The sequence below is a fragment of the Urtica dioica genome, chromosome 6 (genome assembly GCF_054948205.1).
Source record: "Urtica dioica subsp. dioica isolate 48M chromosome 6, U.dioica_male_clone48M_v1_H2, whole genome shotgun sequence".
Taxonomy (NCBI): Eukaryota; Viridiplantae; Streptophyta; class Magnoliopsida; order Rosales; family Urticaceae; genus Urtica; species Urtica dioica.
This window is the reverse complement of record NC_142761.1, coordinates 3,351,137-3,464,190: the sequence shown is the minus strand read 5'-3', so window position 1 is coordinate 3,464,190 and position 113,054 is coordinate 3,351,137. Positions and strand designations below refer to the sequence as shown.

Here is a 113,054-nt window from a genome sequence, read left to right as displayed (position 1 = left end):
AATTTCTTTTTCAGATGAGTCTCTAAGAGATACATCTCAAGTGATATTGGCTATGGACAAGGCCACGTTCTTCTGAGGCGCCCCATTTCCTTGTGGTTTTTCGAGCAAGGAGTTCTCCTTGGTGAATGGGGGTTTCCTTGATGAAGCACCTCCGGACTGACCATTGGCACTTCGTCCAGGGATCAATCCTATCACACAAACACCATGCATGTTCATCTCAATCTCATGAGCTTTCTTTGCGACATTCTTCTTCTTCGGAGCCTTCTTCACAAGAAAAAAGGCCCTTGCACAACTCCTTGTTCCAACCATCTTCGAGAATTGCGGAAGAAACCCCCAAACAATTTGAAGCACACCAATAATCAAAGATACACATTGAAAATTCACGATGAGAGGAAGCGTAATTTAAGGAAATTTCAAGTTGTGAATATTTAAATAAACAACTGCAGTAACCTCCTTGAGAAATAAACTATCTCTCGCGTGACCTGATATGCACAGAAGCTCAAAACGACGGTGTAGAGATGATTGGGCCAACCAGCTGAACAAGCCCATTACCAAAGAAGAAACCCGAAACAAATTCGGAAACAACATTGAATGGGCAAACCAGAACACAAGCCCTATGAGAAATGAAGAGAAATAATCAAAACACTGTCGCGTGGTCGAATGAGCCAACTAGATAAATGGGCCAATGCACAACAACACTGGCCTAAACCCAGTAACTACTATAAAGTCATCACACAGAAACCAAGAGCAGACCGAAGAGCCTCAAATTGATTAGCATCAATAGCTTTAGTGAATATATCTGCAAGTTATTTCTCAGTAAAAACATGATCAAGACTTATCTTCTTCTTTTCCACAAGCTCACGAATGAAGTGGTGGCTAATATCTATGTGCTTTGTCCTGATGTGTTGAATAAGATTCTTGGAAATATTGATAGCACTCATATTTTTGCAAATACAATGTCATGGCATCTTGCGGAACATCATACTCAGCAAGAATCTGTTTCATCCACAAGAGTTGAGTGCAGCTACTTACTGCAGCAATGTATTCTGCCCCGAAAATGGACAATGAGACACAATTTTTTTTTCTTGCTAAACCAAGAGATTAGGTTATTACCAAGAAATATACAACCACCTGAAGCAATCTTCCTGTCTTCGACATTTTCACCCCAATCAACTTCACAATACCTAGTGTGAAGTTGCTATCAAAAGAATACAAGACACCATAATTATAAGTACTAACAGTGTATTTTATGATGTGTTTAATGTGACTAACCTTGGTGGGCTTGGTAACGAGCACAAATAGCAACATAGAAAATTATGCCAGGGCGGCTGGCAGTGACTTGTGATCATACTTCTATACAGACTTTGGTCAACAACAACACCCTTGTAATCTTTGGAGAGCTTGACATGATTAGCAGCCGGAATATACGCTTGTGGCTAGCATTTTCAAGTCCAAACTTCTTCTCAATATTTTTTGTGTACTTGCTTTGAGAAAGATCTCGTCCATACGCTTGATCTAAAAGCCGAGGAAGTAGCTAAGTTCGCGAACCATGCTCATTTCAAATCCCACATGCATTTGTTGGACAAAATAGTCCACCTTCTTGGTAGACATCCTACCAAACACTATGTCATCAACATAGATTTGAGCAATAATAAGATTCCCTCTATCCTTCTTCACAAATAAAGTCATGTCAATTCCTCCACAAATATAGCCATTCTAAATAAATTTTTTTTTTGTAAGTCTCATACCAAGCAAGAATGACTTACTTGAGACCGTAAAGAGCCTTTCTGAGCTTGTACACATGATTAGTGACCTTGGGATCTACAAACCCTTTTAGTTGTTCAACAAAAACCTCTTCATTCAAGTACCCATTAAGGAATGCACTCTTCACATCAACCTAGTACAGTTTGAAGTGAAGATGACATGAGATGCCTAACAACAATATTTCAAAGTGCGCAACTGGAGCAAAAGGTTTCAACCTGAGCATAAACTTGAGCAACAAGTTGAGCTTTATTTCGAGTGACATACCCATGCTCATCAAACTTGTTCTTAAAGATCCACTTCGTACTAATGATGTTCACACAATCTGGTCTCCAGACTTCATTCCTCTTAAACTGTATGAACTCCTCTTGCATGTCATTGACCTAGAATTCATCATTCATAACTTCATTCACATTCTTGGGCTCAATCTTAGATGCGAAGCAAACATTGGTGATCATTTCCATGTAGTTGACACAATCATTTCTTCATGTACTAATACCTTCATTTAGATAGCCAATCATACCATCAACGGGATGATTCTTCTGAACCCTTGTCGTAGGGCCTCTGCTTTCTGTGACATCTTCCTCTTTTTTATCAGAGTCAGCCTGATCAATGGGTTCAGTCTCGTCAATGACAATGTCGCCCACATTGTCTGACACATCTTTCCTGACATCGATCAGTTCTAGCATAAGGATTTTCATTCACATCATCTGAACTTACAATCTCAGCAGGGTTGTCATTGATCACAACATTAATAAACTCCATCTTAGATTTAGTACACTTATTAAAGACACAGTAAGCACGACTATTTTTATAGTATCTAAGAAAGAGACCTTCCTGACTCAGGATCAAGTTTCCTCTTCTGATCATGATCGACAAGAATGTACCAAATTGTTCTAAAGACGTGAAAATGAGGAACATTGGGGTTTCTCCCACTCCAAATTTCATAATGAATAGTCGTAGTTCTTGGACGAATAGTCATTCGATTATGAATATGACAAGTAGTGTTAATTGCTTCCGCCAAAAAATGAAGTGAAAAATGCTTAGCAAGAATCATTACCATTACCATTTCTTGTAGCGTACGATTCTTTATCTCCACACTTTCATTCTGCCGAGGGGTAATATGAGCAGAGAATTCATGAGAAATGCCTTCAGAGTTGCAGAACAAAGAGAAGCTAGAGTTATAAAATTTCCTTTCATGATCACTCCAAATCCAGACAACCTTTCCTATGGTTTCACCTTTTTTACGCTGTAGACGATGACATAAAGCTTATATCTAGAGTACTCGTCAACACAGACAAAAACATATTTCTTCCATCCAAGATTTTACATCTACATTGGACCCATAAGATCCATGTGGAGCAACTCAAGAATACGGGATGTAGTACGATGTTCCGCCATCTTGTGCATCGTCTTGACCTGTTTTCGATAGCCAAGTTTTTGGTACCACAACTTGATTTTTTCAACATTTGAAATAAGAAATGGCTGACTCATGGAACCTTTGGCGAAGGACCGCATATAGCAATTTTCGGAAGACTTGACTCCCTTCATTAGCTCAATCTATTTTCTTGTCATAAACAATACTCTTCAAAAGTAAAGTTAACAAGAAGTTCTTGATCACAGAGTTGACTAATACTTATGAGATTAACAATAATACCATCAACCAGCAAAAACATCTTTCAAACAGGGAAGACCAATGTACTTTAGCTGAGCGTTACCAAGGATTTTACCTTTACCACAATCACCGAAAGTAACATGGCTATTCGAATATAGCTTTAGGTTGACAATAGAAAAATTTTCACACTGGTCATGTGGCTAAAGCATAGACTATCAAAATACCAGTCTTCAGTGGATGAGGCATGCAGATAAGTATAAGCAGTATTAGCTCGATGATCAGCTTTAATCCTCCAAAATTTGTGAGTGTTAGAAGTCGGCGTAGTCTAATGATGATGAGAGAATTGAGGTTGGTGCAGAGTTCTCCCGTAAAGGCGATAAAAAAAGACGTATATGATCACGATGACAACAATAATGACAGATCCAACGAGGTCTATTGACAGGAGACCTCATGATCTAATAATAGGCTGATGATGAAGGTTGCCTTGATGCATGACAATGCTAGACGTCTGAGGCATCTTGGGGGGCATCTGACCAGTTCCCTTTTGAGTGGGAGGAACGAAAGTGGCCTTTGAGTTGGAACCACCATGAGTTTAGCCAAGCCCTTTCATGTTCTTTGTAGGCTTGCCAATAGTGAGAATCTTATCAAGATTATTAGTGCCTGAGTTTAGCATTCTAACATACCTAGTCATCTTCTCAAGCTTAGAGTTTAGACGATTCACTTCACGCTTCAAACCATGGACAATCTCCAAGAGCCTAGTATTTTTCGCTCATGAGAGATTCAATCCTCCTCTTTTGATTCTCCACAACCTGTGATTTTTCGATCCACTTATAATAAAGAACTTTGTAAGTCTCAGCAAGAACTTCATCATAGAGTTCATCATCATCATTAGTATGAATACAAATACCAATAGGATTAGATGAGCTAGCAACAGTAGTGTAACAAGCAGTAACATCATGAATAACATGAGCAGTAAAGGCAACACAATTTCTTATCTATTCGGATTCACTTTCTTCTTCATAATCATCATTAGAAAGAGTAGCGGTGTAACCTTTTTCTATGTTCCTCAAAAATTTAGGACACTCTGCCTAAATATGTCAAAACCCTTGACATTCACGACACTGAATCCTCTTGGATCTGTTGGAACTGTTGAAGTCGGGTCTATCATCGTCACGTCCACTTCGCTGATAACTTCCTCATTTTTGAAACTGTTATTGTGGCTAGTTGCCTCTGACAACAAGAGAGACATTTCTACTAGATCTCTTCTAAAGCCTCTTCAACACCCTGTCAAAATTCTTGGCAAGAATAGCAATAGAATCAATAACATCATCATCAATTTCATAGTATACTTGCTCCTTGATCTGAAATAGAGTTTTTGAGTGCCATACCATTGTTGCCATACCATTGTTCTTCTTCTCTGGTTTGCCAAGGGATAATTCATAGGTCATGAGAGACCCAATCAGCTCATCAACTTTCTTCTGGGAGAGATCATGCACTTCTTTGAGGGTAGTAGTCTCCATACCAAATTGCTCAGGAAGAGATCTCACAATCTTCCGGACAAGCTTATCCTCATTCATAGGTACTCCAAGAGAGAAAGACTCATTAGCGACATCACGGACGCGAACATTGAATTCAGAGATGGTCTCTACTTCAAGTATATTTATGGCTTTAAATTTGAAGGTGAAGAGCTGGAGTCTTGAGTTACGGACTTTACAGGTATCATCATGAGAAACTTCGAGGATATTCCATGCCTCCTTGTCGCTCTTACATATGTATTGATGAGCCTTAAAATATTCTTGTCAACACCATTGTAGATAGTGTTAACAACACGAGAATTACCCAGAGCAGCGTCATCCCAGTCTTTCTCACGCTTAAAGGAGACAACCATGCAGTCCTTGAGCGTCTTTGTTGGTGGGAAGAGACCACCGTTGATAATGGCTTTCCAAGCCTTATTGTCAACCGACTTGAGAAAGGCACACATTCGAGTGTTCCAATAGGCATAATTCGTCCCATGAAGCATCGGTGAACGATTAACAGATCCTCAATCCTTGATACTATCTATCACAAATATAAATGGTCAACAATACAACGAACGCACCCTAAGCTTTGGGTGCCCGCTCTAATACCAATTGAAATTCTGTTTAGTCAGAGACAAGATGTCACACACAATGTAGAGCCAATGGATGCGACAATTTGTTCCAATGCAATAGATGGAAAATATAAAGTGCTGCGTAAATGTAAATAACACAAAAAATTGTAACACGGTTCGGTGCAACATCACATACTTTAGAGGATAATTTGTCAAGTGGAAAGAAAATCCACTATATATAAAATAGTCAATAGTACACAATGATCTTATATGATCAATTAATCTCTGTCTCAATGTCCTTTTTCCTATTACTACCCGTGAATTTCAAATTAGGCTCCCCAGAATCGGAGATCCCCTCACTTCCACTCTCAAACACTCTCTCAAGTATTTGGTAATCTTCAATGTCAACGCTCGTTAAAACTTAGTGATGATGATAAACAATGGTTTTTAACCGTTGTGATCAAGGACAAATCCAAAAATATAAATTAGGGGATTAATATGCCAAAAAAAAAAAAAAGTTCAGAGTGACTAATTTGTTAATCTTTAGGGTAATTTTTTTTAAAAAATTAAAACCTATAAAAAGTGGAATAAAAAATTTGAGGGGTGCTATGGCCCCTCTTAGTTGCACCTCCCTTCGTGCGTGGTTGTGACTTCCTTGTTAAGCCATGCTTGTCGATAAACAGACACGTTTATTAGGGTCATGTATATATATTTATCTTTATTTTTAGTTTACATAATTTTATATGAAATCAAACTAAAAGAAAATCTTTATAACATGCAAATAATATGTACTGGAATATATTTCATAAGTCTCAATAATGTACTAGTTAAAGTAAAGTACTATATCTAGTTTACAACACATCTGTCACACGTACATGGCATGTTCATCTTGTGGTGGTTTACAAGGGACGAAGTGGTGGTCTTTATTTCTTGGATTCATTAGGCAAATAACAACATTCACAATTGACATTGCTAAATAACCAACATTGCTAAATAACCAACGTTTCGTAAATTTTATATATATATATATATATAGTTATTTTCATATATTTACAGACGTAAATCTTAGGTAAATAACTATTTTCATTTATTAGAACATGTCATTTATGGCTATTTACCTAAGATTGACGAAACGTTAGTTATATAGCAATTACAAACGTTTTAATTGGTTATTTACCTAATTTTTTGTTCTTTCTTTCTGTTCATTAGAATCCAAACATCCACTTTTTTATATACATTATTTTAAGGGTCTATCAGGTAAATGACCACATTTATAGTTTGACATTGCTATATAGTCAACATTTCATAAATTTTAGGTAAATAGCCACTTTCATCTATTTTCAGACCTAAATCTTAGATAAATAGTCACTTCCATTTATTAAGCTACGTTATCTTTATAGCTATTTACCTAAGATTTACGAACCGTTGACTATATAGTAATTCCAAACGTTTTAATTGACTATTTACCTAATTTTATTTATTTCTTTTAAACTACCTATATGTAATTAATGAATGAATCTGATTTTGGTTCAAAATGTCAGGTTCCAGCTTGAGAATTTTGAATAATAAAGAGAGGGATGAAAATTACTGGGAAGTTTGCAACAATGGAGAATTTCGTTCTCAGATTCGCCACTCTTTTCATCCTCACTGCCTGGAATTGTACGCTGGCATATCCACGTGGTGCAACTCTTGTCTCAAAGACTTCAAAGATTCTCGATTTTACATATGTAAACAATGCTAATACAATGACATAATCCGCGATGGATTCAAAATGGACGTCGAATGTGCAACAATGACAACGTCACAATCGTCGTCTCTGCATTGCCTCCAACACTTGAGCCATCCACATCCTCTGTCTCATATTTTCGTGGAACGTGAGGAAGTGAAATGCGTGGCTTGTGAGTCCATGTTCTCGGGTTCGGGTTATGGTTGCGCTCACTGTGACTATTTTTTGCATAAATGGTGCGCCGAGTTTCCACTGAAAACGCCGGTACATCTTCTTCACCCTCGCGACGGCAACGACCACGGCCTTTCGCTAGTTGCCACCGGACGGAGATTCGTCTGCAGTGTCTGCGAGATGACAAAGAAAAGCCGGTGCAACTTCAAGCTGCAGTGCGATATGTGCGATTTTCAGTTGTGTTGGAAATGCCACATCAATGTGAAGAGAAGCATTGCCTGCGAAGATCACGATCAACACGAGCTTTTCTTCGTCGAGAGAACCCTAGGCGTAGAGGACGATATCGATCGGTGCAATGGCTGCGATGCTTATTGTAGTCGATCTGATGTTATCGGGGACGCTGATATATTGAAGGAGTTCAAACGCGGTATTGTGTCGTCTATACTGAAATGCGTGCATTGCGATTTCAAATTCCACTTGCTTTGTGGTCCTTTGCCGTCAACAATAAAGCATGAGTGTCATATACACCCTCTCACACTTCATGACTCGCTCAAAGATGACTCTGGAGAGTATTACTGTGATGCTTGCGAGACCGAAAGAGATCCGAGGATTCGCGTATATCACTGCGAAGAGTGCAAATATTTTGCTCATGTACACTGCGTAATTTCCAAGGTGATTCAGATGCTTTCATTTCATGCATTTTATAAATTTAAGGTAATTAGCAAGAATGCGATCAATCATATATTGTGTTAATTCTATATTTTTGTGCTTTTGAAATAAGTTTGATACGCTTTTTAGTTAATGATTATATAAATGTGGACGGAATATTAAAACTAATATTTTAATAAAGGCTTTCTATAGGAAAAATATATATAACATAAGGATTTGAAAACATGGTATTTTAATAAAACTCTGATATGTTTTTATGTGGCATTTAACTAACTCAAGGTATAGTCATATAATTGAGTGTGTAGAGAGAGAGAGAGAGGGAAAAAATATTTTTTTAGAGTTCGTATGTACCTAATTTTAGACATTAGTTAACATTTAAAAAATGTTTCCAAACGTACTCATTGTGTTTCTATCTTGTAAGATTTCAAGTGCGTTACCGGTGGAGCTTGAAGGTGTTAAGCTCAAGGCACTCGGGAAAGAAACTTGGGGCCACATAAATTGCGAGGATGAAGAATCGACGACGCTGACATTGAAGGATCTACTAGACAAGTTACCTTGGTATGAGAAGGGCTATTTTATCGATTCTTCTGAGCTAAAGAGATCGATCTTTTCGGGGAATCGACTACATCATCTAACGACAAAGGAAAATCATCGTGGCTTTTGAGCGATAAAGAGATCGATGACACTATAAGGCTCTCTCGCTTCACACAGCAGGAACACGTCGATTTCATTAACAAGCTGGGACACTCACTACTCGCTCCTAGGCCAATGTGGTCTAACTATTTGGGGTTGAAGTTGGTCAAAGTCAAAGGTTACTTCATTCCTCGTTCCTTGGCCGATGTGCTCAAAACATTGTTCCATGAGTACGGAGAGATACGTACAAATTTTCAGTGCTGCTCAGTAGAAATGCACAGCTTCGTATTCTTCATTCTATGTCTAGTGGTGAAAAGAATGAGTTGTACTATGGTGAAGGACATAACCAAAGAGCTTCTTCAAGAATGGCTTTATCATCTGGTGTTCTTGACGTCCAAGCTGGTTGAGATAGGGTTTGCTCATAGGCAGTTCGAGAGCCTTGTGGACGCTTTCCTTGGTTTTCAAGTGCATAGACTGGAGAGAGAAATCCCGACGGAGCTGAAAAGAAAGATTGTAGAGTTAGAGCGGAAGTTGGAGATGTGCGAGGAATACACTGGGTCGTCTGAGAAATCAGAGTACATGAAGTATTGCTTAAACAAAGCTTCCGAGCTGAATTGGGAGGATGGTCTTGCATGTTTGCCGAAACCACATGGCCAAACCCCGTCATCGTCGATTCCCCGAAAAGATTGGCCGGGTTGGTTGTCTTGTATTTGAGGTTGTTTGGGCTTAGATTAAGCTCTTTCTTTGTTTAGCTATAGCTGAGTTTACTTTTGCAAGTTGTTAATGAATTGTCTTGAAGTTATCCCAAGTGTTGTGCATGTTAAAGGTTCTTCCACTCCAGGGTTTTTTTTTTTTTTTTTTTTTTTTATTGAAAAATTTGTACGTTTGGGGCACTTACTGTGTAGACATTGTTCATCCGGAAATATTTATGTGTAATGCTTACATCCACAATTAATTTATCTTCATATAGCAGATTTCCGGAATACAAATGAATTTTAAGGTTTTTTGTAACTTTTGAAGAGCATATTCGTTGCTATTGCTATTCGCTTGCATGCACAAAGATAATTAACTTTGTTATGTATGAGATGTAGATCTGTTACTCAGTTTGTTACATATTTTCTTAATTTTTTCCTCCGATCTGAATTCTTTATCTCAGAACTTTCAGGTTTAATTGCAATTGCCTCATAGTCGTATTCAGATTTATTGATAGTTATACTTCTTCTTCTTCTTTTCATTTTTTTTTTCCATTTATATTTTGTATATTTGATTACATGGAAGATTTTAAGCTCAGATTATAAAGAATTTGCAAATTGCGTTTGCGGGGTTTTAAACTCAGGTTCTAACGCAAGAGCAGATCTCATAGACAAGTAGTACCACTCAAACTAAATGTTTGAGAGTATCTTAACTTTTTTTTGTTAGGTGGTTTTTGTTGTTTAAAATTATATTAAATAACCTTTATGTCACAGATAAAAAACTTACTTATGACAAATTTCGAATTTATTTTTTTATATAAGAGGACATTCTTTCTAGGCTAAGATCGATAGAGTAGACTAGGCCACAGGCCCGGGTCAATGGTGGGGCGAGAGGGGCAGTTGCCCAAGGCCCTCTAGGCCCAATTCAGAGTTTTTTTTATTTATTATTATTATGTTTTTTAATATTAATCACGATACTTCATTTTTTTGTTAATACCTACAATATCATTCATATTCTTGTAATATCTCATTATATTCCAAGAATATCTTATTTTACAATGTATACATGTTTCAAATTATTTTATCATATTGAGGTCAAGATGAAAAAAAACTATCAAGAGATATAAAAAATTAAAAAAAGAATTAATGACATTTTTGGCCCCTCGTCTTTGACCACTTTAACATGTTGAACTTTCATTAAAAAAACTACAATTTTGATTCTTTATGATAATCAAATTTTCAATTATAATCCTTCTGTTACTTTTAGTGTCAAAATAGACAGAAAATGCTTACGTGTCGAATAAAAATAGTAAAGTTATTAAAATACCTTCTCATCTATACAAATTATTTGTTTTTAATTTTAAGTTTTGTTAAATAAAAAAAAAGGAAGAGTTCAGCAGTGACTACATGTCCCAAGATCAATAAGTGTCGAATTCCGATTATAACATAAACCCACAAACTCTAGTGAGAGCCACTTCCCTTTATCGATGTCTATTGAATCTCTTTATTCAAGCTCGCGAGTGAAAAACCACTGTAAAGTTTATAGCTGGTTTATTTTTACAGTGCAACTTGCGGTCTTGCTTGAGTAATACAATGAACATTCTGTATTTTTATTTCTCTCCATAAACAACTAATTTAGAAGAAGTTTCCCAAAAACAAAAAAAAACACTGAGATAAAGAGATATGAAACGATAGGAGAACGGAAAGTTGATGCCCATGTCGTGTTCTTCAACCGTCATCAGTTTCTGCAAGTTTCTCAACTTCCAGATCCCGGGCTTCACTTTCACGCCCCGCGAGGAATACAGCATGATTTTGTTTTCGTACGCGAGGAATACAGCCTGGAAGTAGTCTAGGTCTCTCTTATTTTGTTTGACGGGCACCACCACGACATCGATTCGTGATTTGTAGACCAAGAACAAGAAGAAACGAACAGAGAGCTTTGAGCTCTTCGAACCAACCCAAACAAAAACCCTAGCTTTCAGCGCTACGTCTCGTCTCTCTCCCCTTACACCTCCCCGAGATCGAATCCCCTCAGCCGATACAACAACCCAAACAAAAACCCTAGCGATGCCGGTCATGGATTCTGGTCGATCTCCGTGGAGGCTCTGAAGTCGAGCGACACGTTTCCGCGGCGGCACAACTCGGCGATGCCGGAGGAGCAGGCGAAGATGGCGGAGGTCGTGGGATTCCCCACCGCCGACTCGACGCGACGGTGCCGAAGTCGATCTTTTCTTTTCGTTTCTTCTCGTTCTTTCCTCTAAATTCTTATCTTCTTGAGAAAAAAATTGAGATCAAATTTGGGGGTTTTGATATTTGTTGATTTGTTGTTCAAATTGAAGCTTGTTTGTTGACCCGAAAGAGAAATAAAATGAAGATCGGAAGACGTATACAAATGTCGGAACAAAGAAGATATGAAACGAGAAAAAAGAAATCATATACTCTGTTTTCAATTTTTTGTGTGTTCGGACTTCGGAGATAGAGGTGATGTTGAAGGAGGAGGAGAGAGTGAGAGAGAGAGATGGCTTTAATTTTTTTTAATATAATGTTAGTTTACTGTAATACCCTTCTTTAAATTAACGCGTGACAAACACATGATCATTTTTCGCTTATTTTGACATCAAAAATAACAGAAGGGTTGTAAATGAAAATTTAACTATCATAAAGAACCAAAACGGCAGTTTTTTTTAACGAGAGTTCAACTTGTTAAAGTGGTCAAAGATGAGGGGCCAAAAATATAATTGATACATATGTTGAGTACACTATTTCTTTTATATCTCTTTTTTTTTTATTATTAATTTAAATTATATAATTTTGTCTTTGTCAATGTTTCCTTCTTTATTTTAGCGGTAGTCATCAATACCTCATCCCACATGTGATTTCAAATCAATGTCTCTTTTTAGTGTAAAATTTTATGCAAATGTGGAAGATTTTTTAGAAGAAAAGATGGAAGAGACATAAAAGCTTTCACATTCTAAAAGTAGGGATACACAATGCCATTTCGCCAATAAGTTGCTTGTTTTACGACATTTTGGCATGGTTTATGTTATCAAATTTATAATGGCATGTGGTCCATTATCAAAATTCAGGTAATATTTACTTAATATAAACACAAATAATTAGCAAATTAGACATATTTATACTTTTGGATTGCTATTTAGCAAACTTTTGATAAATAGTCAACTTTTATTACGGCTACAACTATTTACACAATTATTTATAACTATTTACAACTGATTATATAAAAATTGACTATTTACCAAATATTTACTAAAGATTGGTGAAATAGCAAATCATACAACTAAATATGGTTATATATCTGCTGGACCCATATAAAGATGAGGAGTATTGGCATGGTTCATTCAATATCAAGTTTACATAAATTGCCTAGCTTAAATGGTATTTAAATGGAAATATTATATTGAGTCCTACCCTTACAAATCTAAACTCTAAACACGGTAAGCTTTTTTTTTCCTAATTAATTTGATATGGTTTATAATTGTTTCTGTAGTTGCTTGTTTTTTTTTCCTAATTAATTTGATATGTTTTATAACTTTTAATGTCTCAAACTCAACTAAATTTTAGTCATAATAAAATGAATTATTATTTAAAGCCTCATATTTTATTTTTGGCTCCAAATTATTGAACCAGCTTTGAGAGAGAGAGAGAGAGAGAGAGAGAAAGAGAGAGAGAGAGAGAGAGCCATGATACTTTTCTCCAATCAGACGATATGTAAAAGCTGAATATATATAATATAATATAATATAATATATAATATATGACTAATATTCCAAACGTGGAACAAAAGTTTCTCTCTCTTTTTTTGTAATCCTCTTCTTTTATAACTTAATTAATCTTCTGTGTTTTTCCACATCTATCGTCATTTTACATTTTCATAATATATACAAGATTTTTTTGCTTGTGCGTACAAAACTATCCAATTCGCTTACGTTTTGATAAAGATCTCTCTCTGGTTTCGACATTCTTTTTGTGACGCTATGGGCAACAATAAGAACTTTCTCGTATGCTTTTTATTATTACTTTAATATTGCGCTCTTGAGGTTCATATACTATTGTCTCCCTTAATTGCTGGCTTAATATACACTGTATGTAGGTTATACACTGAAAGATTACGCACGTATTAGAAGAAAGTATGATTTTTCTTAACACTTTATTTTCCGGATTTCGATGATGATATCCAATTAATGTGTGGTTTTTATTTATTTATTTATGAGTATAACTATTAATTAATGTGTAGTTTCTTGGTCAGCGTTTCTTCTGATTCTTGATTATTTTTTTTAAAGTACTGATTCTTGATTCTTAGATATGAAGATATCAGTATTTTCCTTCATTCAAATACTACATTTCTGCTTTTAACTTTGTCATGTCAAATTTAGTGACTATATATAAAACATATTTGAAACGTTCGCTAATTAATGTGTAGTTTCTTGGTCAGCATTTCTTCTGATTCTTGATTATTATTTTTTATTTTATTTTTTAAAGTACTTATTCTTGATTCTTAGATATGAAGATATCAGTTTTCCTTCAATCAAATACTACATTTCTACTTTTAACTTTGTCACGTCGAATTCAGTGACTATTTAAAACATATTTGAAACGTTCGCTAAATAACAATTTTAACGTTTAAAGTAGCTTAGTCTGTTATATATTTCTATAAAATATAACAATAAGAGAAGATTAAGTAATAAACAATAATCTCCGGGATATGCATGATATTATTGAAAATTGAGGGTATAGATTTTACTAATATTCAGATGATACATAGTTGTTTTTTAATATGTAATTTAGTTTTTTTTTTTTTTGGGGTAATTAGGTCAGTAGTCCGATAGTCTACCATATTTTTAAAAAATAGCCAAGGTTTCATTTTATTAAGAAAATAGTTCACCAGACTGAAGTTAATTAAATTATTTATTCAGTTAATTAAATTAATTGTTCAATTAGTTTAATTAATTTCGGTTTGGTTGGCTACTTCCCTAATAAAATAAAACTTGGACTTAAATCATTAAAAAACGTACAGTTTGCCATAATTGTAACTTAAGTTTTTCAAGGAACGAAAACAAATTCGATAATCAAAAGTGAGGAAAATGAAATGATGTTGATAGGAGAGAAGAAGATGTCAACAGCAGATATTTAAAAAAAAAATTAAAAGGTTAAGTGAAAAAATTGGAAAACACCTAAAAACTGTTTTCTGATTTTCTTCATTAAAACAGAAAACAGTTTGAAAACTTTTTGAGTTATATTAAAAGAATCATTAAACAAACAGTGAATTCAGTTTTTTTTTTTCATAAAACTGTTCAAGCTAAAAAAATCAAAAACAGTTTTCAAGTTAAGAAGCAAGCAGACCCTAAAGGATTGACTAGTTGCAATAAATACTTGATCTTTGTTTGACTTTTTTTCTACTTTTATTATCTTATTTTTAATTTTTGTTTCAAAAATATTGAATTTCTCAAACTTATCAATCATGATCTTAGTAAATTTATTGAGTTAAAAATTAAGCTGATTATTTTCCAATTTGTTTTTTCAAATGATGGGTAAGATTACAAGATCTAATAAATTAGTGGGTACAAGCATAAATGGCTCTTTTTTATAACAATATATTTAAGCATATACGATTAGTAATAAAAAAATGTATAAGAATTTGTTGCAACTAGTCAATTTCTTAACTTATTTCAAAATTATAAAAAAAAAAATTCATATGATTAAGAAAATAATGCACCAAGCATGCAGTAAATTAATGAACTAAGGAATAAATTTAATTTAATCTTTCATCAAAGATGGAAGAGATATAAAAGCTTCACATTCTCAAAGTAGGGACACAATGCCATTTCGCCAATAGGTTGCTTGTTTTATGACATTTTGGCATGGTTTATGCTATCAAGTTTATAATGGCATGTGGTCCATTATCAAAATTCAGGTAATATTTACTTAATATAAATACAAATCATTAGCAAATTATTCATATTTACATTTTTAGATTGCTATTTATCAAATTTTTGATAAATAGTCAACTTTTATTACGGTTGCAACTATTTACACTATTATTTACAACTATTTACAATTGATTATATAATGATTGATTATTTACCAAATATTTACTAAAAATTGGTTAAATAGCAAATCATTAAACTAAATATGGTTATATATCTATTGGACCCATATAAAGATGAGTATTGGGATGGTTCATTCGATATCAAGTTTCCATAAATTGCCTGCATTAAATGGTATTTAAATGGAAATATTATATTGAGTCCTATCCTCACAAATCTAAACTCTAAACAAATGCTTTTTTTCCTAATTAATTTGATATGGTTTATAATTGTTTCTGTAGATGCTTGTTTTTTCCTAATTAATTTGATATGGTTTTTCCTAATTAATTTGATATGGTTTATAACTTTTAATGTCTCAAACATAACTAAATTTTAGTCATAATAAAATAAATTATTATTTAAAGCCTCATATTTTATTTTTGGCCCCAAATTATTGAGCCAGCTTTGAGAGAGAGAGAGAGAGAGAGAGAGAGAGAGAGAGAGAGAGAGAGAGAGAGAGCCATGATACTTTTCTCCAATCAGACATTATGTAAAAGATGAATATATATTTCTCCAATTAGAAGTTATGTAAAATCTAATATAGTAAATGTGTAATATTCCAAACGTGGAACAAAATTTTATATATATATATATAATATAATATAATAAATGTGTAATATTCCAAACGTGGAACAAAATTCTCTCTCTCTCTCTCTCTCTCTCTCTCTCTCTTTCTTTGTAATCGCCTTCTTTTATAACTTAATTACTCTTCTGTGTTTTTCCACATTTATCGCCATTTTACATTCTGATATTATACATAAGATTTTTTTTAATGCCTACAAAACTGTCAAATTCGCTTACGTTTTGATAGAGATCTCTCGATCTCTCTCTCTCTGGTTTCGACATTCTTATTGTGACGCTATGGGCAACAGTAAGAACTTTCTCGTATGCTTTTTATTATTACTTTAATATTGCGCTCTTGAGGTTCACATACTATTGTCTCCCTTAATTGCTGGCTTAATATACAGTGTCTGTAGGTTATACACTGAAAGATTACACACGTATTAGAATAAAATATACGATTTGCTGATTTTTCTTAACACAATTTATTTTCCGGATTTCGGTGTTGATATCCAATTAATGTGTGGCTTTTATTTATTTATTAATTACTATAACTATTAATTAATGTGTAGTTTCTTGGTCAGCGTTTCTTGTAATTCTTTATCATTATTTTTTTTTTTTTTTTTGTAAATACTGATTCTTGATTCATAGAAGTGAAAATATCAGTATTTTCCTTCATGTTTTAGTCAAATACTACATTTCTACTTTTAAATTTGTAATATCATATTATTGTAAGTCTATTTAGTACTTAGTTATCCATTGATTTTTTTAATGACTCGAATAGATCCCTTCATCGTAGTTTTTGTTTTACTCTTTCATTAGTAAATTTTTTAAATGGCACAAATACCCTCGTGCACAAACATCTAATTCACATTTTTTTTTCTATTTCTTTTTTTTTTTTTTTTTTTTTTTTTTTTTTTTTTTTTTTTTTATCGAAATCAGTTCTATTTTGAACAAAGTCATTTAAAAGATGAGCACAAAATATATAAAATTGGGTTTTGTACCTAATTAACCACATACAAACTTCAATTTTGATCAATTGCCCACGTTGTTAAAAATTAAAGGTATACAACTGTTCAAAATATCTTAACTTTGCCACGTCAAATTCACTGACTATATTTAAAATGTTCGCTAAATAGCCTAATCCGTTATATTTTTTTTTTAATAAAATATAACAATAAGAGATGATATATTAATAATCAATAAATCTCTGGGATATGTATGATATTATTGAAAATTGAGGGTATAGATTTGACTAATACTCAGATGATACATATTTGTTTTTTAATATGTAATTTTAATTTTTTTTGTTGGAGCAATTAAGGCAGTAACCCAATAGTGCACCATCTTTTTAAAATATAGCCAAAATTTCATTTTATTAAGTAAATAATACACCAGATCGAAGTTAATTAAATTATTTATTCAGTTAATTAAATTAATTGTTCAATTAGTTTAATTAATTTCAGTTTAGTGGGCTATTTCTCAAATAAAATAAAACTTTGGCTAGATTCATAAAAAGATGTAGAGGATTAACTAGTTGCAACAAATATTTGTTCTTTATTTACGTTTGATTTTTTTTTCTACTTTTATTATCTTATTTTCAATTTTTGTTTCAAAAATATTGAATTTTCTGAAACTTATCAATCATTATCTTAGTAAATTTATTTGAGTTAAAAATTAAGTTGATTATTTTCCAATTTATTTTTCAAAAGATGGGTCAGATTTTGAGATCTAATAAATTAGTGGGTAATGGCTTTTTTTTTTAACAATATTTAAGCATATACGATTAGTAATAAAGAAAATATAGAAGAATTTGCTATAATTAGCCAATTTCTTAGTTTATTTTAAAATAATAAACAAAATTTCATATTATTAAAAAAATAGTCCACCAGACATGCAGTAAATTAATTAACTACAGAGTAAATTTAATTTACTCTTTGATTAATTTTTTATTTAATTAATTTACTGCGAGCCCTGTTAATTATTTTATTAATAAAATGAAACTTTGACTATTTTTAAAAGAAAAGTGAATTATTGGGTAATGCCCTAATAACCCAAAAATATATATATATATATATATATATATATATATATATATATATAAATATATATATTCTAATGTTTAAAATTAATGTGCAGGTGGTTCAACCGGTTCGAAATTCGATCCCCACGAGCATTCATTATCCTTGAGAAGCGACGTAAATCTAGTCGGAAAAAAAATAGTAAAATGCAAATTATGCACCAATTCCATAACCCCTCCTTTCTACGCATGCGATATCTGCAAATACTACGTCCACAAATCATGCGGAGATTTGCCTCATCAAATGGACCACTCTTTTCACTCCCATCCTCTCTTCTTGTATTCCGAAGTGTCCACGTGGTGCCACTCGTGTTACAAAGACTTCAAAGATTCCCCGTTCTACAGGTGCGAATGCGAACAATGCGCTTTCGAAATGGACGTGGAATGCGCGATCATGCCATCGAAAATCTCAGAAGTGGCCGGAGAAGAAGAAGAGCGGCGAAGAAGAAGCGTTCAATATTTTAGCCACCCACACCCACTTTTTCTCGTCAAGGCCTCTGATGTCCTAAACCGAGAAGAAGCGGAGTGCTTTGCTTGTGAGTCGAGATTATTCCCCGGCGACCTGATTTACCAATGCTCTCACTGCAAATACTTACTGCATAAATCATGCGTCGAGTTTCCAATGGGAGTTTTGTCCGGACACTCTCTTCACCCACACCACGGTACTCTTTCCATGGTCATCACGACCACCGAATCCTTCACGTGCAGTGTCTGCGAAGTGAACAAACATGGCCGATACAACTTCAGCTTCGAGTGCCAACAGTGCAAGTTTAGTATGTGCTGGAGGTAATTTTTTATTTTATTATAAGTTGCATAAAATTTTCTATATAAGCAGTTGAAACTTGTAAATTTTCTATATAAGCAGTTGAAACATGTGCAAGTTCTCGGTGTCAATATTATGTTTTTTTTAGTATGTCAATAAACTTATATATAGATGTACATACTTTGTATACATTGTCAAAATCTTTAAAGACGGTGTAAAAAAAATATCGATAGTGTCAAATCTTTATATTATTTTTTATAACCTTATAATTTATCAGTTTTATAATATCTATATAATTTAATTTAGTTATTTTCTTAAATTTAGATTTATCTGCACTTGAATTTTGCAGTTACCCTTATAAAACTTGATTTTTCCATTGGGCCCTCCTCCCTAAATTTTATTTCTGGCTTCGCTCCTGGCCGTAGGTGTTGCACTAGAGTTAGACGTGGCGTTGAGATTGAAGATCACGAACACGCTCTTTGCTTCATCGAGAATACAAAACTTCTCAGTCGTCACAACCAATGTAACGGCTACGATGGTTATTGCAGACAACCTCTAATCTACAATGAATGCGCCGAGTTTGAACGGACTAAATCATCAATATTTAAATGTTTGGATTGTGATTTCAAACTCCACTTTTTGTGCGGTCCATTGCCGTCTTCCATCAAACACGAGTGTCACATACACCCTCTCTTTCTTCTCGATTCGCTCGTCGAAGACGATTCCGGAGAGTATTGTTGTGACGTCTGTGAAACCGATAGAGATCCGAGAATCCGGATGTACTATTGCAAGGAATGTAAATATTGTGCTCACGTACACTGCATAATATCAGAGGTAATAAAACATCCTTTTGATTTAATATATTCGCTTTTTCTGATACTAATTATGGGCTCTGAACTTGTTAAGTAGTTGCATTTTTTGATATGGAGCAATTCTTTTAAGTCATGTTATATAATTTTAGTTAAAGTTACATCTTTCCAGCTTCTAACTAAAATTTTGGAATGTGCAATTTTATATGTTAGAATTATGAGAAGCTAATAGAGGGACTGTATATGTAAATAAATAAAAGTAGAAAGAAAAAAAAAAAAAAAAAAAGAGAAGGAAATGTACCATTCATATTCGTTGGATCCTAAAGTGTCGTCTTTATACCTTACATGTTTAAGTTTGTAAGAATCATAGTCTCGATTATAGTTAAATTAAATCTTATATTTTGTTAATGTCAAAGCTGTATCCCTTAATTAGCATTTTTATAGATTTTTGCGTACTAATTTATTTAAAATGGATATAATAAATATAGATATTATCGTATCGTATTAGATATATGGACTCAAACTTATTAAAATATAAGTTAATATGGTAATGTGTAATTTTATGTATTGCCCATTTTTTCTTTCTAAATTTACAAGCAAAAGTTATTAAAAAGGTCCATTAATGGATTAATTTTCAACAATTACAATAATATCTATCCTTATCATGCTGATTTTGGTAATTTTAACACTTAAAAATCAATCAAAATATCGATTAGGGAATGTATTTGTTTCATTAACATATATAGCGATAGTTTAACAATAAACAGACAACTAAAGGTATGAATGTGATAAAATGAAAACACATGATATGAAGGTACGTAGCTTTTTACTACAAACTCAAGAGATATAAATGATATTTTCCATGAAGAAATGGTTCTCGGTTTACTCGACAAGTTCAAAGATCACTGATACATTAAATATTTCCACTTATTCAGAGGATTCAATTCAATGAATCCTTATTGTGTGTTTTGAATGAGATGACCAGATAGTAAATGTGCTAAATGGAGATCTAAAAGGTGTGAAGCTCATGGCCCTCGGAAAAGCTACTTGGAGTCCGGCAGAGGAAGAGGAAAGAGAATACGAGTCAGCCGCGATGACGTTGAAGGATCTAATTGATCAAATTGTAAACGTAGAAGAAGAAAAAGAATTGGAAAGACATTTCGACTGGGACGTCAACTGGTCGAAGAAAAACCCCGAAAAACCCTCAATGGAGAAAACAGAGTATTTGAGCAATGATCTCAGCGAAATTTTGAAACTCTCTAGTTTTACGAGCAATATGTTCGTAAAATACTGCAACGAGTTTCAACGTCACTACGAATACCGAGAATCAAAACTGGAAGGCACTGATTTAGGGTTACTGTTGGTCAAAGTGAAGGGCTACACGGTGCCTCGAACGTTGGCCACCATACTCGACACGTTGATCAACGAGTACGGCGTTGATAACATCATCAGTCGCGGGTCGGTAAAATCACAAGAGATGAAGAGCTTTGTACTTTTCGTTCTTTGTCGGACAATAAAGAAGATGCGGGCGACTCTTGTGAAGGACGTCACAAAACATCTTCTACGAGAATGGTTTTTTCATTTGCGGTTCGTGAAGAACCAAGGCTTCGAGATAGGATTCGCTATCGAGCAAGCGGAGAGCCTTGTTGATGCTTTCTTGGGTCTCCAATCCGAGCGGCTTGTCGAAGAAGTTCCCAAAGAAATTAACAAGAAGATGGCTGAATTGAAGAAGAAGATGAAGAAGTTGAGGAAAGAGATGGCCGGTTTGGGACGGGATTTGGAGAAGTGCAACGAGTATCGCAGCTCAGTGTCTGAAAAATCAGAGTACATGAAGTACTGCATGAAAAAAGCTTCTGAATTTAGGTGGCACAATGCGTTTAACATACACGTCGGAGAAAGCTCTTCAGCACCAAGAGAGAAATGGAAATGGTGACCTAATTCGTTTTCACATATAAAATAAATGTAATTAAATTCATGCTTTTATGATTTTTTTATGACAAATTCTTTCCTCCTCCCTATTGTTTGATATTCACACTTTTCTTATTCTCTTTTTAATTTAAGTAAATTGTTCTTGTTTTAAGTAGACACAACAAAGATCTGAAACGTAATTTTCAGTAATTTAGCAAAACAAAAATAGTAATCACTTGTTCTTTTGATCTCCTCCTTCGTATAAAAAAAAAAAAAAAAAAAACACTTTATAGTTGAGTGATTTTTTTTTATTTTTTATTTTTATTTTTTACTGAGAGTGAATCTTGTTAAAATCAATGTGTCTTAGTGTTTTGAAGGATTTTTATAGAACCCATTGAATTTCATGGATAAGCATATTAGGGGCTAAACTAAACCCCTAATTTTATGTCTTTTGGTAATTTCGCAGGTAAAAGTTAACTAAAATTTATAGTAAGGATATAGTTTAGTGAAAATTTCAAGAGAAAAATACATGTCATCTTTCTTCCTTGCCTATGCATACTTATACTATACATAGCTCTTACAGTCATAATTGCAATGATCAATGTTCATATGAATCATATCTACATTAAATCCATCGATTCATGGCGTCCTAATTAATTTCAACGGTTTCATCTTTAAATCGAAATTTGAAGAATGTTGAATTTCCTTCCTTTAGAAACACTAGGACAATTTGAATCTTCAACTTCGAACGACAAACACTAAGACAAATAGGGAATTTTGGATGCGACATAAGTCGCATCCAAAGGCCCCAAAATCGCATCAAAAAGCCAATTTGGATGCGACAAAGTCCAACCATTGGTCCGAAGCTATTGCTCATATTTGCGACTAGTCGCATCCATGTCTGTTCCACCAAAAGTTATTTGGCATCATTTCAGACTTTTGGATGCGACTACCCCTTCCCGCCAAAACGCTAGAAGTCATTGGATGCAACTAGTCGCATCCAAAGCCCTTTCTCGCGTTTTGGATGTTATTTATATTTTGAAATATCAATAAATAAAATAAATTTGATAATACTATAAATCGGAATAGTAATTCGAAATAGAAATAAATCATTTATAACGCAATAGAAAATATTATAAATTCAAAATTTTTATTTAAAGTAACATAAAAAAATAATGTTCTATTCGCTAAACAAATACACACTACTACTACTTCTTGCGCCCGGAAAACCACTTATCTTTCATTTTTTTATCCTGTTCCGCCTATGCTTTGTCTTGCGTTGTTGTCGTTGCCGCTAGGATGATCTCGCTAGTGCTCTATAGAAGATGGCGTAGTCTGATCAACCCTTATAGCTAGTGGCGGCATAGTCTGAGGCTGTGGTGTCGTGGGCGACAGCTGAGGCTGTTGACTCGATCTCATGTTCTGTGTGAGCTCCCAGATCTATCGCTGCATATGCTCCATCATGGCTTGTTGGGACTGCACTGTAGTCTGTAACTCCTCGACCGTTGAATCAGATCGCTGACTGCGGGAAGACGAACTAGACGCAGCTTCATCACGAGCTTCGAACGTAGAGCAAAGATCCCCAAGGGATCTAGGGGCATATCCTAATTTCCATATCTCGACGCTCCCTAAGAACTAGGCGCATCGTTGTCTCCTCTATGTCATCGATGGTCACCTCGTCGCCTTGCTCCGCCCACTACAAGAAATACCACATTTAGCGACGAAACTATTAGCGACGACTTAATCGTCGCTAATAAATCGTCGCTAATCACCCTTTTAGCGACGATTTTATCGTCGCTAATTTTTTGGTGCCAAAAATATTAAAGTTTGGCGGCAAAGATAATTAGCGACGAATTTATCGTCGCTAATTCTTTTTTGTCGTCGCTAAGTTCCCGGGAAAATAATTAGCGACGATAATAACGTCGCTAAATGTTTTTTTGTCGTCGCTATACAATTAGCGACGATAATATCGTCGCTAAATGTTTTTGAATTTTGACGAATTTTAAAGAGGGAAAAATCCCTCACATTAAATTACAACGAAATGATTTAGCGACGAATTTTAATCATTTAGCGACGACTTAATCGTCGCTAAATGTCTTTAAATACCAGATCGCGAATCAGTTTCCCCATTTCGTTTTTCTTTGATCTAAATCGAGTTTTCTCTCAGTTTCGCCTCTCCCGCCGTTCGTCCGCCGTGTGCCGTCCTCCGCCGTGTGCCGCCGACGCCGTCGACGCCGAAGTCGTCCTCTCCGGTAAGTCTCTCTCTCTCCTCAGTTCTCTCTCTCCTCACAGCTCTCTCCTTACCTCTCTCTCTCTCCGATTGCAGCTCCTCCGCCGCGCTCCGCCACTACTCCGCCGCTCCGCCGCCGATGCCGTAGCCGCTTCCCCGCCGACGCCGTCCTTGGCCGCTTCCCCTTCTCTCTGGCCGCGCGCTCTCCCTCTGACCGTGGATCGGTAAGTTTTTTTTTTTTTTTTAACTTTATATATATATATATATATGTATATATATATTAGTTAGTTATAGAATTAATATAGTAGTTATATATATTAGTTATATATATATATATAACTTTAGTTATATATTAGTTATAAATTTATTTTGATTAGTTATATTTACATAATTTATATTTTTAAAATTATATATTTGTTATAAATTTTATAAATTATAAATGAAGTAATTAGTTATAAATGAATTATATATTTGTTATAAATTTTATAAATATTGAAATTAGTTTTATAAATATTTTTTAATTTTTGGGGCTTTTTGATTTCTTAAGGCTTGTTTGTGATCATGAGACGTTTATGAGAGTGTTTAATAGTTGGGTGATGATTGTAGGGCATGTTTTAATTTTTGTTGAATTTTTTTGGACGAATTTTGGTTTGGAATTGTGTTTGACGTGTGAATTTTGAGGTTTTGTTTGGAATGCTATTTAAAATTCTGTTGATTATGAGGCTGTGATGATTGTTGTGAATTTCGAATTATTGAGACTTGTTTGTTGTCTTGGCCGAGTGCTCGTTTTTGCCATGTGTTATCTTGGCCGAGGATTTGAGTTAGCCGTGTTGTTATTTTTGGCCGAGGACTTGTCTTGACCGATTGCGTTTTGTGATTCTGAGCCTCGGGTTATTTATTTTGGTGATTTTGATGAGGATTCGCTTGTTTGTGATTTTGATGAGATTGATGAGGATTCGTTTTGTGTTCGGGCTCGGCTTTTTGCTAGTTAATCTTGAAGTTGAAATTTAAATTTTATGACGAGTTAGAAAATTTTAATGACAAGTCTAGAAATTTTTATGATAAGTCTAAGGATTTTGTGACAAGTTATAGTTTGATTCGTGTTTGGTTGTGTGACTTGTCTTGACAAGGATTTTGTGCCGCACCATGCAGAGTTTCAGCACCAGCAGAAGAGCGTTTCACGTCGAGGCGGGGGAAAACGAGTGGTGGGACGACGAAGCAAAGGTCGCGACTAGTGTTTTATTACATATTTTGTATATAGTAGATTTTTATTTGCATATTTGTCGATAATCGAAATCGTAACCGTATTTTATATATAAGTTCATTTCGATAATATAATTTGATTTTTATTTGATTTTTAATGTTAGAATTTCATAAACGAAAAACAAAATAAAAAACAAATAATTAACGACGATAAAAATTAATAATTTTAGAAATCGAAAAAAAAAGTTTGTAATTAGCGACGACAAAGTCGTCGCTAATTATTAAAAAATTAACGTATTAGCGACGACTTAATCGTCGCTAATTCGCGCGCGAAATTCACCCGCGGGAATTAGCGACGATTAAGTCGTCGCTAAATAATTAAAAAAAACTCATAGTTTAAACATTTAGGGACGATAAAATCGTCGCTAATATCGTCGGTAAATGTTTAGCGACGATTAATTCGTCGCTAAATATATTTAGGCACGGGCATTTAGCGACGATAAAAATCGTCGCTAAAATCGTCGCTAAAGAGATTTAGCGACGATTATGGGGTCATTAGCGACGAAAAAAATCATCGGTAATGGTGAGATTTGTTGTAGTGGCCGCTTGTCGCTTACGTGCGGCGACGGCGAGCCAAGAAAGACATCGACCCTTGTCGGCTAAATGTGTCATTATTCTTCTGATTTTCCTTGTTACGAGCAGCCATTTTATGCAAAATGTAAATCGAGTTAATTCGAGCTCATAGAAGTTAATAGATTATTTAAAATGTTACCTTAAAATCTTCTAATTCAAACCTATTTATCGCTTTATCCCAATCAACCTGAGTGACGCCCTTTGGCGTTTCCTAGTTAGCCAGATCTCGTCGCCCGCAAAATTGAATCTGAACCTCCTTGCCAGTTTCGACTTTGCATTACGAAAAATTTGCTTTGCATCGCCAATGATAGCTTCGTCGATCTGCGCTCGAAAGCAATCCGCTGAGCGTACCACGCAGGTCTCAGAATCAGTGTACACAAAAATGTACTCACTGTGGAGACCGGTCAAAATAGCCTCCATAGCTTGAGTCTCTACGTCTGTCCAAGTGGCGACATGTTGCAGAATCATCGAGCAGATCCAATTCACTAGGCAGTTAGAGAACGTGCGGATATTCGATTATTCTCTCTTACAGTCTAGTAGAACGTCTGCTCCATCGGGTTCTAGCGAACTACGTTCGCACCTACGACTCATCTCTTTGCTCTCTTAGAAGTTGTGTCTGTCGTCGGTCCCCGTTTATTCTTTGAATCGGTGGATCTCGGTGTCTGTGGGGGATCCTCCCCTCCACCTGCTCCAGTGTGGTCGACATCCTGTAAAATGAAAACAATATAAGAAAAAATGTACTTTTTTTTTTATCAAATTAAATAATTAAAAATAGTAATAAAAGATTATTCATTCATCGTCACTCGATATAATGTTATATCATCATCTATATCAACATCGACGTCTTTTCCCTAAAAAACAACATGTGCTTCATCTTCTTCATCGTTGTCTCCTTCATCGCCTCTTTCGTCGTCAACATTAGTCACAAACTCAGATTGAGCTGTTTTGTGTCGATGACTCAGACACTCGATGTCTAACAGTTGTACTATCAATTGAACTATGGCTAAGGTGATGGCGTAAACTTCATGAATGTCCCAAATCCCTCGATGATTGCATTCCTAAACAATTTCTCATTTGCCACCTTTGACAAGGTCTTTTATGTAAGAGACCTGCTTCGCTTGAGTCGGGAGTATATATGGCTCATTTGTGAACCAGTCTTTCGCCACATAAGCACTTGTCGTTCCGCAAATTTTATCATCGTGCACTCGTCTCTTTGCATCGTACTTGTCACCATACGAAATGCATTTGAATAATACGACACGATAATTATATCTATAATTCAACACGATGACAGCCTCCATCTGTCCATAAAAAGCGTACTCATCCATAGGCACACACACAAGCGTACTCGTCCATAAAAAATTTAATTAGCCTTACCTCTTTCGCAAACCAAACTTTGAATTCCTTCCTATGCGCGGAGTCTACATCATCTACTCCGGTTTCTCTCATGAATTTCACTATTGTTTAAAATGTTACTCAATTAGCAACAAAACTATGATAAAACACTTAGAGAAACAGAGAGATAACTTACACCAAATATGGATTCGCTTCAGTACAGTTGGTAAAGATGTACCACTCTTCCATCTCTCTTTGTTTATCGTCTAAAAGTATCGGCTTCATCAACTCATAAGGCTCGCACTTCTCATATCTAAAAATAGAGAGCTCACAGACTTGATTTTCAGCAACATCTTTCTGATCTTCAAGATATCTTGTAACGAACGTTAAAGCTTCTTCTACAATGTAAGCTTCGGTGATAGAGCATTATGGTTTAGCTCTATTTTTTAAAAAATGCTTTAACGTTCCAATGTATCTCTCAAATGGGTACATCAAGCTTCACAAGATCTCAATGATTGAATCTTGCACTTTTTCGAGATCTTACTCTCTCAAGATTCTAGAACTTATTAACTTAAAAAATGTGCAAAGTTTGGCGATCGTCTTTTGTATAGGCTTAGGCACAAATGGCGGATACCAATAGCCATCAACCTCTGTAAGGCCATAAGGCATTCATGCGACTTCAAACCTGTCAGCTTCTCGTCAGCAGTTATGTTTTCTTTAAATTCCCAATGAGGCCATCAGAGAATTTGACAGATTGGAGGAACTCGTTCAACCGTTGTCTCTGCTCTAGAGTCAATGTGTAGGCTACTAGCGGTTTGTACTACCCATCCCTTATTTTTCAAGTGTAGAGTAGATTTCATCTTCATGTCCATCAAATCATGACTCGTTTTCTAAGTGTCCTTCTTCTTCCCTTCTAGGCTGAGCAAAGTGTCCCTAAAATAATTCTCGCACACATTCTTCTCTACGTGCATGACATCTATGTTTCAGACTTTTAGAGCTGACATTTAAGAGTTGCATGTGGAGCAAGCAAGATATCCTTCTCTACACCGATCAGGCCTCAGGCTAATGGTTTAGTGGAGGCAGTCAACAAATCGATCAAGCATGGGCTAAAGACTAGGCTCGGCGACTAGTAAGGAGCTTGGGCTGATGAGTTTCCAGGAGTGTTATGGGCCTACCGAACATCAAGACGCTCGTCGACAGGAGAAACCCTTTTCTCTTTAGCATTCAGAACTGAAGCAATTGTACCGGCTGGTGTCGGTATCAATTCTTCTACTTGAAAAAAATATTCCGAAGAGGTAAATAATATTGATCTACGAAAATCTCATTTATTAGAAGAAAAAAGAGAAAATGTGAGACTACATAATTTGGCTAACTAGACAAGAATTGCACGCTATTTTAACATATCAGTATGTTCAAGAAACTTTCGAGTATGCGACAAAGTTCTCAAAAAAAGTATTCTTGCATACCAAAAATACAACAGATGGACTGCTCGGACCAAACTGGGAGAGCCCGATATACGTCATCTCATCACTCGAAAATGGTGCATATATGCTAGATATCGGAGGAAAAGAAGAAAAAACACTCCTGGAATGCCGAACACTTAATCCGATTCTACCCTTAAAATTTCCCTGTATTTCAATCCAGGCCGATGGCCAAGTATTTCAATTTAATCAAGGCATGCGGCCAAGTACTTTGTAAAAATTTTAAGGCGTTTAGCCAAGTAAATTTTCATTTCAATCCAGGCATGTGGACAAGTACTCTCTAACGATTCAAGGCATTTAGCCGAACAACTTTTTTTTTAAACTATAATTTTCATTGTAATACTTTTTCTCTTATTTTCTTTTGTCTACATGCTCGGGCTCGTCGGAAGGAGGAGTCGGGGCCACAACGTTCAAAGGCTATTGGTTGTCAGACTTAGAATCGGGATGCTCCGATCCTTTATCCTGAGAGTGGTTGGGAATATCGAGATTGCTCACATCCAAATTTGGATTTTTCACCTTAAGGTGATCCACAATTTTGACTGAGTCGCGTAATAATATTTGGCCAGCTCCGTCGAATACATCTTCAACTCCTTGAAAGTTTCAACTTCCTTGGCCATATCTGCGGCCATCTGAGTCTTGGCAGCCTCGAATCTAACTTTCATCCTCTCTTTAAAAACCACCACCACCTCTGTTTTCCTCTCGGCCTTCTCACTTTTCTGCTCGACATTTTTTAGCAGCGCCATCAGCTCGCGCATTTGAAGCATTAAGCTTCGCTACGTCCCCAGAATGCTTCTCTTTGTCGAGAATCCCATCAATAAGCTCGGGGGCAAGGTGAGACAAGTCGGCAACAGCCTTAAAGGACAGATAAAAGTAAAACTTAATTTTATCGAAATGAAAAATAGAGAGTCAAAGAAACTTTCGTTTTTCTACTCTTTACTTACCAAAGTAAGGCAGCCAGCCAGCCGAGCAGCGCGATCTACTTGAGAAAAATTGACCACATTCTTCGCCTCTTTCATGGCGAGAACTCCGACCATGTACTTAAATACATGATCCAAGTGGTCGGGAGCATCAACAGTTTTTGGAAGAGCATAAGCATTCACCGAAGACGAGGGCCGTGATTCCACTTTCAATGGAGGATCGGCGAACCTCTGCTCAGGGTTGACTCTAGACTTCTCCGTTGATACCCCCCCACCTCCCCCCCCCCCCCCCCCCCTGGAGGCAAAAGCTACTCGCTTCCCGAAGACTTGAGCGGAGGCATCTTAAAATCTTTCGGGAGGGTAAGACCAGAAGGAATGTTTGGTATTTTACCCATTACTACATAGTAAAAATTGCTTAAAGTTAGACATATGCATTAGATACAAATCTATACAAAAAAAATTAAAGCATGGCAGTTAGGTGGGGATTTGCAGGATGATAACCCAATGATACCGAGAAATATTTTCGGTTGTCCAAAGAATTTTATATGATCGCTCGGTAGTCGAGAGACACGTGACAAAGCTCGTATCTCCGGCACCGGATTGGGAATGAAGATAATATGCAAGAAATAAAAGACCACCGATCAGAACGAGTATACAAATTAAGAATAATATTTTACAATTAAAGAAACAATGCACCCACCGAAGGTGGAATATGAGCAAGGAATTGAATAACGACTCTTAGGCAAGTCGGAATGACGAATAAAAAAAAATCTATCCATCTAGTCTTGGTTGCTGGTCGGTAAATCCAAAACTAGATTAAACTTGTCTGATGTCGTCAAGTTATACCACCCATTACCTTCGGGGTTCAATTTGAATTTATAAAAATAAGATACAACTGTTGGGGATGGATCACGGTCGTAAAATTTTCTCCATAGCACGATCATGTAGACCAATATGCGATACACATTTGGATTCAGCTGAGTAGGAGCAAGGTTCAAACCATTCAATACTTTTTCTATGAACGGGTGAAAAGGAAGCCCACTGAGGACCCTCACTATCGGAGGATTCAAAGCCACAAATCCCGAAGGGGGGCAATGAGCAAATTAAGTAGGAGAGAGAGCGATCAGCCCTATACTTGGGTCGATATCTACGGTACTTCGAAAACTCAAAATATATTTATCAGTGACAGTTGAAGAAACAAGTTTAGCCGAAAAATCAGCTGATTTGCTTTCCTTGGGATAACCATGAGAAGCTGACTCGACTTGGCTAGACCTTGTTGGTGATTATTGCACCTTAAATAACCAATTAAATGCGGACAAGAATAAGTATACTTACAAGAGCTAATTATTAATATGGTTATTAAACAAGATCTAGATTACTTAATTAATTAATCATAAGAAACTTCATCAAGCAACCATATCATATAAAAAGACGAATTTAAGAAAAACTTACAGTTTTAGGCTCACGAACCGAAAGCTTTCACAAACCGTCTTCGTCTTGAACGTACAAGCCTCCACATGATCAGATCTAGAACGCCTTCTTCAAGGACTCGATGTGATGACACCAAAGTCTTCCGAAACGTAATCTTTGAGGAAGATAAGACAAAAGAGTTGGCTTCGTTATATATCACTAGATCTGGAAACGGGGTGTTTCCGATCTTTCTCTCTTATTTCTAAGAATGGAATTGAAGCAATACCGAGGGGAGGAAGGAGAAGCAAGCACACGGCCACAACAGGAGACTTGTGGCAATTTTATCTGTTTTGATTAGGTTCCATTTTGCTTCACATCAGCCCTCTATTTATAGCAGTTTAAAAGGTATCTTTATAGAATATTCTAAAAGATATTATTTCCTTTTATTGTGTTCACACTAGTGGATTAAATCTTAGCCATTGGATCTCAACAAGTGAATCCTATTTTTTTCTCTCATCGGTCAGATCGGTATGTAGGATTTTATTTTATACAACAATATAAAATATTTTATGTTGAGAAAATCTAAGAAATTATATTCTCTTAGATATTCTCATAAATATCCTCCTAATATTAAGCCTAAATATTAGGAGAGAATATAGGAAATTATATCTCCTATTTATTCTCCTATATTTTAGGAACAGAAAAAACAGAAAAAAAAAAATATTGGTTACCACACAAGTGCAAAAAACGTCCAACACCGTAGGAGGTAGGCGATTTTTTGCTTTTTCAAGGCTCAATAGATTTAAGCCCATTGAACACTTATTTACTTGTCCAACAATAAATAATAAGTTTATTTACTTGATCTAGCAATAAATAAACATGTTTACTATAAATATTTATTTAATTCCCAAAATACCATTTTTGGAATTAATGCTGCCAATCACTATTACAACAAGTGAGATTAGAATAATAATACATACTATTATATTAGCGTTCTTATCCGCCTTTATCGAAGCCGAATCGGGGACAATGGACCTAGCAGTAGAAGTTTAACAAATCCGATTAAAAGACGAAATAGTCTTTTCTCTTTTTTGATCGATTTGTCTAATCTTAGTCAATACCCCACCGTGTAAGCTAAGACTGCACTATCCTTTAATACTAGAATTATATTTACTCATCGTAACGAGTGTCCACTGATTTAGTCAGTACGTGATCATGACCCTCCAGGTTTTGCTCGTATCGAGATAGGTCAATTTGTTCCGTTATACCTTTCTCGTTACATATAACTCTAAGCATTGTTGTTTCCCCAGCGAAAGATTTAACCGAACGTAAGCCAACTTCAAAAGTATGCACAATCAATCGGTTCTGGAATCAACCTTTAGGTGAGAGAACATTAACCTTCTTAATTTCAGGAAGGCTGGATTCCGTATCTGTGAAACACTTCCCTTCTACGATCATGTCCCGAGTTCCCAAAACATCCATTTATTCAACCTTCATTGGCCTTTAACGTGATGAATCAAAGAACCCGGTAACACGTCCTAGAATCCCATGATCACTTCAGGATTAAGATCAAGCGTCACTTTGACCATCATTTGTGACCCTGGCTAGTGTGTCGTAATGGTCCTTAAACGAGGCATCTATCCAAACCAAAGCATGTCCGAGTCGTACACCTTCTGCAAGTGTATAATGCTCCCACTGAGTGATCACCCATCACTCATGTTCCACATATATGACTTTAGATAAGGCTTTACAAGCGCATATCAGTCATCGACCAAGTTTTAGTTCACCGCCCGATCTCGGATGCCCAGCATGCGATTCAGTTTGATACGGAGACTATGGATGATAGTTGTTATTGATTCTGAATGTTATCAGACCTCAACCCACTAATAATATGATGCTAATAAAGTAACTTCTTATCTTATTTAGTAATCATCATCTTCTAGTGGGCAATATTCCTAACAATCTCTCACTTTGACTAGAGAAGATAAGTTACCATGAGCCAATTTATTCGTAGCCATCGTAAAGATATTTTTAGAAGTTTTGACCCAGGATTGAGATTCTCATGGATTCTCAATTTTATCATACTCCACAAGTTATGTCGATTCGACTTATATCCCAAATATATATCCACAGTCCATGCTAACATGCAAGTATTCTTGACTTACCTCTTAAGGTCAAGTCATTTTGTTCTTAGTAAATAAATTTAATTTAGAACATTCTAAAACTTTGCATGTTTCAGATTATACACCAGACTTCATATCGAAAGATACGAAGTTATTCTATTCATTGGTGTACATCTATTGGTTCCTTCAATAATTTGCACTGTTGCATGCTCAGATCTCATCACCACTAACCATAGTGTGATTAACTATGTTTCAATAAGAACTTTATTGACTTATTCCATTACTTAGTTATTTATTGTGCATCCTTGTTGGTCAAGTAATATTCAATATACATGACTTTAAGGATTTACAATTAAATAATTAAGTATCTCACTATTTCCAAAATATTACAGTGTTTAAAACACTCGTTAATATTCTTGGAAATTTGACATTGTCAAAAGGGCTAATTTATAGTCCACTTATTGACAATGTCCTTAGCCTCAACTTTGATATCATACCTTATCACAATAAGTACGTTTAAGTCTATTACTCAACGGTAATAACTTTCTCAATGACACATGTATAATAACAACACATATCGATCATTCCAAGAATATCGATTATAACAAAAATCCAAGAGTCATCATGATTATTTGTTCGTTTTAAAGATCTACCTTTTAATAAAAGGTTCAGTAGTATGTAACTTCTTAGATCCAAAGTCAACAGAACATGTTCCTCAAAGGACAGTTCATCTTATTTTAAATAAGATCCCAAATGAAATCGTTCTGGTATCTCAGAGAAGAGCAACATCGTTGCCAATGTCTCTTCTCAAGGGCCCAATCCCTTAAGTACCATTCCGCTTGTTCGAACACATTCATTGTTCAATTTATAGATCTCTCAAATCCTTCAAGCTAATAGCTTGATAGGTTGGTCTACTAAATAAGGGTTTAATGACTTAAAACAAGTTAGCTTGATCTTCATTATTAAATACCAATACTTTCATTTAATGAAAGATTTTGTTGATGATTAAAGACAATGATCCATTAATGGATGCTTTCTACTTAATGGCAAGTAATACATACTTCCATTAATTGTACGATTTAATAGCTTATTAGATTCAATTAAGAATATAATCATAAATGATGCATAAAATCTTGTGAAGGATTAAACTATCTTAATTTCGTTCAATAGTGGCAAAATTCTAATTAAAGATGCTCCCAATTATTAATTGATTGTTTATGGCAAGTCAATAATTAATTACACTTCCATTCATATTATTGTCATGATAGCAATATTAAACCTATTAAAGGATTCCATCATAAATGATGGTAACCTGTGAAAGACATTGATTTCATTATATTGTTTAATAATGGCAATATTCTTATAAAGATGCTCACATTAAATTCAATGAACAATGGTGGCTAGATTCCTTTAAAGGATGCTCCCACTCAATAATATGATTCTAGTGACTAGGATCCAATAAAGGATGCTTCCACTTAATCAATTCTAGTGACTAGGTTCCATTTAAGGAAGCTCTCACTTAGTTATTGAACTAGAGTGTCTAGGTTCTTATAAAGATCATCTCACTCAATCAATGTATCATCAACACTAACTTTAAAGTTGTGTTATCTTATTATCTCTTAATCACATAAATCATTTGTCGATATGAGATAATTATTTAGACACTACCAGAGTTCTAAATAGTTCTTATTATTTCACAAAACACATTTATAATAGCAATTTTAATAAAGCAATAAAAGCTAATTAAAATTCCAACAGAGATTATTAACTCGGATAATATAATATTGTGCACCTATATAGTTAATGAACGGAAACACGGTCCTTCATATTCTATATTTAATTAAGGCTTAAGCATTTATGCATATTCAGATATCATAAAAACAATTTAAGGCAATTCATAAATGAGTAGAGAAATATTTAATGACACATTCATATGTTCATAAATATTGTAATAAAACATATAGAAAGAAAAAATTCATCCTATCTGGAATAGTCATAAAAGACTACATTCCAGAAAACCTCGGATTATTTGTGACACAAATCTTATGTTAAAAAATAAATAAATAAATAAAAGTAAAAAAATAGTGGGAAATTTTAGATCTTGAACTGGAGCATAACTCGGGCTTGAATCCGACATTGCTCAGCAAGCTCATCAACACCATCGTGTTCCTCCAGATCTATTTTGCAACAAGAACATAAGTATGCTCATGAATAATTATCCACAAAAATAATTTTAGGATATCATGAATTTTTCAGTACATTACCGGCATTCTTCTTGTTCTTTTCAAGCTCGGCTATGTACAAAGGACAAATCATCTTCCAATGGCCTTCAGTGTTACAGTGGTGGCATTTTCCCACCATTTCACGCTTCTTCTCTTTTCCTTTTCCACTTCTCTTGAAGTTTCTCCTTTCTTTGTCAGCGGGACTTTCCCTTTCGAAGTACGAGGACGTGCCTTTGATGACCCAGCTCCAGAAGACATGTTCTTCTTGGATTTCAGCAAAGAACTTTTGTCAGTATACATAGCTGATCATTTGTTCTTTCCTTGACGAGTGATAGACTCGAAAGTCTGTAACTCATTCGATAGCTGAGGCAGTCCATACGTCAACTTATTCATGATATAGTTCGACATGAACTGTATGAAATCACTCGAAAAGGAATTCAGGATCATTCTCACCTGAGTAACCTCATCCATCAAAGTCTTATGGAGTTCAGCTTCTGTGAAGTAATTAGTCATCTTCATGACATGATCCCTCACAGGAGTTCCCACAATCATCCTAGTACTTGTGCACTTACGGGTGAGTTCAATACGGGCTTGCTCGCTCTGCATCCCAAACATTCCCGCAACAAGTCAAGGATCTCCACAACAGTCTCCTTACCTTCTAACTTTGTTCGCAACGCATCAGATATGCTTGCGAGCATGTAGGCTATGGCTTTGTTGTTAGCCATGTTCCATCTATCATACTCTTCCCTTTGAACTCAGGAAGCAGTAGAATTAGGAAAGACATGTTTCTCTTCAGTGAGGATAAAGCGAATGCCTTCACTCACTAGCACAATATTAAGGTTAGACTTCCATTTCAAGAAGTTCTCACCAGTCAGGACGTCTTTTGACAACATGGCCATAATAGGGTTCGAGATGATTACTAAAATATAAAAGCACATATATATTAGCAATATGAATATATACAAGCTATCAACAAGATTTAGGAAAATAAAAACATAATGCAACCAAGCACGGGATTAAATACTAAAAAAAAGAACCTAGTTTTTATATTCCATTGTAATCCACCAATCGCCACAGCCCGTTCCACTATGGTGGCGTAACGGAGTGCACCTAGTGAAAATCGAGAACCATCTCGGATTAGTGAACAATCGTGGTTCATGACACCTCATAACTATGTTCACTAACTACCAATTAATTATGAATCTTTGACCACGTGAGCAACCACCGGTTGGATTCACACGAGAGTCAACCCAACATTTCGGCAGAAGAAAGCTTAACTCGCTAGCGTAACTAGTCAGAAACGAGATTTACCCATTCCCCTATCATCAGAGACATAACCTTGGTATTGGAATCAGAAAAGACCCTCCGAATGGAATTGGTCAGACATGGCGTTCAAAAGAAGACCCGCTTGCACTGAGGCGATCAGTCATCCTCACGATGTTATGTCAATTTTGGAGGTCTACGACTCAATATACTTTTAGTATTATTATTTTTTATCTCCTAGCATTAACTTTAATCTAGGTGATGCACTCGAATTATCTAATCATATTAAAAACTCGAGTGTTTCTAAGCTACCCTTAAAAACAATTAAGTTTCGATATAGTTTAGTGATTAGGAGTATCGTGACATCTAGTCTTGAATATCCTAATAGCATTCCTTCACAGAAAAAGCTTCCAGCAAGGAGGGAAGACATAGTCTTTTAATAACCCTCAAGCTTAGCCTCTTATCGTCTTGGTGACAAACCTTCTCCGATCCGTTCAGCTCATTTATTAAAAAAACTATCCTAATCATATTATATAAGTTACATATAATAAATGAAAGCCCATGATAACCCACAAAATAATTTTTCAAGATATATCATACATGGCAAAGCAATTAATTAAACAAGAATGACAAAGCATATACGGTTGGTCGAAGATTCGGGTAGCAAGCACAGCCAAATATCCTAATATGTTTCTAATAAGGTGGTTTGAAGAATAGAAGCTCAAAGGGACATTTGTGTTTGAGAGTCGGTGTAGGAAGTAGGTTGTGAAGACAAACAACTGTTTTGAAGGCTTCATCCCAAAATCTAAAGGGTAGAGAGCTTGTGCTAGCAAGACCAGACCATGTTCTACAATATGTCTATGTCTACGCTCAATGACACCATTTTGTTGATGAGTGTGTGGACACGGGTGTCTATGAACAATGCCATTTTGTTCAAGATAAGTTTTGAAAGACCTAAACTCCCCACCCCAATTGGATTGTAATATTTTGAGTTTATGTGAAAGTTGGACTTGAGCTTGTGTCTTGAAAACCTTAAAGGTATCTAAGGCCTCAGATTTTGACTTTAGGAGATAAATCCATGTGAACCTAGAATAAGCATCTACAAATGTAATGTAGTATTTATAGCCTTCTCTAGAAGTCATCGGAGATGGTCTGTGTAAACCGTTTCAAGAGAAAGTGTGTATGTTGTTTCAGATTGTGGAAAAGGAAACTTATGTATTTTAACATAGCAACAGGCAACACAATTTGGAACAACCTCTTTATTAGACACAGAAATATTACAAGCAGTCAACACAGAATTTACAATTTTAGGTGAAGGATGTCCCAACCTATTGTGCCATAATGTGTACAGAGGACTAGAAACAGTTTTGGAACCTAGGTACTTTCTAGGAATTGAAATAGACTGAGTATGACAGCTTGACCTTGGCTGAACATGAGTTTTTGGTGAGGCTGTGGAGTAGATTTTGTGGCCTTTGACAATGTGGACTTGGTCTTTGTCAAACACATATAATCCATTAGAAACCTTACCTTGAAGAAGAGTTGAGCTGGTAATCTGGTCCTTAACAAAGCAAGAATCAGATCGAAACTCAAAATGGATAGAACTTGGACACACTCAATAAGTTTTTCATGATGTCAGGCACATGAAGCAGATTTTCTAAGGGTAGATGACGTGTTTGATAAGGATATTTGAAAGTTGATTGACTAATATGTTCAATTCTAAGACCCTTACCATTTCCAATGTGGATGTTCTCAGGCCATGAGTATGGTGAGGAGTGCATTAGGTTCGACGGATCGGATGTGCAGTGATTTGTAGCTCCAGAATCCGGATACCGATTGAAGTCCTGGACGTTGTGAGGAGAAGCTATCATCGCTGCCATTTGACCATGTCTGTGACCATAGTAGCCTCCAAATTGAGCTTTAGCCAGATTCCCTTGAGGATAGCTATTCTGAAAGTGAGTTGGACCACTAAAAGACTAATCAAACTTGTAAAAGCACTGGAACGCCAAGTGTCCCATCTTTCCACACACTTGACACTGAGGTCTTGAGCCACGACCGTATCCACGTCCTTTGCCTCTACCACTGCCTTTACCAGGTGTAGATCCACATCCAGATCCTTGAAAATTCTGGAATTGCTGAGAGTTGCTAGAATTTCTAGAGTTTGAACCATAGCGTTGTTGTTGTTGTTTCTCTTGAGAGACATTCGACGAAGAGAAATTTGCACTCAAGTCTGAGCTAGAGTTCTCTTTGCGCTGATTCGTGGTGAGAACATCTCGTTTCTTCTCAATCCTGGCTTCTTGAGCTAGCAGCAGAGATTCAATCTCATCAACTGAGAAGTCATCTTTTCCTCGACATAGTACTTAACACAAACAGCTCATATTCTTCAGGAAGGCCTTCAAAAATGTCTTCGATGTGCAATTTCTCTGTTGTAGTCTCTCCAACTAGTTCAAGCAAGTCAATAATGGATCTGATCTTCACTAGATTTAGTGAGATCTGTCTTCTTATGCCTTCGTAGCTGAGTCTTGTACTGAGTGACCTTAGCTCGAATCTGAGCACTGAAGTAGATCTCAAGCACCTTCCAGATCTCTGCAGAAGTGTTACATTTCGCAACTCGAATCGGTATTCCATCGGACATTGAAGCAAAAAGCCACGAGACCAGAAGTTGATCCTGTTGCTCCCATGCTTGGAATCTCTGGATTGACTTAATCCAGTTCTTCATCAGCTGGCTGAAGAAACTTTGCCGGAGCATGTTTCTTTCCGGTGAGAAAAGCGACGAGATTATGACCTTTGATGGTTGCCATGATCTGTTTGCTCCAGATCATATGAAGTTCGTCGAATCAAGCTTCATCGAGATGGCATTATTAAATCCGATAGGTCCAGATCGCTGAGGAGCTAAAGCTCCTTCCATGGCGGCAGAAACTGAACTCGCCGTCGTGGTTGCCATTTCTATCGGCTAACCTAGAACCTGCTCTGATACCATATTAGAGTTTAAGACGGAAGAGAGAATATAGAGAATATAGAGAAATAGTCAGAATGACTATCTTGAATTCATTAGAGTAAGCGCAGAGTATTTATAGTACCGGTGATATATCACATCAAACGGTTGAGAGTGAGTCAACATATTACATAATAGCAAATTACTATACTATCCTTAATATTTTAAAATGTTAAGAATATTATGTAGGAGAACAATTTTACCAAACTACAAATTTAGAAGCCAACATGTGGCATGTGGTGTGTAACCATTAAAATATGATTCAAAAAATAATGACCTCGTCATGTTAAAGAAATTGGCAAAGTTTGCTTATTCACCTTCCTTCAAACATAACACCTTAAAATTCTCAATTCATGGGATTGGCCATCCAATCCAAGAATGGCTTCTACTGCTCCAGACTTCGAGCAAAAAAAAAACTAAAGAAATTATCACAACACATCTAATTTACGAGGGAAATAAAAACTTACTAATCCGAAACATTCAATATTTTTTCATGTTCATTTTAACCCACACGTCCACTTTTTTTTTTTTTACATCTACATACATGTGATAAATGAATGAATCTTGTTTTGGTTGTTCCAAATTCCAGTTTCAAGTTTAGCATTAATTCATGTGCGTCCTCTGTGCCTGAGAAATAAAAAGCTGAATGGAAATATAAAATGTCAAGTGTGCTCAAAACCTGTGGTGGCTCCTTTCTACGTTTGCGATAATGATTGCAAATGTTATTTGCATAAATCATGCGGAGATTTGCGTCTTCAGATTACAAATGCTTGTACGACGGATTCGGAATGGACGTGGAATGTGCAATGATGATGACATCATCACTAGGGTCTAAAAAAAGTCTCTGACACCTAAGCCATCCACATTCTCTGTCTCGGATCGTTGTGGAGCGTGAGGCAGTGAAATGCGTGGCTTGTGAGTCCATGTTTTCTGGCTCGGGTTATGGATGCGCTCACTGTGACTATTTCTTGCATAAATGGTGCGCCGAGTTTCCACCGAAGACGCCGCGGCCACAGTCTTTCACTCGTCACTGAGCCGAGATTATTCAGTTGCAGTGTCTGCAACATCACGAAGAAAAGTCGTTGCAACTTCGCGTTGAAGTGCGATCGGTGCGAGGTTCAGTTGTGTTGGAAATGCCATGTCAATGTGAAGAATAAAATTACTTGCGAAGATCACGGGCACGAGCTTTTCTTCGTCGAGAGATCTCTAGGCATGGAGGATGATATTGATCTCTGCGACGGCTATGATGCTTATTGTACTCGATCTGATCTTGTCGGAGACGTTGATATTTTGATGCAGTTCAAACACAGTGTTGTGTCGTCGATACTGAAATGCGTGGATTGCGGTTTCAAACTCCACTTGCTTTGCGGTCCCTTGCCGTTAACAGTTAAGCATGATTGCCATATACACCCTCTCACTCTTCATGACGTGTGTTGATTTCCGATCAGTCAAACCACGAACCAAAACACAAACACGCACTCGAACACAATCAAATTTGTTTACGAGGTTCAGCAATTCGCCTAATCCCCGGAACTCCTCTCTCAGAGTTCGTATCCACTATGAATCTCAATTACCCGGTACAACACAATCAAGACCCATGTGATAGCTCACAATCCGAGCTTCACACACCTAAGAAATAAGATGAAGAAGAAGAAAGAACTACCCCGAGAATATTCCTAATCCTCACACTCTCTCGCTCTTTTCTCTTTTTCTTTTTGTCTTGATTTGCCCTGTGTTTTTCCCGTACAAAATGAATTCAAATCCTAAAGCTTAATAACACCTCATTTATATAACACAAGGTGCCAGCTCAATACAAGATAACTAATTACCTAACTACCCTTCCTAAGTCTAAGTCAACTGAATATTCAACAAACTCCACCTTCAGTTGTCTTCGACTTAGCTTCACAGTGGACAACGACGTTCTGAGAGAATCATTGTTCAAACTCCCTGTTACCTTACTTCGACTCCAAGCAACTTCAAGCAGTGCTTGAATTTGCTGAGAGGTAAAACCTTGGTGCCACAATCTGCTGGATTCTCACTGGTGCTGACTTTCTGAATGTCTATCACCTTCTGAGTAACCTTGTCTCGGATGAAGTGATGCTTAATCTCCACGTGCTTTGTCCTGTCATGGAATACTGGGTTTCGGCACAAGTGAATTGCACTCTGGCTGTCAGAGTAAATCACCGCCGTGCCTTCAAAGAATCTCAACTCTCTCAACATTCCTTGGATCCATATTCCCTCTTTTACTGCTTCAGTAGCAGCAATATACTATGCCTCTGTGGTAGACAAAGTAACCACTGATTGGAGCTGAGACCGCCAACTGACACAATTCCCACGTACCATGAAGTAGTACGCTGAGGTTGACCTCCTCGAGTCTCTGTCTCCGGCATAATCCGAGTCAACGAACCCTTCGACTGTGACTCCCTGTGACTTGTTCTTCACGTATCTGAGACTTGTACGTGTAGAACTGGTAATATACTTGAGCATTCCCAGAATTGCAAACCAGTGTGCCTTTCCAGGGTTTGCCATGAACCTGCTGAGTGTACTGATTGCATGAGCCATGTCAGGCCTGGTACACGTAATTGCATACATGACTGACCCCACAGCATTTGAGTATGGCTTGTCCTTCATAAACTTCTTATCTTCTTCATTTTCCGGGCACTGAGACTTAGACAACTGCAGATGAGCACTTAGAGGCAGACTGGTGAACTTTGACCCCCTGACCGAGAATTTGTCCACAACTTTCTCTAAATACCCTTGCTGATTTAGGAATAGACTTCCTTTGTCTCTATCTCTTTCAATTCGCATTCCAAGAATTTTTCCAGCTGCTCCCATATCCTTCATATCGAACTCTGAACTCAACAGATGTTTCATTTGCTCCACTTTTGACTTTTGCTTGCTGATAAGCAGCATGTCATCCACATACAGTAGCAAATACTCGGCTTCATCAATCTCAGTCCCTCTAAAGTACAAGCATGTATCATAGAAGCTTCTACAGAACCCTCTAGACGTGATAAAGGTATCAAACCTGATGTACCACTGTCTAGGGGACTGTTTGAGTCCATAGAGTGACTTTTTTAGAAGACACACCATATCACTCTTCTTCTGAACTTCAAACCCGTCGGGCTGCTCCATGTAGATGGTTTCGTCTAAGTCCCCATGGAGAAACGCCGTTTTGATGTCCATCTGTTCAAGCTCAAAGTCAAACTGCGTGACTAACGAGAGCATGAGCCGGATTGTCTTGTACTTCACAACTGGCGAGAAAATCTCATTGTAATCCACTCCTTCCTTTTGAGTGAATCCTTTAGCCACGAGCCTTGCTTTATATCTTACTGGATCTGAATCAGTTGAGCCTTCTTTTATCTTGTATATCCACTTGCAAGCCACAGTAGACTGATTCTTCGGCCGCTTGACAATTTCCCACGTGTTGTTCTTGTGTAAGGAGTCCATTTCTTCATTCATGGCTAACTGCCATTTCTTCGCTTCCTTGCACTTCACAGCCTGTTGATATGTTTCTGGCTCTGTCTTGTTTATCTCCACTGCAGTCATGAACGCATAGGCAAGTAGATCCGTGTAAGTTGAGAAGCCATATCGCTCCACCGGCTTTGACTCCCTTCTTGCTCTGTCTATGACTAGCTGGTAGCTAGTGGGTGTTTGAGGAGACTCTGTTCTGACTGCTTCTTCAACTTCAATGACTTCATCTTGGTTGGCGCTGAGTTCTTGACTTGTGTCTATTTCCTGGACAGTTTGAGTCACAAGCTCCACCTGACCATTGTCACGCTGACTCAAGCCAATAGGAACTTCACTAGACATTGTACCTGCAGGGTTAGTACTCATAGGATCTATACTCCCTATACTAGCCGGGTCATTTAAGCAAGGAAAAATAGTCTCATTGAACACAACATCCCTACTGTTAATAGTCTTAAAACCTCTTTGTCCAACTAACCACAGTCTATAACCTTTAGTTCCTTGAGGATATCCTAGAAAGATACACTTAACAGCCCTAGGGTCAAGTTTCCCTTCTTTTTGATGAGCATAGCACAAGCAACCAAAAGATCTCAAGTGGTTTAGATTAGGAGGTATACCTGACCATTTTTCCTCAGGTGTTTTGAACTCGATTGCGCTTGAGGGACTCATGTTGATCAGATACGCTGCTGTGACCACAGCTTCACCCCAAAAATTCTTTGACAAACCTGAACTAAACAGCATACATCTCGACTTATCAAGTAGAGTCTGGTTCATTCTTTCAGCAACTCCATTCTGTTGAGGAGTTAACCTAACAGAATGGTGCCTTTGAATGCCGGATTCTTTGCAAAAATTATCAAACAACTCATTGCAAAACTCTAAGCCATTATCTGTCCTAAGAGTTTTATAATTGAGCCATTTAATATAATTGAGTGGATAGAAAGAAAAAAAATTAATTCTCAATAAATATTTGAAACATGATATATTCAATGTAACCTGTTTTATATTATGTAAGGTAAATTTAATATAATTGAGTGGATAGAAAGAAAAAAAATGTATATATATATATATATATATATATATACATATATATTAAAGTTCATATTTATCTAGATCTAAAACAATTTTTGAATTTTAAAAAGAATTACTAGATGGGAAAGGAACTTGCGAGGAAGAAAGTTGTTAGAATCTGACACAATTTTAAGTTTTAGTGTTAGATTTTGAGTACATTGAGGGGAGAGCAGTAAAGGTGTTAAGCTGAAGGCCTTTGGGGAAAAACTTGCAAGGAAGAAGAATTAACAACGCTAACACTGAAGGATCTAATATGCAAACTAAATCCGTAGATAAAAGCCGATGTCGAAGATTTTTACAAATGGGAAAACACTAAATTATCTAAGGAGAAAGGGAAAACATCGAGGCTTTTGAGAGATGAAGCGATCGACGACACTCTACGGCTCTCTCGCTTCGTACCTGAGGAATTCACCCATTTCTTTGGTAAGCTAAAAAATCATTTGAAATCAATGAGCCCCATGGAACTGAAACCTCACGATTTGAGGTTAGAGTTGGTCAAAGTCAAAGGCTACTTCATACCTAACTCCCTGGCCGATGAACTCAGAACGTTGCTGCATCATTACGGAGACGATATATTTTCTCCGAATGACTGGTCTAAGTCTAATGAGTTCAACAGCTTCGTGCTTTTCATTCTATGTAAAATGGTGAAAAGAATGAGCGATACTATGGTGAAGGACATAACCAAAGAGCTTCTTCAAGAATGCTATTATCATTTGAGGTTCGTGAAAATGTTCATTTGGAACCATAAGGCAAGGTTTGCTCATAGGCAGTTCGAGAGGCTTGTGGAGGCATTCTTGTGTTTTCAGGTGCACAGACTGGAGAGCGAAATCCCAACAGAACTCAAAAGAAAGATCGTGGAGATTGAGCGGAGGTTGGAGAAGTGCGAGGAATACAAAGAATCATCTGAGAAATCGGAGTACATGAAGTATCACACTCAAGATGGGATTGATGGAGATTGAGCGGAGGTTGGAGAAGTGCGAGGAATACAAAGAATCATCTGAGAAATCGGAGTACATGAAGTATCACACTCAAGATGGGATTGATGGAGATTGAGCGGAGGTTGGAGAAGTGCGAGGAATACAAAAAAAAATAAAAAACAAAAACAAAAACACACAATCTCCATCAATCCCATCTTGAGTGTGAGAACCCATTGAGTGTATCCGGAGGTTTGGTTGAGGAAGACCGTAGCGCACCGTGAATCCTGTCTCTGAAACCAATCGCTTACCCATCGATCCCGGTATGTCACTACTCACAATCTTAATAAATCTGGCATGAATGATCTTGGTGTTTATCTATTATGCATAGATATAAGGTTCTATTGTTTTTGTTTGTGGGTCTAGAGTTTGACCCTCCCTAATCAAATGTTAGTGGGCCGTCTGACACAACAACTTACGAAGCCCATTCGGCATATACGACTTGTGAAACAACAAAACGACAAAAAGTCTTGGTCATTTGTTGATTGTTGTCGTAAACGCCTAAGAGGATGATTTGGGCTTGGCCCATATCTCGTCACGAGCTCAGTCTGTCTTCACAAGAAATTGCCACGAAGCCCAAATCAGCATAGAGATGCGATCTCGCCCCAAAACCCGAAAAATTGACTATTTCTCTAGAGCTTGCGAGAGGCGATGAAGGACGAAGTCGCCAACACGTTTCTCTGGAGAATGCGCATCTCGTAATAGTATAAATTTATTAAATATGAACTTATTTTTTATTATTATCTCTCACATCTCTCTCTCTCTCTCTCTCAATTGTACTTCTGGGGTCGTCATTCACTTCTGAATCGTTGAGCTCGGCGTCTTGTACTTGAGATCAGGATAATTAATACAATCGTTCTTGTTCTTACTTTTTCTTGAGTTCTTTATCATATAGTTTAAATTAGTTTTCATACGACGAATTTCTGAAATCTACAAATATAAATAAATTAAATTAATCAAACATTCTAAATCTTTTTCTTTTTCGTGATCGTTGAGATTCGAAAATTACATCAATCGTTTTCATGTTAGATTGATTCATATTCCTGTTTATTTTATTTTTTTTGTTCATCTGGTATCGTATGAATGTTTGTAACGTATTCTCGTACGTTGTTAAATCGTTTATGTGAATTGATCACGAGGATATGCGTCTTTCTCTTCTGGATATTGATTAATATGGTTTGTTTGATACATTAATCACCGCCATGGTTACAGTATTGAGAAATTGCATTTTAGTTATTAATATACCATTTTATTTTTTTTGCTACCGTAGCATACACTTTTATTATGGAATTTATAGTCAAATCCAATATCTTCCATCTTTTTGGATCGGTGCATTTGTCTTTGTTGCCTCTTTTCTCTATTACACAATTCTCGCAATTAGGAAAATAAATGTTTCATTATATCCGGAATTTTTTAATTATTTTTAATTTGGCAATGTAACTTATGGTGTTCTCCTCTTTTATATTAGCAGCAATATAATTAAATCCAAAGGAAAACATAAATAAAAGGGATTTTCAAAAAATAAAATTAAAAGGAAAAACGCTGAATCGCGATTCTCAGTCGTCGATGAGTGGTGGTCTTCTTCTCCGGTTGCTTCTTCTCTCCCAACAAGTCAAATAGTAAAAGAGAACCTAAAAATAAAACCTCAAATGTGTGAATTAATGTTTTGAGGTTATAATGACCCTTTAGATAAGCTTAGGGGTGCTTTTTTGGAGAATTATGAGTCTATAGATTAGATGTAAAGGCTCAAAAACGCTTAAAAATCGGGTAATTAACGAAACAGTGTTTTTGAGCCGCAGAAAAACTGCACAACTACGCAATGACTTTGAATGGGCCATAACTTCTTGCTCCGGTATCCGATTTTTGCAAATAAACATGCGCTGGAAAGCTAAAATAAAGATCTATTCAAATCTGAAGCTTGATCATCCAAAATATTCAAGTCAAAATCTTAAAATCGTGCAGAAGATGATGTCATGTTTCTTATTTCGCTCTGAATTGTCCAAACGTGTCCGAACCGTCTTGAATTGCTTGGATTACATCTTTAGCACCAAAATACTCGCCCAAACTTGAAAATCACTAAAAATCCCTCGAGAATACGTGAAATTCAAACCGAAAAATAGGAATTTAATGCGTACAAAATACATCTATCAAAGAGGAACATCTTTATTATTCACATGTGTCATATGTATATATGTCTAATATTTGACATAAATGAATTAGTATGTACAAACATCAAATCATACAAGACCTCAACAACATTTTTTATATATATATATATAAAAAAAAAATAAAAAAGTAGTGGGCAAGAGGACGTGGTAAATGAATTTGTCTTCCCATATCAAGTATTTTCCCCTTATAAGCAATAGATAAATGCCAAAGAAATAAGCACACATCACATAAAACTTTCAAAGATGAAATCTCTAATGATGCAAATTACTCCCAAATCCGCAACTAGTGTGCAAACAAAACAAATTAGATGGAAGTCCAAGCACTTATAAACTACTAGACAATGCTGAAAAAAAAAATGCATTTTACCGAGTTTTATAGTACGATTCAATTTGTGTCAAAGTATCATTTTTTGTACATGAAAAATGACACTTTAAAACAAAAACGACGTAAAGAATCGAATAGTCACTCTCTCTAAACAAACTCAAACTTAATTCGGGCTCAAAGATGTCAAGGCTAATCTACTTGCCACAAGACGCCATATCACTGTGAAGAGAGGTCCTAAGACCTCATTGTCATCCCGTGGGTGAGACGGCTTCCCGCGAGAACCATGTGCTCGTCGCCGAGACACCTTCTCACAAGGACCTTATCCCTGTTACCGAGATGTCGTCCCATGAGGACCACGACTTAGTCGTCGAGACTCGAGACGCCTTCCCCTAAGAACCATGATCTCTCGTCACCAAGACAAGGTCCCGTGAGGCCCACGCGTCCTTGTCACCTAAACACCTTCTCCCGAGGACCTTGTCCTCGTCGTCCGACGAGGCCCATGTTCTGACCATCAAGATGATTTTCATGAGGAACATAGAGTCCGGCCTAGATCGAATCACGTGTGATATTAAGTGTAAATTTGAAAATGATATTAAATGTAAATTATGTCATCGTGACTTTTTAAATTTATTTGTAGTTATTTGCCTTGTTGAAGGCAAACTTTATTTTAATTTTATTGTCATAGTATATAAAAAAAAATTGTAATTTTTTTTAGCTCATGTTTGGAGTCTATTGATTTTTATTGATTGTGTTCGTTTCTGGACTTTGTGTTGGTGATTGTGTGTATAATTGGAATTTTGTTACTGGCATCAACTTTGTCAAAAAAAATATTTCTCAACCCATATTTCATGACATATGGTAACATGTGTGAAATAAAATACTGTTTGCGAGAAATGTGACTACTCTTAACATATTAAACTTGTCAGATTAATATATATAATTTGAAATCACAATCATAAAAAGTTCTTGTTTAATACTTTAATGCAAATAAAGATTAATGAATATAATATTTTAAATCCAAAATAAAATATATAAAAAAAAGTCAAGCTTTGTCCAATTAAAAATTGCGCTACATAATTATCGAATATTGTATGTTTCGGAGTTTCAAAAAAAATGATCGAATATTGTAGGTCCCTTAAATTGACGGTCAAGATGTAGTGGAGACGATGGGCAACAACAGCTTATAATGTACTGGAGAGAAAAGCTTCACTTTAAGGTGTGGGACCACGCGCGAGTTTTGCGTGAACCAAACGCGCTTCGCCAGACTTCCACACGACGCGTCTCTCCTTCGACTTTTTAGCCTCCGATGCGGTGGGTCCTATTGGACAGGTATCGGTTTTTACATTTATACACAAGACCCGGACATGTATTGCATGTATAGTGAGAATGAGATAACTTGGAATATCTTATTAACTAATAATATAAGGGATATTGACACCAATATTACTAATTCATTGTTAAAGTGTACATGTGATTGACATTAATAATAACAAAAGAATCACTTATCAAATGTAGTTTAAAACTCAAAATTTGACACAATTAGTACTAGAGATAGGTGAGAGAACTAATTATTTTCTCAATTACATTATGACAAAATTTTCTATTAATTTTCTTTTTTTTTTATTCTTTTTCTCTCCTGCTTGACTTCTTTCCTCACGAACGTCCATCTTCACTCATGTTTGGCTTCTTCCCTCATGTAGTTTTCATTCCGTCAGCTTGTCGGAATCCTTCTTCACGAGGCTTGCCGGAATTTACAAACTCAACTGGTTATTTTTCCCTTGGAATAGGAGAACAATCTCCACATTTTCCAGGTTTGAATGCTAAACATAATTTAAAAGTCCAAACTTGAAATAAATCTGCTCATCTTCTTCGTTGGTCATTGTCTCAACGTGGGTTGGGGTTGGAGTCGTCTTCTTCCTTGCTCTGAAGCTTTGGGCCGTCTTATTCCTTGCTCGAGAGGTTTGGGTCAAGATCCAAAAATTCGTCCAACATATTTGGGTTGGTTCGTCGTCTTTTTACCGTAGAGGAAACCGACAAAAAATATAGAAAACCGATGGGGTATTAAGACAAATATTTTACAAAAATAAACATATTTTTCATAGTTCAAACTTCATAGTTCATACAACGAATACATGATATCAATTCATCATCACAAATCATCATATTCATCATCAAATCATCATTAATCATCATTAAAATCATAAGCATCATATTCATCTCAAGAACATCCACTCAAGAACATCATAATCATCATATTCATCATCTACAACATAAAAAAAAAATAAAAAAAACTCATATTCGGATTAAAAATCAACATTTTAATTAGGATTAAACCTAAAAATACATAGAAAATCATACAAAACAACAAATAAACTCATATTCATTGCTCAAAGCCTTGAAATCATGGATTAAAGTTATAAAAAAAAATAAATAAATAAAAAAAAAAAATTGATCAAAATAATGATTGAGAAACCTCCAAAACTTACCTACCGAAAACCAAGGAAAGTTGACAAAAAAAAAAAAAGCCTGCGACGAACGAAAACACCCGAAAAGCACCGGAAAAGCATCGGTAAATTTGAACGAAAATGGTAAATGTCGAACCGGTATCGATACTCTCCGGTAAGGCGCTTTCCGGTCAATTTTCGTTCGGTTTCCTCGAAAAAATTAATCTTTGCTTTTTAGTAAGTGACAGTCATACTATAATATTGATGTCAATATCCCAAATATAAAGGCTCATGAAATTTTCCATCAACACAAATGATTTTCAAGTAATATCTATATCTTGTGTCTAGTAAAAGATGAGATATTATAGTGCAATAGATGTAAAAAAAAAAATTACGAATTAGTCATCTAAAGGTACTTTATGATAATATATGTTGTAATTATTAGAAGTCTGAAAACGGCAAAAACACTAGTGAAATTCCGATTTCTCGAACTTAAATTAGGTTTCTATAAGTTTTCATTGACAAGAATGAAGATTTTGAGGAAATAAAAATTAACTTCTCACTTTGTCCACAACCATTCTTGATCGTCCTCGAGGCGATTGAGGTATATGCATGCTTTCGGATGTTGCACGCTGATTTCAGCCTATAGCCAATATTATAATATAATATGTTTTGTTAAAAGAGCAGAACAGCCTAAAAGATCTTTGTTTTAATGTCCTTTATTGTAATTTAGCTTTAAATCCTTTAAATAAATAAATTTCCTTTAATGTTTACTTCTTGCATTCTCTCCGGATGTGCATTCGATTTATAATATGACTTTTTTTGTATTGTAAATATTGTACAGCTTTCTTTTGAACTCCACATCTGGTACCATAACAAAAAGAAGATAAATATTTAAAAAAAAAAAAAAAAAAAAAAAAAAAAAAAAACAACAACAACAACAACAATAAAATTGATAGTAGTAATTCCGATATTACGCCATGTTTTTATTTTTATTTTTTATTATTATGTATTTCAATATTATATTCACTACTACAAATGTTGGATTATACAACCCACTTTCTACAACGCTTCTGGATAAGCGTTGTAGAAACTGATTGTTTCTACAACGTATATGGTTAAGCGTTGTAGAAAGTGGTGTTTCTACAACGCATATAGTTAAGCGTTGTAGAAATTTGGTGTTTCTACAACGCATATAGTTAAGCGTTGTAGAAACTTGGTGTTTCTACAACGCATATAGTTAAGCGTTGTAGAAACTTGGTGTTTCTACAACCCTTCTATCTAATCGTTGTAGAATTAAATATATTTCAGATTTCCCACAACGCTTTAACAATCCGTTGTAGAATTCACGCCACGGCGCCATGTGTTCTATGCCGCGGCAAGAACTTACTACAACGCATAGTGAAAGCGTTGCAGAAAAATGTAATCCGCCGCGGCGAAATTTATACCTCGTCGCGGCGGGTGGTTTCTACAACACTAAACAAAGGCGTTGTAGAAACTTGTCGCCGCGACGAGGTATATATCTCGCCGCGGCGAAAATATCTCGCCGCGGCTAGAAATATTCTCCGCCGCGGCGAGGTGGATACCGTGGCCAAGCAGTTTTTTAAGAAACTGTCACGCCGCAGCGAGTGAGGAATCTCGCCGCGGCGAGACGTTCCTACAACGGTTATAATATCCGTTGTAGCAACATCTCGCCGCGGCGAAGACATATTTTCGCCGTGGCGAGGTGTTTTAGGTTTTCACTATAAAAGGCTGTTTTCAGTTTTTTTCTCATTTTTTCCGTTTTCAGTTGTCGAGTTACTTTGGCGTGCTAGCTAGAGAATACGTTCCACTTTCGATGCGCGATTGGAGATCTAAAGAGAATAATCAAATTAAAGAACGGATTTGGAACGAAATGTTAGAAGGATTTACGATTCCTATTGAACAAAAGCACGATTGCCTTATGAGAGTCGGAGAAGCGGCAAGGTTATTTCGTCATGAGCTATACAACGATCTACTCAAAGATATCATCAACGATCCAATCGCCTTAAAGAGACCGGTTTGTGTTTTGAAATTCTACACAAGTGTCACCGAAGAAGATTGGATAGCATTTGTTGAGTATAGACGAACCGAAGTGTTCAAACAAACATCGGAACATGGGAAAGCAAATACCGGAAAAAGTGTGTACAAATCTCGAACGGGCCGAAATGGATATCGAAAGCTTGATCAAGAAAAGGTTAGGTTCATTTATTTTTTTAGTTATTCCAAATTTGCCATTGTTTTTTAATTATTGTATAATTACTTCTTACTAGCACGAAGAAACGGCGGAATGGCCTACGAAAGAGGAACTTTGGATTGACTCGCGAATGAAAGACGTAGATAACTACAAGGATGAGAAAGACAAACTAATGGCAGAAAAAATCGTAAGTACTTTACATTTGTTATAACAATTAATCTGTTAATTTTATTTGAAAATAATTTTGTGTAGAAAACGTTGTCACAACAAGCAACGCAAGGGACATGGGTGCCGGAATCGGGAAAGAGCATTTTCCAAGAAACTTTGGGAACGTCGCGAGTTTGCGGTCAATCCAAACACACTTCGCGTTTCAAGTACTTTGTTCCTCCAACGCCTAACGAAGAATTAATTAGGATGCGTCGGGAGATGAGCGAGTTGAAATCTTTGGTGATGAAAGCCTTCGGTGGAAATGGTAGCATTAATGTCGGAGATGCTAATATCGAGTCGCCTAGTGTCGAGCGTGTGGAAGAGAATCTCAAGGACAAGGTTGTTGATGATGAAGAGATGGCAAACGTTGAAGAACACGTTAATGACGCGGTCTCTTTAGGTATGTTCATTATTTTTTTTTATCTATAAAGCTAAATATTTTGGTATTAAGATATTGATATATATTCGTGATTTGCTTAGAACACGACGATGTTGGCGATCGTCCGAAGATCGATCCTAACATCGTTGATGATCGTCCGAAGATCGATCATGTCGTTGTGGAAAAACCCAATAGTGTTCGTGCTAGTTGCTCATTGAATCCAACCACGCCGGTGACACCGAGTTCGGATGAAAGCGTCGAGTGTGTTCTTTTCATTGATGATGTTGTGAAAGGAGGCACAATTCATGTTGCAAATGGGCGAGCGTACATGAATGGAGGCGTAGTTCATTTCTCACCTTTGGAGGAAGGAAATTTACGCGTGGCCGTTTTGGGGGTTTTGATTAAAAAAGTAAAATTGCCAATTCCCACCGAAGAAGCTCAAACCATTGAAGATGCTATAGGCGGGTTTGTCTCGTGGCCGAAGAGACTCATAGAAATGGACACATGAATAGAGAGTCGCGGTCCGGTTGTCAAACAACTCTCAAAGCTCGGTTTTGAGAGTGAAGCTAGCATCGATGATGCTAAGAAGATTTCGTACAAGGTAATTAATCCCAAGTATCGATTGCTCGCTCAACATGCCAACAAAGTAATGTTACCTGAAGGGGATGTGATTATGGTCAATGTTAGTCCAAGTCTCGCGGCTATCCCGATTCCGGTGTCATTTGAAGACGTTTCCGATTTTTTGCAATACTTGGAAATTGGCGCGGGGAGCATAACGGTTTATATGGAGTAAGAGTTTTCTTTATATGCGTTTTTTAATATCAATATTCAATATTTAGTGTTTTGATCAACTAAATATTTGTTTTTCATAGCTATCTACGCTCGAGGCTAGAAAAGGCGAAGAAGACTCGAAACTATTGTTTTATAAATCCGAGCTTAAGTTCGTACATCGAAAATGACGACGAGGAGACTTATTTGTCAAAACGAGTCAAGGACGTTGGAAACGTGGTACGACATTGAAAATTTGGTGAACTAGTTTTGATGCCGTATAACAAAGGTAATCATTGGATGCTCGTTGTCATCGACCTTTGGAGAAATAGCGCTATGTTCTTTCACCCGTTGAGAAATAAAATCCCAATCGATTTAAATCGATTGATAAAACGGTAATATTTTGATTTCTTAAATAATTTTTATTATAAATCGTTCTAGTGGTTTTTTCTCTTATAATCTCCGTGTTATATAGGGTTCTTGTTGATTTCAAGCTCGAGCATCAAAACGCCCATAGTAACGGGCAATCAACGTACATCAAGGCTTGGGACGCTCCGAGACAAACTGGAAACATGGAATGCGGGTATTTTGTGATTTATTATATGCGTGATATAGTCGTAGGAGGTGTAGGAAAATTAGAAAATAAGAAATCCTATACAAAGGAGGATTTAGAGAGAGTTAGGGAAGAATGGGTAAGTTATGTACAAACATTTATTAACTGTGATGATTAGCTAGATTTTTTTATTGAATTATGGATTGGTTGTAGATGTATATATTAGATTTTGAATGTTTTGAAGATGAAGATATTATTTTTTGGATTGAAGATTATTTTCAGGTGCCAGTACCGTGTAAAAACAGATTTTGGATTGAAAAAAAATGATTCTCGCCGCGGCGAACTATACTTCTCGCCGCAGTGAGAAATATTATTATTCACCGCGGCGAGAAAAAATACCGAGAGCAGGCAGATTAGAAATCTTAGTCTCGCCGCGGCGAGCTTTTTTCTTCGCCACGGCGAGTTTTTTTTTTTTAAATTCATTACCTTCCTACAACGCATAATTATCCGTTGTAGAATCATGTCGCCGCGGCTAAGATATGACGTCGCCGCGGCGACGTATAATATTCGCCGCGGCGAGTTGATTCTACAACGGATATAATATCCGTTGTATAATAATCTCGCCGCGGCGAATATTATACGTCGCCGCGGCGGAGATTTTTTAATTATTTTAAAATTTTACAATGGATGTATACCGTTGTAGGAGGTTCCACAACGCTTAGATATCCATTGTAGAAAGTTGGATTCTACAACGGATATTTAAGTGTTGTAGAAACCTCTTGGATTCTACAACGGATGTTGAAGCGTTGTAGAAACCTCTTGGATTCTACAACGAATGTTTAAGCGTTGTAGAAACCTCTTGGATTCTACAACGGATATTTAAGCGTTGTAGAAGCTTTTACAACACATGATTCTACAACGCTTGAGAAGTATTGTAGAATCATTCTACAACTGTTTTTAAGCGTTGTAGAATCCTTGTTTTATAGTAGTGATTCTTGTAATTCCAAAAAGAATGAGTATTGACGTAATATTGGCATATGTGATTGAGAATTAAGAGTAGTTTTAATTCCTTTGAGTAGTTATCACCTCTTATTCTCACCCTTGGCTACCACTTATAATTTTTATTTCAACAATGAAGATCGTTAAGATTACTTTGTAACAAGATAAAAAATGGTTTCTTATCAAATTGTTTCCTCGTTAAAATTGAAAAAATATTGTTAAAATATTAACACGAATTCGATCATAAATGATTTTTGTGATATGGAATCAAGATGTTCTCTACTTTGATTTTTTTTTTAAGAGATTCACTATTTTTTATGTAATGATTTATAGTAGACATTTCGAATACCATTTATCATATGATATTTTATATTAGAAATTTATAAATAATTAAGTCACATCAAAATTATTAATTGCTACATAATCAACATTTTGTTGATTATAGTTATTTGGTAACTGATTTTATTAACAATAATTAATTGATATTTTTTCCAAATAACTCTCTCGCAATTGTAAATGGGCAAAAAATATTTGGACAAAAATTGTCGATTAATTATTGTTCATAAAATCTGTGACTAATTAACTATAATTAACCAAACTTTGGATATATATTAAAAAAAATCTTAAAATTTCGATATAACTATATAAATATAAAATCCTATTAATTATCTATATATTTTTTGCTACCCTCAACTTGAATTTTTGAGTCCGTCTTTGGACCTCGGGATATATGGTCCTTGAGATCCGCTCGATATCCTCTAAGTCTTTGAGACATGCGATTTCGAGACGTTTGACGTGTGGTCTTGGGATGTTTGGTCCGGCTATTGCAATCTCAGGCCGTGTGGACTAGTGGGTTGGTCCGGCCATTCGATGTAGTTTTGGATATTTTTATTATTAATAATAGGGATTATTCCTAAACTATGACCTCCACACTAATTTTGGACCAAAATCCAATTTGTCTAAATTAATCCAAATCTATGACTACCCATTTGATTAAATTACGTTTTTAACCTTATTCTTTATTTTTCCTCTTTTCATTTCTTATCCCTCTAGTCAGTTTTTTTTTTTTTTGAAAACAATCCACATCCTCTCTCTCTCTCTCTTTGCGTCCAAAAAACCCCACTTCTCTCATCCATGAATGTTATTTTTAATCATTTTGTTCATTCATTATGTACAGCTCTATCCCCAAACCTTCATCTTCTCCCATCTCCGACGCTGAAGCTCCTGGGAACGACGGTCATGGCCGCCGGAGAGCAACCCGTGGCCGCCGGAGAGCAGCCCATGGCCATCCCGGCGGCGGCGACCTCGAAGTGTCCGCCGAAACAGCCCGCCATGGATTCCGCGTAGAATTTATGTGGTTTTTAAAGTTAAAAAACAAAGAAAAAAGATTATCGGGATTCTGAATAATTTTGAAAAGTTTCTGAAAATTTCTGGGTTTTCGTTGAAGATTTATTGACGTTGATGTCAATAAATATGCATTTTTATTGACATCAATGTCAATAAATCTTCAACGAAAACCCAGAAATTTCCAGAAACTTTCAAAATTTTCCAGAATCGCGAGAATCGTTTTTTCTTTGTTTCTTAACTTCAAAAACCACAGAAATTCAACGACTTAAAGAAAGATGAACCCAAACAAAGAAATCCCCCGCCAAGAAACCCAAACCCTCGCCTGAGAAATCGCCCCCGGTGGTGCGTAGAAGTCCTCGCGTTTCCCATCCCAGCGCCGATGGGTCAAAGCCGAGCGTGGTTATGTTGTTGAGATGTTATTTATGTTACTAAAAATGCATCTCTAACTCTTGGTGCCCAAATTTTTTTTTAAAACAAAGCTGTTGTTTCCCAATTTTGATAACATGTGTTTGGTGTTGTCGGGGTCGTTGACAGTAGCTAGTTTATTGATAACAATGTCAAACCTGCCGGTTTATTGACATTGATGTCAATAAACCAGACAGTTTATTGACATTGATGTCAATAAACCTGACAGTTTATTGATATCAATGTCAATAAACCGACAGGTTTGGCATTGTTAATAAAATTGAGGGTATTTTTGTACTTAAAGAAAATAGATAGTCATAGTTTAGGATTAAATTGAACTTATTTGATTTTGGTCCAAAATCATTGTGGAGGTCATAGAATAGGAATAATCCCTTAATAATATGATAACAAAGATTAGCTTATCTTAAATGTTTTGATAGCACATAATTTAGAATACATATATAATGAGGCCAGCTTAGAGATCCCATGTGATGCACATGCAACATGTTTCGAAGTTCGACCAATGTTTCTCTCCATTAGACATATGATGGACAATTTTTTTCTTTTTCCTTTTCTTTATACTCATTTTTAAGAAGACTCCAAATTCCAAGTACCAAAGGATTATTAACATGTCTCATTTGGATCAATTGGTACATCATGTTAGAGTTCGTTTGACATTTATTCTGCTCTGCCGAAAGAAAAATAATAATTATTATTATTCACAAAAGCCATTCTATAATAATGGTTATGGATCAACGACCTTTAAAGTTTAAACCCATACCTGAAAGACACGTCTCTTGCTACGACGTCGGTTTCATGGCAATAAAGATCTGTTTTACTTTTCATTTTCTCTCACTACTTTGCTTTTTCTTTTTCCTCATTAAAAAACTTCAGACACGAAGTAAAAAACCAATTAATAATATTAATGCATGAACAGGACTTCTATTTTTATTAAAACACACAAATAAAAAGTTCCTAGACTTTAAAATAAAATTTGAATTCCATTTGTTTATTTTTTAATAATAATGATAATAGCAATAAACTTCAAACACAGCATAAAATTTCTTGAAATAAATCAAATATCGATTGATTACAAATTTACATAGATAAAAATCTAACAGCATCCGAATAAAATTTCTAATCCCTTTTAATCGGTAAAAATAAATCCAATTACACTATTAAAAAAAAAAACAAATTTTTTTACTACATTTGCACAATATCCATTTCTTCGCGTTCTAGATAAATGTATAAGAAGAAAATTAGGTCAAATCTTGCTCAACATTGATGGTAAACACTATTTGATTTTCTATTAGTATACTGCAATAGCACTATTTGGATAATAATTTTTTTTTTCATATCTTAGTTTTTATTTACATATATATATATATATATATATATATATATATATATATTATAGAGGGCCAATATAGAGAGTGAAACAATTTATGAGCGTATATGTTATCGTCATTTACAAAATATTTAGTTGTTTTATTTTTATATATAATAATAGTTAGAGGCATTCAATAGTGATTTAAGACTAAAATCTGATAAACGTACCTCAAGTAAGAATTTTTTACGATTAGAAGATAGACCACACTGGAATTAAGCAACTCAATTGCTCTTTTACTATACTATTCTAGATTAATAATGAACCAAAGCGCTTGAGGACCACCGACCGTGAAAGTAGACGTTCGAATGTCCACAGAAAGTCTTACACAAACTTCGTATGAAATACCTGAAAGATTAATACATCATCTTTGGGACATAAGAACCACTCAAAAACAGTGGACATAACTTTAAAATCACAATCACATAATAGACATTGATCTAAACATAATAAATTACTATTAAAAATACAAGCTAATAATCTAATGCTAAAAAACCTGAAACTTCCTCAACCACTAACAGATCAGTACCTGATATAACGAGAGGTGGTAGAGATGATAAATAACCACGACCGTTGATTTGCGCACGAATACCGGACAATGAGTTTTCCTAAAACTTGTTGATTCATTATATTATGAATACCAGATTAAGGGCGTTTTGAACTCGTTGATTCACAAAGAATACCTAAAACAATAAAAGTGGAGAGAACTCTCTCTTTGAGGTTTTGTTTTTCATTAATCCAAATGTTTCTTTAGAACATAGGAGGTCACCCCATACATTAAACTAAACACTTGGAGAGCAACAAGGTAATACTCGATTTACAAATCTAATTTGATTTAGAAAATTGATTTCGTTTCAAACTTGATTTTGGGAGTCTACTCGACACGAGTGTGATTACAAACCCGATTTTATTTCACGAAACACAACCTCTAAATTTGGTGTCGGAGGTCGGAGGCCTATGGTGGAAAGCTGGAAGTTTTAGGTTTGATTTTGAAAAGGGAAAGAAGGAAGAAAGGATTATGAATTTTTTATTATCAATTCTCCTTTATCAAAAGAAGGCAAGATTATTTAGAGCTTGTACTTCGGTTTGGGTCGGTGAACCTCGCGTTCATGGTGACAAATACCATAACCGAACGATGTACGTCAACGGTTTGGTTTGGTGTGACCCAAAAAAGGTTAGGTCTTTATGGCTTGGCTTTGTTTGACTATTGGGACGGTTTGGATAGCCGGTTTCCTCGTGTCGTCGGTGTCGGATTACAGGCCTAGAAGCTAGACAACAAAATTTCAAAAAATTTAATCATGCTTTCAATTTTGGTAATTCAGTTTCGAAACATACAAGCAATAGAAAAAGATTACTTACAAAAACTCATTACATGAATTCAAAATATTTAATCATGCCTTACAAAATTTAAATCCAATTCTATAGCAGAATTTTTTATTTTTTTGCTAAAAATCAAGTTATATGTACCCTCCATCTAAACAAGCAACAAAATGGTAATTAAAAATGTTCGGAGTATTTATTTGACCTAATCAATGATACTAGAAGTCACCAAAGAGTCAAAACATTTAATTATGGCTTCAAAATATTTAATCCCCTTTTCTGTAACAAACAAATATTCATAAAATTTAATTCAAAAAATTTAATCGTCTATCAAAAACACTCAAACCGAAGAAGAAGAAGAAGAATTGCACGAGATGGACGGCGATGACGACGAAGATCGATGACGATGTTAACGGTGATGATGATCGACGGTGATAGTGGCGAGGAAGATCGATGATGGTGGCGATCTACGATGATGACTATGTGATGACGATCGACGACGATGACTAATTGATGACGATCGACGGCGATATTAACAACATAGATCAACGACAATGGCGATGACAATCGATGACGATGGTGACGGAGATCAACGACAATCTCTAGATTTTTTGCCCTTCGATCTCCGGTATCGGTATCAGGATCATCACGAGAAGATGTTGCTCTTCCTCCCACGGTTGTGAACGATAAAACCCTAAAAAAATAATTCTTTGAGCCTTTGTTTATTAAGTGTTGGTTAAATGAGAAGGACATTTTAGTGATTTGTAATATTTTTGGCTAAGCAACAACTTTGAAAAGTTAAATTATTTTGCTAAACACAATTTTTTATCTGGCTAGCCCACGTTACCCTTTTAACATTTTTCTATTAATCATACTTTTTATATTAAAAATATAAAGTTTCCGCGACTCACTAATAATGCGTCTAGTGTCATCTACTCAAAAACCTCAAAAAAAAGTATCAATCTTTTTTTTTTTTGTTCTGTTTTTTTTTTTCCAAGTACACCGTCCGTCCAAGATTCTCTTCTCTCAGAGATCCAAAGTCCGAATGCACTTTCACCCATAAAGTTTCACCCATTCCATTACCTCTCTCTCTCTCTCACTCTCTCTGTGTAAGATTACAACAATCCCAATTTCATTCGTCACAGCAGAAAAGACACACAACAAGAATCCCAATCTGCTTTATTTACACGTTTGCCCTCAAACTACGCTTGTGATAATAGCTGTTCTCAGATCCTTCATACAAAAGTTCGAAAAGTCTCAGTCTTTTCCTTTCTGGGTTTTCCATTTTCACAAGACTCGCGCTTTTGCGCTGTGATTTGTTCGTTTTAACATCTCAGAAAAAATACTAATTTATAGTAGATTTGTAGTCCATTACAAAAACCTGGGGGGTCTGATTATTGATTATTGATCATCTTTGATCTTTGTGATCTATCAATTCCCATTCCTGTCTAATCTTATTGAGGCGATTTGGGCATCTCTGTGTTCGAGTTTCAGTGGAGTTTTTCGCTTTGGCTTTTTGATAATTTCAGTGGATCACCATTTTCTCAGAAGTCTTTGATGCTTTTTTGCTAAGATGATGCATCCTGATGAGAGAAGAAAGGTATTGTATATATTTTTATTTTTTTAGTTACATATATGTAGCTTAGATTAGATGGGAATTAAAAGAACTCAATGAACATTTTAATTATTATATTTAAAAAATTTATGTATTTGCGCAAGAGGATTGAAACTAGAATCAGATCTCTTGAGCAATATTAGATTAAATTTTTGGTGCTCCTACTTTTTCCAAATGCTTTGTTGTTCATCCATAGCATTGAATTGGTGTTATGTTTTCAATTATTATTTAATTTTGATTGCCATACGGTCATGTCTTAAACACACCGGTGAAAAGGTCCCCACTTTTATTGCATGGTCATACAATTGATAAACATGGATCTGTGAAACTGAATGTTGTAAGTTGTAACCAGTTGATAAAAAAAGATAATATTTTAAATGGCTCTGTATTTGAATAATAATAAATTTAAAAAAATTAACATTCTCCCCTTTATTGACTTTGTGGCTTGCCATTTGTTGTTTGGGTATTATTGTTAAATAGCCAATTGAATTAATGAATTTGCAAAATAATCAAGTCTAATATTTATAAAATAGCCAAAAGTGTCGGTTTCAATAATTTTTTTGACTCCTGTGATTATATTTTTTGAAAGTGATAAATTTCTTATATAAATTGTAAAAAACTTTTAAAGACTAAAAAAATTTTGACTAACGTAACTTTATTTTGTTGAAAGCTTGAAACTTTGGTTGTTTCACTAATCAATATGTTTCAAACTGTCCCCGTAATTGACTTTGTGGCTTGCCATTTTTTTTCGACGGCGATGCGATATAGTCAACCGCGGAGATAGACTTTTTCACGGAGTACGGGGAGGGAGGCCGATACAAGATAGAGGAAGTGATCGGGAAAGGAAGCTATGGCGTGGTTTGCTCGGCGTACGACTCACAGACTCGGGAGAAAGTCGCGATCAAGAAGATCAACGACATATTCGAGCACGTTTCGGACGCGACTCGGATCCTCCGCGAGATCAAGCTCCTCAGACTCCTCCGACACCCCGACATCGTCGAGATCAAGCACATCTTGTTGCCTCCGTCGAGAAGGGAGTTCAAAGACATTTACGTCGTCTTCGAGCTCATGGAGTCCGATTTGCACCAAGTCATCAAGGCCAACGATGACTTGACCCCGGAGCATTACCAGTTCTTTCTCTATCAGCTTCTCCGCGGTCTCAAATACATCCACACAGGTTATACATACATACATATACACACACCCATGTATATAAATGTATATTTATATCAAGTGTTTTAGTTCTCATTTTTGTGTGTTGTTGTGTTTTGTATAGCGAATGTGTTTCACCGAGACTTGAAACCGAAGAATATCTTAGCGAATGCTGATTGCAAACTGAAGATCTGCGACTTTGGTCTTGCTAGGGTTGCGTTTAACGATACTCCCACCGCTATATTTTGGACTGTGAGTTTCTTTGACTTCTTCATTGGAATTGTACGCTTTGGTGGCAATATAATAATGAAGTGTTTATTATTCCAAATATTATTTACAGGACTACGTAGCAACGAGATGGTACAGGGCTCCCGAGTTGTGTGGATCTTTTTTCTCAAAGGTGCATGGACTTTCATTTTTCTAATTTTAGCTCGTAGATGGACTTTTTAGCACAAATAGTTTATGTTATGAAATTCAATACCTAAACAGCTTATAATATATTTACAAGCTCATATAATATATTTTATGTTTTTTAGAAAATTATAAAAATGCTGCAAAGTCAATAGTATGAGGACCGTTTTGCTCACAAATTCAGTTTGAGGACTAAAAGGTCACTCATGAATAGTTGGGGGGGATCCAAGTCACATCTTATAGGATGCCAATATAGCTGTATTTATTCGTAGACAAGACACAGTTTTGGCCTAAGCCCACAAGCTCTCTACGAGATGTTTCCATTATGATAGGAACTTCAATTATGTTTTACTCGAGGCTATATGGCTCTGAGTCTTATCAAGAATTGAACTTCATAGCTGATTACAATTTTTGCGTGTGCCTTGATCTTCAGTATACGCCAGCAATAGATATATGGAGCATTGGATGCATATTCGCCGAGCTTTTAACCGGAAAACCTCTGTTTCCCGGAAAAAATGTTGTCCACCAACTGGATCTGATGACTGACATGTTGGGAACCCCATCCGCCGAAGCCATTGCCAGGGTATCATTATATTGATTTTCATATTTGTGTGTGTGTGTGTATATATATGTGTGTGTTGTGGCCTTGGGCTAAAATAGGCAGTTGAGACTAATGGATTCGCAAAGTAGCCAAAGTTTGTCTAAAATTAGTGATTGTTCGTAGGTGTCAATAATTTTTTGTTTACCTTGTCAAATAAATTTATTGACAAGGTAAATTAGGGATCTATACACTGTATTCATTTTCTTAAACCTAATAATGTAAACAGGTAAGGAACGAGAAAGCCCGGCGGTACTTGAGCAGTATGAGGAAGAAGAAGCCGATTCCTTTCTCCCACAAGTTCCCGAACACGGACCCACTTGCTCTACGTTTGTTAGAAAAAATGTTGGCCTTCGAACCGAAGGACCGCCCCAATGCTGAAGAGGTATTGTAGTACTTCTCTTTCTTTCATTGATGGGTTTTCTTTTTCTTAAAAATGGCTTCGTACATTTTTGTATGACAAAGAAGTTTTTTTTTTATTAGGCTCTTGCGGATCCGTATTTCAAGGGTTTGGCGAAGGTCGAGAGAGAGCCTTCTTCTCCGCCGGTTACGAAGATGGAATTCGAATTCGAGAGGCGGAGGATAACTAAAGAGGATGTGAGAGAGCTCATTTACCGGGAGATTCTCGAGTATCATCCGAAGATGTTGAAAGAGTCATTGGAAGGATCAGAGCCAACCAACTTCATGTATCCAAGGTAGTATTTCCTTTGTATTGCATATTTATCTAATCATAATCATATTTAGTATTAGTAATAACAAGTCATTAGAGTTGTAAGAAAATTTATTGAGCTATTTTTTTTTCTTCCTGGTAGAGTGATTGTGAATTGGTTTGTCTCTCGAATTGTGAACCTAGTTTAGTGATTTGTGTTAGATTGACTTGTATATATATATATGTATATATATATGTATTCTCACAAATCTTCTCTGTATAACAGCGCTGTTGACCATTTCAAGAAGCAATTCGCTTTTCTCGAGGAGCACTACGGAAAGGGCGGCTCGGCTGTGGCTCCTCCCGAGAGACAACACGCATCGCTTCCGAGGTTTGATATCTGAGAAGCCATCGAAAAAATTTCGCTCTCTCCCCACCATCATCCCTTCGGATTCATCACGTTTTTATTTTTATTTTTTAATTTTTTTTTATTTGTCAATATCGGCAGGGCATGTGTGCAATATTCAGATAATAGCACGATGTCGAATGGGTCGGCCGCGGAAGTCACGGACGAGCTCTCGAAATGCTGCATTAAAGAAGTCCAGAGGCCACACGTGAACCGACTTCCAATTCAAGTTCCTCAACCCATTCAAGGTCTATTATTATAAATAAACAAATAAATAAATAAAATATCCCGTCTTTAACCCCCAAGAGGTTGGTCTAGTACCACGTGTGAATAACGCCCACGGTCCCAAATTCAATTTCCCTCAGGGATCAAACTCCCAAAAACCCCGACTTTTAAAAAACCCAGTGTTGGTCTAGTTGTCAGGTCCTTGATTTTATCGGGTTTAATTGACCTTTTTGTGTGTGTGTGTGTGTGTGGGTCCAGGGGGAGCGGCGAGGCCGGGGAAAGTGGTGGGGACAGTGCTGCGTTATAACAATTGCGGGGCGGCGGAGTCGATCGATCAACAACAACGGAGGACGGTGAGAAACCCGGCGTCGTCGTACCCGAGAAGGAATCCGCCGCCGGTGTGCAAGAGCGAGAGGGCAGCCGAGGAAGACGACGACGACGGCTCCGTTGCCATGCGCCAAAAGCACCAATACGCCATGGCCAGGAAAGTCGCCGCAGCTCAGGGCGGCGGCGGCTCCGGAAGCCAGTGGTACTAAAACCCCTCGAAAGTCGAGAGTCTTGACCGAATGCAACGTTGGGCTCGCAGATCCGTTCGTCTTCGCACGTGAACCGTCCGATCGGACGATTGGTTTCGTTTCTCTCCTCTATCGGACGGAAAGACCAAAAAGAACGTGGCTTGTTGTGGTCAACTAATTATATAGTGCCGAATAGGGAATCGGGCTGAGGCGAAAGCAGGCATAGAAGATAGTTTCTCTCTGTTTCTTTTCTTACACATTCTTTGCCAAACTAACTTGACAAGTTCGTTTAGCAAAAGTGAAACTAGTTTGTTCAATCTTTCTAAGATATAATAATGGTAATAATAATCAAAACACCCAAGGAACTTGTAGTGACTCATTTTATTGTTATCTTCAAGACAGGAAATTGATGAGGACATCCTTTTGCCACATTTCTCATGTCAAGGTGCTCTAAATGCCACAGATTATAAATGGACAGAACTTCCACAGCTCATAGATGCATGGAAATCTAGTACCGGCAATAAAAATCCGTGGTCTTGGTTGGTGTTTGAATGTCAACAGCAATAAAAATTTGGTTTGACCAGCACAACTACTTTTATTGTCTTCCATTAAAGAGCAAGCACAAGGTGACCAGAGAGTTGGGTATAAAAAAAAAAAGACATATGCCATTCATTATAACTGCTAAATGAATTTTAATGAGTCTTGGCACAGAACTGCACACAGATTTACTGGGATACAAAAAGGTTCACACCTTCAGTACAAAACAATACACTTTTGACACAGCACAATATCAAACCACTAATTAAAAAAACAAAGCCCAGATGAACCACCCACATTTCCTTCCACAAGAATTAGTCCTGTCTGTTAGCAGAATGAAAAATGCCTAGATCCTATAGCTTGAGCACACCTCTCACACCCTCTCTCTCGTCCCTCGTGCCCACAATTCATCAATAGACTCTTTGCTTTACTCTTCTTCTGTTGACATCGCTGCCATCGTATAAGGTCACCTTGCCGTAGCCTCCACCGCAAGCAGCGTTGGAATGCTCGTCGATCCTCGCCACATATTGCAGAAGCTCTGTCACTACGGATGGGCAGCTCTGCTGCAAGTAATCGTACCCCTCTGTTTCCATCACAGCTTCACAAAACAATCCACAAACATCCAGATAACATTTTATCACAACGAAGAAGAAGACAAAATTCAAAATTTGATCATTTTTTCCTTGAAAATTGCATATCGGACAAAATTCAAAATACAACCCGGGATAATTTTATCGACAAGTGAACCAATTCCCCATCCTAACATGATAATATCAAAAGCCGTGCACAACATTGTTTTGGAGAACTCACCTTTTAAATTTTCAGGTGAAGCGACAAACTTGAGACAGACGTCTTTCAACTGGAAACAGTGGTGTTGCTCCGCCAGAGCTAGCGTCGTTGCAACGCTATTTATCGACAAATCCTCGCAGAGTCTGGTCTCGGACAGTAATCTGAGCCTCTCGATGCCGTACCGATCGGCGGCCGCGAGGAGATGCTGAGCCATCACTGTGGACACCCACTTCGAGTTCTGATCACTGACCTCTGCCGATTCTGGTAGGGCGTCCCAGTATATGAAATGGAGCAAATCCTGCAAAATCAGTCAGGCGCAGAAAACAAAAAATAAGAAATCTGCTTACATGAACTGTTAAAAAAATGAACTTTCAAGCACTTTTTCTTTTATTTCCTTTCAAAAAAAAGGAAGAAATTTTTTGTATTTAGCATGTAAAGGGGGAAGAGCAAAGAACCTTAAACACTGGCGCCAACATGTCTTCAACTTTTATAAGCTCTGTGTTCTTATCCTTCAGAGGACCGAAAAGTTGAGCTTTGAAAACAAGCGAGCGAGCTGCGAGGACCAACTTGTGAGCGTGAAATACTTCTCCGTCGACTTCGAAGCTCACATCGCTTCCCTTCCCACTCTCTAAAAGCTGCCCAAAACTCTTGGACATATCAGAAGGCGGAACCGCTATGGAGTATATTTTCGGGCCCTCTGTTTGAGACTTGACAACGCCGACACGGCATTTGATGAAAAGGCTATCATCCTTCAAGTAGTCAGACTGCTCGAGAACACTTCTCTTGAAGAAGCGTTTGTAACCCCTGCAACATCCGAGACGAAAACACTTCAGTCATTAATTTATAATTATCTATTATGATAAAAATAATAAGAAGTAAATACAACATTCAACCCCATAACCATTTCACAATTCAAATTCCGACACTTTTTGTTCAATCTTTCAAAAATAGAAAACTCTTGATATCCAGATCCCAAGAGCCAAAATTCTTTGAAATTCACTTTTGTATAATTAATTTCTATCTTTACACACACACATATACTTGTGTAGCATAACGTATCACCAAGGTCTTAGAACACACACAAACAAAATATCCAAACAGAAAAACAGATCAAGCATCTTAACAAACCATCGCTATAGCATTATCCTAGCCCCTTCATGTGAACACACAAAATCCAATTCATCAACATAAAAACCAACTTAACAAGAATGAATCTCCAACACAACAAACTAAAACACCAAATACAAAATATCATTTTTTTTTAATTTATAAAAAACCAATTAAGCACAACCCTAAAAAAAGTCCACCTTCTCAACAGAAATGTACGACATCCCAAAAAACAAGAAAAGGATATAACGGGTATATGATTTCAAGAAAACAGCCTTAAAAAAGAAACCCCTAAAGAGCACATACCACATGCTTCCACGGTACTTGAGCGTATAAGGACCACCCTCGAGCGCTCGGTCGAAATGGCTGTGAACCTTGTGTCTCCCTCTCTCGGTCTGGTCCTGCAAAGTCAGCTCAAACAGAGCCCTAACGTCCGTTCCATCGCTAGCGAGTGCTATGAAGAGCGAAACGTACGTGGCGTTGTCCTCCGGCGACTTTCCGTCGGGGTAGAAGTAAATCGCCCACTCGTACCCTCCGACCATGAAACTGTCGGAAGCGATGTACTTTCCGACTCCCATACCCTTCACGAGCGAGAATCCCCCGATCTTGAACTCGTGGAAGCCATTGACGGTCTCTGTCCTCGACGTCGAGGTCGTCAGATCGGAGCTCAGCGCCGGCGAGGATTTAGAGGGCTTCGGGAACTGCTTTAATGTGCCCATCAACGATTCCAAGGAAGATCGGGTTAAAGAAAGAGAGAGAGGGAGAGATCGAACTCGGAATTTCTAGGGTTTTGGGGACGACGGGTCGTTAGACGAGACCACGGGCTTCAATTCTTGCAAGGTTCTGTGAATCGGAGAGTCGATTCGACGAATCCTTCGTCGAATCCTTCGTGAGCTTTGGTTTTCAAGATTCAATCTCTGGAAATTTCGGAGATCGAATATCGGAATCGAGAGAGAGAGAGAGAGAGAGAGAGAATTTGGGGTTTTTTGCTTTCTGGAGCGGAAAGAGAATAGAATTCGGGTTTGGATTGTGGTAAAAATGAAAGAGAAAAATAAATGGCGAGATAGTGAATATATAATGCAGATATACGAGAAGATGATGTTACTTTATTATTATTATTATATTTACAAGAATAGGATATAATAATTTCTTTAAATAAAGAATATAAGAATTGCACATGTCTTTAAATTTTAATTTTGGAAATAATAGATGACGAAATCAAAGCGACATTAACGAATCACGGTAAAGAAAATTCAAAGAGTAAATGTTAACGTTAAGTATATATCTTTTTTAAAAATTAATTTAAATGATGTTAAGTAAAAATGACAAATGACCCGGTTGTTTATTTTATAAAATCTTACCAAAAATGTTATTATTATTTTTTTAAGGGGTGAGAGTATAGGTTTCGTAATTTGGTTAAGATAACATCGCTATTAATATAAGATAAAAAAAAAATAGGCGAGTAATATGTGCAGTATCTTATCAAATAATACATCAACGTATAAGAGAACAAGTTTTTAGTCAAAGTAGGCATGTCACACATGTCCTTTGAAGGTTGAACCTAGTCATCCTTAATAACAACTATTTTGACAAATTATCAAAAGAGTCTCATCGGAGACACCCGAAAAATTGAGACTAAAAGTTAAAACTAAATTGTAACGATCCCGATAAATTATCAAAAGAAACATATTTTTTTGGCAAATAAACATGGCATTTTCTTTATAATAATTAAAAACAAAATCATTTCTTATGAAATATTGACTTGATAGAAGTCTAATTTTCTTTCTCTAACCCTCATTTACTTTCTCTATCCTTTTTTGTCATATTTATTTAGATGATGATGTTGAACTTCTATTGGAAATAATTTTGATGTACCATTATATTGTTAGGTGAAAGTTTCACGGTAAAATTTATTATATTCATATTTGTTGATTATTTATTTTATTTTGTGTTTAGTTTGATTGATTTGCCTTATTGAATTTAATTCTACACGAGGTTGAAAAAAAAATCAAATTTTACACTGTTTGAAGTGATTTTTCCCTACATAAATCTTTCATGTTCGTGATGTCTTTGTCTCTCACACTCTCCGTTCAATATTACATGAGTAGGAGTAGAACAAGGAGTTTCGAGTTTCTCAAGAACAAGAACAAAGTGCAAGCAAGGCTCGAAATTGGATGGTTAAAGCTATGTCTAGAGCAAGAATGATGACTATGTTCTATTCCTTGCACCTTCAACATGGATTTAATCATTAATAATATGGTCCATGAAAAAAAATAGTCAATTTAAATATTTGATATTGCTAAATAGTTAACGTTTGATAAATGCTAGGTAAATAGTAATTTTTATACGTAAATAGACATTTTTATATAACAAACGTTAGTTATTTACGTCTGAAAGTGAATATTTATCTAAGATTTATCAAACATTGATTATTTAGTAATGTCAAACGTTTAAGTTGACTATTCAGTTGATAATAAGTAAATATTTGTAGAATTTTAAAGTGAATTTTTTTCACTGTTTTGTTGGATATAATTTTCTTTTTTTAATTTGACCTCTAGGGCTCCCATTAAATAGTTAAATAGAAGAAATGAGTTTTTATGCCCACATCACATGGTAGAAGAAAGGCCACGTTAGCTAGATTTAAAAAAAAAAAAAAAAAAAAGCGGCGAAGAAGAACCAAGGAAGACCCCGTTTGGATTGAAATTTGAAAGAAGAACGCATAATAATTTAATAACAAACAACTAATAAGAAAAAGAGGAAATAAATAAGGTTTATTTTCTCTTTCTTTTTTCCAGTTATTCCCGTTACTAGCCATACTCGAGGCTTCGATTTCCTGCTTCGCTCGCCCACCGTCGTTACTGTGCACCTTCACTTCTCTCAAATGCTTCATCTTCGCAGATTCCTTTCCTCCGGTCTCCACCACCACAACCAAACCCTAACCCTAAACCTAACCAGTCCAATCCCCGCCGTTTTCGTCTCAACCCGGTCGAATCTCCGGCGAGCCCGATCCCTCTGTCGCTCCGCCTCTACCATGGCGGCGGCGCCGGAAAAATCAGAGCTCATCCGATCCCTGGAGACCTCTCTCGGATCGCCGTTAAGCACCGAGCCCCTCCGGCCTCATCCCCGGCCGCTCGTCGTCGTCGTGAGTGGACCGAGCGGCGTCGGGAAAGACGCCGTGATACGGCGACTGAGGGAGGTCCGGGAAGGCCTGCACTTCGTCGTGACGGCGACGACTCGGCCGATGAGGCCCGGCGAGGTCAACGGCGTGGACTACTTCTTCGTGAAGGAATCGGAGTTCGTGAGGATGATCGAGGCCGACGATCTTTTGGAGCACGCGGTGGTGTACGGCGATCGGAAGGGGATTCCGAGGGGACAGATTAGGGATTTCATGGCGAGAGGTCACGATGTGGTGCTTAGGGTTGATATCCAGGGCGCTGAGACTCTGCGGCGCGTGCTCGGCGACGCGGCGGTGTTTGTTTTTGTTTCGGCGCCGAGCGAGGCGGAGATGGCGGCGCGTCTGGCGGCGCGTGGGACGGAGAGCGCGTCGGCGCTGGCGGTGAGAGTTGCGGCGGCGCGTGAGGAGGTGAAGCGGCTGAGGGAGTTCGACTACGTGGTGGTGAACAGGGAAGGGGAATTGGATTCTGCTGTGAGTCTCTTGGGATCGATCATGGACGCCGAGAAAGCTAAGGTCCGGCAGAGAACCCTCGTGGTTTGACACTCGAGCATAGGTATAAGAATTACTAATGAGAAAAATTGCCTAGTTTGACTGTTTGTTTGTTGGTGATGGAAAGTGGAGAGGAATGTAGCGATTTGGGGAATATGATAATCAAAGCCTTTTCTTTCAAATATTTAAAAATCTGAGCCGTAGTTTTTTGTGGTTTGGAGATTTTTTTTATCTTCTTCTTCATGTGTATTTGACTTTAAAAATGTACTCTTGAGAATTCGTACATTGAATGGTATGGAAGTTTCAGAAGCATAGTGTCCCCTATGCCTTGTGATTATGAATCTGCGAAATTAGTGAAATTGCAAATTACTGGTTTATCATTCGATTTCTTCTAATACTGGTGATATAGATAGCTGAGAGGGTTATTTGATGTATTTTGCATTTTTTGACGAGTGAAACTAATTGATATGAGTTGGGATTAGTTTGTCGTAAACCATGAGGAATGTGGTGTTCCCGAATTCGATTTCTTCAAGGTGGAAATAGTATTGTTTTACATGAATTTTAAGTTGCATCTTTTTTGTGTTAAGGCTTATGTAAGTCTCGGGTTCGAAGAGTAAAGCGTTCAAGTTAGATGGTAGTTTCTAAATATCCATTCATGAAGTTTGGTGCGATTGCCGAGTTGAGTATAAGAGGCTTTTGTTTTCTAAACTCTGTATGATCTTTTCTTCTAAGTATCAATTGACATGTTTTGTCTTTCATTTGCTTTAGAATTTTTCTCTATTTAGTCACTTCTGTACTGAATCTGAAAGTGGGTACTGGTTTTCATAAGCAAGAAGAAGAATAAGATTATTGTCTTCAATACTGGTTATCTATAACTTGGTCTAGCAAATTAAATTCGGTACCATGTTTTTTACATTGTGTAGGTGAGAGATAGAGATGGATTCAAGAACAGGAAATGGAAACTAGACCGGCTTTTGTTCCGGTTTGTATAAGAAAATTCAAAGCAATTTTGCTTCAGCTCATTTTGTAGATCTCCATAGGAACAGAATTCATATCTGCATTGTAGTTTCTCTCCTACGTGAAATAAATGCAGCTTTCAGGCTTTCATGTCCGGTAATGATTGATGATTTTTATCAAAAGTTTACATTGATTTTTTTTTTATAAGCTACTCGAGACAGAGAAAAAGAAAAAAGAATTCATTCTAGTAACATTTTCTCTCTTCAATTATTTGTATATGCATATACTCTGAGTCAGTCCTACACTAAATCTCGCCGTTCGGACAGAAGAGAGAATTTCTTCAGTACCACTTGGAACTGAATGTAATCCAAAACAGATCATTTCATTAAAAAAAAAAAAAAAAAAAAGAATGGAAAACTAAAAGATATTTTTTGTCGGAAAAAAAAAAAAAAAAAAAAAAACTCTGAACCGTAATAGAATTCCATTGCAGCAAGTAGGTTTTTCCATCTCTGTGAACAAAACCAGAGCATAATTCTGGTACATTTTTTAACCCTGGCGGAAGGAAAAAAAAAAAAAAAAAAAAAAAAAAAAAAAAAAAAAAACAAGGATTACTCTGTACTAGTTAATATTCTCTTGGAAGTTTTTCTGTTGAACCAATTTGACGAAGATTCTTCCTTGGAAAGCCAATTTTATTATTTCGTTCCAATTTCATTCGGAAGTCGGTTACGAAATAATATGGACAAATATAGACTGAAAAAGCAATTCTTCGAATGTTTCTGTTTAATCTTTCTGGCCTTAACGAGCAAAAGACACATTAACACAACATCACACATGACGTTCTTGGATTTTTTTGATAGTTTTAAAAAAAAAAAAAAAAAACATAAAAACAATCATGACGTTCATCTCATATTGGTTTTGACACAAATTAACTTTTGTACATTTCAAGCTAGAAAAAGCAGTACAACACTGACGCAAGAAAAACCGTATAATCAATCAATCGAATCATTTCCTAATTTTTGTGTATTAAAGATCACTATAACAAGCTATAAAATAACAACAAACTACTTCATTCATCTACTATGGTTTATTTATGATTATATATACAATAAATATAAATTTTATATTTGCCCCCTGAACTATAAGGGTTATAACAATGTTTATCCCACTTTTTTGTTTTTGGACAACCGTTTACCACGTATTTTTCAAGTTTTTCACAAATCGTCATTCTGTCAATATTTATCGATTCTGTTAGTTTTTTGCACCCGTGTACCCCATTTAGAAGGTATTATTGCAATCTTTAATATTCTTTATTTTTTCATTTGTAGAACTCATAATAAAATCCAAAAATGATAAACAACCAAAAAAATCAAAAACCGAAAATCGCAGTTCCCAAAATAAAAATTGCGAACTTATTCTTCCAAGTCCATGAACCGAACAATTACGAACAAATCGCAGAATCACCGGCGAAGAAAACACCTGCGAAAAAAATCACCGGCCATTGTTCAGTTTGATGTCGTTGTCTTTTATCATATACTTTATTTGTTTCAATACTGAGTGAGTTATTTAATGTTTGTATACAGTAGCTGGATCTAGTTTGTTTACGTATGTGCTTCACCATGGAGGTGAAATAGAGTTCAACAATCGTGGGTGGAGGTATATTAAAGATACCATTTCTTATCTCTACTGTGACATAGATAAAATGTCTATAGTTGAATTAGACGGTATTTTAAACAAGACCTTGGGTTTAGGGATACCATGTGCACATGCGATCAGCTGCATTTGAAAGAATCAAGAAGACCCTATTAAGTATGTCAACATCCTCTCAGCCCTTTTGAACAGTAGCCTCAAATTGGGTAAACACCCTTGGAAATGCCGCCAAACAGGGTTGAGCCAGGAACACCAAGAAAGCTCAGAAGAGTGGAGCGGGATAAGGTTTTGCATATAGGTGGAGCTGCAAGATTGAGAATGTTTGTTCTTATTAAGCGCTCAAGTTGTGGAGAACATGGACATAACTTGAAGACGTGCTTCAGGAGACAACAAGAGAATCTTGTAAGTTATCATCAATATTTTAGTTCTGAACAACCATATAGTGATCATCAAGTACTCGTGTTGGTCTTATTCAACAATATTTTGCAGAGAGAAACAAAAAGGAAATCTAAAGCTACACGTGGAGGAATTCAACACTCTCAGTCAGGTCTTAGCCAATCTGCAGCTCCTAGCCAATCTGCAGGTCTTAGCCAATCTGCAACTCAACGCCAATCTGCAGGTCTTAGCCAAACTGCAAGTCAACGGTCTCAGCCACGACCAAACCAAGCTGCAAGTCAACAATCACGTGCATGTCCTAGCCAAGGTTCAAGTCAACCACCTAGCCAACCTGAAATTCAAATACGAGTAAGTTAATACATATTTTTGAAATTCAAATGTGTGGTCACATAGCCGATGTTTCTCACAAACATGTTTACTATCCTATTTATAGCGAAGCTCGAGGTTCAAGAATGTTGATGACCCAAATAGGCTCCAGACTCTCAAGCCAAGGAACTTATTAAAAAACAGTTGAATCATGTGATATCATTTTGGAATGGTCTATAATATGTGACCAAACAATATAAGGATCTATTGCATTTTGTGTTTTTTTGGGTTACTTGTATGTAACAAAACAATGTTTAAAAAATGGGTCGTAGTGCATATTTTGGCTTACTTGAATGTAACAAAACAGCAGATAAATTATGGGTTACATATTTTTGGTCACTTTTGTGTAACAAAACAGAGGTTCAGTTTTGATCTCGATGTGAATGATTACCTTTTTTGTAACAAAACAATGAAATCAAATACATTAATTCGAAGATATTCATGACTCCATTTGAAGTTACTAATTCACATAGTAATTCCAACGAAATACAGTAACAAAGTCAAGTGTTACAAAGTTAATAATGTAAAGATTTTCAATATTACCACAACACAACACAGAAAACATTACTTAAACATAACCAAAACACATAGAACAATAAAATCGTGGCTAGCGAAAACTCTAATATCTTTGCTTCACATTGAATTAGTTGACCGAAGTTCTTCAATTCAGCAATAATGACATCTTCTCTAATATGATCATCATCTTCATGAATTACGTCATTGAAGCTGTTAGTGATCATCATTTCCGGGTATCCATTGTAAAAACCCACAACCATATTGTTTGTTTTTCTGCAAATAAAAAAAAATTCATATTAAATTGCAATTATTTTTTACAACTCCGATTTCAAATCAAATCGAAAACATACCTTATATAGAGCACAACCGAAAAACCTTCTCATGGCGGATTTAAAGTTGTCCGCGACATCTTCTCATGGAAAACCAAGCCACAGCAGCATCTTGGCGTTCGACCATTTTGAATCTTCGACTGGGCTTCTTCCTTCTTTCCAGATACTAGACTCTTCCAAGAACTGCCCGAGATGTAGTCTTCCATGGTGTTCTCCATCTCTAAATTCAAGAAGATTCGAGTTTGCAGAGCTCTAAATTTTCTCAAATTCGAGTTTGAAGACTTGAAGGCGATGAGGAACAGTCAAAAATCCCAAAAAAACACTGATATAAAATGATAAGAATTGCTTTGGAATATTTATATGAAAGGGTAATTTGATAATTACCTTCTAAATGGAGTACACGTACAACACACATGTTAAAAAAAAACTAACAAAATCGATAAAATATTGACGGAGAGGTGATTTGTACAAAACTTAAAAGGTACGTAGTAAACGATTGTCCAAAAAAATTGTGGGATAGAAATTGTTACAACTCCTATAAATTTATCCATACAACAATTGTGTTCTAGAAAGAAAGTCTCCTGCTCGGCTTCTTTAACATTTGCCACGTGTATGGCCAAGATTGATCATTGTGTGTGAAATCATTGACAAAGATTGACTGAAAAAAGTCGTGCACTCAAAGCCAAGGTGTGACTTAAGTTGAGAGTCTGTGGGACCAATCTTTTTGAGACTTTAACTTGACACAATCAAACACTTTCCGTATCTATCCTTTTTTGCAAGATTGAGAGCCGATTATAATGCCTAATAAACTTGCACATTTAAATGATTTGTAAATTTTAAGAATGGAATATTTGAGAGGTTGTAGAATGAGAATCATCATATAACTGAATTGGGAGAATAATTGTGTTTTTTTTTTTTTTTTTTTTAAATAAAACAACATTCTTTCGTACATGTTAACTTAATTATTTAATGAGCAAAAAGAAATGGTGGTAGTTCTTTAACTTCATACTCAAATCAATAAAACAATTTGAATCAAGAGGTACCACTAATTAAGAGACCTAAAAACATATTAACTAACTAATTATTATCATGTACAAGTGGCCAAGTTAAACAAATGTTTAGTTGGCAAACACAAACCTAAGGTGATCTCATTTAAAGGGATATTGATGATGGATCATTGGAATGATTTAAATGAAAATAAAAATAAAAATCCCATATGGCTGAATCAAAAGTCAATGCCTTTATCAGAAATGTTTCCAGTGTGTGTGCTTGGTAAGAAAGAAACAACGTAAGAAGATTCATATTTATTGCCAAAAAAAAAAAAAAAAAAAAGACATCCCATTATGGGTTGGCTTTGTGTAAAAAGATGAAGTGAATCAAAATGAAAAAGAAACCGAGTTTTTTTTTTTTTTTTACCTGAAAAAAGAAACCGAGTTGAGTGATGTCCTTAATCACATATGGAAAAAGTAAGATTGAAAGGAAATGCCTTTTATTGATTGAGAGAGAGAGAGAGAGAGAGGTTAATTCCTAGTGACTACCAAAAAGACCAAACATAAAACAAAGCACTGACTTCTAAGAAAAAAGATAACAAAAACAGAAGCAACGAAAACGTTTTCCCTTTCTTTCCTTACAACAATCGTCTCACACTAAACAAACGTGCGCTCCAAGTCACCCAAAAAAATTCCGTCTCAATAAAAACACACTACCATTTCCAAAACCCATATAAAAAAGAAAAAACTAAACAAACAAAAACCATTTAATTCCTTCTCTCAAAATGGATAATAACAGTAGCGATAATCGTCGAAGCACTTCTCATCATAATCACCACCACGAAGACCAAACCTCAATCCAAGTCCAAATCTCAGACCTCCAATACAGACTGAGCGACACTCTGAGCCCAAACACAACCATGTTTGAACCCCAAAACAGCGCAATAGATATAGACCCGCGTGACAGCTCAGCAAGCTGCCGTGGCTCCGGCGACCGGAAAAAACCCACGGCGATCAGAGCGCCGGAGAAGAAACTGACCCTTTTTGCCCTGAGGCTTGCCGTGCTGGAAAAGTCGGCCACGGGTTTGGGAACCCTAGGGTTCATATGGGCAACGGTCGTCCTTTTGGGAGGGTTTGCGATAACTCTGGACACCACCGACTTCTGGTTCATAACGGTAATACTTCTCATAGAAGGAACCCGGATTTTCAGCCGAAGCCACGAGCTGGAGTGGCAGCACCAAGCCACGTGGTCAATTGCTGACGTGGGTATCAGCAGCTTCAGAGCTCTCCGGTCGAGCTCCAACTTCCTCGCCGCGAAGTTCAAATCCATTTTTACACGTGGAAGCGATGCAGAGAGACACGTATCGGCTACCAAGGCAATATTGTTTTTCCTTCCTCTTTTACATTTTAAACCTTCCTAATCTCTGGCAAGCTTCTCATATTAAAAAATCTCTGGAAAACTTTTATTTATTTAATAGTCTTTGTTCTGTTATTTATCTAAGAAAATTAGAAAATAATCTTTTCGAGTATTTTTATAACTAAGAAACATACTAATTATTATATAACTTTTTTTTTTTTAAACATCTAAAATCTAACAGTGTATTTAGAATATGAATCTTAGAATATTGATATCGCACCTGCTCAAAACAAAAAACAAAAAAAAAATGATATTGCTGGAGATAAATATTCTATTTAACAAAGATTTTTTTTTTTTTATTATTGGCTCTGAAGTTAAAGCATCATTGATTTTATCAGAAAATAAATATTTGTTCACCTTTTTGGTAATTTTCAGAACAACGACGACAGGGGTGTTTGGAAGTGGAATCAGAATAGAAAGGCGAGTCGAAGATGGACGAGCTCGGAAGTTCCGATTTTGCCCTACATGAAGTGGGTGTTCGTGAGCAGCCACGTCAGCAGAGTCCTGTACTGGCTCCAGGTCATCTCGGCCAGCGCTTGCGTGGCACTGTCGGCGACGAAGCTGGTGGAGAGGAACTTCGGCGAGATCGAGAAAGGCGACACAGACAAGAGGAACAGAAAATCCGCTCTCATCATCTTCTACGCCTTAGCCCTCGCCGAGGCTCTCCTCTTCCTCGCCGAAAAGGCCTACTGGGAATGGAAACTCACCTTCCAGAAGCTTCTCCAACAAGTCGCCTCCGAGTGCGAGCTCGGTCCTTCAGGTATGACGAGATAAACTGAATACTGACTCATTAAAATTTACAGATTTCTAAGAGTTTGTGTGAATATTGCTAAAAAAACCAATCTTTCATTAATTATAATTTATAAGAAGCCAATCTAAGCGTAAATTGCTAAATAATCAACCTCTTATTAAACAATTCGAACATTTCGTATATCCTTTTGTGTTAGAAAAATTTCAAGATTAGACCACTTCAAACGTTTTAAACATGTTTAAAATCTAGTCATATTTTATGACGCGTGATGACGTGACATCATTAATTAGATAATATTTTACATGATTGTTCTTAGCATTTTTATACGTTAATTTTGGTAACTATACGTTAATTTTAGTAAATTACTAATTTATCAAAATAAATGAAACATTGGCTATTTACTTTGTATTACAGTCATGTTAATAGAAAAATTGTGGCTATTTATTTATAATTAACAAAAAATATTGGTTATGTAGTAATTGTATCAGGTTAATAAGGCTATATCCAGAGAACCGTTGTATTAATTTAGAACATGATTCTCTAATGAATTAGGTATGGTCTCGATTCGGAGATTTTTCTACGACGCGTATTCGAGGTGCGTCAATGGAAGCATCTTCGATGGTCTGAAGATGGACATGGTGACTTTCGGTATGGATTTATTGGGATCCGGGTCGCCCGACGAGCAGCTCATCGGAGCCAGGATTCTCCGGCAGCTCGCGACCGGACGACGATTCTCCGACGACACGGTGCAGAAGATCGGGCTGAACTTCCCGGCGATCGAGAAGCTCGTCGAGATTCTGAACTGGACCGACGTCGAGGAGGAAGAGACGCGGCGGTGCGCGGCGGAGATCGTGTCGAGGCTCGCCGGAAAGAAGCAGAACTCGCTGAGAGTGGCGGGGATTCCCGGCGCGATGGACTCGGTGTCGTCGCTGCTTCAGACCGGTCGGAGCTCCGGCGGCGGCGCCGCCGACGAGGTCGGGGAGAGGAAGGTGGTTTGGGACCGGAGCCCGAGCTGCTACGAGTTTTGGGAGTTCAATAATTTGGGGCTTCTGATTCTGAAGAAGCTCGCTCGGGACCACGATATCTGCGGGAAGATCGGGTCCACGAGAGGCTTGTTGCCCAAGATTGTGGAGTTCACTCACGCCGACGAGAGGCTTCTCACGCAAGGCAACGCTGCAGAGTCTCAGGTATAGCCGTTAGTAACTTTATTTACAATGAATAATTATGAAATAAAAACATGAATAAAACTTTAGGATTCAAATGTTGGTGGTCGATGATCGGTCGATTGTTTGTCATTTATGAAATTATATCTTTCGCTGTTTTTTTTTATGGAAATTTCAATAGTATAATAAATGAAAATCCCCGGCGTATCTTCAGAATTTTGAATTTTCGGCATATAAAAAAATAAATGTGACAAATAATCCTTGTTTTTTAAGCCCTGAATGATATAGAGATAACGGCTAGTAATTGGAAATTAGTAATGATTTTTTTGTGTGATAATTATTATCAGATTTCGAAGCCTAAATATTGTGGTGGGAACAATATTCTGGAAATTTTGTATCACTCATTTGATAATTTTTTATGGAATACCGTCGAAATTTTGAATCTTTGACATTTCAGAGATTTTCAATAACAAAACAGAATGATTCGACCAATTAACGGGTAGTTATAGGAAATTACGAATAGTATTTGAATACGATTACGCTATTCCAACACGAATAAAATGATTATTTCTGCGATAACTTCGTCAAAGTTCGAAACCTAAATAATATGGCTGCGGTGTGAACGACGATGTCAGGTTCGGACGGTGAAGCGGTCGCTGCAGGTGGTGAAGAGGCTGGCGGGGACGACGGGTCCCACGGGAAAGCAGCTTCGAAAGGAGATATCGGAGATCATATTCACTGTGAGCAACATCAGAGACATAATCAAGTACGGGCACAAACACCCCGTTCTCCAACAGCTCGGGATCGAGATCCTGTCGAGCCTTGCCCTCGAGGACGACGCCACCGAGAGGATCGGTGGGACCGGCGGGGTCTTGAAGGGCTTGTTCGACGTCTTCTTTCTCCAAGATCTCCCCAAGACTCACGACCAGGTATGTGATCCGTGATTATGATATGGGTGTTTTAGCTGAATAGCCAATTGAGATTAATGAATTTGCAAACGAGCCAAGGGTTTGACTGAAGTCAGTGAAATAGTCAAAATATGCAAGCACCAGACTTGATTGATTAACTTTTTCTAACCCTCTGATTAAATTTATTGAAAGTGATAAACTGTTTTATAAATCATCAAAAATTTAACTTGCTTAGCTGAAAACTTGAAATTTTGGGTATTTTGCTATGCAAACTTGAAATTGCATTGAAATTTTGGAAATTCGGCGAAATTTCGTTTTTCGACGATAATTTTGAATATTGTGATTTTGCCACATTGTCGTCGTAATTATCGAAACGTTTCGGCAGACATTCCAGTGAAGAACTACGGTGATTTAAACAATTGTTATGTATGGATGAATATAATATGCATGTAGATGGAAGTTTTGTAATTTTCTAAAAAGTAATATAAAAAAAATGTTGCCTGAATTTTGGATTTCCGACAATTTTGATGACCGGAACCCAATTGGAAACAAAACTTCGATGGCATTGGCATACCAGCGAAAAACCGAGGGATTTTAAACACTTGTTATGCATGGATGAATATAATATGATATATATATATATATATATATATATATGTAATATGTATATATATATATATGTATAATACAGGTGCGGAGAGCGGCCGGGGAGGCTCTGGCTATGTTGGTGGTGGAGAGCAAGAGCAACTGCCAGAGAGTGTTGAAGCTCGGCGTTTTGGGGAGACTGGTTTGGGCTTTGGATGAGCCTTTGCTCAGAGTCAACGCTGCGAGGATTCTGAGGAATCTCTGCACCTTTGTTGCCAATGACTCCTTCAGAGACCTCAAGCCTCTCACTCTTGCTGCACCAACGGTGAGTTTCTTTTTCTTTCTTACTACAAAGAGAAAAACTATTACTTGATGAGATCTAGTTTTTTATTTTTTAAGAAAAAATTCATTATGAGGTTGGACTGGAGTCAAAGTAGATCATGAACAGTCACTTGGTTGATAAAAAAAAGGCCTAACAAGATTTATAAGATTATAGCTTACTCTTTTATCGCCAATTCATTTTTAAAATGTAACCTCGTGAATCTTAACACGGTATCAAAGGCAAAACTGTTAGGGTTGTCGAGCCTAATTCATTGTCGACACTATAAAGACCTTACGAAAAGAATTCACATTGATTTAGGGGTCCAGTGGCTATCTAGCCATATGAAATGTTAGAAATTTCTAAATAGCCAACTTTTCGTTAATTTTTTGTAAATAATCACGTAAATCTATTTACGCAAAGTAAATTTCTAGTAACTATGTATAAATAACGTTGGTTACGTCATATTTTTGGCTATTTACAAAATATTTATGGCTATTCACGAAAAATTTACAAAACGTTGGCTAAAATGCAAATGCTTATGTTTTTGTGGCTTATATCGCTAAATATTTGTTGATTTAGTAGAGGGCATTTCTTGTATTTCAGGCTTGTTTTGTGTTTGCCCTAGTTTTCTATAAACTTTTAGAGGCACTGATATTTTTTGAAGAGCGAAAAAGAAAGAACTGTACACAAACTCCCAATTTTTTGTTACAGTAACATTCTATAGCGGCAAAGTCGACTTAGCTCTCACATTGAGAGTGAACCACTATAAATCTATTTAATTCGCTGTTTGCTTATTGATTGTTTTCTGGTTAGGTTGGGTTTGTGGATCAAATCCTAACGAAACGAATTCCTGATATAAATTAGACAATACTAAACTCTTTTTTTTTTCCATTTCATGCAGATTCTCAAGGCAATAATGTCGGGAGAGAACAAGCTACAAGAAGTGATGGTGGGTCTAGCGGCGCACGTGTTCAGGTTCATGGACTCCCAAGAATCGAGCCTCGTGTTTTCCAAAGCCGGGATCACTGAGCCCGAGCTGGCCTACGGTCTGGTCCATATCCTGAGGAAGTACCGAGAGCCTCACATCAAGATCCCGAGGATAAGGCGGTTCGCCATCGAGCTCTCGATCTGGATGATGAGAGACAAGGCCTCGAACGTCTCGGTTTTTCGGGAACTGGGGTTCGAGAGCGATCTCGAGGGCGTTTTGGAGACCACCGCCGAGATCGAGAGCTTCAACATGTTCTCGGGGACGGTCGGGATGAGCCGCCACAGCACGACAATCCACTCGCTCGTCGAGACTGCCTTGGCTCTTCTTCTTCAACGCGGCCGGATCGCTTTGTAAATTGTTTCGTTCGTTCCTTTGACTTGCACACAAGTTTTTGGAGATTCTTTTTAATTCTTCACAAAGAAGTTAAGTATGATTGACACTCATTCAATCCGTACATAAATATTTATAAAATGCTTATTTCATTGTACCTTCGTTTTTTTTTTTTTTTTTTTGCATTTGCCTCTGGATGATCATTGATTTTCTAAACATTTATTTATACAAGACTTGTTTCCAATGCACTCTCTGTCCTTATTATTACCATGGCTTCTTCTATCTTTCATATATTCGGGTTTTATAGCTAAATGACTAGCTGAAATTAACAATCGAGGTTTGTACGAGATTAACGAAAAGTCAAAATTTACAAAAATGTGCAAGTACTAACTTTCAATAATGTTTTTTTTTAAGTGAAATTGGTAAGTTTATACGGTAAAAAAAAATGGTATCATATTTACAATAAAGAATTATAGTAAAGTGCTCTCAGTGGCAATGACATCACAGTACACATAACCAAAATATTTAAGATTGAAAAATATGAAAAATGATAATCATGAAAAACTGTAACAAACAAAAAAAATATCACTAGCCTTGTTTACACACATTCACATACTTCTTTTTCTTCACCTCTTTATCTTTTACCCCCCAAACCATATGAGTCAATCATTCTACAAAACTAACATTCCCTGCGTACTTTTTAGGTACAAAATAAATAGATGCTTCATTGTGTTTAGTGGTAAGAAGAAAAAAACAAAGACCCCAAAAGAAAAGGAAAAAAAATGTAAGAAAACTATGATCAACTTATTTACTTTGATTGTTCCGAAAGAAATTGAAATCCCAACGCCGCATCAAACCATCCATGACATTGGTCCCAGGGCTTTTCTCCACTGTTAGTGTCGCTTTCGTGTTCGCCGACAAATCGGCTTCTTTGGATTTCGTGTTACTCGATGATGATGATGTCTCTGACGAGCTCGTCGAAAGCTCTTTCGCCGCACGAGTTTGTTTCTCGAGTTTCGGAGCATCAGTTTTCGAATTCGAGACCGAAGTGGACTGTACCAAAGTGGAAGAAGAAGCGGGTTCTTCCATATTTGACACATCGCCGTTCTCCGTAGTAGAATCGACAGCTCGGACCTGATCGTTTTCCCGTTTAGATTTCGGAGGATCCGAATCGACATTTGATGTTTGTTCCCCGGCCTCCTTTTCCGTGCTTTTCGTCGTTTCCAAGTCTTTCAGCGACAAAAGAATGGCTTCCATGAACATCTAAAATGTTCAAGTAAAAAGAAATCTCGAGATTTAGTTCAAACCATTAGAGGACCAAGACACGGTGAGATCAAGACGGGAAAATCTCGACCATATCCCTAATAACCGCTAAATCATATTTCGTACTGCAAAGTCGATCACAATTCTCCACCCAGTTTTCTGTTAATTGTTAAATTAAATTATTTTTGTAATAATCGTTAAAAAAAATATCCTTTAGTCGATATTTTGGTTTGACTTTTGCATGTTAATTTACCAGTGATAGAGAACTGCCATTGAGTAAACTAACAAGGAAAATTCAGATAAAAGGTCAACTAAGAGATGAATTTTGTTTAATTATTAAGGCATAAGGTTTTAATCCTTTAAAAAAAAAATTAAAAACTGGGGCAGGATTGTGATATATTTTGAGATGCAGGGTATGAGTGAATCATTTCAATAAGACTCGGGGAATATAGAAGATATTTTCCCAGTGGCAATAGAGATTGACTAACCCTTTCTTCTTCCTGGACGTCGCTCGGGAACCCCGCCAAGTCGTCTAGCTCGTATTCCACGTATTGATCTTCGTCCGATGTGGTGGGAACGTGGGGCCCGCAAGGAGTCCCATCGGTGAAGTCGAAACTAATCATATTGGACGACGATGATGAACAAAGCTCACCCTCGGTTTTTTTATCCTGCAGAATCAAATCAAATCTAATCATTTACTTTCTCTTTAATTTGCCAAGCTCAGATTTGAGCTCCCAAACTCATTATAGCCCAGAAGTAGGACCTTAGTTTTGGATTGGTCGTCTTTCGATGAAATATCAGAAGGAACCTAACAAAAAAAAAGGCAAACCCACAAGATTAAAAAAATTTAAAAAAATAAAAGGAAAAAAAAAAAGATTGCGAAATTCACGGAAAAAATAATAAAATAAATAAAACCAACCTCCATCCGACTCATTTGCCTTCTTGAACGGAGTTTTTTTATGTCATCTTGGGTGCTTCCATTAGCAGGTTCTAGAAACAAGAGAGAAACTAAGGTTAATCAAGAACAATATCAAAGAAATATACTTCACACACACACACACACACACACACACACACACACACACATATATATATATATATATATATATATATATCATGCCTGTGGACGGAGATGAGAATCCATAATCATGGTTGTCATCTACGCGATGAATCGTTCTCCAACTAGCCTGGATGCAAACGAAACAGTTTTAATCACTCTAATCGAAACGCTGGCCAAATAATAATTACTGTCTTTTTATTTTGTTTTTTATGATAATATTTAACCTTTCCGAAGTATTCCTGGATAGGATCAAAAAACGCTTCCCCGATCTCATCCTCGGGTGGTTGCAACACATTATGAAAGAATATGTTTATGGAATCAAAGTAAAACTGAGGCCGAGGAGAGTTGTGATCTCCGTCAAATTTTATTATGTTTTTGTCTCCCTGCAATATGAAGAAAAACAGATCAGACGCAACAGTAATTAAATATTCAAACTTCTTGAAAAAAGATAAATAAAGGCCATTTACCACATAAGCTTCGTATATACGATCTGTATGGTGAGGACGAATAAAATCGTCCTCCGTGGCATGACCAAACAGAACCGGGACGAAGCACGACTTTGCAACCTAAGAGAATCATTAACATTTTCGTAAGCTCAATTACAAGATGATAGAAATTTTGACGTGATTCTATCGATTCCGAATTCAACCATATGCACTTCTAAAGTCGGGATATCGACTACAGAAACAAGACCTGAGAAAACGATAATGATAACCCTTATTGTATAGAACAATTGAAAAGCACGGACCTTTATATTCTTTTCTGAGCATCAACTAAGCATAATAAAATAAAAAGAATTTATAATTTAAGAGAAGAAAAAAAAAAACCTTAATTGTGTTCAGATCCGTTATGTCAAACTTCGCCTTTTTCTGGATACTTCTCTTCATTATCTGGATTGCAAATTTCACCTAAAAAGAAGAATAAAAAGAAAAGTCACAATAAATTAATACAGCAGCCAAGATAAGAGAAAATCCCGCCAAGCAAGTGAGAAAACGGTCTCGTGTCTATTAAACACGAAATTTTTCAGCCCAAGAACTATGAGCTTATCAATAAGAAAGTACAAAAAGATGCCTCGAAGCCAATAAAATATAGCCTTTGCTTTGTGGGTGTATAAACTCTTACGGTGAACTTTGGCAAACGAACTTTGTAGGTGTCAACAAGTTCCATCATCAAATCAACCAAATCGGAGAAAGGACTGTCGAGAACCATTCCAGCGATTGAAGGATCCTCGGCTCCGTACATGAGGCTACATAAGTTACGGATGGGAAACACAAATAAAGTACATAACTATACTGGTAGTAAAAACTCATAAATCCTCGCAAGAACATATCTTTGCAGAAAATAAGAAATAAATTGTAAAAGGCTTAATACTCCCAAAAAAAATTGGAAAAATTCCTCGTGAATCATCGCGAAAATATATCTTTGCTGAAAAGAATAAATAAATTGTAAAAGGCTTGATACTAAAAAAAAGTTCATAATTTTTTTTTTTAGTTGGGTAAAATCCATCGTATATCTTCGCATCAATGATTTGGAAGAGTTGATGAGTTATTGTTCTGCCTCAAATTTAAAAACTTTATCGATTCGTTTAACCAAAATAATAATAATAAAAAAAAAGAATCACTGAATATACGTAAGCTAAAACGAAAAGTACAGCTGAAGAAACGATACCTAGTCACAGCACCCATTGACCGACCCCACAACCCTATCAAAGAAACATTCCCATCTTCCCGTAGATAGTTAACCACAGCTTTTAGATCATCTTTCTGTAAAAATAAAAATAAAAAAATGTAAGACAAGATGCAGATTAGTATACGATGTTCAAAACAAACCACAATAAATTTAACTCATTCATTGACCAGCGTATGTATATGTATCAACTAACCTGGCATAAATTTGAAATCACACCAATATCTCCTATCTAACTTAACCATTCGGACCCTCGATAACTTCATAAGCTAAGACTTCAATATAAAATAAGAATCTCTTAATCCCACTTAACTTTAGACCTTCAATGCAATCAAGTTATTGGATTTTTTTTCCATTGAAATTCTTAACAGCGTAGTAATAGTAGACTTATCTATAGCACAGTTAACTATAATTATCTCCGCATTTGAGCTATAAAAAAAAATTAAAAAAAAAAAGCAACACGATAAGCTACAATAGCGAAACTTACTTCGTGCCACCCTAGAGTAACGTGATCTCCTCCAGAAAGCCCCGAACCCGAGAAATCAAGAGTGAAAACTGTGATATTTGAGGGCAGCAAAATAATGGCCGCTTCACTCGCGTCAGCTCTGCAACCACTGGTGTGCGGAAAAAAAAAAAAAAAAAAAAAAAAAAAAGACAGTTTATTTTTTTTCGGTCAGTAAAGACGATTCTTCTCGACTAAGAAAAGGTTAGATCGGTCATTTAGCTAGCGCAACCTATTTCCATGGCAATAGATCACACAAGGCATAGGCTTTCCTTCGGGGCTGACGATCGGCACGTAATGGCTGCACTGAAGCACATCGCCTCGGCTGTTCTTTACCTGTTTAATAATATTCAAAACTCTTCAGCTTAAATCACTTAAAAAAAAAAAAAAAAAAAAACACCCTTCTCGATTTCTCAAACTCGGCCGAGTGAAACAAACCTCTAAATCCTTTCGCTGATACAATTTTCCTCTCAGCATGAACTCTTGTTCCAGAAGATCGTTTGATGGGTCATATTCAGCCCTATAACCCCCAAAAATTATATGGAGTTAGTTAAATACTTGTTTTCTTTTCTTACTAACAAGATAAATTAATAAAGTGCTGAAATTAATAATAATAATAATTTAAAAAAAAAAAAGTCAAAATCTAAGCAAATCAACCTCTGATAGACTAATTCTCAACACGAATTGGAGATCTCAGCTTCAACGTCTTTACTTATTATTATTAAAACATCAATTCTATTGATCTTAATGCTCCAACTCTATACAACTCGAAAATGAATTTTTTTTAATTGATTTTGAATTCTAAATAATCAATCTCAGGATTCAATCACTCGAGACCCACACAAACCGTTGGGGACAAAATTCAAAGCTATTGAAATCCTAACAATCAAGAAAGATCAAAATCAAACAAACCAATCTCAGAATTCTGTTCGTAAATATACCGTTAACGAAATAAAGATAAAATGAAATATTACCTCGGAGGTCTAATGATGAAGTTGACAAGCTGTTCCATAGATTCAAGGCTACGAAAAATAAATACGAAATTTCTCTCTCCTTCTTAGAGAGAAAAAGAAACTATATTTAGAAGCTAAATACACTTACAATAAAAGAAATGAAAAGAATCATGGGTTTTGATGAATCTTTTTTTGTCAGAATTCAGGGCGAAGAAGAAGAAGGAGAAGAGAAAAACTGGCTTAAAATATTTTTTTTTTTTTGGTTTAATTCTTTCCTAGTTTGATAATTACAAAAAACAAATATAAAACACATCATTAATTGCTTTTGCTTTCTTATTCTGAGTCCCGAGTTACGAGTCACGAGTTCGACAACTCATCTCTCTCTCTCTCTCTCTCTCTCGCATTTTCGCACGTGTGAGCCCAATGGGCTTTTAACCCATCCAAGCCCAAATACATTCGGCTTTTTAACCCGGAAGTTATTAATTTTTAAGAAAAATAATTTTTTTTAACAATTTTTATATGAATTAATACCTACATTTACGTGTGAAGAAATAATCTTTCGTTATGTTTATAATTCTTTTTTTTAGGAAATAATTTATAATTCTTTGGTGTTTACAATATGTAATGTTATTTATATTTAGAAATATGAAGTTTTCTTAATAAAGTGAAATAAATATTTCTAATCGATTCTAATTAAAAAAAAAAATCAAATTTTGGCGAGACAATTGAAGACCTCAATCTATGTTAATTTTTGAAAAATGAGTTACATGTATCCGAAGTTGTTGTGGACAACGGGATTGGTTTTAAAGTGCAAATTACTTATTTATTTTTAATTTTTGCAAAAGAAAAGTGCAAATTACTTTTTAGTATTATAATGATTTGTATTTCTTTTTGAAATCCTAGAACATAGTAGCTAATTTGATATCGAAATGAATAGGCAGGGAGATCTTTAGTAGGCATGAAAAGGAAAGTGTTTTTTTAGGGATCTTCTTTAGTAGGCATTAAAGTTGAGAACAGAGGTGAGTTAATAAATGATACAATAATGACTGTGCAATTTTCTTTTAAGAGACACATGATGTGAGGTATCAACCAACTTTACCCATTTGTTACACTAAAATTATGTTTTGGGTCAGAAAAAATAAATCATAAAAGAATAAAAATAAAGATAAATTCCTATTGTTTGCCCACAAGAATTAAAGAGTCAGACAAACATGTCCACACAAAATACATATATAAAACACAAACACTACTTTGCCCAAATTCACAAGGAATCACAACTTTATTGCCTTAAAATCCTAAAGCCAACAACAAATATCATAACACATGAAAGAGAGGTAGATTTGAAACAGTGAATGCCCTCAATGTGGCTCCCACGTTACTAAGAGAATAATGTGTTTGAAAGCTCTTAATGATAAAAACTTCTTGGTATTTTTTATTATTAATATTGACAAGTCATTTATGTCAAACATATGTTATAACAAATTATATTCATAATTAGTATTACTGCTATAAGAGTTTTATAAAACACTTCATATTTGATGAATTGAAGTATACCCCCTTTCTTTTTTCAAATTAAACTTAGAAGAAGTAATTTGATTGAAGAAGAAAAAAAAATCCGTATTTAAATTAAGGGAACACTTGATATTATATTTGTTAGCTAGGCCTATTATTAAAAAAAAAAAAAAAAAAAAAAAAAAAAAAAAAAAAAACTAGTTCAAATGAAATCTAACTAATCCAAACTCCAAAGTTAGTGCCGGTTCTTCTTTCTTAAGTTCACATGCTAAATTGTTAATGCTAGTATTATTGAGCAAGATAAAAGCAAGTGTAATAATGTGGCTCCCACGGTACTATGAGAATAATGCATTTAAAAGCTCTTAATTAATTATATATAAAATAACTTATTGATAAGTTTGTCTTTTATACAAACATTTATGTCAAAAATATATTATAATAATAGTTATTATCATTGTTATAAGTATCTTAATAAGACGAGATTTGAGATATTAAAATTATATCACATTGCTTTATTTTTTTCAAAATTAGTATAAGAATTATTTTGAATGATGAAGAAAATTTTAATTAAAAAAAAAAAACTGCACTTATTTTGTTAACCAATTCAAATAAATCTAAATAATTAGTGCTCGCTATTCTTTCTTAATTTCACATGCTAGTATTGACTATTGAGCAAGACAAAGAAAGTGTAATATGATACGTGTATTAGTGTATAGAGCTACTTACTTTTGTCTTTTTACGTAAGACAAAGTACAAACCACAAATGCTAATGAATGCATATTTACAAAATGATTGTTCATAACTTGATATGGAAGCCAAATTTTTTTTTTTTTTTTAATCTTAGTAGCCATTTAGTTAAAGTTCATGCACGCATAGAAAGTCTAGAGAATTACACTATTTCATGGGTATTTGGATCCAGTACAGCATTTGGCCTAGCTAGAGAATGGGTGGTCTGGATCATATAATTTTGGGTCAGTTCAAACAACTGAACGAGAAGCCCATTTATCAAAATACAGAGGGATTATACCACAAATATATGACATTCTCAGTAATTTTATATCAAAATACAATAAGTCTATTTAATCCAAAAGTATGATTACCTATTTTATGTATTTACATTTTTAACCATTGCTCTCTCTCTCTCTCTCTCTCTCTCTCTCTCTCTCTCTCTCTCTCGTGGGTTGTTGAATCCTCACAACGTTCACTTTCGTTCTCATGGAACTGTTTGAAGATTTTTTTTTTTCATTTGAAAAATCTGAAAATTCATTTGAAGATTTATTGATAATTTGTCAAGGATGATCTTAAAAGATTCTGGGAATTTCTTTGAAAATTAATTGACATCTTTATCAATCAATTTTTTTGGTGTCAATATTCTTCAATAGACCCAGAATCTTCAAACGAATTCCCATAATCTTTGAAGAAATTCTAAAAATCTTGAAGAATTATTGATATCTATGTCAATAAATTCACATGATAACAATAAATCTTCAAACGAATTTTCATATTCTTCAAATGAAAAAAGAAAAAAAATCTTCAAATAGTTATATGAGAACGAAAGTGAATGTCATGAGAATTCAACAACTTAAAAACAAAATAAAATCATCCATACGAGAGAGAGGAAGAACATGGTTAAAAAGACAAATACACAAAACAGGTAGTCATACTTTTGGATTCAAATAAAATTATTATTATTTAGTAAAATTGAAGTTTTTTCTCCCAAAATCAACTAAAAGCATAATCAGAACACATGTATTACGGTCCCGTAAATGTATATCAACAAATCTAACATTTAATATGTATGTCAATAAATCCATGATTTAACGAAATATATGTCTATCTCTTAAAAAATGACATCTATCCCAACAAATTATGGATTTGTCGACGTACATCTATGGTCTCATTAATACACTTGTCCTAAGCATGCTTTGATTGATTTCAAGAAAACAAAGCTTACTTCTTTTACTAATATTTGGGTCCAATTCCCTTTCAAAATAGTGGTTTTGTAATTCCTTTTAAAGTTATTTGGAATTATTTTTCTTATACATTAAGTTGTAAAAATAAATAAAGTTAAATAGAGCCCAAAACACAGTAAACATATTTTCTAAAAAAAAAAGTAAATATAAAAAAGATGATTGTTTACAACTTGAATAATACTATTTTCGCAAAAAAAATGTATAAGCGCTGTTCTTGCGATAAGTTTTAAAATTAACTATCACGTGCAATTTTCACTATTACTATTTGTTTAAGGGCGTTATAAATAACTAGCCAATAGCAAACTTAAGTTTTGCTAAATAGCCAAAGTTTTGTTAATTTTGTAAAAGAGCCATTAATAAAAAAAAAGTAATAAGAATCAAATATCCAAAATAACATTCATTAAACATTTCAAAGTTAAAAATAAAGTTGAAATACATGCATCGTAGTCTCTCAAATTTATTCAAGCTGCGTTTCTGCAACAAATATACCGATATTAACACAATATACCAATATTAACACAAATAAACACAAATATACCGAAATTGACAATAATTAACGAGAAAAAAACCCAAAAACAAATTTGTCGACAAAGATGAACACGACCGCATATTAACATAATTAATTATTATTAACAAAAATTAACGACAATTTACAGTAAGTATTCAAATTATTCGTTTAATAAGCATCCAAAACGGAAAAATATTATCTTGCAAAAAATTTAATTATCGAGTGCATAATTTTGCAACTGAAAACACACATACACATTGAGATTTCAAAAATCGAATCGATTCGAGTTGATATTTTATTTTACAAACCAACACTTTAAAAATATTCGAGAAAAAAATACTCACTTTGAGATGATCTGATACGGCGGGTCGTGAAAGAACCAGATTTTCTACCATTTATTTTTGTGTTTTTTAAGTAAGTTTATGTCTTTACATATACATATATTAATGTTTGAGTAATAGTTGTTGGAATTGAAATTGTTTGGAATAATGTCGATTGAATTGGAATTATTAGAAATGCTTTTGAATGAAATGAAATGGTTGGAATTGAAATTAATTGAAATGTAATTTATTGAAATTTTGGAATGAATATGTAGGTATATGAAATGTGAGCGACGAAGGAATTCGTAAGTATTGTACACATGTTGCAACAAATCCGAACCATTTAACATGCAATTATGCATGTAACGAGGGGTGGAAGAATCACGCGGATGAAGTTTCACTTAAGTGGAACGATCCGAAGAAAAATGTAAAAAAAAAAAAAAGTTCGAGTTGTCCTACAGAAGTACAGGATGAGATAAAAGCATTAGTGACATCAACTATTCAGAAAAAGAAAAACAAGTATGTTCTGAATGAAACAGTCGATGAGCAGAGAATTCAAAGTAAAACCTTCATTTTTTTTTATAAATTAAAAGCAATCAAATTTATTTCTAAAAATAAAATTACTTTTTTTTTAATTAAACAAATGCTTAAAGATATAATTGGAAATGAAATTTTGGTTGAATTGCCACAAAAAGCCAAATTGGCTAGTTTATAAAAACAATTGAAACGTTGACTATTTTAAAATACCAAAGTTTCAAGTGGCCTAGTTCTTATAATTTTTCTAGTTTTAAGGATAAACAATAAACTAAATTCAACCACACTAGTTATATTTTAGTAAAATTTTAATTAAAATAATTGAAAATTATTTAGCCAAATATTTTTGGGTTACTCATTCCAGTTCACCATCAATTTTAGCTAATTTAATATTTTCATGCTAACAATGTATAAGTTGAAATGATTGAATATAATAATAATAAGAAAAAATGACGGCAAAAATCCTTAAAGTTTTACGTTGGATACAGTTTAGTCCCTATTTTTGTCCGTCGGTAAAATCCCTATCTGTTACTCATTTGACATTAAAACTCGACGGAACTCCACGTGTCACTCTTGTTCTTCTTCCTACACTTCTCCGTAAAAAAATAAAAAATAATATATAAAAGACAAAAAAAATCTTTCTCAATTAGTGTTAAAATAATAAATTAATTTTTTTGGGGGATGAATTTATAATTAAAAATTGTGTTACATCAAATTTGGTATAAAAAATAGTGCAATTTGATTTAGATGATAGAACATAAAAAAATCGATTAATCTAACCTGATTACAACCCTGGCGAAAGAATCGACAATTATCACTAAAAATCGTAAATAATTGATTCCGATCCGCTTATGATCTCAGAAAAATAAAGATTATAAGTAAGCGAGAACCAGAAATGAGAAAATTATGCTTTTCTCGATAAGTTCTTTACGGAATAAATGTGTTAACAAGTTTTGCTTACAAAAACTTTATGTATAGTAAACAATGGGCGTTCTAGAAATATGGCCAAAATCAAATCTCATTTTTTTTGTTTTAGCTCATGTTTGACAAACTTTAGGAATATAGCCAAACAGACTGATAAGCCCAAAAAAAGTCTGATTTGCCCTTATCTATTAACAAATTCGTCACTTTCTATCTCATACATTTTTTCCTACACTTTTTTTTTTATAAAAACTTCAAAAACCATATCTATCTCATATGAACTCGAAAATTAGTGATTCTAAATCCTACGGATTCGTGACGCCGAGATCTTCAAAAATAGATTCATTGTGTTTGATAAAAAGTCAAGTTTAATGCCATAGATGTAGAAAAATCACGTTACTGTCTTGGGCATGGAAAGAACTGATTTTTTTTGGAAATCATCTGGAAATAAATGGAAACGTAAACATGATGCATTAAACATGATTTTTCATCAAACACAATGTGTCTATTTTTGAAGATCTCGACGCCACGAATCTGTAGGATTTGGAATCACTCAATTTCGAGTTCGTATGAGATAGTTATGGATTTTTGAAGTTTTGATGCAAAAAAAATGTTTGAAAAAAAATAGGAAAGAGAAAATGACGAATTAAAAAAAAACGAGAAAGAAAGTGATGAATTTATGAAAAAAAAAACATTATATTTATGTAAGGACAAATATGAAATTTTAACACATTATCTCTAGTGCCACCTAATATAATTGGCTATTTTTGTAAAATTTTCCAAACGTGAGTTAAATCCCAATAAGGTGACTTAGTTAGTTACAAAATTAAAAAAAACTTTAGTTGTAATTTTCTATTGAAAAGCTAAAAACCCATTCGTCCCCCACTCATGAGTCATTGGAACTATTTTGTCAAACATTAATAAAACGAAAAGTAATGGACTTTTGAATTTGAAATGATTGATTAATGTATATACTATATACCCATACGATGGATGTAATGATATAAAAAGCGAAGGTTAAGTTAATACCCAAAAAAAAAAAAAAATTAAATACGTCATGAATGAATGATACTAGCTTATTGAAATGTCGTTTTGTAATTTATTGAAAATTTCGGTTAATAAAAATGAGAATAATATATTGTAAAGTAATTTTAGTTAAAAAGAAATGATGGAAGTTTATCAGATATCTTCCTATTATATTACAACAAGCATCAAAAGTAATTCGATATATTCCCTATTAAATAAAGTTAATAATGTGTTACTATAAGAAAACAAAACTATCACGGTGTTTCCATTTTGAAACTTTATTTGTTATGTCTCGAAGGAAAAGAATAAGTCGTCCTCTCATATGGTTATGCAATTAATTTATTGCTCGGAATCACATTCACACAAGACGATTAAATACCAAAAGAAGACAGATCTTGGTTATACTAATTAATAATGTTGATAACGGCTATGAATTTGAGATAAGAGAGATAAAAAGAAAAGAAGAGAATGTAAGAAAAGCCACAAGCTCCACTCTTGGTGGTTCTCAAAGGACCAAAAACCATTTTCCTCCACTCAAACCCACACACCCCTATCTACTTTTCAAAGGCCAAACAAATACTTCTTTTTTTTTTTTTTTTCTCATCAACCAATAATAATAATACATACATACGTTCTTCTCTCACTCCTACACACTCTCTCTCTCTCCGTCTCGCTCTGAAGTCAGTCCTCTTAGATCGCTGGTTCAGTCATTTTTCCGTAACTCGTCGTCAGGTATTATAGAATAAACCATCATGAAATCGTGGGAATTAGGCAAAAAGGAGATTTGTTCATGATATTTGTGGGGATTTATGTAGCAATGGCTGACTAGCTTAATGGTCTTAGTTTTTTTTTTTTTTTTTTTTTTTTTTTTTTTTTTTTGTTAATCGTAAAAAATCTGAGCTTGGTTTTTTTTTTTCCTCCTCTTTTTCTTCACATATTTTCACCAAATGGCCAGTTATATTTTTTTTATATATAACAAAAATGGCAAGTAGTGTTAATAGGCAGATCTTTTTGATGATGTGCTGGTTGACAATATTTGCTGGTTGACAATATTTGCCTAGTTCTAGTTGGAAAAAGAATTTCATAAAAAAAAAAATTATGGCGCGAGTGTACAGTCGATTTTTTTTTTTTTTTTTTTTTTTGGCACTAAAAAAGTCCCAACAAACAGTCACTCTTTCGTAACTAATTTTAAATGGCACAATAGTAGTAACAACCAACCATATTAAAGTTCAATAATTTATGCATTTGACTAATCATGCAATTGTCCTCTCTTCTACTAGTTAGAAAGAAAAAAAAAACCATATTTAATCCTAATGAACATCTAAGTCAAACACTAGAAAAGAAACCAACGAGTGGAATGTTGTTATAGGGGAAAAGAAAAAAGATGGCACAGATTTTGGCACCATCGTCAACGCAATGGCAAATGAGGATGACCACAACAAAGAGCCATTTGGGGTCAAAGCTGTTGAACTCAGTTGTGTTGAAACAGAGCAAGAGAACAACGAAATGCTCAAAGCTGAGAGTTTTGAGCGTCAAGTCGGAGCACAGCACGGTGAACAGGCTCGAGGATTTGCTCAACCTCGATATCACTCCTTTCACCGATAAAATCATCGCCGAGTACATTTGGTAACCACTATTCACTTCCATATGATTTTTTGATGATGCAAAGATCCTTTAACAATCAACATGGTAAAAATGTCTCTTTGTATGAGTAGCCTAATATTATTTTATTTTGTTGACCAGGATCGGAGGGACGGGAATCGACGTGCGTAGCAAATCGAGGGTACGTGATTAAAGGGTCTTTCATTTCCTTTTTGAGTATATATATATATATATTTTCTGTGTGTGTGTCTGTATAATGGTTGTGATTTTTGTATTTTGTTTTAGACCATATCAAAGCCTGTTGAACACCCTTCTGAGCTTCCGAAGTGGAACTACGATGGGTCGAGCACGGGACAAGCCCCGGGTGAAGATAGTGAAGTAATTTTATAGTAAGATCTTCAACATCACTACAAAAAAAAAAAATCACTTTTTTTTTTATTTGATTCAACCATACTACAACACGGGTTCGATAAAAATTTCTCAATTTTTTTAATTTTTTTTGCAGCCCTCAAGCAATCTTCAAGGACCCTTTCCGCGGCGGAAACAACATCTTGGTTAGCATTTAATTAACTGATTTATTTTTGCAATGAAAGTACTCGAGTTAAATTTATTTATTAAAATAAATAAATCGTGTAATAGGTGATCTGTGACGCTTACACGCCGGCCGGTGAGCCAATCCCCACAAACAAACGCGCCAGGGCTGCCGAGATATTCGCCGACAAGAAGGTCGTGGATGAAATTCCATGGTAATACACTTTATATACACTATATATATCATATAAAACTTTACTTTCGGAGAAAGAAGAATGGAAATACATTGAAATGTGACAATTCTTGTTCAAGGTTTGGGATTGAACAAGAGTACACTCTGATGCAATCAAATGTCAAATGGCCTTTGGGTTGGCCCGTCGGAGCTTACCCGGGTCCTCAGGTACCGAACAAAATCATTTCATTCGTTTTTCATTTCAATGTCAATCTTTTTTAGATTAAATTTAAATTTTGTTTTATTTGTTTTTTTAGGGTCCATACTATTGTGCTGCGGGGGCAGATAAGTCATTTGGCCGCGACATCTCGGACGCTCACTACAAAGCTTGCCTTTACGCCGGCATCAACATTAGTGGGACCAATGGTGAAGTTATGCCTGGCCAGGTTATTATTATAATTATTATTATTTTTTCAAAAAAATACTTTGTAACTATTTGGCGTTTGTGATTTCCGATCAATCTTTAAATGTTGACTTATTTATTTATCTTTTGGTTTGTAATTATACCAGTGGGAGTACCAAGTTGGTCCGAGTGTGGGAATCGAAGCCGGTGATCACATCTGGGCTTCGAGATACATCCTAGAGGTAAATTTTATTTTTATTTCTATTATAATTAGTCCTAAAAAAAAAGTAGAGTCCTGAGATTCCTTGGCCGTTAAGTTTTGTGAAAAAATAAATGTTCTCTCATGTTGTGACTACAGAGAATCACTGAACAAGCTGGTGTGGTTCTTACTCTTGACCCGAAACCAATTGAGGTAATTTAATTTTGTCCAGAGTTCTTTAGCTTTAAATTTAGAAGGAACTTTTGAATTTTAACGTTTTTGTTCTTGAGTTTACTTCTCTTCTTTGCATTGTCAGGGTGACTGGAACGGCGCGGGATGTCACGTCAACTACAGGTAATTGAGAAATAATTTTTTTTTGGGACCAAATATAGAAAGATAATAGTAGCTTAGATGCTAAGAAAGTAGGGTTTTTTTTTTTTTTTTTTTGCAGTACGCAGACGATGAGAGAGGAAGGAGGGTATGAAGCTATTAAGAAGGCGATATTGAATCTCTCTCTGCGACACAAAGAGCACATCAGCGCTTACGGTGAAGGGAATGAGAGAAGATTGACCGGAAAGCACGAAACCGCGAGCATCGACTCCTTCTCTTGGGTATGCATACACAATATTGATTCCTTACAATGCTGGCCTTGCTTCTCAAGTAATCATAAAAAAAACGGCTATTTTAGTACATTTGTGTGTGTGCGCGCGCGTGCGTGAGAGAGAGAGAGAGAGAGAGAGAGAGAGAGAGAGTCTACACAATATTGATTCCTTACAATGCTGGCCTTGCTTCTCAAGTAATCATAAAAAACGGCTATTTTAGTACATTTGTTTGTGTGAGAGAGAGAGAGAGTCTACACAATATTGATTCCTTACAATGCTGGCCTTGCTTCTCAAGTAATCATAAAAACGGCTATTTTAGTACATTTGTGTGAGAGAGAGAGAGAGGGAGAGAGAGAGAGTCTAACCGTGGTTGTGGTTTGTTTCCTATGTGTAGGGTGTGGCTAACCGTGGTTGCTCGATCCGTGTGGGGCGTGATACCGAGAAGAATGGAAAAGGTAATTTCTTTGGAGTATTTTATTTTGTTGTTTTTATATTCATACTACAAAATAATGTTCTCATTTATTTTTTCTTTTTCCGCAAGACAATACACTTTAATTTTTTATTATGCAAATTTTTATCCTCACATTTCGAAAATCTTGCAAATTTATACCCTTTTAAAATATTACTACTTGTCACCTAAAACCATTTGCAAATTATACAATTGTGTCCTTTAAAAATCTTGTAAATTTAACCTCACTTTTAAAAAAATCTTGCAAATTTATACCCTTTAAAATTTTTACTATTAAAACGGTACGAAAAATTTATACAATTAATATTATTCTTATAAGACGAGGTAAATTTACATATAACTGAAAAATGAGGGTATAACTTGTAAATTGACAAGGATATTATTTTGGCTTTAAATTGAAGTGTTAGGGATAATGATATTATTTTTCCACGATTAAAAAGTAAAGGCATTACTACTTGACACCTAAATCCATTTAAGAGAGATTAATATTGTCGGATTTTGTTTTACAAGTAATAATTCTTTTTTCAAGGACAAGGTAAATTTACATATAATTGAAAAATGAGGGTATAATTTGCACATTTGAAAAGACTAGGGTATTATTTTGGCTATAAATTGAAATGATAGGGATAGGGTATTATATTTCCACAATTAAAAAGTGATTAGGTAATATTTTGCAGAAAAAATGAAAATTCTTTTCTTTGCATGGTAGTTAATTTTTGTTGGTTGGTTAATTTTGTGAAGGTTACTTGGAAGATAGGCGACCGGCTTCAAACATGGACCCATATGTCGTGACCGGCCTCTTGGCAGAGAGCACAATTCTGTGGGAGCCGACACTCGAGGCCGAGGCTCTCGCTGCTCAGAAACTCGCTATGAAAGTCTGAGAAATCGGATTATCGAAACAACAAAAAAGATTGAAAACTTTTTTTTTTTAATTTTTTTTGGTCCTCATTTTCTAGATCCCTTAGGGAAATGTACTTGGTGTAAATAAAGGGCTTTGGAGTGATTATTTTTCATTCTTGGCCAATTGTGTAAAAATGGTTTCTCGTTCGGAGGAATCTAGGCATATTAGAGGGCTTTTTTTTTCGTCGGGATAATTCACTTGATATTTTTAATCCGAATCCGCATTTAAAGACTTTTGTCATTAATTTTCTAAAGTACTTTTCTTTATGCTATTGTTATCGTGTTGGGGTTCATATTCTATACTACCAATATTTTATGTGTAATGTCAAATTTTGACTATTTTACTTACAAGTTAAAACTTTAGCCATTTCACTTAAAAATCTTAAAACCTTCTGATTTTCCTAATCGGTTATATATATTTATTTATTTTAATAACAAGAGGTTTTTCATTAGAAAATAGGTAGAACACACACCAAACTCCTTAAATCAAAGTAAACTAAGACCTTAGAATGATCTTCCTAAAAAAAAAAGACTTGAATGATTCAACATTATAATCGGATGATAGCACACCCGTGTGTAAGCTTCCAAGTGTCGGGAGAACAAAATACACTAAAATTAAAACGACATCATGACTTGTTAACAAATTTCTCAAAGGTTGATGGAAGAATCCCATCACATGAGGACCATCCCACCGAGAAATGATGTTCGAGTACATGTACGCCCAAAACTCTAAATGAAAAACCTGAAAGATCGTTATTCCATATCCTGAACAAAAATCCGCACTTAAAATGTGAAAATTCCAACCCAAATTCAAAATATCATAAAAAAAAAAATCCAAGATATGAATATAGTTGTGGCCATTTGGACGGAACCTAAGTTATGTTCCGTCCAAACTGGAAATCTAGTTCCACGTGGAACGGAATGTTATGTTCCAAACGTGGCTGGAATGTTATGTTCCAAACATTTTGTTACACTTTTAAATGTATTTTACTAGGAATCTAAATTGAGATAATTATCTCCATTGAATTGTACTCAATTTATTCTCATATAAATATTTTTCCATGTCAAATGCCAAAAGATAAGTCACTATATTTTCAGAACTTTATTCTAAGCCAGCAAAAAGAAACCTAATTTTTAATTTATTTTATTTTTACTTTAGCTCTTGTGATTCGTTCCCTTTTCTTTAGGCAAGCCTTGCAAACGAAAGGAATTCAAAGCTTTTCTTGGGTTCAAAGATATCCATTATTTATAAAAAGAATAATAGATTACAAGGCAATATTGCTGTGTGTATATATACATTCACATCTTCATATTTTCTATGAAATCAACAGACGCCATGGTTTCTAAAGGATCAAAACCAGCAGCTTCAGTGCTTTTAGCGATCAATCTTTTTCTCTATTTCATTGTGATTATACTTTCTTCATGGGCTATCGGCCATGGAATTGAAAGGTCTCAATCAGGTAAATTACTTATTCAACATGAAAAGTTATAGGTAACGTTACAAAATATATTGCTACAACTTAGATTGTATATTTGTTATTTTATATTCCATTTTTTATATTCTATACACGTAGACTTTATTTAATTGATTTTGTTGTTGTTTAAATTTTGTAGCTTACGGTTGGCATGCGAAAATATTTCCGATATACTTTCCAATTGGAAATATGGTGACCGGTTTCTTCGTAATTCTATCTCTCATCGCCGGAGTTGTGGGCTTCACAACTTCGCTCACCGGACTTTACAACGTCAACATTTGGAACGGTGCAAATTTGCACTCCGCCGGGGCTTCCTCTCTCATAAGTTTGGCACTAACTCTCCTAGCAATGGGGTAACAAAATTTAAATATATATCCTAATTCATTGATGTTTGTAATTTATGATTTAATTTGAAGATTGAGGTGTATTTTGGTTTCAAAATTAATTTGATTGAAAGTAATATTAAATTATCGACTTTGTAACGAATTCGACTGCATTCATTGTATGTCAAATTTATCAAGAAAAATTATATGAAATAACCAAAGTTTTTTTTAGCAAAATAGTCCAACTCTTATTTTGTCAATTTTTTTTTTTTTATATACCTTTAATAAATTTTTAGACCAACTGTATACCAGCAACTTACCACTTTCAATGAATTTATTGATAGGGCCAAATAAATTTTAATGAAACCGTTATGAAAAAATTGACTATTTCATTAATTTTAGACAAACATAAACTATTTTGCAATTTCATTAATTTTAATTTGCTAGTTGCTAGAACACCCAATTCCCTTTTATTATCTGGTTAAATGAATCACTGTAAAGAATTTAAAATCTAAATGTAATAAGTTGCTGGTTAGGGCTGCTTTTTTTTTTTTTTTTTCTTTTTTTTTCTTTTTTTTTTTGTTAAGGAAGTTAGGGCTTATTTTCTAGTTTCCAGAGTTAGATTAAGGATAATTTATAAAGTTTGTTTGATGATGAATTCTTACAGATCCAATCAATAGTGCAATGTCATTTATGTCTATTAGATTAGTAATTCAAAGAGTATTTGTGTTAATTATTCTTTTTTTGTAATATCATTTGATTTTGTTGCTGTTCACATTTGTAGATTCGCTTGTAAAGAGATTGAAGTTGGCTGGACGGACACAGAGTTCAAGTACGAATCTAATCTGGTAAGTTCTTTGGCAAATGAAATATTATTAGTATTTTGTGGTGAAATAACTCATTTATGGTGACAATGAATTTGTGTACTGTTTCTAATACAGAGGACTCTAGAGGTATTTACTATAATTGTGAGTGCAACACAATTATTTTCAACTTTTGCCATCCAAGCCGGAGTTGAAGAAGCCATTTCTCATGAAAAGTTCAGAGCTGGAAGAGTTTAAAATCCTCAATATATTTTATTCTTTGAGTGACCCTTCAAAAAAAAATTATTATTCTTCGAGTGTATACATAACTTGTTTTCTTCTTAATTTTTATTTGTATCTCTGTGTGTGAGAATTCATATTAAAGTCTCGTTGTTTAGTATATATATATATACTGTCTTTTTTCCTTATTGGAAAAAATTGCTTGAATATCTGTGGAATTTGTCAACATTATAAAATATGAAATTTTGTATTATCAAGACTGTTTATATTATTATTATCTATTTCAAATACGCATTTGGATTAAATATGTTTTACATTTATTAGAAATATATAAGATCATTTTTTCATTAATAAATATAGTTATATATAGTGAAATTTGTTGTCACTAGCCCATTTTACACTTCTTATTAGAGAAATAGCCCAAGTTTAATTTAATTAAGGAATAACCAATTTTTTCTTAGCAGACAATTATACCCTTCGCGAATCAGTTAATTAATTAACAGACTGAATTGAGTTAGGTTAATTAATTAACTGAATATTTAGATTGGAAATTCACAAAAAAATTATAAAAATCAAAACTTAAATCAATTCATATTCAAAGCATTCAATTAATTAACCTAATTCTTAATTCAATCAATTAGTAAATTAACTTTACTCACAAAAAAATCAGAACCTAAGCTAATTCTTAATTCAATCAATCAGTTAATCAATTAACCTAACTCAATTAAGTCAGTTAATTAATTAACTGATTCGCGAATTAGCACTCAATCAACAAAATAGCTCAACAATTCAACAAACCGATCGATCGAGGGTAGATAGAGCCGTAACGGACTCAACAGCTCATGGACGGAAGATCAGAGGCGACTTTCTCTGTATCGCCGCTCCGGAAAAGACGGCTACCGAAAACCACGAACCCAACAGCGTGACCAGCGACGACGACAAGGAAGATGCCGCTGTTAAAGGACATGATGGCGAGCATAACGAGGTAGGCGAGGCCGACGCGCAGCACGTGGAGGAGCGTCTGGGCAAGGGCGCGCCGGCGGCGGAGGAGCACGAGTGGAGAGTCACTCGGTGACGATGGCGGGCGCGAAGACGAAGACGAGAGCGAGGAAGTACATGGGGGTAATTTAGGTAGTTTAGGTTAGTTGGACTATTCCCTTAATTTAGGAGAACTTTGACTATTCTCCTAATATTAATGGGCTGATTGAGTTAGTATACAAAATAACCCATATATATATGCGTCAGATATTACGTACTCAAATCAGTCGATTATTAGTTTTTCAGCAAAAGAAATGCATTTATTTCATCGAACTATTGAAAAAAAATAAAAAATTAAGTCCAGTGAAATCCAATGAATTTCTTACCTTGTTGTTGTTGTTTTTTTTTTTTTTTTTTTTTTTTTTTTTTTTTTTTTTTTTAATCAAATTTTCTATGAGAAACGGAAAATTTTCATATAAAACCAGCAAAATTTCTACCTTTTTAGTAAAGGATAGTCATAGATCTAGCTACTAAAACAATTTGATAGTGAGAATTAAATTTTTTAGCTACTCTTTACAATAATAATTATTTTATAGTTATCCTAATAATAATCCTCACCCGACTCTTTCTAGAATGAAATAAATAGAATCTACCGATACAAATTCAAAATTTTGGGATAAAATGAAAAATCCAATTAAACCAGACTTGATGGTCAGTATCGACAACTGACATTTTTTTAATAATTGACTTAAAGATTATAATTCTACAAGCCGAAAAGTAAAACACCAAAAAATAAAAAGACGATGATGATTTAAATTCTTTAACATTTTGGACAAGTTTCTCATTTTGCTCCATCATTTTTTTATATTCTTCATCAATTTTTAGTTTTCTCTTTGTTTTTCACACCCAAAAATTTTCTAGATAAATTACAAGTGACTTTTTGATCGTTCCTATTTAGATTAAATGTATTCATACCAAAGGTTGTCGTTGGCTAATTAGAAAATGACAATGATGACGTAAAATTATGACCTTCTTCTGAAAATGTATTGCATTATTATTAGTAAATTTCTCAATTTCTTTCAGGATGAGCCACACGTGATCGAATTTGAAGCATCTCTTGTATAATGCAACAATTGAAGAACAAAACGATGTGTAGATTTGAGTAATTATTATTTATTTGTAATATGTTATTTGGTTGTTATACTATATTTTAGATTTTATTACCGTTATAACCATGTTTGAATTGACTATGGTAAGGCAAAGCTTATGTTAGTAACATGTAATCAATACAAATATATCGCTTGTGTTGTCGACGAAAATCGGCAACGTGGAAAGCATCAGGCGGTTCGACCCAAGGTCGGACCAAGTGGCCGCACCCGAGTCAAGTGTGGGAACTCGAAATCTCGAGTGTCGTTCACCTAGCCCAGAGGCATTCGCTGATGAGAAAATGGAGTGAATGGGGGGTGACTGCGTTTCTTGTGAGCTGCATACGTACTCGAGTTGCGGGATCAAGTCATGACGTAGTTCAATGCGTGTGCATACACTGTTTGAGGCGCAGAGCTTAAAGGGTGTGCTCGATAGAGGAGACGGAGCGCAAAGGAGTCCTCGACGACGTCTCGGGACTCTAGAATCGAGTGACCCGAAAGAGAATGTGTGTTTTCTCTTTCGGAGATGAGAGAGATTCTCAGTGGAGAATTTTGGGCGCAGTTGTATGTGTTGCAAATGAAGGAGATTCTCAGTAGAGAATCCCGGGCGCAGGCGTACACGGGAGATTAAGCACTCGATTAGAGAAACTGTGTGCAGAAAGTCTCTGACAGCATTTCAGAACTCTAAGAGCAAGTTAACTTGATGATGAATGGATATGTCTCTCTCCCTCACTGAGAATGTGTATTTATAGTGGATTAATGGAGACCTAGGAGGGCCTCTGGATGCAATTTCAGGAGCGCATGGTGGAATTGTGCGTGGTTGCGACGCGAGAAAGCACGGGCTCGCCTTGAGCCCGTATTAAGTGGGCCTTAATGAGCTTTTTCGTAGTCCGGTCCGTTAGACCTTCGAATTCGAAATTCGACGCGAGATTCTTCGTAAGTCACGAGAAATTTAATAATTCCGAAACACTGACAACAACTTGCATTTTTTATTTGAATTAATGAGAATGCAATTACACTATCTCCGAAACCCCTTATAGAGAAACTTCTTTCTCAATTATCGTCTACATCACGATGTCGATTCTATAAAAAAGAAGAACAAAAATTTCATCTAGAAAAATAAAAATATCTTGGGAATAGAGTAGTGACGAATTAGCGAGAAGCATCAAATGGGAAGGACTTATTTTAAACAGAATTTGGAGAAATAAATTGGCATCTACAGAAATATATTTAGTTCGAGCTTTGTGGTTAATCTATCTAAATATATTTAGAGCACCTTATGCAACTTTTTTTTAGGGTACCATGCGGTGCGTGCAGTCCCGATTCAACGAGATAATTTAATACTTTATAAGTAATTTGGTTAAAATGTACGTAGTTTTATAATATTTTTAATTCTGCAGCCAGGATAAAAAGATATTAGCGTATTTAAGTGAAATTTCTCATGTTATTTTTCTTGCAAAGATACTTGTAGCTCAAACAAAGCTTTGGGGCTTTGTTGGAAACTCTGTAGGAGAATTACAAAAATAATATTTTTAAAGGGTAACATTTAAAAAAATAACTGCTATTTTTAAAACGTAAATAATTATTTTCTTTCTAAATTTAAATTTAAATAGTAATTAAAAAAATTTAGAAAAAAAAAATCAAAAAAGCGACCTACTATTCACAACTTAAAAATTAAAATCAGCTTTTTAAATATGTCCTTTTCGTTATAATCTCATGAAAAAAAGTAGGGAAACTTGATAAACCAAGCATTGTGTGACACACCATTTGAAAATAAAACCATATTTTGGTAGTCTTAGGAAAACCAAGCATTTTTAGTGATGAAAAGTCATAAATGCCCTTACTTATTTTCTTCCTTCATCAGAGTACATGAGTTCCCAATTAAATCAGTTTAACAAAATAGAAAAAAAAGGGGAGCAAAACCCACACCCACGCACGGCGAACCCACGGCAAACCCCCACGCACGGCAAACCCCCACGCACGAATGGGTAAGTTTCGATCCCTAATTCGACGATATTTTGTAAGAGATTTGTTTGATTTCCTGAAAAAAAAAAGAGTTTGGGTTCGTCATGTGGGATCCAGGAAAAAGTTCGAATTTGTTATCTGTAATTTCGAACTTTATAGCTGTTATTTCGATTGTATTTCGAAGCTTACGATGCCCACGCCCTAATTCCTTTAAACTCAAATTTTTTGGGCCTTCTATGTAGTTAACTAGTTGAGAGAAGAAAAATGGGTAAGTTTCGATCCCTAATTCGATGATATTTTGTAAGAGAGTTGTTTGATTTCCTGAAAAAAAGAGTTTGGGTTCGTCATGTTGGGTTCAGGAAAAAGTTCGAATTTGTTGTCTGTAATTTCGAACTTTATAGCTGTTATTTCGATTTCATTTCGAACTTTTTAACTTGTACAGATTTGACTTCTAATGTATACTTTTTAACTTCTTAACAGGTTCAAACGTTAATATATGTTGTTTATTTTATGGTACTTGGGTGAACAAAGGTATAAAATGGGAATATACTAATGAATCGCGATTCGAACTGCGTGCACTCGCGAAAGACATATCTCGGGCGGAGCTATTAATCGCTATGTACGAAGCTTTTTGTGTCGATGAGTCGTTATACGATTTGAAACTTGAAGCTGCGTATGTTTGGGCTGGAAGACTCTGAAATCTATTACGTAATGAATTTCAGAGTTTTCAGTTATTTTATGTAATGGATTTTAGAGTTTTCAGTTATTTTATGTAATAGATTTCAGAGTTTTCAGTTATTTTATGTAATGGATTTCAGAGTTTTAAGTTATTTTATGTAATGGATTTCAGACATTTCAGGTTATTCAAGTGATGAATTTCAGACATTTCAATTATTTTTTGTAAAAGATTTCAGAGTTTTCAGTTAGTTTATGTGTTTGATTTCAGACATTTCAGGTTATTCATGTGTTGGATCTTAGACATTTCAGGTTATTCATGTAATGTATATCAGAGGTTTCAGTTATTTTATGTAATGGATTTCAGAGTTTTCAGTTATTTTATGTAATGGATTTCAGACATTTCAGTTATTTTTTGTAATGGATTTCAGACATTTCAGTTATTTTTTGTAATGGATTTCAGACATTTCAGTTAGTTTATGTGTTTGATTTCAGACATTTCAGGTTATTTATGTGTTGGATTTCAGACATTTCAGGTTATTCATGCGTTGAATTTCAGACATTTCAGTTATTTTTTGTAATGGATTTCAGAGGTTTCAGTATACATTACAAACCCAAATTTCCTCCAAAAAACTAGTATCCAAAACTACCAAAGTAATTATCAGTAAACATTAGAAGGCATAATGAGATGAGGCATTGGTCTTCCAGCCCAAACATACGCAGCTTCCAGTTTCAAATCGTATAACGACTCATCGACACAAAAAGCTTCGTATATAGCGATTAATAGCTCCGTCCGAGATATGTCTTTCGCGAGTGCATGCAGTTCGAATAGCGATTCATTAGTATATTCCCATTTTGTACCTTTGTTCACCCAAGACCATCAAATAAACAACATATATTAAAGTTTGAACCTGTTAAGAAGTTAAAAAGTATACATTAGAAGTCAAATCTGTACAAGTTAAAAAGTTCGAAATGAAATCGAAATAACAGCTATAAAGTTCGAAATTACAGACAACAAATTCGAACTTTTTCCTGAACCCAACATGACGAACCCAAACTCCCTTTTTTTTTTTTTTTTTTTTTTTTTTTTCCAGGAAATCAAACAACTCTTTTACAAAATAAAATATCATCGAATTAGGGATCGAAACGTACCCATTTTTCTTCTCTCAACTGGTTAACTACATAGAAGGCCCCAAAAATTTGAGTTTAAAGGAATTAGGGCGTGGGCATCGTAAGCTTCGAAATGCAATCGAAATAATAGCTATAAAGTTCGAAATTACAGACAACAAATTCGAACTTTTTCCTGGATCCCACATGACGAACCCAAGCTCTTTTTTTTTTTTTTTCAGGAAATCAAACAAATCTCTTACAAAATATTGTCGAATTATGGATCGAAACTTACCCATTCATGCGTGGGGGTTTGCCGTGCGTGGGGGTTTGCCGTGCGTGGGTGTGTGTTTTGCTCCCTTTTTTTTCTTCTATTTTGTTAAACTGATTTAATTGGGAACTCATGTACTCTGATGAAGGAAGAAAATAAGTAATGACATTTATGACTTTTCATCACTAAAAATGCTTGGTTTTCTTAAGACTATCAAAATATAGTTTTATTTTCAAATGGTGTGTCACAATGCTTGGTTTATCAAGTTGCTACGAGAATCAATTTCAACGTAATTCTGGCGATTAGGATATTAAACATTTCAGAAGTGCGATTATCTTTTTATTAAAACTTCCAGAAAGAAAGTCCCTATATATATATCATCGGTGCTTTCATTGTTGTCCATCGGGAATTTGGACTCACGCGATGAAGAATGAAGAGGTTGTTGCTTTTAAGGAGGCCATGGAAGCGCGTTTGGAAGAGCACTCAGAGCTCCGATCAGCCGCGTCGGACCAGATCTCCGGACACGTCACGCCGACTCGCGAAGCAAAGCGAAAGCGAATTACTTCGTCTCTCTCCCCAATCCCTTCAGGTAGGTCTCGATTCCTCCTTCCGGAATATGAATTTCAGTTTTGAATTTTGATTTCGGGCTTTGGGAATGGGGAGTTAATGAGTTATAAATATGGATGCACATGATATTCTCAACTTTCCCGAATAATGAATTATGAAAAACAGAAAAAACTGTAAACTTTAAAACAGAAAAAACAGCAATGGAGTGGAAATGTTGATTATAATACTGTTTGAATTACATTGTTTCTGCAACTTAGATATGAACAAGTGCTTGGAATTCGAGAACCTTCCCAGAGAGATCGTGGCCGAGATCATGTCCCGATTACCGACCGAGTCGCTAATGCAGTTCAAATGCCTGAACAAGTCATGGTACTTTGTGATCCGATGCTTTGTCAACGACCCGGGATTCGTGGCCAAGCACCAAAGCCGAGCCGAGGCACACCCGGCTTTTCTTCTCTTCAACGAGCTTCCCATTTGCCGCGGCCGCCTCCGAAACTCGAACTCGAGAGATGAAGATCATACTGTGGTACGGCCTCAGAGAATATTCTCGAAGTTTATCACTGACTTTGTCGAAACCGCCGGCGAGGAAGGAGAAATCCGGTGCGTGACCAAAGATATCGACGTTTCTCATCTACCGAGCTCTCTCATTAGACAGAGAATGGCAGGCGATCTCGAAGTCTACCACTGCAATGGTGTCGTCTCGCTAACAAAAGATCGTCGGGCTCTGACTCTTTACAACCCGGTGATGAACGCGTTTTCCACTTTCAAACCGAAGTCGGACGTTAAAATCAACAGAGAAATCGAGATCCTCGCTATGGGGTTCGGGAGCGACTCTGGGGCGACGAGCTTTAAGTTCGTCCGGATTCTGAGCTCCATGAAAGCCCAGGTTTACGATCCGGGCAACTCCGATAATTCGTGGCGGGAGATCGAATTCTCGGTCTGCAAGAACAAGTTCAAGTATGTTATCCGACACGTGTGTGTGAGAGGGTATATCTTCTGGTTGTTAGAGTTCCCCGACAGTTCAGGTCGTTGCTCGTGCCTGTGGTTCGACGTGGCCGGAGAATCGTTCCAAATTGTGGCTCTGCCGGAGGAGACCAGAGCAAATGAGTTTGGAGTCACGAGGCTCGCAGCTCGAGAGGGTTCGCTCTGCTTGCTCTCTTATTCTTACCCGAGGAACGAACCTATGGACTTGTGGGTCATGGAAATCGGCGATGGGTCATTTTCTTGGAGGAAGTGGATGAGAATTGAGTGCTTGCCATTGGGGTGTTGGTCACCGATTACGTTTTGGAGGTCTGACAAGCTTCTGATAAGTACCGGTTTGTTTGACGTTACGTCTTACGACATTCACAGGAAGGACTACAAGAAGCTATCTATGAATTGGGTTTTGAGTCATATTCATTATCTGGGCCCTTTTGTCAACAGTCTGGCTTCTATGAAGTTGATGATGAAATATGCTCGATGAATGACGATGAGAAGTTGCAGGTTTTTTTTTTTTTTTTTTTTTTTTTTTTTTCCGAGGGGTCTGAGTGCAAATTAAATATTAGGAGATTATACTTTAAAAGCTTAATGCGTATCAAAAGAAAGAAAAATCATGGGTAAAAAAAAGTAATAACATCATCTTTTTTTTTTAGTCTCCAATTATTATTTTTTAATGAGTGAGCCACTCCTGAAGTATTTAAATCATGTTACATGTATGTGAATGCCATCATGGGTACAGAATGTATTAATTCTTCATCCAAAGGAATCACAGTCCAAACTAAAATGAGCCCAGCATTTCCTTGCATTTTTTTTTAGGAAAAATGATACGAAGTAGCCAATTCAAACGATGACTTTTGCAAAATAGCCATAGTTTCATTAGGTATAGCAAAATAGTCAATTGAGAGTACTGCGACTTTTAATCCTGCCTCGATTAATTTTAATCCAGCCCTTATAAAGCTTACATTCTGTCTTTATAGTTCGTTGTGATTAAATTTAATTCAGCCTAAATTAATCTTACTTAGGCTAGTTTGCTTATAATTGGCAAACTATGACTATTTTGCAAAAGCTTAAGTTCTATTTGGCTATATAACCGTTTGACCCTTTTTTTTATCATTAACTGGCCTAAAGGTAAATTGGGGATTTTGGTCAATGGCACTTAACTTTAACCTTGAATTTCCAATGAGCTTATGAATGAAGACCACGGTGGCTTAGTGTAGTTGAGACCAAGGAGTACAAGAAGCTTTCTGTGGATTGGATTTCTTATATGGGTGATTACGTCGACATTCTTCCGTGAAGTGGATGATCAACCATGCTCGGTGAAAATTACGCATTTTAGTTGTTGGATCATGCTTTACTTACGGGGTAGTGTAGTAAAAAATCGATTAGGAAACATTGATTCTACAAACTAGCTAACGTTTGATTAATTATACAATCTAGCCAATAACGAAAATAAACTGAGTTAATAATTAGTAATTACCACAATACTCTTATGGTTACTATTCACGTTTTCAAAGTAAATTCATATAATAAAAACTATACAAATGATAAAGGAAACACAGTCAATCAAGTAATCACTTATAAAAAAAATAAAATAAAAATAATTCATATCCCACATTGTTAGCAATTAGTTAATTTTGAATTCTCTCTCTCTCTCTCTCTCTCTCTCTCTCTCTCTCTCTCTCTCTCTCTCTCTCTCTCTCTCTACTTGTTCCGATATTCTTCTTTAAAAAACCACATTGTTAGCAATTCATAATGGTTTATACCGATTAATTTTCGGTAAATAAAAAATACTTTGCCGGAAGACAAACCGATGATAATTATTAATTATGTAGACCATTGCAAATAATTGTTCTTTAGTAAATAACAAATAAGAATGTAGAAAAGTCTACGCGTATTAAGTATATCATATTAACATTAAATGATCGAATCTACCACTTTTGTTGTGTAATAGAAAACAATCAACCTCATTAATTCATGAATTATGAATGAACAACCATAAGACCATAAACGGGATATATATATGTATATATATATATATATATGTATATATATATATATATGTATATATATATATATATATGTATATATATGTATATATATATATATATATATATATATATTTCGTGTTTAAAAGAAATACTACACTTAAACTTTTGGTTTAAAAAATGTCACGTTTCTACCCTCAACTGATCTGGGCTATCACATCAAATTGGCAACACATGTGGCCTTTTTTTTTTGAAGCAGTAACAAGAAAGACAAATGACTGGCTATTGTGTCCCGGAATTTGACATCGCACGTTGAATGAGTCTTCTGAAGTTTACCTTCTTAGCTAAATAGAGCTGAGATCTTCGAAGAGTTATGTCGGGTTGTGATAAGAAGGGCTCCAAGCTACGAGAAGGTGGATTATGAACTCACGAAATGGTGTACACACACGAAATAATGGGCCTTAAATTCTCGGGCTCGGGCTACGAACTTGATGGACTTGTGCATGGAGGTCCTTCGGTCGGGCCCCGTGTTGGGGTGACTTTCGAGATCAATACTTTGTGGATCAAGAGAGAGTTCCACACCAACATAAGTTATGGCGATAAAAAATGTTGTCTTGTAATGCCCACATGACAGCTTTTTTTCAATCTGACTATTGC

The 113,054-nt window shown here is 35.6% G+C and overlaps 10 protein-coding genes across 10 annotated transcripts; 8 read left to right on the top strand and 2 right to left on the bottom strand.

The window, feature by feature from the left end:
• Positions 1–7,257: 7,257 nt before the first annotated feature.
• On the top strand, positions 7,258–9,626 carry LOC149392963 (uncharacterized). The gene is made up of 3 exons (XM_089617874.1): positions 7,258–8,034; positions 8,453–8,617; positions 8,653–9,626. The coding sequence occupies exons 1-3, from the start codon at positions 7,258–7,260 to the stop codon at positions 9,376–9,378; spliced, it is 1,668 nt and encodes a 555-aa protein (XP_089474000.1). The 3' UTR covers positions 9,379–9,626.
• A 6,479-nt stretch (positions 9,627–16,105) lies between these two features.
• LOC149392962 (uncharacterized) lies at positions 16,106–21,687 on the top strand. The gene is made up of 4 exons (XM_089616535.1): positions 16,106–16,331; positions 18,161–18,887; positions 19,290–19,698; positions 20,659–21,687. Exons 1-4 carry the CDS (start codon positions 16,322–16,324, stop codon positions 21,604–21,606), a joined length of 2,094 nt encoding a protein of 697 aa, XP_089472661.1. The 5' UTR covers positions 16,106–16,321; the 3' UTR covers positions 21,607–21,687.
• Positions 21,688–60,333: 38,646 nt separating this feature from the next.
• Positions 60,334–65,419, top strand: MPK16 (mitogen-activated protein kinase 16). Its single transcript, XM_089616974.1, has 10 exons — positions 60,334–61,017; positions 61,801–62,209; positions 62,309–62,436; positions 62,525–62,584; positions 63,029–63,178; positions 63,423–63,578; positions 63,677–63,888; positions 64,129–64,233; positions 64,351–64,496; positions 64,732–65,419. The coding sequence occupies exons 1-10, from the start codon at positions 60,991–60,993 to the stop codon at positions 65,007–65,009; spliced, it is 1,671 nt and encodes a 556-aa protein (XP_089473100.1). The 5' UTR covers positions 60,334–60,990; the 3' UTR covers positions 65,010–65,419.
• Positions 65,420–65,656: 237 nt separating this feature from the next.
• Positions 65,657–68,295, bottom strand: LOC149392960 (BTB/POZ and MATH domain-containing protein 2-like). Its single transcript, XM_089616975.1, has 4 exons — positions 67,728–68,295; positions 66,770–67,118; positions 66,336–66,612; positions 65,657–66,123 (listed from the first exon to the last, which is right to left on the bottom strand). The coding sequence occupies exons 1-4, from the start codon at positions 68,138–68,140 to the stop codon at positions 65,936–65,938; spliced, it is 1,227 nt and encodes a 408-aa protein (XP_089473101.1). The 5' UTR covers positions 68,141–68,295; the 3' UTR covers positions 65,657–65,935.
• A 1,821-nt stretch (positions 68,296–70,116) lies between these two features.
• LOC149392959 (P-loop containing nucleoside triphosphate hydrolases superfamily protein) lies at positions 70,117–72,647 on the top strand. The gene is made up of 2 exons (XM_089618383.1): positions 70,117–71,149; positions 72,009–72,647. Exon 1 carries the CDS (start codon positions 70,303–70,305, stop codon positions 71,134–71,136), a length of 834 nt encoding a protein of 277 aa, XP_089474509.1. The 5' UTR covers positions 70,117–70,302; the 3' UTR covers positions 71,137–71,149; positions 72,009–72,647.
• Positions 72,648–76,871: 4,224 nt separating this feature from the next.
• Positions 76,872–82,906, top strand: LOC149392958 (ARM repeat superfamily protein). The gene is made up of 6 exons (XM_089616551.1): positions 76,872–77,661; positions 78,078–78,462; positions 79,006–79,640; positions 80,252–80,545; positions 81,216–81,434; positions 82,333–82,906. Exons 1-6 carry the CDS (start codon positions 77,071–77,073, stop codon positions 82,771–82,773), a joined length of 2,565 nt encoding a protein of 854 aa, XP_089472677.1. The 5' UTR covers positions 76,872–77,070; the 3' UTR covers positions 82,774–82,906.
• A 350-nt stretch (positions 82,907–83,256) lies between these two features.
• On the bottom strand, positions 83,257–88,506 carry LOC149392957 (alpha/beta-Hydrolases superfamily protein). Its single transcript, XM_089616553.1, has 14 exons — positions 88,235–88,506; positions 87,699–87,780; positions 87,493–87,596; positions 87,246–87,372; positions 86,741–86,835; positions 86,195–86,318; positions 85,900–85,980; positions 85,540–85,638; positions 85,297–85,455; positions 85,133–85,199; positions 84,932–85,002; positions 84,776–84,820; positions 84,501–84,680; positions 83,257–84,012 (listed from the first exon to the last, which is right to left on the bottom strand). The coding sequence occupies exons 1-14, from the start codon at positions 88,270–88,272 to the stop codon at positions 83,554–83,556; spliced, it is 1,731 nt and encodes a 576-aa protein (XP_089472679.1). The 5' UTR covers positions 88,273–88,506; the 3' UTR covers positions 83,257–83,553.
• Positions 88,507–95,573: 7,067 nt separating this feature from the next.
• On the top strand, positions 95,574–100,157 carry GS2 (glutamine synthetase 2). The gene is made up of 14 exons (XM_089617279.1): positions 95,574–95,739; positions 96,377–96,633; positions 96,751–96,790; positions 96,895–96,998; positions 97,115–97,163; positions 97,249–97,355; positions 97,453–97,540; positions 97,630–97,758; positions 97,883–97,957; positions 98,074–98,127; positions 98,231–98,268; positions 98,366–98,525; positions 98,911–98,971; positions 99,727–100,157. The coding sequence occupies exons 2-14, from the start codon at positions 96,392–96,394 to the stop codon at positions 99,864–99,866; spliced, it is 1,287 nt and encodes a 428-aa protein (XP_089473405.1). The 5' UTR covers positions 95,574–95,739; positions 96,377–96,391; the 3' UTR covers positions 99,867–100,157.
• Positions 100,158–101,171: 1,014 nt separating this feature from the next.
• Positions 101,172–102,935, top strand: LOC149392955 (AWPM-19-like family protein). The gene is made up of 4 exons (XM_089617524.1): positions 101,172–101,345; positions 101,500–101,713; positions 102,468–102,531; positions 102,625–102,935. Exons 1-4 carry the CDS (start codon positions 101,204–101,206, stop codon positions 102,742–102,744), a joined length of 540 nt encoding a protein of 179 aa, XP_089473650.1. The 5' UTR covers positions 101,172–101,203; the 3' UTR covers positions 102,745–102,935.
• A 6,206-nt stretch (positions 102,936–109,141) lies between these two features.
• LOC149392954 (putative F-box protein At3g23260) lies at positions 109,142–110,944 on the top strand. The gene is made up of 2 exons (XM_089617508.1): positions 109,142–109,456; positions 109,692–110,944. Exons 1-2 carry the CDS (start codon positions 109,291–109,293, stop codon positions 110,894–110,896), a joined length of 1,371 nt encoding a protein of 456 aa, XP_089473634.1. The 5' UTR covers positions 109,142–109,290; the 3' UTR covers positions 110,897–110,944.
• The last annotated feature ends 2,110 nt before the right edge of the window (positions 110,945–113,054 follow it).

What these genes read in the sequence shown, in the direction of transcription:
- LOC149392954 (XM_089617508.1), top strand. Translation starts at nt 109,291, where the DNA reads ATGAAGAATGAAGAGGTTGTTGCTTTTAAGGAGGCCATGGAAGCGCGT. An exon ending in TCTCTCCCCAATCCCTTCAG is followed by an intron (nt 109,457 to 109,691) that starts GTAGGTCTCGAT and finishes TCTGCAACTTAG; the next exon opens with ATATGAACAAGTGCTTGGAA.
- LOC149392955 (XM_089617524.1), top strand. Translation starts at nt 101,204, where the DNA reads ATGAAATCAACAGACGCCATGGTTTCTAAAGGATCAAAACCAGCAGCT. An exon ending in AATTGAAAGGTCTCAATCAG is followed by an intron (nt 101,346 to 101,499) that starts GTAAATTACTTA and finishes TAAATTTTGTAG; the next exon opens with CTTACGGTTGGCATGCGAAA. An exon ending in CTAACTCTCCTAGCAATGGG is followed by an intron (nt 101,714 to 102,467) that starts GTAACAAAATTT and finishes TCACATTTGTAG; the next exon opens with ATTCGCTTGTAAAGAGATTG.
- LOC149392962 (XM_089616535.1), top strand. An exon ending in AAGTTTAGTATGTGCTGGAG is followed by an intron (nt 18,888 to 19,289) that starts GTAATTTTTTAT and finishes TCCTGGCCGTAG; the next exon opens with GTGTTGCACTAGAGTTAGAC. An exon ending in TACACTGCATAATATCAGAG is followed by an intron (nt 19,699 to 20,658) that starts GTAATAAAACAT and finishes TGAGATGACCAG; the next exon opens with ATAGTAAATGTGCTAAATGG.
- LOC149392959 (XM_089618383.1), top strand. Translation starts at nt 70,303, where the DNA reads ATGCTTCATCTTCGCAGATTCCTTTCCTCCGGTCTCCACCACCACAAC.
- MPK16 (XM_089616974.1), top strand. Translation starts at nt 60,991, where the DNA reads ATGATGCATCCTGATGAGAGAAGAAAG. An exon ending in ATCCTGATGAGAGAAGAAAG is followed by an intron (nt 61,018 to 61,800) that starts GTATTGTATATA and finishes GATGCGATATAG; the next exon opens with TCAACCGCGGAGATAGACTT. An exon ending in ACCAACTTCATGTATCCAAG is followed by an intron (nt 63,889 to 64,128) that starts GTAGTATTTCCT and finishes TCTGTATAACAG; the next exon opens with CGCTGTTGACCATTTCAAGA.
- LOC149392957 (XM_089616553.1), bottom strand. Translation starts at nt 88,272, where the DNA reads ATGGAACAGCTTGTCAACTTCATCATTAGACCTCCGAG. An exon ending in TTACTCTAGGGTGGCACGAA is followed by an intron (nt 86,836 to 87,245) that starts GTAAGTTTCGCT and finishes TTATTTTTACAG; the next exon opens with AAAGATGATCTAAAAGCTGT. An exon ending in ACGTCCAGGAAGAAGAAAGG is followed by an intron (nt 84,013 to 84,500) that starts GTTAGTCAATCT and finishes TGAACATTTTAG; the next exon opens with ATGTTCATGGAAGCCATTCT.
- LOC149392958 (XM_089616551.1), top strand. Translation starts at nt 77,071, where the DNA reads ATGGATAATAACAGTAGCGATAATCGTCGAAGCACTTCTCATCATAAT. An exon ending in TCCCCAAGACTCACGACCAG is followed by an intron (nt 80,546 to 81,215) that starts GTATGTGATCCG and finishes TGTATAATACAG; the next exon opens with GTGCGGAGAGCGGCCGGGGA. An exon ending in TCACTCTTGCTGCACCAACG is followed by an intron (nt 81,435 to 82,332) that starts GTGAGTTTCTTT and finishes CATTTCATGCAG; the next exon opens with ATTCTCAAGGCAATAATGTC.
- LOC149392960 (XM_089616975.1), bottom strand. Translation starts at nt 68,140, where the DNA reads ATGGGCACATTAAAGCAGTTCCCGAAGCCCTCTAAATCCTCGCCGGCG. An exon ending in AAGTACCGTGGAAGCATGTG is followed by an intron (nt 67,119 to 67,727) that starts GTATGTGCTCTT and finishes CGGATGTTGCAG; the next exon opens with GGGTTACAAACGCTTCTTCA. An exon ending in TTCACCTGAAAATTTAAAAG is followed by an intron (nt 66,124 to 66,335) that starts GTGAGTTCTCCA and finishes TGTTTTGTGAAG; the next exon opens with CTGTGATGGAAACAGAGGGG.
- GS2 (XM_089617279.1), top strand. Translation starts at nt 96,392, where the DNA reads ATGGCACAGATTTTGGCACCATCGTCAACGCAATGGCAAATGAGGATG. An exon ending in GTCGTGGATGAAATTCCATG is followed by an intron (nt 97,356 to 97,452) that starts GTAATACACTTT and finishes TTCTTGTTCAAG; the next exon opens with GTTTGGGATTGAACAAGAGT. An exon ending in TACCGAGAAGAATGGAAAAG is followed by an intron (nt 98,972 to 99,726) that starts GTAATTTCTTTG and finishes AATTTTGTGAAG; the next exon opens with GTTACTTGGAAGATAGGCGA.
- LOC149392963 (XM_089617874.1), top strand. Translation starts at nt 7,258, where the DNA reads ATGACAACGTCACAATCGTCGTCTCTGCATTGCCTCCAACACTTGAGC. An exon ending in TACACTGCGTAATTTCCAAG is followed by an intron (nt 8,035 to 8,452) that starts GTGATTCAGATG and finishes CTATCTTGTAAG; the next exon opens with ATTTCAAGTGCGTTACCGGT. An exon ending in AGGGCTATTTTATCGATTCT is followed by an intron (nt 8,618 to 8,652) that starts TCTGAGCTAAAG and finishes TTCGGGGAATCG; the next exon opens with ACTACATCATCTAACGACAA.